Source organism: Oncorhynchus masou, chromosome 27 (genome assembly GCF_036934945.1).
Source record: "Oncorhynchus masou masou isolate Uvic2021 chromosome 27, UVic_Omas_1.1, whole genome shotgun sequence".
In the NCBI taxonomy this organism is placed as follows: domain Eukaryota; kingdom Metazoa; phylum Chordata; class Actinopteri; order Salmoniformes; family Salmonidae; genus Oncorhynchus; species Oncorhynchus masou.
The window spans coordinates 17,470,648-17,614,826 of record NC_088238.1 but is presented as its reverse complement, the minus strand read 5'-3'; the positions used below and the strand labels follow the sequence as shown (position 1 = coordinate 17,614,826).

The following is a 144,179-nucleotide window of genomic DNA, read 5'->3' as shown; positions in this document are numbered from 1 at the left end:
TGCAGGTGAAACCTGACAGATGGTGTTTATCAGAGCTCAGAACAAATGTTGCATTACATCTCTATCTATCTCCATCTATTTACCCCATTACCTAATCTATCAGCAGTGTGTGTGTGTGTCTAACAGTGTGTGTCAGCATTGTATTTTTATCACAATGCGAAACAAAGAAAACAACTATCTCGTTAAAAACTGACTGCAATTATTGTGATGTGAGAAAAACAAAGGGGCTGATGACTGACAGGGTAATTAACACCTGCTACCACGGCAACCCACAGACTTAATTGAATTCTGGCCCAAGCCAGATCGATCCTGATTGATCGAGACAAACAATGCCTGGGGACTTTAATTGACTTTACTCAGGTGGTGGTAGGAGAAAGTTATGTGGATCGGGATAGGTATTATACAGAGGGCATCAGGACACAGCGAGGAGAACTTTGAGTCTGACATTGTCTAGTCATAAAGGAAAAGATGGCAGTATGATATTTGTTAACCACAAATGGGATTTGCCCCCCTTTCGCCCTAACCCTATCACTAACCTAATTCAACAACAAATAGCTCGCATTCTTGGTCATCATTTCCGATATCATCAATTTGCCTTTTCTAACACGGTCTATTGAAGTCTCAGAGCTATAAGGATTTCCACACACATTTCATCCAGTTGAAACATACTGAGAATGTACTCAATTATGGGCTACTGCTGTTGGTCAGTCTTTCATTTTGAAAGGGACCAATTTATCCAATCTGTGAAATGAAGCCAATCTGTGCAATGATGCGATGAATCAAGTGCGAGTGAGAAACAAAAACCTGCAGACACTGCAGCCCTCCAGGAGATGAGTTTCATACCCTTCTTTCTTGGTGTTAAGGTGTGTGTGTGTGTGAGAAACTTTGTCTGTGTGTGTGTGTGTGTGTGTGTGTGTGTGTGTGTGTGTGTGTGTGTGTGTGTGTGTGTGTGTGTGTGTGTGTGTGTGTGTGTGTGTGTGTGTGTGTGTGTGTGTGTGTGTGTGTGTGTGGACTGCTATGAACTGGTACTCACCTTGAGAGCACGAGAACGGTTGGCCAGGAGATTCTCGATGTTCCCCGCTGCATTAGCCACTAGCTGGCTGGCATCGTTGGACCCCACACTGAAGTACTTCCTGTGGCTCTGGAAGATCTGCACCAATCAGGAGATAGGGTCAAAGTGACAGTGAAGCAATCAAGAGAGATAAACAAGGGTCAAAGGTGACACTGGCCCAATCAGGAGAGAGTGATACTTTGATAAAATATTGACATGGTGTATCTGAGAATTGTACCTATGAGGATAGTCACAAAAAATGTACTTGATGACCTTTATTTGCAGGGACAATGAACACAATAATCCAAATGTATGTAAATGTGTCAGACGTGTCAAATGTGTCTAATCATGATGTCACCACTGTGTGTACAATGCCAGTGTAAATCAAGCAACATTATGCCACATTGGAGCACAACGGCAACCACCATTTACTGAATATGGAATATGTTTCAGCAAGAGGAATTAAACAATAAAAAAACAGAAATGCCAAACAGCCAATTATTTAGCAGCCGGAGGGGCTTTCTAGGTCCGACATTAAAACCACAGGCCTGTAGTGTGTGAATGTGTGTGCGGGCATGCGCGCGTGTGTGTGTGTGTGTGTCTAAGTCTGTGTATCGAAGTGTGTGTTTACTTAGCTAACCTCTGTGGGGCTGTGCTATGTGTTTCTGCTTGTCCATGAGTAATGATACTGATGGTTTTTCTCCACATGCTCTTTCTGCTTACAAGCAAATACAATCCCCTCCCCAGTGTAGTAAACTAAGCAGCCATGCTGCCAGAGGTCTCAATGAAGGAAACCTACATTTATTCTACTGCAACAGGACAAAGGAATATACAGACGACCATTGATATTATCACACTCTCTATCTATATATATGCTATAGGGTCAAGATTAGGTCATAAAGTCTAGCTATTTTCCCTCAGCCCATGAGCATCAAATGATGCCTGCGGCAGGAAATTAGCTCCAAACGTGGTATAACACCATCATGGTAAAGATGTCTGCTGTTTTTGTCTTCTAAATGTCTGTGATGACAAGCAGGGCAAGAGGCAGCCTGATATGGTGTCTGTTAAGGGTATTTTCCTGAGAATACTGTGTTTCTCAAGGGAAATCATGCCTGTGTGTTGTCCCTGGGACGTCATGCATTGTGTGTGTGTCTGAAAAATGTCATCCAAAAGGAATCTGAAGTTCATTGACAATTACTGTGATGATTATTGAGCATTTCATATTTCTTAATTATTTCTTCTTTTTTTGTTTTCTGGTTATACATTGTTGTTGATTATTACATTGTTGGGCTATAGGTTTGCAAGAAAGACATTTTCACTGTACTTGTGCATGTGACATTTAGACTAGACATAATTACAGAGGCTCCATATCAGGCCTGGCTAGGCAAGAGGAGGAGAGGTGTCATAGGGTTATAGCAATCAACACAAGGGATTTGTCCCAAAAGGCACCCTATTCCCCATATAGTGCACTACTTATGACCAGAGCCCCCTACATAGGGAATAGGGTGCCATTTGGGATGCAGCCAGAGTAACAGCTCCCCCTAACTGTCCATAGCATGTAAGCTTGTTAGGGAAGGGGATAGGGATGTGGTGTTTGGAGCTGACACTGATAGTCCTTGAGTGTGGACATTCCCCTAGCAGAATACTGTAAGCAGATGTCCCACATATCACTAATGAGATGGCACTTTGTAAAGTCCAGATCTGTTGTGACAACCATCATTGTATTGGATGTGACACACATCAAACAGGAGAGGTCAGGAGTATGTGTGCGCATGTGTGTGTGCACGTGTGTGTGTGTGCGCGTATATGTGTGTGCGCGTGTGTATATTGATTGTTGAAATCCAGAGTTGTGGATGTGTGACTATGGGGTTGCAAGCTTCCTGTGTGTTTGAGAGGAGTGTGGTGGTGTGGTATATGCACGTTTGTGCACGTCTGTGTTCCTATGTTTACAAGGTGTTCCTGTGTGTCCCACCTGTATGAGGTTCTGCACTCCGCTGGCTGTGTCCGTCAGTGTGACCAGCTCCTGCTGCATCTGCTCCACCCATTCCTTTATCCTGAGGAAACAATGAAAGCACCAATCAAAATCATTCAAATTAATTTACTTCCTGTAACTCATCGAATCCGATGCTCAAATGGTTTTACTTATCCAATCACATTGATATCTCTGAACTGCTGTTTTCAGGATCATATTAAATTGGCACCAAACAAAAGACAATGAACTGAAACAGGGAGGGAAATACTGAACTGTTCAGTAAGAAACGTTTTTGTTTTTCTGTTGCAAAACAGTTTGCTTCAGTGTGCACTAATAAATAAGACCCTGAAGGTGCAGAACGATCCAATAGATATACATGTCTGTCAAATAGAATAAGGAATCAAGTTAGCTCTATGTTACATTTCTATCTGCAAAGCTTTGAATGTTCCGCCTCACTGCATAAATAATCTTGACTTACTTCGATTTGCCAATCACTTTGCAGTAGATACCACATGACGACACATTAACAGAGCAGTTGAGTCAGGCAGTAACAGTACTGCTGACTATAACTTTATGCAAAACATATCTCTCCATGCAGGCTAATAAATTCAGCGGTCTATAAAATAGTCATGTTTACCCTGAGTATATGTGTTTTGACTCCCCATTAACTGTGCATTAGAGTAGATATAGATATAGAGAGAGTAGAGGATATATTCATGGTTGTCAGTGGGTGAGTAACAAGGACAGGGGTGAGATAGTAGGTCATGTATGCAGGGATAGTAGAGGGAGAAATTAGTAACAGCAAGACTCCATTCTATCATAATGCTTTATTTTGATTGTGTTAATGAGATACAAATAAACTAACTGTACCCTATACAGAAACGGAACAGTAGTTAACTGGCTCAATAAACTAACTGTACCCTATACAGAAACAGAACACTAGTTAACTGGCTCAATAAACTAACTGTACCCTATACAGAAACGGAACACTAGTTAACTGGCTCAATAAACTGTCTGTACCCTATACAGAAACAGAACACTAGTTAACTGGCTCAATAAACTAACTGTACCCTATACAGAAACGGAACAGTAGTTAACTGGCTCAATAAACTGTCTGTACCCTATACAGAAACGGAACAGTAGTTAACTGGCTCAATAAACTAACTGTACCCTATACAGAAACTGAACAATATTTAACTGGCTCAATAAACTAACTGTACCCTATACAGAAACGGAACAGTAGTTAACTGGCTCAATAAACTGTCTGTACCCTATACAGAAACAAAACACTAGTTAACTGGCTCAATAAACTAACTGTACCCTATACAGAAACTGAACAATATTTAACTGGCTCAATAAACTGTCTGTACCCTATACAGAAATGGAACAGTAGTTAACTGGCTCAATAAACTAACTGTACCCTATACAGAAACAGAACACTAGTTAACTGGCTCAATAAACTAACTGTACCCTATACAGAAACGGAACAGTAGTTAACTGGCTCAATAAACTAACTGTACCCTATACAGAAACAGAACACTAGTTAACTGGCTCAATAAACTAACTGTACCCTATACAGAAACTGAACAATATTTAACTGCCTGGCCGGTTCCCCTGTCTCCACTGGGATTCTCTGCCTCTAACCCTATTACAGGGGCTGAGTCACTGGCTTACTGGTGCTCTTCCATGCCGTCCCTAGGAGGGGTGCGTCACTTGAGTGGGTTGAGTCACTGACGTGGTCTTCCTGTCTGGGTTGGCGCCCCCCCTTGGGCTGTGCCGTGGCGGAGATCTTTGTGGGCTATACTCGGCCTTGTCTCAGGATGGTAAGTTGGTGATTGAAGATATCCCTCTGGTGGTGTGGGGGCTGTGCTTTAGCAAAGTGGGTGGGGTTATAGCCTGCCTGTTTGGCCCTGTCCGGGGGTATCATCGGACGGGGCCACAGTGTCTCCTGACCCCTCCTGTCTCAGCCTCCAGTATTTATGCTGCAGTAGTTTATGTGTCGGGGGGCTAGGGTCAGTCTGTTATATCTGGAGTATTTCTCCTGTCGTGTCCGGTGTCCAGTGTGAATTTAAATATGCTCTCTCTAATTCTCTCTTTCTCGGAGGACCTGAGCCCTAGGACCATGCCTCAGGACTCCTGGCATGATGACTCCTTGTTGTCCTCAGTCCACCTGGCTGTGCTGCTGCTCCGGTTTCAACTAATCTGCCTGCGGCTATGGAACCTGACCTGTTCACTGTGATTACTATTATTTGACCATGCTTGTCATTAATGAACATTTGAACATCTTGGCCATGTTCTGTTATAATCTCCACCCGGCACAGCCAGAAGAGGACTGGCCACCCCTCATGGCCTTGTTCCTCTCTAGGTTTCTTCCTAGGTTTTGGCCTTTCCAGGGAATTTTTCCTAGCCACTGTGCTTCTACACCTGCATTGCTTGCTGTTTGGGGTTTTAGGCTGGGCTTCTGTACAGCACTTTGATATATCAGCTGATGTAAGAAGGGCTATATAAATACATTTGATTTGATCTGCCTCAATAAACTGTCTGTACCCTATCCAGAAACGGAACAATAGTTAACAGGCTCAACGGTGTATACAGTATGGATTAAGTAAACACTGAAAGTGAGACGTGGTACAGGCTCATCTTCTAGGGAGAAACACACACACACGCACACACACACACACACACACACACACACACACACACACACACACACACACACACACACACACACACACACACACACACACACACACACACACACACACACACACACACACACACACACACACACACACAGACACGGCTGCACACTCATTCATGCTCACACACATGCTCACACACACACGCTAACACACCTTTCATCCTAACTCCTCCATGAACATATTAGTGCATGACATACCCTTGAGCCAGCACCACTGAGTCAGCACCGCTGAGCCAGCACCACTGAGCCAGCACCACTGAGCCAGCACCACTGAGCCAGCACCACTGAGTCAGCACCACTGAGCCAGCACCACTGAGCCAGCACCACTGAGCCAGCACCACTGAGCCAGCACCACTGAGTCAGCACCACTGAGTCAGCACCACTGAGCCAGCACCACAGAGCCAGCACCACAGAGCCAGCACCACTGAGTCAGCACCACTGAGTCAGCACCACTGAGCCAGCACCACTGAGTCAGCACCACTGAGTCAGCACCACTGAGTCAGCACCACTGAGCCAGCACCACTGAGCCAGCACCACTGAGTCAGCACCACTGAGCACCACTGAGCACCACTGAGCCAGCACCACTGAGCCAGCACCACAGAGCCAGCACCACTGAGTCAGCACCACTGAGTCAGCACCACTGAGCCAGCACCACTGAGCCAGCACCACTGAGTCAGCACCACTGAGTCAGCACCACTGAGTCAGCACCACTGACACACCGCTGCTCAAAGCCCTTAGCTCACAGCAGGAATAGCTTCTAGGGGTCATAGTAAGGTCCTAGCCTGCAGAGTCAGCTTTTGTCTGCTATGTGCAACAGGGTGGGCCCTGGAAATGTGTCCCATGTTCCTATCCAACAGGCTAGGCAGATGCAACAGGTGCCCTCGGCAATGAGGTCCTTTGTTAAAATGTAAATGTGTTGCCGCTGCACTTAGAATAGCATTTGGACAGGAGATGCAGAGAGAAACAGATCACATTTAGAACACAGCATTAATAAAATAATGAATAGACTTCATATTCTCTATGATGAGGCTCTACGACTGAACATATGGGCTGGCTATTTTGAATCCTTCTCTGAATACTGACCTTATGTTCTAGCTTTTATGCCGTGTTCCCTCAAGTAACCAACAACAGGTGGAAGAGCTTAGTAAATCTGGCCAAAAGCCAACTCTGCTTTGCGATTAAACAATGATTAGTTCTTACAGGATCCAATACTGTATAATAACTACAGACAGACGGTACAGCCTACAGCCAATTTGTTCTGTGTGTGTGTGTGTTCAGCCCCATAACTTGTTTGAAACAGGAGAGGCAGCCGGTAATGAGGAGAGGGGAGCAACAATAAACCTTGTCCCATGGAGGGCCACCCTTTCTGAGTAAAGATAATATAACTGTCTTGTAGCCTCTGGCAGCTATGGAGGACCCAGAGGTCAGAGTTTTGGTTAAAAAATGACACCACATTACTATTGGTACACAGTGAACTAACGACTATGATAAAAGCATTGCGAAAAAGCTTGTTTCATCTAAAGTCAAGGACAAGAAAAGCATTATTATTCATGAAGGTTCTTGTATTGTTTAAAAAGACAAGCTCTACCTCAACACATAATGTAAAAAGTGTGATGTTACCACAAAGGAGGAAAAGCAATGCTTTTCTCTCAAAGACAAACCATGAAGTAATGTCTAAAAAAGAGGTTTCAACACTTAAAGAGCTCAACAAAGCCCTCTGAGAGGATGGAAACTTGGAGAGGGTCATGGAAAAACGAGATAACATCGCCCTACCCCCTCCCCCTCTCATTTCTCCCTCTCACTCTCCCTAGCGAAGGGGAAACAGAGAGAGGGGGGTGGACTTTGAGGCGGGAAAACCCAAAATGGCTGGTGAGCCAGAGAGAGAGAGAGAGAGAGCCGAGCAATACAGCCAGTTGCACACTCCGGGGCTGGGACTGAGTGGAGTCTTGTGAAACTCAGCCAAGTGTAAAGAGAGAGACCCATAACCCCTTAGAGCCTTTTCTCTCGCTGTCTTGCTGCTTGTGTTCTTAACATCCCCCACTTACACAACAGACTGTGCACATTTAGAAAACGGCGGCCGTTTTTCATTTTCTCTTTCTTGCCATCCTCCTCTTGTGCAATGTAATGTTTGGGTTTGTTTTGCTCCGTGGAGAGAGCAGAGCGCAGATAGGTACACTGCCGGAGGTGCGCCCAAGGAGAGAGAAGACTGGTTTTTATTTTGGATGAATATATAATCTGATATGCAGAGGGAGAGCCTCCACTTTAAAAGAAATGACATGGACCTCCCACAAGGTTTCTTGCCGAGACATTTCAATTTAAATGCGTGTCTGTGAATTCCAAATGGAGAGGTGGTGATTTTTTTTATATGACTACATGGGAATAAATTCGGACAGGACAGATGAGTACTATTGAATCAGTTAAGATGTGACCTGCTTCGTGCAGTATGGCACTCAGTTATTTTGTCAAACACATATGATATGAGTGTTTTTATTCATTTTCACAAAATCAGTAAGCCATCCAAATACACCCCACCACATACAGGGGATTAGATAAAGATATTTCAATTGTTCAGAGAGTTCATTGGAGAGTTCCCCACTACTGGCAATGAGGATCTTTTGGTTCATCTTTTGATTCAATCTTTCAATTGCATCTTTGCCTCACAGAATTAGCCTCTCATATATTTAACCTATTAACCTTGTACAGTAGCTGGTGATTAGACAAATATTTCTCTCTCTCTGTCTCTCTGTAACAGAAGACGCCTCCCCAGACCAGCTGTCACCTGTGTGTATCGGAAAACATTGAAACCAGAGCACTGGGGCCTTCAGAGGACATAATGGGGTTCAAAGGTGAAGGGGTAAGGTGCCCCTCTTAGCCTAATCTCTGTGTATGTGCACGAGAGCGAGCGCACGCGTGTGGAGTGTCTGTGTTCTGTATAGTAACTCATCAACTGAAGTGCCATATTGGGGGTGTGATGAAGAATAAATAGGACAAATGTTTCCCTGAGTATTCCCCGAGAGTTCCGAGCGTTCCCTGACTGTTCCCTGAGTGATCCCTGAATGTTAGAGTAGGATCTGACCCCAAGTGCCCTAAAAACATAGTATTTAACAGTACTATCCCCAATCAGGCCACCTCTCTGAAAGACTTGGAAACACAACACCATATGTTACAGTACAGCACTAACGAACAATAAAACAAATATATGTACTGCATGCTGTATATATCATTATTATCACTTAGTAGCTGTGAACTGTGTTGTTTTACAGGGTCAGCCATAGTAGTACAGCGCCCCTGGAGCCAATTAAAGTTAAGTGCCTTGCTCAAGGGCCATAGTGAACAAGTTGCCCAAGAATAACGTGTTTAGCCAATAACCACGCACAACACAGAGTGGAGCGTCCAATCCCAGAGCCCGTTACAGAAGAGTGGGAAGCCCAGAATAGCTTGTCTGACTCAGACTGAGAGCATCATTGTCTGACCTCTGGCTGGATTAGCCCTCGGGTTACTTTAGACTACTGAGGCCATTTCTGTTCTCTCCTCTCCATTTCACCCAGCTTCTTTTTCAAAATGATGCAGCCATTTCACCCGGATTTATGTAGCTACTAACTGAAGCAATGGTCACTTTCCAATATCCAGATAACCATTTAGAATACACACCAGAAGGTAGTTGAACCATTCTCCTACACTCTTAGAAAGAAAAGTGCTATCTAGAACCTTTAAGGGTTCTTCGGCTGTCAAAGAGGGTTCTACATGGAACCCAAAAGGGTTACACCTTGAACCAAAAAGGGTTCTACATAGAACCAAGAAGGGTTCTCCTGTGGGGACAGTCGAAGAACCCTTTAAGAACCCTTTTTTCTAAGAGTGTATATGTTTAAAATTCAATTTGTACTGCTACAGTGGTAAATCAAAAAATAAAAGCATATTCCAAAAGAAACCAACAGCCCCAACTCTGTGTCATGGTTTAAACTACCCCCCCCCCATTTGGCTGCACTTGACAGTCCCATATTTCAACAGCGTTTCAGGTGTCTCAACTTTTCTTCCTACCTTGCTGACAAAAAGGTATTTCCATTGATTAATGGCGCCATTGCACAGTGCACTGTTTGGATGCAGGATTTATTGTGGAGTGGAACAACATGCGCAGGCAGCCTACGTTTTCAAGTGATTTGCTTGACAATAAGATGAAGACATCATGACTGGTCGTGTTCATACCAAAGATAAAAGGTGATACATTTATTACCGTTAAATGACATGTCTTTACTGTAGGGCCCGTCAACAAAAATAAAAAATACATGAAAAAAGAAAGAAGACCATCCAAAATGTCACGTGTATTCTGATACACACTTCAATTAGTGCACTAATGTATCATACGGCCTTGTAAATGAACTTATGGGGCATTTTGTGGGTGCCTAATAGAGTGTGTTTGCTTCATGCTAAGTATGCTAGGCTACTGTAAATATGTTTTGATTAGAAAAGTTTAGTTTTATTTCTCTTAGTTGTAAAGGACTTGTGCAATATGCTAACTGGCACACGTCGCTGGGTTCGGCTAGAGCTGGCAAGCAGGCAGTAAAGATGGGAGTTGTCCACCGCTGGGGCAATCTTTCTCACAAAAAGATCCCCGAGAGTTTTTTCTGGAAAGTCTCCCTTGAAGGATTCCTCTGAACTTAAAATGACTTCCTTCACCTATACCAATAAAGAGTTGTATTCCAACCCTGTCTCTCTTTTCTAAAACGTATTCTCCACAGCCACCATATGCCCTCCACATAGGCCTTATTCATGACCACTTCTTCTCCATGTTTTCATTTACATCTGCTCTTCTTTCCTCTGCTTCATTGCTCTGATCTGAATGAACTGACCAGGTGAAATCCAGCCTGATGATGAGCTTCCACCACATGGTTTCCACCTGTGAAGTCTTCTCCAATCATTGCAGACAAGGAGAGAACAGATTCCCAGTGTGAAAGAGCCAAGTCTCGCTTCTACAAGAACCCATTTAAACAGCAGAAAGTGATGACTACTCTTCAAGGACACTTTCTTTCAGAAGTGTTGTGTCATTGTCGTCAGATACTGTTTCGTTTCTATGTCAAGTTAGACGTTTAATTCAGGGTTTGGATCTAAAGACGGTAAGACATCTCACGGAATCTCACCTCTCATTTCAACCTTTCATTAGTGATCCTCACACTTCTCCTCATTGCCAAGGCAACAGCTCTCAATTAGTACACAGGTAGCCTATAACAGTTACAATGACCCAGAGTAACTACACAGCCACAATGTCAGCCATTTTATTTTTTACAAAAACACTGAAGTGGGTTCGAACAGAGTCAGCATTCAGTCAAGCCTAAAATGTCAAATGTAATGTTTGGACTCCATAGCTGTACTGCTTTTTTAATTTGTTTACTTTTGTTACTTTTGTTTGTATCAGGGCAGAACCTGACACCATGTAAACACCACAAGCCAGTAGAGAGCTCCATCGATTGCAAAGTCAAAAGCCCCATCATTCCTGAGCACTATCATAGAGTAGAAACAGATCGACAAAGAGGTCAAGGCTCCATCCTGAAACAACCCTTTGCCCCATCCCCGCAGTACTTAATGTAGATCTGAAAGATTTGGATAGGTATGGTAGTAGTTTCATCTTATCTTAATTATTCATCTTACATAATCAGATTTAGGGGGTAGGATGTGTTTCTGGACAGGACACCTAGGATTAGCAGTTACTTCTCACATGTAACTGAGATAATCAGTGACCTAATTACCGGTGACCAGTAATTTTCAATGAAAGGAGGAGGTGAGACACGAGGACATACACAGCGACTTAACGGTCCCAAGGAGAGCTAGTAACCAAAGTTCAACATTACCCAAGTTTATGCTAATTGTAGTGACACACCTGCACAGCAGCCAGTTAGACTAAATACACCACTTTCTGAGTCTCTCCTCTCCACCACTCCTCTCCTCTTCATTCCTCTCTCTGCTGTTAACACAGGGCTGTTTCACACTTTGTCAGCGGAGCCACACTTGATCTCTAAATACTGTCAAACTGTCAGGGAGAAGAAGCACGGCAGCAGGCAGCAACTGCCTGACAGACAGATGCAGACTGGAACGGGGGTGGGTTTTTGTTTTTACATAACATTAGTTATTTATCGGTCTTATACACTGAGTTAGTCTCTGTCCTCAACCCCTTATTAGTGGTGATTTTTCCTTCTAATCTACTCTTAGAGGGATATACCAGTGACATAGGTGTGAGGAGGCGGGAGAGTGCAAGAGAGAGGGAGAGAGAGGCTATAATTTAGTCATCAGATACCTAATAAAAGCTGGTACTGTGGAGCAGTAGGCTTTAATAACCAACCTGACAGAACAATGGCGAAGACAAACAGTCTCTCTCTCTTTGGTATCTCTTTTTCTCACTGTTTACATTGCTCTCTCTCTTTTCTCTGTTGCTTCATCTCTCCTTATTTTTCTATCACTCTTTATCTCTCCTTTGCTCCCCTTGCTTTCCCTCCCTCTCCCTCCCTTTCTCATTTTACCTCTAACCTCCTCTCTCTCATTCAGTCTGTTTCACTTTAACCATCTCCTTTGCTCTCTATCACTCTCTCCCCTCGCCTCCCTCCCTCCCTGAGAGGCAAAACAGGCAGTTAAAGGATAATATCCTCTTTATTTATCGAGGTCAATCACACAGTAATTGTAGGCTTTGTAGCTAGCTGTCTTCCGTTCTCATTATCCTGGGCAGCGAGAGGTTATTGATGTTCTTCTCCCTTTCACTCTTCTCCCACCATCATTTTCCTGTTAAGAAGTCAGAGTACCGGAACACGGAACCCCTGCTTTGATCTGAGGCGGCTGGTTATGTGGGAACCCATGGCAACCGTGCTTGTTGCATTCCAATGGGTACTTATGGTATAAATAACAACAGAGAGTATATGAGGAGAGGAGAGTCTGTCCACTGTTGTCCATGCATGTTCATTTCCCCTACAGTGGAATCTCCATGACATCACAAAATTACGATCATACACTAACAAATACCTGTACTATATCTCACTATACCGCAATACATGGATGCCACACACACACACACACACACACACACACACACACACACACACACACACACACACACACACACACACACACACACACACACACACACACACACACACACACACACACACACACACACCTTGTATAATTAACCTTAACCTTAATAAACCTAAACCTAACCCTGAAACAAACCCTAATTCTAACCCTAACACTAATTCTAACCTTAACCCCCTAAAAATAATATTTGACCTTGTGGGGACTAACAAAATGTACCCAGTTGGTACATTTTTTGTTTGTTTACTATTCTTGTGGGGACTTCTGGTTAAACACTTCCACCCCCACACACACACCCACATACATGAGAATAGTGTATATTTAATTAAATTATAAACAATTCAAGAAGAGCATCTAGTATGTACTGTAGTGTGTACTGTAGTGTGTACTGTAGTATGTTCCAACAGACAGTAAAAATATACCCGGGGGTGTTTCAGGTTACCATCGAAATGCAGCTTGGAGTGGGTGCTAGTCTATGACCTCATTTCACTTCGCAGGACCTTTTGGTTCCGGACATCTGACAATCATCTGACAGTCCGAAATGCCTGCACCGGAGTTCCCACTCCACTGGATCAACCCAGCACTGTAGCAAACCACACCAGCCTTACCCAATCACCAGCCTTACCCAATCACCAGCCTTACCCAATCACCAGCCTTACCCAATCACCAGCCTTACCCAATCACCAGCCTTACCCAATCACCAGCCTTACCCAATCACCAGCCTTACCCAATCACCAGCCTTACCCAATCACCAGCCTTACCCAATCACCAGCCTTACCCAATCACCAGCCTTACCCAATCACCAGCCTTACCCAATCACCAGCCTTACCCAATCACCAGCCTTACCCAATCACCAGCCTTACCCAATCACCAGCCTTAGCCAATCACCAACCTTACCCAATCACCAGCCTTACCCAATCCAACCCAACCCATCCATCCCCTCTGCCTCACAAAATACACTATACCCACTTTCATGTGACATGTTAAAAATAGAAGATTAACCCTCCAGTCAAAATGTCCAATTAACATCAGTCTACCACCCACACAATAAGGCTAAGTGCCTCTTTGCTGGGGTTGTTCAGAGTTAAGGTGTCTCTCTGATGAGTCCACTCTGACCTAACCAGTGTTGTAAACACCACTTGTGTCCACACGACTCCATTACAGACCACAAGGCCCATCGTGTCCAAATGCCTCTGTTATTTATTTATTATTGACTTTATAAAGTCTGGGATTAATGTGTGAACTGTTAGACTAACGGACATGAAGCACTGATGACTGAGCCTCCGTTGTTTTGGGGTATTATAGGATGTGTTAGCAAGTGGTGAATATAGCCAATGAATCAAAGACTCATCGTACATTGCAGTCAGACTATTTCCAAGGTACAGAAATGATCAATAAATTGGGAATTTTCCATTTAAGATTTTGTCAAAATTCTGTTAGTTTAGAGCAGATTGGTCAAAAGTTCCTAGAGCTGGTCGTTTTGGTCTAGTTGGCATTCAAGTCTGACTAAGAAGGTTTTTAGCTCAATATATTGAAATAGTGTATCTAAGTTTCTTCAGCTGGGTTTAAATTCAAAGCAAGTTGCTGAGGATAGTTTAGTGATCCTTTAGACAAGGATGTCTTAAATGGCCTTCTCTGTTTCTGTGTTGTAGTCTAATCCCAGATCTCATTCCCTGCTCCGGGATTCAAGAATACTGTACAGCGTTACGTACAGCCGGGGTTCCTGTGGTGGACAGGGCATCGGTCCAAACAGCTGTTAACCATTCCCATCCCCAACGTCTCCTGGGCAACGTCTGGGAACGCAATGGAACATTCTAGGAAGTACCATGTGCCACAGGTGGCAGGGGACGGCGTAGCCTAGGTTAGTTTAGCGTTAGCATAGCGCTGGGTGATTACTTCTACTTCCAGTCTTCCTAGTGTACACATATCAGGCCAGGCAAAGTAGTCTTTCATTCTCCCCAGAGGCCTGAATCGGAGGAGGGGGTGGAGGAGGCACCGGACACTAAAACAACAAACAGGAGGCTGCACATAAAGTGTGGATCCCCCAAGCCTTCAGTGGTGGAACGTGGGGGAGAATTATGGGGTATGGGGGGAACGAGTTAGCGCGGTACAAAGATATCCCAGACCAGTACAGCCCCCAGGTCTGAGTCAGAGTCAGGACACTCATCCCCTACCCTAGAGGCTAGAGAGATCAAATATAGCCTGTGAAAGAGAGAGAGAGAGAGAGAGAGAGAGAGAGAGAGAGAGAGAGAGAGAGAGAGGGAGAGAGAGAAGGGGGAGTGAGAGCAGAGAGAGAGAAAGAGAAAACAAGAGAGAGAGCAGAGACGGGGAGATCAGAGAGAGAGAGAGAGAGATCAAAGAGAGAGAGTGCAGCAGAGTTTGCTGTGGGCCCAGACCGTGTGCCCTGGTGTCTGGGTAGCTGGGTAACAGATATAGCCTTTAGCTGCTTACGCAGATGGGCCGTGGGCATTCCTCCTGAAATATACCTGCTAACACCAGCTCTCTCATGGGGAGCGGAGTCATACACAGACATACAACCCGGGTTGGCTTCAAACACCTTTCTAAAATATAACACCGTTAATATGGTCATAAGTAGACTCTTTTTACCCCTGACAGTTGAAAGTTAAAATATTTATGCAGAATAAGAAACCCATGCGGGATATTAACCCACAACCATGGTGTTGGATGCGCCACACTCCAACCCACTGAGTCAGTGGAACCTCCTAGTCAACAACTCAGCCTCTGAATACACGGTCGACAAACACCATTGTGTTCTAGTCCCTATGCACGGACACAGACAGCTTCTTTAACTCTTTATTAACCATTGCCTCGGTGAGAGCAGAGAGTGTGGGTGGAGCGGCATTCACATTATGCCAGCAGATCAGTGGAGACAGGGTTGGGAACACGAAAAGGCATATCTATTTAGCTGGTTGAGCATGAAATCTAATTATGCTTTAAAACTGAGAGAGAGAAACCCTGCGAGGAGGGTGATGGGAACCATGGAAATGGAGGAGAGGAGAGGAGAGAGAAAGGGAGAGAGAGTGGGACACGGAGGAGAGGAGAGAAGGGAGGAGGGGGAGAGGGAGAGAGATGGAGGGAGAGAGATGAAGGGAGAGTGGGAGAGGGAAGGGAGCGAGAGAGGGCAGAGCCTGAGTCAAAAGCAAGACGAATGCAATCACAGGCTTTACTGTAACCAGATAACATGACATGCACCCATCAGGCCAAAATACAATTTATATATAGATAGGGTGAAGCTTTATTTAAACGGGGGTCAATAAAATGCTTATAAAGCATTATTTAATAGCTCATTACCCATGAACAACCGGTTTGTAAATAATTAATTCATCATTCATTTGTGTATTTTGTAGCAAATATATTTTCTAATCATGTATTTTGTAGAAAATACATTTCGTAATCTTGTAATCAAGTCACTCAAAGGCCTTATACATGCATTTAAACATATGTATTGATTAATAACTACATAATGATGTTTACTAACTGACTGACTGACTGACTGACTAACTGACTGGTTTACTAACTAAATGACTGACTGACTAACTGACTGGATGACTAACTGACTGACTGACTGTGACTAACTGACTGGATGACTAACTGACTGACTGACTGGATGACTAACTGAATGACTGACTGGATGACTAACTGACTGACTGACTAACTGACTGGATGACTAGCTGACTGACTAACTGAATGACTGACTGACTGGATGACTAACTGAATGACTGACTGACTAACTGACTGGATGACAAACTGACTGACTGACTGGATGACTAACTGAATGACTGACTGACTAGATGACTAACTGAATGACTGACTGACTAACTAACTGGATGACAAACTGACTGACTGACTGGATGACTAACTGAATGACTGACTGACTAGATGACTAACTGAATGACTGACTGACTAACTGACTGGATGACTAACTGGATGACTAACTGACTGGATGACTAGCTGACTGACTAACTGAATGACTGACTAACTAGATGACTAACTGAATGACTGACTGACTAACTAACTGGATGACTAACTGACTGACTAACTGGATGACTATCTGAATTACTGACTTGCTGACTGACTGGATTACTGACTGACTGACTAGATGACTGACTGACTGATCGACTGACTGACTAGCTGACTGACAGGATGACTAACTGACTGACTGGATGACTAACTGGATGACTGACTGACTGACTAGATGACTAACTAACTGACTGGATGACTAACTGGATGACTAACTAACTGACTGGATGACTAACTCGATGACTGGGTGACTAACTTGACTAACTAGCTGACTGAATGACTAGCTGACTGACTAACTGAATGACTGACTGACTAACTGACTGGATGACTAACTGTCTGACTGACTGACTAACTAACTGCATAACTAACTGACTAACTGACGGGATGACTGATTGATTGACTGACTGACTAACTAGTTGACTGGATGACTGACTAACTGACTAGCTGACTGACTGGCTAGCTGACTGACTGATTACCTGACTGACTGGATGATTGACTAACTGACTGACTGAATGACTGACTAGCTGACTGACTGACTGACAGGATGACTGACTGACTGGATGACTACTGACTGACTTGATGACTGACTGACTGGATGACTGACTGACTAGATGACTGACTGATCGACTGACTGACAAGCTGACTGACTGATCGACTGACTGACTAGCTGACTGACAGGATGACTAACTTACTGACTAACTGACTGACTGGATGACTGACTGACTGGATGACTGATTAGATGACTGACTAGCTGACTGACTAGATGACTGACTAGATGACTGACTAGCTGACTGACTAGCTGACTGACTAGCTGACTGACTGGATCACTCGCTGACTGACTGACTAGCTGACTGACAGGATGAATGACTGACTAGCTGACTGACTAGCTGACTGACAGGATGACTGACTGACTGGATGACTGACTGATTGACTGAATGACTAAAAGGCTGACTGACTGACTGACTGACTGACTGACTGACTGACTGACTGACTGACTGACTGACTGACTAGCTGACTGACAGACTAGCTGACTGACAGACTAGCTGACTGACTAGCTAACTGACTGACTAGCTGACTGACTGGATGACTGACTGATTGACTGACTGACTGGCTGCCTGACTAACTGACTGACTGGATGACTGACTGATTAACTGACTGACTGACTGACTGACTGACTGACTGACTGACTGGATGACTAGCTGAATTACTGACTAGCTGACTGACAAATTGGCTAACTGACTAACTGACTGACAGGATGACTGACAGACTGGACGACTGACTAGCTGACTGACTAGATGACTGACTGACTAGCTGACTGACTAGCTGACTGACAGGATGACTGGATGACTGACTGACTAACTGACTGACAGGATGACTGACTGACTGACTGACTGACTAGCTATCTGACTGACTAGCTGACTGACTAACTGGCTGACTAACTGACTAGCTGACTGACAGACTAGCTGACTGACTAGCTAACGGACTGACCTGCTGACTGACTGGATGACTGACTGATTGACTGACTGACTGGCTGACTGACTAACTGACTGGCTGCCTGACTAACTGACTGGATGACTGACTGACTAGCTGACTGACTGGTTAAATAACTGACTGGATGACTGACTAACTAACTAGTTGCCTGAATGACTGACTGACTAGCTGAATGACTGACTGACAGGATGACTGACTGACTGGATGACTAGCTGAATTACTGACTTGCTGACTGACTGGATGACTGCCTGACTAGATGGCTGACTGATCGACTGACTGACTAGCTGACTGACAGGATGACTAACTGACTGACTGGATGACTGAATGGATGACTGACTGACTGACTAGCTGACTTACTGACTGACTAGCTGACTGACTAACTGACTAACTGACTGACTGACTGGATGACTGACTAGATGACTGACTAGATGACTGACTGACTGACTGACTGACTGACTGACTAGCTGACTGACTAACTGAGTGACTGGATGACTGACTAGATGACTGACTGACTAGCTGACTGACTGGATGACTTGCTTACTCGCTGACTGACTGAATGACTGACTAGCTGACTGACTAACTGACTGGATGACTGACTGACTGGATGACTGACTAGCTGACTGACTGGATGACTTGCTTACTCGCTGACTGACTGAATGACTGACTGACTAGCTGACTGACAGCATGACTGGCTGACTAGCTGACTGACAGGATGACTGACTGACTGACTGACTGGATGACTGACTGACTAACTGACTGACTGACTGACTAACTAACTGACTAGCTGGCTGACTGACTGACTAGCTGGCTGACTGACTAGCTGACTGGATGACTGACTGACTGACTGACTAGCTGACTGACTAACTGGCTGACTAACTGACTAGCTAACTGACAGACTAGCTGACTGACTAGCTAACGAACTAACCTGCTGACTGACTGGATGACTAACTGACTGGCTGCCTGACTAACTGACTGGATGACTGACTGACTAGCTGACTGACTGGTTAAATAACTGACTGGATGACTGACTAACTAACTAGTTGCCTGAATGACTGACTGACTAGCTGAATGACTGACTGACAGGATGACTGACTGACTGGATGACTAGCTGAATTACTGACTTGCTGACTGACTGGATTACTGACTGACTGACTAGATGACTGACTGAATGGATGACTGACTGATTGACTGGATGAATGACTGACTGACTAACTGACTGGATGACTGACTAGATGACTGACTAGATGACTGACTGACTGGATGACTGACTGACTGACTGACTAACTGACTAGATGGCTGACTGATCGACTGACTGACAGGATGACTAACTGGATGACTGAATGGATGACTGACTGACTGACTGACTTACTGACTGACTAGCTGACTGACTAACTGACTGACTGACTGGATGACTGACTAGATGACTGACTAGATGACTGACTGACTGACTGAGCTGACTGACTAACTGACTGACTGACTGACTAGCTGACTGACTGGATGACTTGCTTACTCACTGACTGACTGAATGACTGACTCGCTGACTGACAGCATGACTGACTGACTAGCTGACTGACAGGATGACTGACTGACTGACTAGCTGACTGACTGACTGGATGACTGACTAGATGACTGACTGACTGACTAGCTGACTGACTAACTGACTGGATGACTGACTGACTGGATGACTGACTGACTGGATGGACTGACTAGATGACTGACTAGCTGACTGACTGGATGACTTGCTTACTCGCTGACTGACTGAATGACTGACTGACTAGCTGACTGACAGGATGACTGACTGACTGACTGACTGACAGGATGACTGACTGACTGACTGGATGACTGACTAACTGACTGACTGACTGACTAGCTGGCTGACTGACTAGCTGACTGGATGACTGACTGTCTGGCCGACTGGCTGACTGAATAACTGACTGGATGTCTGACTGGCTGGATGACTGGCTGACTGATTGACTGGCTGGCACTGGGCCTCTCTGGGGGCACAATCTGTGACATCAGACATTGCATTTTAGATTCGATGATGTTAATCATCTGCCTCGAAGCCACAGAGCAGCCTAGGAGACATGTTCCATCTCAAGGAGAGAGAGAGAGAGAGAGAGAGAGAGAGAGAGAGAGAGAGAGAGAGAGAGAAGGGTGGCTGCAGAAAATCTGAGGCAGCCAGACACTGGCATGTGAGGTTAGCGCTGGTGCACAGAGATGCAGTCACACACTGTGACAGAGAGAGGGATAGAAAGATGGAGAGGGAGGGGGTGAGAGATGGGAGCAATATGAAAAGAGATTGAGAGGAAGAGTAAGAGAGAAACAATAAGAGAAAGCAAGAGAAAGAGAGCGAGAAGCAGGGAGAAAGCAAGAGAGAGAGGAAGGCAAGTGGAAAGAGAGGCGGGGAGAAAGAGCGAGAGAGAGAGGAAGGCAAGGGGAAAGAGTGAGAGAGTGAGAATGGGAAAAAGAGAGAGACGTAGGGAGAAAGAGAGAGGGAGAGAGGCATTGAGAAAAAGAGAACAGCAGGAAGAGAGATAGAGGCAAGGAGAAAGAGAGAGAGAGCGGCAGAGAGAGACAGGGAGAGAGAGAGGCAGGAAGATAGAGAGGCAGAGAGAAATAAAGATACAGGGCAAGGGGAAAGAGAGGCGGGGAAAAAGAGCAAGAGAGCAAGAAAGGGAAAAGAGAGAGAGACGTAGGGAGAAAGAGAGAGAGAGCGGCAGGGAGAAAGAGAGAGGGGAGAGAGAGAGATATAGAGAGGCAGGGACTGTAGAAAGAGACAGGCAGGGAGAGAGAGAGAGGCAGAAGGAGAGAGAGGCAGGCAGGCAGAAAGAGAGAGGCATGAAAAAAGAGAGATAGAGGTAGGCAGAATGAGAGAGAGAGAGAGAGGCAAGGGGAAAAGAGAGAGAGGGGCAGGGAGAAAGAGTGAGTGAGAGAGAGAGGGAGAGAGAGGTAGGGAGGTAGGGAGAAAGAGAGAGAGAGGCAGACAGGCAGGCAGAAAGAGAGAGAGAGAGAGAGAGAGAGGGGGCAGGGGGAGAGAGAGACAGGCAGGCAGAAAGAGGGAGAGATAGAGAGAGATAAAGAATGAGACAGAAGAACAATCTCTAAAGCCAAGATGTTAATTGTGTCTTACCCCTGTCTTACAACTATAGGAGTACTTCAGACAATTTCCAGAGCTCCTCTCAACAGCCTGTGTGTGTGTGTGTGCATGTGTGTGTGTGTGTGTGTGTGTTCATTCTTTTATTCAACACCTCCTCTGTAATAGTCACTCAAAATCACTGTCAAAGTAGTAAAATGAGCAGTATGGTGACACTGCCAACCCGAGGACGGCCAACTGCTGCAGCTCTGATCACGGCAATAGTGAGAAAAAGAGAAACCCAGTCAACTTTATATGGTAGTCAAGCAGTGGAAGCTCCTCAGAGGAGGAAGGGAGGGCCATCTTCCTCAGTGAATTTTGTTAAAAAACAATTGTAAAACATCGAAAAATGTATCTTTTTTGGATAAAACTATACTAAATATATTCACAAGTCATCAAATAATTTATTAAAACTCACTGTTTTGCAATGAAGGTCTACAGTAGCCTCAACATCCCTCTGTAGGGTAGCACAATGGTGTAACCGGAGGACAGCTAGCTTCCATCCTTCTCTTGGCACACTGACTTCAATACAAAACCCAGGAGGCTCATGGTTCTCACCCCCTTCAATAGACTTACACAGTAGTTAAGACAACATCTGGAGGACGTCCTTCAACCTGTCAGAACTTATGCAGCATGAACTGACATCTTGTCCACCCAATCAAAGGATCAAATAATGAATCTAAGTGCTGAAAGCACAAGCTACAGCTAGCTAGCACTGCAGTGCATACAATGTGATGAGTAGCTGACTCAAAGCGAGCGAAAGACAATAGTTGAAGAGTTTTCAACAAAATTAACTTCTTCAAAAATGAAGGAGAAGCAACAGAGAGAGAGAGAGAGAAAGAGAGAGAGAGAGATTGTCATTTTATTCACTTTCAGTTTCACTTACTTCGCTAGCAATTGCAGCCAGTTAGTTTAGTTACTCAAACACCCGCTCAAACAGAGGGATGCTATGTTAGCTAGCTGGCTATGACTATCCAACACAACACTGGAACTCTTCCAAGTCAAGGTAAGCGTTTGGTTTTATTAATGTATTGCCACCGGGGCCCGCTGGTGGAACTGTTTACTGACAATACACTAACGTTACTGCATAATTGTAGCGGGTTTACTAACACATTAGTTATATTAGTTATGTTGACTAGGACTTTAGGGGTGTATTCATTCCACCGATTCTGCTGTAAAATATTTCTTAAATGGAAGCAAATGAAACCGGGATAACATACCTGAATTTGTCCAATAGAAACTCTCATTTGGAACTGTAGGACTAATGATTACACCCTAGATCACCTAGATGCAGGCAAGAGTGTACAAGGCGGTATTGAATGTGTCACTGTCATCTCAACATTTTCTCTCGACCTGTGTGCACCTACATTGTAAACTTTCATTCATAGGCTAGGTTGCAGCAGCCTCATGATGGGTACAGGGAAGATTTGAGTATCATGTAGTAGCCTAAACCTACCAATGTTACATTGAACTGGGTGAATGGAATATGAATGACAGTCATCCAACATGCTGTAATAGAAATAAGGCCATGCTTATGAAAAAATGTATTGTCCTCCCTCACGTTAAACGGCACTGACCACCACTGTAGTCAAGTATTATAGCTAACCGGGTTGCCAGTCTGTTTATGCCAAGGTTAATAAAGTCCTGTGGTGGGTAGAAGACCAGGTTTAAATCCCGTCATTCACACTCCTTCCTCAACGTCTAAGGAACCAATTGAATACTAGATGCTGGTGCACGTCAGAAACTCGTCATTTGGCCAGCCCAAAAGGCATTCGAAAGAATTTTGGATTTCTCAATCATTGCCAGTTTAAAAGTCCTTTTTCATAGGGAATAATGTGTCAGTCAATCAACATTTTTAGTCTTTAAAACTCCATGACTACCATCAACCACTCAGTGTCTATAAAATCTCTCTCTATAACACTCAGTGTCTATAAATCCTCAATGCCTATGGCAGAGACTACTCTGCCAGTATGACATCATCCTCTGGTCGGTGCCATTAGTATGAGAGCCAAAAGGATCAATTGATCTCCAGGGGAACAGACCAAGAGAACAGAACATAGTTCAGGCAGTGATGTCACCCTCCCTCACAGGATGCTGCTGAGGGGAGGACGGCTCATTATAATGGATGGAATGGAGTGAATGGAACGCGATTACTGCTATTAAATGAATGCCATTGCTATGAGCCCATCCTCCCCAATTAATGTACCACTGGCCACCTGTGCCCTCCATCCATGAGACCTGGGGTGAGGTGATGAGGTGAAACTTTCATAATGTTGCAGATAGAAATGTAACACATAGAACCAACAGGATTCCAAACCTATACCTACCTGATAGACAAACATAGATAATCTAATCTACACAATACATTCCTATCTGAACGTTCTGTAATGTTGCACCCTCCTAAACAGATCCCTAAAGTTAGGCAGAACCAGATCGCCCCTGAGCTGAGTGGGGTGTCATTTGATCACTAGCTGCATTTGAAGCTAGTGAGAATAGCAGTGTGGGCATTAATAAACACATAGACAGGTTGGTTTACTGAACCACTGCACCTGCTAGACATGTAAAAGTGAATGGGCATGTATTCTGTTCTGAGCATGGCAGCTAGACATTTGATCAGTTCATTTGCCAGGGATCTAATTATATTTATGAAAATTGCATATAGAACTACCTTTTGACTTTTTTAGTAGTTACTGTTCCACCATTACATGCAAGGTATTCAGGTGGGTAGGGATGTACTACCTAACTCATATTGGATAGAAATAAAGAAGCCTATCCTTCCTAAAGTAATCACAATGCCCCTGCATGGCATGTCGCCGTTGACAATATGATGCCGACAATGGGGCCTTAGAAAGGGTTGGCTTACTGCTTTTTCAGTGTAAATGGAATTGCGTGTGTAGAGCCATACATGCATTCTACAGTGGGCTGAGAATATTTGGTCATTCATTGATTTGCCTTGTCACTGCACTGAGATGAAAGATTCAAGTCGTCCAATTCATTGAGTTGGACCTGATTTACCTGAAGATATGTCAGGGGCGTTGCCAGAAGGGTGCTGAAATATGATTGTCCACACTTAGTGCCTCCCCCCATCTGTCAATCTGGCTCCGATAGGAAAGAAAAGAGGGTGCATTTCTTTTGCCTGTTTCGCGGTATTACAGAGCTGGCTTGAGGACCATGCGGACAGCTCAGAGTTGGCGGGAAGGCTGGCTGATTGGTTGACAGGCTTTAGGACTATGGAAGATGGCTCAACATGATCTCAGAGCATTTCATATTGCAATTCGTACAAAACACAACAAATTTGCAAAAAGTATGATATTTTATTAATTCAAATGCATTGTTGCTAACATGGCTAGGTGGCTAAGGCTAACGTTAGCTAGCAGGCTATGGGTTAGTTGTTAGGGTTAAAGGTTAGGAGTTAGGTTAAAGAGTTAGGGGAAGGGTTGGCTAACATGCTAAGTAGTTGCAAAGTAGTAGCAGTTGCAAATTTGCTAAAATTGTCTATGATGAGATTCGAACACAACCTTTGGATTGCTAGGCGTTAGCGTTATATTTTTGCGACAATTAACCTTCTGTCATATGTAACCATACCAAATGTAACATATACTAATTTGAGTGTTGCGGATTTACATGTTCTATGTTACGTCTGGACCAGGCTGGATGGCTAGGTGGCTAGGTAACTCCTGTTTGACTTGACAGGTGCTGAGCTAGCTAGTGCTGAGTGTGTAGTTGCTAGCGTGTAGTAGCACATTTCTGTAGGCTATGGCATGTATTTGTTCTAGAATGTTATGCACTTCCCTTATCACCTGAGGTGAATGAAGCTACAACAGCCAAGTTGATAATGGCTTAAGTAATTTTTGACTGTTTTTGTTGTTCTTCAAATATAATTTTAGAGCTTTTAAATTGTGTAAATCAGTAAATTCCACTTTCAAAAAATTCCTTGAAGGGGAAAAATATGTATTGGAGGTAGGAGTTACCACTGAACATCTATGAGTATCTAACTTGAATATGGATCACTTCAAATGTATTTCTTTAATAAATTAGGGCAGATACAAATTAACAGTTGAAACAGTGATTCAATACAATGCATCATAGTTTAAAGACATTTTCAAAGCTATTTGTGATGTGACTTGCTGATTTCCCATGACCACTTAGGACTGGTTCCTGCCCCCCCATAGAATCACCCGGGGTAGCCTATGTAATGACAATAGCCTATTTATTATGACTGATTGATCCGCCACTAAATCAGTGTAAAGTGTGTTTAATCAGACAAAGTCGGCTATTAACTACAGGCTAAATTCAGCAAGATCCAGAAGCACAATTCAAACATTGTCACAGTTTTCGAAGACGTTATGCATTTCCATTGACTTTGTTTTCATAACCCGATGGGTAACCGTTTGCAATGCCAAGTTTTTCCAAAAATGTTGTAGGCTATTATTGGGCTATTTGTAAACATAACATAGTCAAATAGGCTTATTATAATGATATACTTATTATATTATAATAATATAAATAAAAACTATCCTACATCACAATAGCCATACATTTATTTTATGAATTTATTGTATTTTGCTTTAGGTTTAGTATTGGGAAAGCAAACAGGCTGTCATCGGAGGACAGACCGTCATCACAGAACAGGCTGTCTGGTAAGGCTACTTACAGAAGTGGCGACGGGAACTGCACGGTTGACACACTATTTAACGAAGCCAGAAGTAAAAGTAGAGCGGTGAAGGAGCTGTAGGTATCCATGATTGAACGAAGTTCCCAACACACGATAATAAAAAACGACTCAAGACAGGGAAAGAAATGCGTGAAGCAGTCCAAATCCTGGAACCGTGTGCGTCTTCTTGCGCGTTCAGTGGACCTGTCACGCAGCCATCGGGGGACAGTTTGAAAACAAATCTCAGCTGGTTCGTCTCCCCCTGATGAGTTTGTGTTTGTATGTCTTTTTGAAAGAGTGTGTGTCAGATCTCCGGCGGTAATCTTACAAGAAGCGGCCAGTGTGTTTTTAGAAGAGTGGAGAGGGAGGACGCCCCGTTCTCATATCTCCCCCGCTCGTCTTCACGGAACAGTGTGTGTAGGAAATGTGTGTGAGAGAGCCCTCCCGAGCGGATCGGTTTCCGAGCCCCCCACTCCACTTTACCCCCACCCCTTGCCTGAGAACGATCATCATCACGCGTTGCTCTCCATACAAGGCACTCACTCCTCACTGGGGCTGGGCAACGAACGGCCACCGCCTTGCGAGCACACAACACCAGCCAGTCAGACTCAAACTCACTGGCAGACAAAAACCTGCTTCCCTTTTTTTTTTAAATATACATGATATCACATATGTATGATATTGATGATATTGCTATCGGGACAAAGGAAAGTGTGTTCTAAAATTGTAAGGAAACTGTTCTAAAATTGTGACTGCATGGCTTACATAAAATAGCATTTATTTTTTTAAAGGTACTAGATCATTTTAACAGTCTGACCCCTGCCCATTTGCTTGCAAAACTGAATAATTGGGCTGGGGATATATAACCACTCTTATATTTGCATCTATCTATCATTAATACATTTTATACAACGGGTGGGTCTAATGCTGATTGGTTAAAACCGCATTCCAGCTGGTGTCTATTCCACAAGTTACCATCGGCTAAATCTATGACTTTAAAATGACTATTTACTATGTTCCATCTGACTACGCAATCCACTGTCTCATCAGCCCAGCCAAGCAATTTATCAACTTGATCTCCACTATAAAAAAAAGCATCTCACATTTGTTTTTGACTAACATTTCGTTTTCAACAGCGGAGATTTGTTTAATCCTTACTGTCTGTCTCTCCGACATTTGCAACATTGTTTCAATATTCAAATTCAATCTAAAACTGGTCATGAACATGTAATGAACATGTCGGGAGTTGGGACGAGACAGACAGGCGTTTCTCAGCCAGTTGAAATCATGAATCAGCTGGCATAATTTTTTGGATATATACAAATAAATGCAGTCTTTCCAGCTTCAGTTTGAAGTGATTGTGTTAGCTGTGTTGTTGGCTAGCTCTTCTGAACAACAATATCCTGACAAGTGAGCACATTTCCTTTGCCAGGTGAAATCGCACCTCATTAGCTCATTGTTATGGATGTATCAAAATAAAAGTCTCTAGAAACTGCTCAAACAAATGAAAATGCAGCTACTTTGCTGGTATTCTGGCTGTACCTTTTGACGTGACTGTAAGTTAGCCGTAGTTGTCTAGCTGGCAAGCAAACGATAAGAACATTGACAGCCAGTATGACAATGGAACATTTAGAACGAACGACTGGGTCGCGTCTATAGATACAGAACAAGTAGACTGAATGACTGGGTCACGTCTCTTGCAACCAAACCGATAGAACAAATGACCAGCCGGCTTGGGTAGCAACCCTAGATTTGTGTTGGGACTATATCTTGTGGAAAGATGCAATAGTATGAACAAATTAATCAAAATAATGTTTTTAATGAAAATATGTCAATCGTTATTTGTGACTCGTTTCAGGAACCTAGGGGTATTTTACGAGTCACTACTTCACAGGAGAGCCATTTGAACGTAAACAATTTTTTATCAAAATGCGTTCTTTTGCAGAAATACCCTCTGGAACATGTGAACTTTCATGTGCCTTAATAAAAAAACTTGTATGCCATCTGTAAATACAATTGTTAAATTATGAGCCTAGTTGGTTTAGCCACGGAAAAAGTCAGCAACCCTCCCGCTAACCATGATTGGATGAGATAATGAGTGGGATGGACATGCCGAGAGATGCGTTCGGATTGGTCTGCCATGTAGCATGCTTCTGTCTATAGCATGAGCTGGTCAGTATGTGTAGGTAATCCTTTCTACCACAGCTATTTTGAAAGATATCATGTTGTGAACTGCATAAGTGTTGCTGTCCACTTTGTGGAGGACCAAGATTTGAAATCACTGGAATTAGAGTATGATAGCTGATGAGATGGAGAATATTCTGGTGTTTGATTGCAAATATGCAGAGAGAGTCGAAAGGGAACACACAGAAGGCTGTTGTATAAAACACTTGTCTCCGGATTACATCTTCAAACTAAGGGCAACCATGGCATCCATGACAGAGCGGGAGAACCGTTACCCATGTATACGGGTAAGATAGTCTAGCTAGCTACATTTTCAGATATTACACATTTGTAATTTTGTCAGAAAGTCATTTTCATTTCAAGTTAACGTGTACTGTTAGCTAGCTAGCTAACGTTAGCTGGCTGGCTCGCTAGCTAACGTTACATGTATGATCTGTGTAGTAATATTACTTGTATCTCAGAGACATTTGCATTGTTAGTTATAGCCTAATGTTAGCTTGCTAATATTGAACCTGGTTGGTTAGCTACCTGCAGATTCATGCAGGGTAGTAACATTATGAGTTGGGATTTTGGTTCATTGTTTAGCTAGCCTGCTAGCTACATGTCTAATCAAAAGACTCCACTGTCTTTTGCAAGTAACCATTTCAAAAGAATGTTCATGATGTCACTGCAACAACTGTCGGTAGACATAGGAGGTAAATTCACTCTGGCTATCTACTCCAAATTCAGAGTAACTCACAAATACCTGACAAATGTACAAACACTCAACACCCTTTGAATATTTCTGGTGTCAGTAAACGTTGGCAAAATAACGTAACTCAATTGTTGCTAGCAGCACAGTTGCAGTCACCAATGCTCTGGATAACATAAAAACAGCATAACCAGCTCTGCTAGGTCGAGTAAAATGGTTAACGTGAGCTGTTTTCTCATTTGGAGTCAACATGGGCCAGCATCCCTGTGGAACGCTTTTGAACACCTTGTAGCATCCATGCCCTGATGAATTAAGGCTGTTCTGAGGGCAAAAGGGTTGCAACTTAATATTAGGAAGGTTTATGACTAGAGTTTAAGAGACTGCGTGAGTGATATAAACCCAGATGGCTGGTTAATCTATGAATAGCTCATAGTTCAAGGCACATCATGATTATTACCCATCATAGCTATCATTCCTGTGCCATCTGTAGGCCTAGATGTGCAGTGTTTGCCATACAGGGCTGTGGCGGGGAGAGTGGAGCGATCCGGGCGTTCACCTGCCCCTATTATACCAATCAGAGATATATTTACTGTGCAAATAAGTGGCGTGCTCCTCAGCTCTGCAAATATCAGGTTCCACCAGCAGCCATATTAAATAGTTGTGTAAAGGGACCTCTTCCCAGGGTCCTGGTTACATGAGAGTATTTACCATGCACCACCACCAGACTGTACTGGACATACAGTGCCTTTGGAAGGTATTCAGACCCCTTGACTTTTTCCACATTTTGTTCCGTTACAGCCTTATTCTAAAATTAATTAAATCAAACAATCTCCTCAGGAATCTACACACAATACCCCATAATGACAAAGAGAAAACTGTTTTATTTTATTTTAAATGTTTGCAAATGTATTGAAAACATAAATACCTTATTTACATAAGTATTCAGACCCTTTTCTATCAAAATTGAGCTCAGGTGCATCCTGTTTCCATTGATCATCCTTGAGATGTTTCTACAAATTGATTGGAGTCCACCTGTGGTAAATTCAATTGATTGGACATGATTTGGAAAGGCACACACCTGTCTATATAAGGTCCCACAGTAGACAGTGAAACCAAGCCATGAGGTAGAAGGAATTGTCCATAGAGCTCCGAGACAGGATTGTGGCGATGCACAGATCTGGGGAAGGGTACTAAAAATGTATGCAGCTTTGAAGGTCTCCAAGAACACAGTGCCTCCATCATTCTTAAATGGAAGAAGTTTGGAATCAGCAAGAGTCATCCTAGAGCTGGCTATCTGGCCAAACTGAGCAATCGGCCAAACTGAGATTCTCTGGTCTGATGAAACCAAGATTGAACTCTTTGGCCTGAATGCCAAGTGTCATGTCTGGAGGAAACCTGCCACCATCCCTACGGTGAAGCATGGTGGTGGCAACATCATGCTGTGGGGATGTTTTTCAGCAGCAGGGACTGGGAGACTAGTCAGTATCAAGTCAAAGGTGAACGGAGCAAAGTACAGAGAGATCTTTGATGAAAACCTGCTCCAGAGCACTCAGGACCTCAGACTGGGGCAAAGGTTCACCTTCCAACAGGACAAAACCCTAAGCACAAAGCCAAGACAATGCAGGAGTGGTTTCAGGACAAGTCTCTGAATGTCCTTGAGTGGCCCAGCCAGAGCCTGGAATTGAACCCGATCAAACATCTCTGGAGAGACCTAAAAATAGCTATGCTGCAACGCTCTCCATCCAACCTGACAGAGCTTGAGAGGATCTACAGAGAAGAATGGGAGAAACTCTCCAAATACAGGTGTTCCAAGCTTGTAGCATCATACCCAAGAAGACTCGATGCTGTAATCGTTGCCATAGGTGTTTCAACAAGTACTGTGTAAAGGGTCTGAATACTTAATTAAATGTCAAAATTGTTGCTTTGTCATTATGGGGTAGTGTGTAGATTGATGAGGGAAAAAAACAAGTTAATCAATTTTAGAATAAGGCTGTAACATAACAAAATGTGGAAAATGTCAAGGGGTCTGAAGACTTTCTGAAGGTACTGTAGTTGAAGGGTAGACACATGAGGGCATGCATGCCTGCCCAAATAAATCCTCATTATAGTCATTAACCAATTACATCAGAGCATTTCACTGTATCACATCATTTACAGTTGTCAAGAAGGAATTACTGGAAATGAGTGTCTCACACAAGCACACACACACAGCTCATTCTTCATGTGTTTAGTCCGTTTTACACAGAAAGCCAAACAGAAGCCCCCCCCTTAACAGGATTACACTGGATTAAATGAGGATTATGTGTTATTACTAAAGCCTAAACTCAACAGCAGCCAGCTGAATTACCAAAGACATCACATTTGGCAAAGGTACAGCTGATGGATATGCATGTCTTCAATATATTTGAATGATGATATGAGACTGATTATATAATAATTGTTTGATATTAGAATTCCTGCTATCAGTGTCAGCTGATAACATGAAACCTAGAGAACCACCAAGACCTACCATTTACTAAGGCAAAAAATACTTCAGGGAATAAACCTCTAGTACTCATAAACCAGTACACAGGCTACCAGCTCTGAACACGTCTCTGAACATGTCTGTCTCTGTCAGCTTGGAAGAAAACGGTTTGTCTATCATCTGGCTATTGATAAAGAGTCAGATCTGAAAGTAAACACTGTCTCTGTGAAATGTACATCCCAACAGTATTCCTATCAAATATCTAGGAGCAGAGCAATATATATATAGAGAGCACTGGATAGGACCTGCTACTGAGAATGCATGTCTATATTGGTGGATATGCACAGTTGGCCTGTGGCCTTGTCGCTAATATAACAGAAAGCCAGCTGAACTCAACCACATGTCTAACTGGTCCCTGGTGGGCGAGAGAGAGAGAGATAGAGGGAGGATAGTGAAGAGAGAGGAGATTGGAAGAGTGAGCGAGAGGAGAGAGAGAGAGTGGAAGAGTAAGAGGGAGGACTGTTCCGAACTGAATTAGCGACTGCTGGGTGCAGGTGGGGCCACTCTCACAACCAGCCCCCTGTCGCCCTGGGATTCCACCCTAGCAGCCATTGCCTAGCAACGCCACACCGTCTCCTCACAACGAGCAGCTTCTTCCAAACGAGCGCATGGTGAGGATGGGGGTGTTGCGGCTGAGTGTGGGAGGGAGGTGTGTGTGCCAGGGTTTCGAGTGGCACTCACAGCACTTACGACTCCATTACAGGTTATTTAAGGTTAGTGGAAGCTCAGCAGCCCTCATCTTCAGTTCAAGAATAAACAAACGACAAAAAAGTAATGCTTAATACTGTTTCATTTCCCAAACATGTGGCAGCTCATTAAAATATATTTGCAGGGCAAAGAGTCTTTGCATTTTATTTAAATGACTTTTGAATCCCTTTGGGTCAAAATCATCCGCTGGCCTTTTTCAGATCACATTAAACGTGTAGTGTAATAAAGCACACACACAGTCTCTTCACTCATCACTGGTTTTGTGGCTTTCATTAGTTAAGGCTATTTTAGGGACGTTGACATCGACGACAGTTGGGCAGATTCGTGCATATACAGTACCGTATCCCAAATGAAAACAACATGCGATTTGAAGGTTCAATGCAGCGTCTCTTTAAAAAAAAATCTCAATATCTAATCAATACTGGGTCAGAATTAAGTCCCTTACTGTGATGGTTTTCAATTAAATTTGTAAAAAAGAAACAAAAATAGTTCATTAGCAAAGAGCAATTTCTCAAGCAATAATTTTGCTGGGACTGTCACGGGGGAGTGGTCCGATATTATTGGCAGAGAGATTCGGAACTCTTTCTTATTGGTCTATTAACTAATTTATGATGTCACCAGGCAGGCCATAACTCTATCCCACCAAAACAGGCTGAAATTCAGGCGGTCTTCAAACACTTCTTACACTAAAAGAGCACTATCATAATTTTCACAATTTCACAGTATTATTCCAATCTCATAGTGTGGACACATATATAAAACACAGAACTGGGCCTTTAATGCAACTAGGCCCATAATGCAACTAGGCCCAGCATTTGGAAACCTCTGCAAAATAGTGCAAAACACAAATGTCAACAAAGAATCTGTTCAGAATAGTAACTCATGTTTCAATAGCTATATTAATTCATGTTTAAGTTAGCAATGAAATTGTGCATCAGGGCTGTATTCATTTCTGATTTTTTAAATTTAACCTCTATTTAACCTTCTTTGACAATGAAGGTTAAACCCTCCCCTAACCTGGATGATGCTGGGTGCGCCGCCCTATGGGACTCCTGATCACGGCCTGTTGTGATACTGCCCAGAATCGAACCAGGGTCTGTAGTGACCCCTCTAGCACTGAGAGGCAGTGCCTTAGACCGCCGGGTCACTCGGGAGCCTCATACAGTCTCATACAGAGACTCAGAGAAAGGAGTGCTGATCTAGGATCAGTTTTGCCTTTTAAAACCCCTTATGGTCGATGTCCGCACCCCGTGGAAATCTAATTAGCATAATCAAAAATCCCCATACAAATCTGTCAGTTTAAGCTAGAGATAGTGCATCTGTTTTTTGTCTTTGGACGTCTCAATCCACTGCATCTGCCTATGTAACACTTCCACATCTGCAGTGAAAGGTGACAGAGCTAGAGCGGTGTTTGTCAGAGCATGAGACATCCTGAAAATCAGTCTTCTCACAAAATGGTCTGTAGCATCTGAACGGTTTGGCCTAAAAAATATTAGGACCCCCACAAGTGTCTTGGGACTCGTCTGAATTCGGTACAGCCGATCTGCCAACTTCTATCTGTAGCATCCCAACAGTTTGCACTACACACTATCAGTTTGGGCTACACACTATCAGTTTAAACTACACACTATCAGTTTGCGCTACACACTATCAGTCTGGGCTACACACTATCAGTTTGGACTATACACTAACAGTTTGGGCTATACACTAACAGTTTGGACTATACACTAACAGTTTGGACTATACACTAACAGTTTGGACTATACACTATCAGTTTGGACTATACACTAAGAGTTTGGACTATACACTAACAGTTTGGACTATACACTAACAGTTTGGACTATACACTAACAGTTTGGACTATACACTAACAGTTTGGACTATACACTAACACTATACAATCAGTTTGGTACACTAAGAGTTTGGACTACACACTATCAGTTTGGACTACACACTATCAGTTTGGACTATACACTAACAGTTTGGACTACACACTATCAGTTTGGACTACACACTATCAGTTTGGGCTATACACTAACAGTTTGGACTACGACTATCAGTTTGGGTTACACACTATCAGTTTGCACTACACACTATCAGTTTGGGCTACACACTATCAGTTTGGACTACACACTATCAGTTTGCACTACACACTATCAGTTTGGGCTACACACTATCAGTTTGCGCTACACACTATCAGTCTGGGCTACACACTATCAGTTTGGACTATACACTAACAGTTTGGGCTATACACTAACAGTTTGGACTATACACTAACAGTTTGGACTATACACTAACAGTTTGGACTATACACTAACAGTTTGGACTACACACTATCAGTTTGGACTACACACTATCAGTTTGGACTATACACTAACAGTTTGGACTACACACTATCAGTTTGGACTACACACTATCAGTTTGGACTATACACTAACAGTTTGGACTACACACTATCAGTTTGGACTACACACTATCAGTTTGGGTTACACACTATCAGTTTGCACTACACACTATCAGTTTGGACTATACACTAACAGTTTGGACTACACACTATCAGTTTGGACTACACACTATCAGTTTGGGCTATACACTAACAGTTTGGACTACACACTATCAGTTTGGGTTACACACTATCAGTTTGCACTACACACTATCAGTTTGGACTATACACTAACAGTTTGGGCTATACACTAACAGTTTGGACTACACACTATCAGTTTGGGTTACACACTATCAGTTTGGACTACACACTATCAGTTTGCACTACACACTATCAGTTTGGGCTACACACTATCAGTACACACTATCAGTTTGCGCTACACACTACACTACACACTATCAGTTTGGGACTACACACTACACTACACACTATCAGTTTGGCTACACACTATCAGTTTGAACTACACACTATCAGTTTGCTACACACTAACAGTTTGGGCTACACACTATCAGTTTGCGCTACACACTATCAGTTTGCACTACACACTATCAGTTTGGACTATACACTAACACTACATAACAGTTATGGGCTACACACTATCAGTTTGCTACACACTATCAGTTTGGACTACACACTATCAGTTTGCACTACACACTATCAGTTTGGGCTACACACTATCAGTTTGCACTACACACTACACTACACACTAACAGTTTGGACTACACACTATCAGTTTGCGCTACACACTAACAGTCTGGGCTACACACTATCAGTTTGGGCTACACACTATCAGTTTGCACTACACACTATCAGTTTGCACTACACACTATCAGTTTGGGCTACACACTATCAGTTTGCACTACACACTATCAGTTTGCGCTACACACTATCAGTCTGGGCTACACACTATCAGTTTGCGCTACACACTATCAGTTTGGACTACACACTATCAGTTTGGACTACACACTATCAGTTTGCGCTACACACTATCAGTTTGAACTACACACTATCAGTTTGCGCTACACACTAACAGTTTGGGCTACACACTATCAGTTTGCGCTACACACTATCAGTTTGGGCTACACACTATCAGTTTGGGCTACACACTATCAGTTTGCACTACACACTATCAGTTTGCTCTATACACTATCAGTTTGGGCTACACACTATCAGTTTGCGCTAAACACTATCAGTTTCGCTACACACTATCAGTTTGCGCTACACCCTCTGTGTAAAGGTAGCTAGTATGGGCTACACCCTTTGGCACACCCTCTGTGTAAAGGTGAGACTTACAAACACATACAGATACACATATTGGTTGTTTTGGCCTCACAAGACTCGTCTGAAGGTCTCTTGGTACCAGTTTAAAAAATGAAAACAAGTGTATACATAGAGACTGTTAAGTGACAAAAATAAGGGTTTAAATATATGTAAAAAACAAATGTTTCCTGAACTTTCTTATATCTCTCAGATATAGGATAGATACTTCAGAACAAACTTCCTTTAGATTTATTTTTTGGGACTATCTGTTGTTCCATGTAGTGAATCTGTTATTCACTGTGTTTCTATGGGCTAATAGCAGTAAGGCCAAACAATATTTTTCATCAAATATAAAAAAAATGTTGATACTACAAGGGTTCTTAAAATGCTAAATCAAATAGCAAAATTACCCTTGGTATGACCTTAAAACAATTCCATATAGTTGTGAATTTATGAATTAATTTATTTATGAATTAGTCCCGAGTGAGGCGATATTTCATGGCAATGGTCAATGTTAAATTGGTATCCCCTCCACCCCCTCTCCTCCCGTCTTGGGATATTGACAGTATACCCTCACGTGAGATGACACTGATACATTATAGGGTGTGTGATCTGACAATTCCATTGAGATGCACATAGAGACAGAAGGAGACAGAGGGAGGGCATAGGGCCATCTACGATTATCATAAGGGCGTACCCTATGGTGTATCACTGTGATATACAGTAGTCATACTATGTACTATCATTTGTCATCCTAGCATTTTGTCTTGTGTTACATCAGGTGGGTCAAACCCGATGAGTGTCAGACCATGCAATCTTTCACCTCCTTTATAGACACTGAGTGTACAAACATTAATAACACTTGCTCTTTCCTTGACATAGACTGACCAGGTGAATCCAGGTGAAAGCTATGATTCATTATTGATGCCACTTGATAAATCCACTTCAGTCAGTGTAGATGAAGTGGAGGAGATAGGTTAAAGAAGGACTTTTAAGGCTTGAGACAATTGAGACATGGGTTGTGTACGTGTGCAATTCAGAGGGTGAATGGGCAAGACAAAAGATTTAAGTGTCTTCGAACAGGGTATGGTAGGAGGTGCCAGGAGTTTTTCACGTTCGACAGTTTCCCGTGCGTATCAAGAATGGTGCACCACCCAAAGGACATCCAGCCAACTTGACACAACTGTGGGAAGCATTGAGTCAACATGGACCAGCATCCATGTGGAACGCTTTCAAGACCTTGTAGAGTCCATGCCCCAACGAATTGAGGCTAGTCTGAGGTCGAAAGGGGAGGCAACTCAGTATTAAGAAGGTGTTCCTAATGTTTTGTACACTCAGTGTAGATTCCTAATGATTGAAGCTCATAGATAACAACCAACATATTCCCTTTCATACCATGAGTTATGAATAACAGCACAACAATGTGGTCACTATATTTACATACAAAATGAACAATTTAAAACACTGAAATTCATAATTCCAGGGGATTAGCTTCCTTCTAGAAAATAATTCAACTTTACTTGGTAAGAGGTCAACAAGAGGGGTACATTTTAAGAATGAAAGTAGGTGTATTTGGAGTCAAGATGGCGTAGCAGTGCAGACATGGTTTGTCGTTCTCCCCTGTACATTTGGTCTTTTTTGACATTTTTTGTATAGATTTCAATATATTTTCATTCTCTTTTACATTTTTTAAATGAAATATACCTTCCGGTAACCCGCCTCACCCAATTTGATACAGATCCACTATTTTTTAGACCTTTTAGCCAGAACGTCCATCAGAAGCTAGCCATCAGAAGCTAACCAGCTGATTAGCTACTAGCTATTTAGTCATTGTCAGCCACTGCTAGTGGCCTTTCCCTTGGGCACAGACTCCAGCCGCTTTTAGCCTGGATAGCACTTGCCAGCCTGCCAGTATCGGACTGTTTTCTCCACTACAACGCCGGATTCCTGCCGTAAGCCCTGGACCATTACTCTTGATCATCACAGCTAGCTAGCTGCCACCTAGTGCCGTAACCTCATCCTACTCCTCCTCTGTTCCTCGTGTGATGTGGCGGTTAACCCAGGCCCTCTCATTTGTTGACTTCTGTAACCGAAAAAGCCTTGGTTTCATGCATGTTAACATCATAAGCCTCCTCCCTAAGTTTGTTTTACTCACTGCTTTAGCACACTCCGCCAACCCTGATGTCCTTGCCATGTCTGAATCCTGGCTTAGGAAGGCCACCAAAAATTCTGAGATTTCCATCCCCAACAACAACATTTTCCATCAAGATAGAACTGACAAAGGGGGAGGAGTTGCAATCTACTGCAGAGATAGGTTGCAAAGTTCTATACCCAAACAGTTCGAGCTTCTAATTTTAAAAAGGAATCTCTCCAGAAATAAGTCTCTCACTGTTGCCGCTTGTTATAGAGCCCCCTCAGCTCCCAGCTGTGCCCTGGACACCATATGTGAATTGATTGTCCCTCATCTATCTTCAGAGTTCATTCAGTTAGGTGACCGAAACTGGGATATGCTTAACACCCCGACCGTCCTACAATCTAAGCTAGATGCCCTCAATCTCACACAAATCATCAAGGAACCCACCAGGTACAACCCAAAATCAGTAAACATGGGCACCCTCATAGATATTATCCTGAACAACTTGCTCTCCAAATACACTTCTGCTGTTTTCAATCAGGATCTCAGCGATTACTGCCTCATTGCCTGCATCTGCTATGGGTCTGGAGTCAAACGAACACCCCTCACCACTGTCAAAGGCTCCCTAAAACACTTCTGCTAGCAGGCCTTTATAATCAACCTGACCCGGGTATCCTGGAAGGATATTGATCTCATCCCGTCAGTCGAGGATGCCTGGTCATTCTTTAAAAGTAATTTCCTCAACATCTTAAATAAGCATGCCCCTTTCAAAAAATGTAGAACTAAGGACAGATATAGCCCTTGGTTCACTCCAGACCTGATTGCCCTCGACCAGCACAAAACATCCTGTGGCGGACTGCAATAGCATCGACTAGTCGCCTCGATATACAACTGTTCAGGGAATTAAGGAACCATTACAAGCAGTCAGTCATTACAAGCAAAGGATAGCTTTATCAAATTTGCATCCTGTAGCTCTATCTTCCTGGACGTTTTGGGACACTGTAAAGTCCATGGAGAACAAGAGCACCTCCTCCCAGCTGCTCACTGCACTGAGGCTAGGTAACACGGTCACCACCGATAAATCCACGATAATAGAGAATTTCAAGAAGCATTTCTCTACGACTGGCCATGCTTTCCTCCTGGCTATCCCAAACCCGGCCAACAGCTCCGCACCCCCCGCAGCTACCTGCCCATGCCTCCCCAGCTTCTCCTTCACCCAAATCCAGATAGCAGATGTTCTGAAAGAGCTGCAAAACCTGGACCCGTTCAAATGAGCTGGGCTAGACAATCTGGACCCTCTCTTTCTGTTCAACCTCTCTTTTGTATCGTCCGAGATCCTTAGAGATTGGAAAGCTGCCACGGTCATCCCCCTCTTCAAAGGGGGTGAGACTCTAGACCCAAACTGTTATAGACCTATATCCATCCTGCCCTGCCTTTCTAAAGTCTTCAAAAGCCAAGTTAATAAACAGATCACTGACCATTTTCGAATCCCACCGTACCTTCTCCGCAATCCGGTTTCCGAGCTGGTCATGGGTGCACCTCAGCCACGCTCAAGATACTAAATGATATCATAACCGCCATCAATAAAATATTGTACTGTGCAGCCGTCTTCATCGACCTGGCCAAGGCTTTCGACTCTGTCAATCACAGTATTCTTATCGGCAGACTCAAAAGCCTTGGTTTCTCAAATGACTGTCTTGCCTGGTTCACCAACTACTACTCAGACAGAGTTCAGTGTGTCAAATCGGAGGGCCTGTTGTCCAGACCTCTGGCAGTCTCTATGGGGGTACAACAGGGTTCAATTTTTGGGCTGACTCTTTTCTCTGTATATATCAACAATGTCGCTCTTGCTGCAGGTGATTCCCTGATCCACCTCTACGCAGACGACACCATTCTGTATACATCTGGCCCTTCTTTGGACACTGTGTTAACAAACCTCTAAACGAGCTTCAATGCCATACAACACTCCTTCCGTGGCCTCCAACTGTTCTTAACCTCTAGTAAAACTAAATGCATGCTTTTCAACCATTCGCTGCCCACACCCGCCCGACTTGCATCACTACTCTGGACGGTTCGGACAACTACAAACACCTAGATGTCTGGCTAGACTGAAACTCTCCTTCCAGACTCATATTAAACATCGCCAATCCAAAATTAAATCTAGAACGACTTTCTATTCCGCAACAAAGCCTCCTTCACTCACGTTGCCAAACATTCACTAGTAAAACTGACTATCCTACCGATCCTCGACTTCGGCGATGTCATTTACAAAATAGCCTCCAACAATCTACTCAGCAAACAGGGTGCAGTCTATCACAGTGCCATCCGTTTTGTCACCAAAGCCCCATATACCACCCATCATTGCGACCTGTATGCTCTAATCGGCTGGTCCTCGCCACATATTCGTCGCCTGACCCACTGGCTTCAGGTCATCTATAAGTCTTTGCTAGGTAAAGCTCCGCCTTATCTCAGCTCACTGGTCACGATAACAACACCCACCCGTAGCACGCGCTCCAGCAGGTATATCTCACTGGTCACCCCCAAAGCCAACACACCCTTTGGCTGCCTTTCCTTCCCGTTCTCTGTTGCCAATGACTGGAACGAATTGCAAAAATCTCTGAAGCTGAAGACTTATATTTCCTCACTAACTTTAAACATCAGCTATCCGAGCAGCTAACCAATCACTGCAGCAGTACATAGCCCATCTGTAAGTAGCCCATCCAGTCTACCTACCTCATGCCCATTTTGTTTTTATTTACTTTTCTGCTCTTTTGCACACCAATATTTCTACTTGCACATCTATCACTCCAGTGTTAATCTGCTAAATTATAATTACTTGCTACTATGGCCTATGTATTTCTTTACCTCCTCACGTGATTTTCACACGCTGTATATAGACTTTCTTTTTTTTCTATTGTGTTATTGACTGTACGCTTGTTTATTCCATGTGTAACTCTGTGTTGTTGTTTGTGTCGCACTGCTTTGCTTTATCTTGGCCTACCTGGTTAAATAAAGTTGAAAATATATATATATATGTATTACTAAATTTATCTGTATAGAATGCTAAATGTATCTATATAGAATGCAGAAAAGTGAATAGTATAGAGGATATGTTTTGGATATTGAATCAGATCGTGAAACTTCGGGTCGTGCCAATTCATGTACATCTCCAAAAGTGTAAGTCCATTGTCTGTTATGATGGTCCACATATTCCAGCATCGTACAATTCCCATAGCTGCCATTAAAATACCATATCCAGGGAGCCATAGTCACATGGAGGTCACTGTGCCAACCAAATCTATCTCCGTAACCGACCGTCCCAAGTGACAACCGGGGTCGGATATGCTTTGCTGGCTCTCTGAGGGGAACGGATGGTGACTGTCTGGGATATGATGTTTGGGGAATACGACAGTGGTGAATGTCATTCCCCATGTCAAGTGACTGTTGGCATTATCATTTTGGAAGGCTTTGCTATAGGAGGGGAACTCGAGGAAGGACAGATAAGCCTTTTGGGGATCCGGGGGAGACGGTAGGTTAAGGGAAGAGGTTCCACAGAGACAGATGATGGGAAAAACAAAGATGCTCATTCTCAAATCAACCCCTAGCTCCTAACCCTTAGACCAGGTCTCTCCAACCCTGTTCCTAATGAGCTATCTTCCTGTAGGTTTTCCCTCCAACCCCAGTTGTAACTAACCTGACTCCTCTTAGTAACCATGTAATTATTAGAATCAGGTTCGCTAGATTTGGGTTTGAGTGAAAACCTACCGGACAATAGCTCTTCGGGAACAGGGTTGGAGAGCCATGCCCTAGACACTGAAAGGTTTGGATAGGTTTAAACAATATGGTGAACATTCATTCTAGTCTATCATGGAGCAAGGTAGCGCTACTCCCCTGTTGTTGACACCTGTCCTATCCTTTCCAATCTCGTGACTAGATCTACATGTAATCGGCTAAGAGAAGGCAGTGTTCACCAATAAGTAAATCCCTCATGGAAGAAAGGGAGGAAGGGACAAATTTTATCACTTTAATCTATTTAATCAATTAAAGATCCCAATTGAATCACCACCAATGAGCCAAACGGGCAGATCATGGGTGATTCAGCAGTAAACCAGATCAAGTTGGTGCTTCTGTTTCTTGTGTCAGGCCATTAAGAATTATTATGCAAGTCATAACTGCCCGGGATGCTGATTAAGCTTTAACATTGACCGTTGCCATGGAAACATTGCCTGGCTCTGGAAGAATTCTAAAACAAATTCCACTTGGCAGGCCCATAAGAGAATGAAAGAATGCATTATTTGTTGCATGAATTTCCCATAGTCCGCTGTCATCCAGAATGTCAGAAGGACATTAAAGTAGAAAAAGAGAAATGGGGGTCAACCAGGACCCGTATGTATTAAGCATCTCAGACTAGTGCTGATCTAGGACCAGGTCCCCCCTGTCTTGAAAGGCAAAGCTAATCGTAGATGAGTACAGCCCTGATGCACAACTTCATTGCTTATTTAAACATTCATTCATGTTAATATCCTTATTTGTATACATACACTAATTTAAATCCAGGCAATCTGAGATCATCACATCATGTAATTAATCTTACGTTGGCTATTTTATGTCTGGGACATTAGTCTCAGGTATAAGTGACAGCTCCTCCCTGGCTGTCTGGCAGCCGGACCTGATCAGATGGTTCAGTATAAATATAGTGGCGCAGGAAAAAGGGCCAGTCATTCAATTACAGTCCAGATGGACCCCGCCTCTTTATCCAGCAACCCGACAGGTCCCCTGTGTAATTATATTACCCTGTCTAATGGCTTCTATCATGCCGCTTATCTCCAGTCTGGAGGGAGGGATGGATTGAAGGAGAGATGGAGAGTGAGGGAGAGATGGAGATAGAAGGAATGGAAGAGACAGGAGATGGCATGAGGAGAGAGGGAGAGAGTGAGGGAGAGAGTGATGGAGAGATGGAGATAGAAGGAGTGGAAGAGACAGGAGACGCCATGAGGAGAGAGGGAGAGAGTGAGGGAGAGAGTGAAGGAGAGATGGAGGGGGATGGAGATTTGGAGATAGAAGGAATGGAAGAGACAGGAGACGCCATGAGGAGAGAGGGAGAGAGTGAGGGAGAGATGATCCAGGAGGTTATGTAACAAGACTGGGGGGGGGGCATTTTGATACACCACAGAACCCTCTCTGCACCCATTAACAGGACAGGGGCCTCAATCTGGCAGCTGTGGTAATAATTGTATGTCTTAACATGGTGGCGAGAACAGAGGATGATTGGTGAAAGCCAAGTTATGACACACCACTGCCCACTGTAACCCATGGCACAACATGGCATTTGGTACTTTCTATTGAATAGAATGACAATGGTAATAGGTTAGTTCACAGTCACGTCCATACAATCATGAAGCCATAGTACCATTCCACTCATACACTGAGTATAATGCCTTTTTATTGAGGACATTTCTAGTTATGACACCCTACAGTCCATTGTAACACATGGCCATTTGGCACATACAGCATTTGCTGTTGAATAGAATAACCAAAGGTCGCAACCCCTTTTCAGATCAGTGCAGATGAAGCACACAAGGCAAACAGAAGATGGCACAACATTAGATAATTGACACATAGCTACAGTAGGTAGATCAAACCCTTCAACTCAGTTTAGGACCAGAAAGTCCTTCCCTGTTTACCTTGGCTTCAACCATGCTTGGTCGATGTCCCTGGCCTGACCTTTACCAGAGGATGAACCTCGTCTAGAAGGCCTCTCCAGATGACAGTCAGTTTGATCATGCTGAACACAGTGAAAATGTGAGGCACACAATGACAATTGAATAACCAGGCTTTGTTGATGTGACTTGTCTTTGAAGGCACGGAGGCACAAACAGATCTTTAGAAGTGCAGGATCTGAGAGACCCGGACGGAGAGAGAGAGAGAGAGAGAGAGAGAGAGAGAGAGAGACAATGTCGATGAAAGAGAGAGCTCAATCAGCGAAAGAAAGACAGCTGTGTGCTAATCAAAGCTGCGGCGTGATCAAATGGAAACATGTACTAAGTCGGCAAACCAATGTCCTTCAACGCTCGCCCTTCAAAGTCAATTGCCAGCTTCCAGCCCCTACCATGGCTATATGTATGCTCGGCAAATATGAAACAGTATCAAATAACCAGTATTTAAACTAACTAACTAACTAGGTAGCTAACAAGCTAACTAGCTACTTCTCAAGTTCAGATTTGTAGTTTAAGACCTTGCAGTGATTAACTTAAATGACCCTAGCAGCCTATCTCAGCAATGTGAAGGATATCTTCTAGACAAGTTTCCCAGAGGGCATTGGCTGTAAAACAAATGTTCTGTGTCAACAAACATGAATTAGTTTGTGTAAGGCAGGGGCTAGCTAGCATCTGATTCACCCTTTTCACTTATGTAACGGCCTACGTAGAGTTGCCCTCTGGCCAGACATGGTGTTACAAGGGAGAGATCGGACATAGCTGGCTTTCCCTTTCTGGCATGTTCTCTGTCTCACCTCAGGAAAACATCACTCAGGAAAACTAAAACCCTTTCTGTTTATAGTCAAGATTCTCCATATCTGTCTTCCTCATGGGGTTTTAAGTGGATCCTTGAAGTTGAGACATTCCAGATTTATGGAATGAAAAGGAAATTTGCTTTCAAATATTAATCATTAAAAGTCAAACTGCATCACTGCTGTGCACCCTCCGTGACCGACCTTAATACTCTAGCCTAGCTAGTTGTGAAGATCTGAAATAAATCCTAGGTTTAGGTTACATATAGCCATATAGGCTATGTGGATCGGGGATAGGGGTTGTTTCTGGACAGGACTCGTTTCTGGACCAGATGGATCAGTTGGATGGAGGATGGCAGAATAAAGGCTGATGGTTCCATTCCCACATGGGCCGATACACTTCACTTCTACTCCATTTTCTACTCCATTTCTATACTGTATAGCCCGTTTCTGTGTGGAAATCTGTCCTCCCAGAATTGACTCCTGTCCTGATCCACTGAGGGAGCAGAGGCAGATGCCTGGAGGCTCCAGCTGCAGAGATGGAATTAACAGGTGGGCTGACTGCAGCTCTGCAGGTGCAGAGAGACACACCATGCATCATCTGCCCAACGTTGGCCTGGTTCCCTACAGTGGGATACATACAGACATCAAAACACACCTACACATGTGCAGTCAGGCACACGCACGCACGCACGCACGCACGCACACACACACACACGCACACACACACACACACACACACACACACACACACACACACACACACACACACACACACACACACACACACACACACAGCACACACACACACACACACACACACACACACACACACACATGCTTTCACACTAATGCATGCACACCCAGAGTTTTCCTTGCCACTGTCTAGGTTTGGAGGTGAAGGTCTGAGCTTTGTTAATTCCTCTTTGGCAAATATGTTAAAAGCATTAGCCAGCTACAATTTTACACGATTGGTTGATTGAAAGGGACTTGTTCTCAGTACATAAGAGGTTAGGGTTAGGGCCATGTGGGGAGATAATACTTTCCTGTATATAGTATATTGTGGACCTTGCACATGGAGATGGAAGAATATCGCCCTCTAGTGATACGCTACTATCATTACTACTACCAGTACTTCTGAGAAAGGGTTGCATCTCGATAGTCTGACGGGGCTTCCTCTCCTTGCCTTTTCTTAATCTGCATGGATCTGAGATCATTGGGAGAATCTCAATTGCATACTTCTCACGTCCTCCTCAAAACCCATTAGAGGAGAAGGTCAGAGGGGAGGGACCTCTGGCTTTCATATCCAATGGGTTTTGAGAAGGAGGCGAGGAGAGTGGATGTGGGGAGTATGCAATTGAGATTCTACCACAGTATCGATGAAAACATTGCGGATGCCTATTGGGCATTTCCCTTCACTTTTTCAGATATTTCAGATTAGTAAAGATTAAAGAGATGAGACAGGGAGAGGAAGCTAACTTATACTTTTGAGATGCACCCATGGCTTCTATGCAAGCTCCACTAATCAGAAAACCCAATTTACCCTAATGGGCAGCATAAACTGGGTCCAACGTATGAATGACTTGTTTCTGTTTGAGTGAAGGCGAGTATACATGCTCATCTGTTAAATCGTCTAATATAATATTGCTCTGGAGGTGTAATTCATGGGCACCCCCACTCGATAAGTTGATTCATCAAAGGATTCAGTGGCAGTAGTGTTTGTGTTCTGTATAGGCAGTCACATGATTTCTATTGGTCCTCTGAGCATGTGAATGTCAACAGTAGAATGCTGTGTGGGTGTGTGTACTGGCGTGAACACAGTATATGCACAAGCATGCCCCGTGAGTTTATATAATGAGTTTTTGTGTGAGGGACTCTAAAAGAGAGTGTGTTGGAGCATGTTGGAGAACACACACACACACACACACACACACACACACACACACACACACACACACACACACACACACACACACACACACACACACACACACACACACACACACACACACACACACACACACACACACACACACACACACACACACACACACACACACACACACACACACACACACACACACACACACACACTGCCCCTTAGCTAGTATACTGTCTCGTAACCAGACTAGCCTTTTCCCATACATCCCCATTACAGTATTAATGAGCATGAGCAGTATCAATGAACATGAGCAACGAATGGGGACCAGATTTACTACTGTATCCGAGCACACGCTCACGCATGCACGCACACACATAGAGGAGTAACAGGTGGTGGGCGACCCACTGAACTTTAAGCGCCTCCAGGGTGCATAGGCTCACCTCACACCCACATAGGCTCACCTCACACCCATATAGGCTCACGTACTGACATTAAGTCAGGATTCCTATTTGACTCAGCCATGCCTCCTTGCCTGTCCAAAAGGTCGTCATCTCCTACCCCTTGTAAGGTGACTATCCCTGATGCTCCTCCCTCTTATTCCCCTGCCCCACTACAACGTTTCTGCCTGAGTCCAAGGTGCTAAAGGAGCTCCTGAAACTTGACCTAAAAGACCGTTAGACCCTTTCTTCTTTAAGGTTGCTGCCCCCATCATCGCCAAGCCTATCTGACCTTTTTAACCTGTCTCATTTCTGGGGAGGTTCCATTGCGTGGAAGGCAGCCATGGTTCGTCCTTTATTTAAAAGTGGAGAACAAGCTGATCCTAACAGTAATAGGCCTATTTCTATTTTGCTCTGTTTTTAAAAGTGTTGGGAAAACGTGTCAAAAATCAACTGACTGGCTTTCTTGATGTCTATAGTATTCCCTCTGATATGCAATCTGGTTTCCACTCAGGTTTATGGGTGTGTCACTGCGACCGTATTAAAGGTCCTCAATGATGTCACCATTGCCCTTGATTCTAAGCAATATTGTGCTGCTATTTTTATTGACTTGGCCAAAGCTTCTGATACGGTTGACCATTCCATTCTTGTGGGCCGGCGAAGGAGTATTGGTGTCTCTAAGGGGTCTTTGGTCTGGTTTGCTAACTACCTCTCTGAAAGAGTGCAGTTTATAAAGTCAGAAAATCTGCTGTCTCAGCCATTGCCTGTCACAACATAGCTCAAGCAGTAGGAAGCTCTCTCATCCAGCTCTCTCATCCATTTATATGCAGATGATACAGTCTTATACTCAGCTGGCCCCTCCCCGGATCTTGTGTTAAATGCTCTACAACAAAGCTTTCTTAGTGTCCAAAAAGCTTTCTCTACCCTTAACCTCATTCGGAACACCTCCAAAACAAAGTTAATGTGGTTTGGTAAGAAGAACACCCCTCTTCCCACAGGTGTGATTACTACCTCTGATGGTTTAGAGGTAGTCACCTCATACAAGTACTTGGGAGTATGACTAGATGGTACACTGTCCTTTTCTCAGCACATGTCAAAGCTGCAGGCTAAAGTTAAATCTAGACTTGGTTTCCTCTATCGTAATCGCTCCTCGCCCCCCTGACCATCCTACCCATGCTAGAATACGGAGACATCATTTATAGATCGTCAGGTAATGGTGCTCTCGAGCGGCTAGATGTTCTTTACCATTCAGCCATCAGATTTGCCACCCATGTTGCTTATAAGACACGTCACTGCACTCTATACTCCTCTGTAAACTGGTAAACTCTGTAAACCCATCACAAGACACACTGGTTGATGTTTATTTATAAAACCCTGTTAGGCCTCACTCCCTTCTATCTGAGAGATCTACTGCAGCACTCTTCCTCCACGTACAGCACCCGTTCTGCCAGTCACATTCTGTTAAAGGTCCCCAAAGCACACACATCCCTGGTTCGCTCCTCTTTTCAGTTCGCTGCAGCTAGTGACTGGAACGAGCTGCAACATACACTCAAACTGGACAGTTTAATCTCAATCTCTTCATTCAAAGACTCAATGATGGACACTCTTACTGACAGTTGTGGCTGCTTTGTGTGATGTATTGTTGTCTCTACCTTCTTGCCCTTTGAGCTGTTGTCTGTGGCCAATAATGTTTGTAACATGTTTTGTGTTGGTACCATGTTGTGTTGCTACCATACTGTGTTGTCATGTGTTGCTGCCTTGCTATGTTGTTGTCTAGGTCTCTCTTGTCGTGATGTGTGTTTTGTCCTAAATTTATATATTATTAAAAAATATATATATATATTATCCCAGCTCCCGTCCCTGCAGAAGGCCTTTTGCCTTTCGGTAGGCCGTCATTGTAAATAAGAATTTGATCTTAACTGACTTGCCTAGTTAAATAAAGGTTAAATAAATAGGCTCACCTCACACCCATATAGACTCAACTACCACCCATATAGACTCAACTCACACCCATATAGACTCACCTCACACCCATATAGACTCACCTCACACCCATATAGACTCAACTCACACCCATATAGACTCAACTCACACCCATATAGACTCAACTCACACCCATATAGGCTCACCTCACACCCATATAGACTCAACTCACACCCATATAGACTCAACTCACACCCATATAGGCTCAACTCACACCCATATAGGCTCAACTCACGCCCATATAGACTCAACTCACACTCATATAGACTCAACTCACACCCATATAGACTCAACTCACACCCATATAGACTCAACTCACACCCATATGAAACATTTAAAAATCCCAAAATAAATGTACAAACAGTAGGGTATAAATAAACATCTCAATAACTAGAAATACATAAAAAAGGAGGGTCTAAGCTTCTATCGAAACTTGTGTTTCAACTCTAAAAAACGAGTGTAGGAGGAGATGTAGTTGCAATGGAGGTATCACTGATCAGCTGTTTAGAGAAAATCCCCCCTATGTCCCCTATGCTCCCTATGCTCATTGTGCATGACTCAACACATATTAAATAGTACAGTATGCAATATGTATTGGTGTTCAATTGTTCAACATAAATGGAAGGTTCCCGGGCCCATAAGTAGTTTGGTCATGACCAGGGTAGACCTGTAGTGTCATCTTGTGGCTACCTTGTGGTACTTCATGACCATGCCTCCCTTCACAAGCACATATTAGGTCAAATTGACTCACATGCAGACACCCAGCACCCTGCCAGATCTTACAACGCCTGAATAGGTATTTTACGTATCAGCTAACCACATCATATGTTATAACAATCTGGTGCCCGACAGCACAGTCAATTACGTGGCACACAACCATTGGTTGAGGCAATGGCTGAGCATCAGAAAGCAACCATTGTTTAATTTGAGTAGGCTATTGACAAGGAGAATTATTGATCTTGAGGACTTACCAAACAGAGAGGAGGATTGCTTGTGAAAGCCTTGACAGTCCTTGGTCCAACTCAAGTGAACAACTTCTGAAAGTGCATTTAGAGTTGGTTGGAGTGAAAAGCCATATTTTGTGCAACTGAGAATTGAATAGCTTCTTGGGGATATTCTCATTGGCGAAAAAGATTGTCCTCTCTTCGACTCCTCTGTCCTCTCTCCTCCATGACCCGGGAAACTGATGAGTGGTCGAGGAGAGTGTCAATTATTTGTTTTTTGGTATTTTATTAGGATCCCCATTAGCTGTTGCTTCCGGGGGTCCACACAAAACATGAAACATGTCATAATACAGAGCATTAATAGATAACAACAGCTCAAGGACAGAACTACTGTATATACATTTCAATTAGTTAGTAGGTGAACGGAGGAGTGTGCTCGCCTCCTCGAGGAAGCAGAGGAAGCACAAGAATGTCCCACCTGAGTACTTTGCGGAAGAGTTTTCAGATCCACCACACCCCCTTTGAAACAGCTGTTGTTTACTCAGAGGAGAAAAGTTTGCAAAAACAATATGCTAAATATCCTTTAATCTATGAACTGTCTAGCACAACTAGCTAAATGCCTTTTTACCACTACTATACACATTTCATTTGGGATTTCACCTGTCCATATAATTTGCATGATGACCGACTAGTGAAGGAAGTGAGGAGAGCACAGAGGACGGAGGAGTTGAGAAAACAAATTGGGAGAATCTCAATTGCATACTCCTCGTGTTCTCTGCATACTCCTCGCGTTCTCTGCATACTCCTCGCGTTCTCTGCATACTCCTCGTGTTCTCTGCATACTCCTCGTGTTCTCTGCATACTGCTCGTGTTCTCTGCATACTCCTGTGTGGCTTGCATCACCAACAATGTTAGGATGAAACAGTCAGAGGTCACCAAGCGCAACATAGCTTCAGCGTGTAAATCAGCTAGAAAGATGTGTCGGCATTGAGTAATTGTCTCTGGCCCCCTCCCAGTTAGGGGGAGTGATGAGCTCTTCAGCAGAGTCTCACAACTCAATCGCTGGTTGAAAACTGTTTTCTGCCCCTCCCAAAAGATAGAATTTGTAGATAATTGGCCCTCTTTCTGGGACCAAGGACCAAGCCTGGCCTGTTGAGGAGTGACGGACTCGATCCTAGCTGGAGGGGTGCTCTCATCTTATCTACCAACATAGACAGGGCTCTAACTCCTCTAGCTCCACAATGAAATAGGGTGTTAGCCAGCCTGCCAGCTTAGTGGAGTCTGCCACTAGCACAGTCAGTGTAGTCAGTTCAGCTATCCCCATTGAGACCGTGTCTGTGCCTCTACCGAGGTTGGGCAAAACTAAACATGGCGGTGTTCGCCTGAGCAATCTCACTAGGATAAAGACCTCCTCCATTCCTGCCATTATTGAAAGAGATCATGATACCTCACATCTCAGAACAGGGCTACTTAATGTTAAATCCCTTACTTCAAAGGCAGTTATAGTCAATGAACTAATCACTGATCATAATCTTGATGTGATTGGCCTGACTGAAACATGGCTTAAGCCTGATGAATTTACTATGTTAAATGAGGCCTCACCTCCTGGTTACACTAGTGACCATATCCCGCAAAGGCGGAGGTGCTAACATTTACGATAGCAAATGTCAATTTACAAAAAAAAAGGACGTTTTCGTCTTTTGCGCTTCTAGCCATGAAATCTATGCAGCCTACTCAATCACTTTATATAGCTACTGTTTACAGGCCTCCTGGGCCATATACAGCGTTCCTCATTGAGTTCCTTGAATTCCTATCGGACCTTGTAGTCATAGCAGATAACATTCAAATTTTTGGTGACTTTAATGTTCACATGGAAAAGTCAACAGACCCACTCCAAAAGGCATTCGGAGCCATCATCGACTCAGTTGGTTTTGTCCAACATGTCTCTGGACCTACTCACTGTAACAGTCATACTCTGAACCTAGTTTTCTCCCATGGAATAAATGTTGTGGATCTTAATGTTTTTCCTCATAATCCTGGACTACCATTTTATTACATTTGCAATTGCAACAAATAATCTGCTCAGACCCCAACCAAGGAGCATCAAAAGTCGTGCTATAAATTCCCAGACAACACAAAAATTCCTTGATGCCCTTCCAGACTTCCTCTGCCTACCCAAGGACGTCAGAGGACATAAATCAGTTAATCACCTAACTGAGGAACTCAATTTAACCTTGCGCAATACCCTAGATGCAGTTGCACCCCTATAAACATTTCTCATAAGAAACAAGCTCCCTGGTATACAGAAAATACCCAAGCTCTGAAGCAAGCTTCCAGACAATTGGAACGGAAATGGCGCCACACCAAACTGGAAGTCTTCCGTCTAGCTTGGAAAGACAGTACCATGCAGTATCGAAGAGCCCTTACTGCTGCTCGATCATCCTACTTTTCCAACTTAATTGAGGAAAATAAGAACAATCCAAAAGTTATTTTTGATACTGTCGCAAAGCTAACTAAGAAGCAGCATTCCCCAATTGAGAATGGCTTTCACTTCAAAAGTAATAAATTCATGAACTTCTTTGAGGAAAAGATCATGATTATTAGAAAGCAAATTACGGACTCCTCTTTAAATCTGTGTATTCCTTCAAAACTCAGTTGTCCTGAGTCTGCACAACTCTGCCAGGACCAAGGATCAAGGGAGACACTCAAGTGTTTTAGTACTATATCTCTTGACACAATGATGAAAATAATCATGGCCTCTAAACCTTCAAGCTGCATACTGGACCCTATTCCAACTAATCTACTGAAAGAGCTGCTTCCTGTGCTTGGCCCTCCTATGTTGAACATAATAAACGTCTCTCTATCCACCGGATGTGTACCAAACTCACTAAAAGTGGCAGTAATAAAGCCTCTCTTAAAAAAGCCAAACCTTGACACAGAAAATATAAAAAACTATCGGCCTATATCGAATCTTCTATTCCTCTCAAAAATTGTAGAAAAAGCTGTTGCGCAGCAACTCACTGCCTTCCTGAAGACAAACAATGCATAAGAAATGCTTCAGTCTGGTTTTAGACCCCATCATAGCACTGAGACTGCACTTGTGAAGGTGGTAAATGACCTTATAATGGCATCAGACCGAGGCTCTGCATCTGTCCTCGTGCTCCTAGACCTTAGTGCTGCTTTTGATACCATCGATCACCACATTCTTTTGGAGAGATTGGAAACCCACATTGGTCTACACGGACAAGTTCTGGCCTGGTTTAGATCTTATCTGTCGGAAAGATATCAGTTTGTCTGTAACGGATCTCGTCCTCTTTTGAGGAGGATTAGCGAGAAGGATCGGAGGACCAATGCGCAGTGTGGTAAGTGTTCATGATGTAATCTTTAATAAATCAAAATGAACACTGAAATACAAAACAATAAAGTGTACGAACGAAAACCGAAACAGTCCTGTCTGGCGACACACACAAAGACAGAAAATAAACACCCACAACTCAAAAGTGAAACCAGGCTAGTAATTACATAAGAGGGTAGTAATGGATGTACAGAACTAGCAACTGATAATTCTCTGTGAGAGATGATTCTCAATCAGGGACAACAATTGACAGCTGCCTCTGATTGAGAACCATACTAGGCCGAACACAGAAATCCCAAATGATAGAAAAACGAACATAGACGACCCACCCAACTCACGCCCTGACCATACTAAAACAAAGATATAATAACAGAACTAAGGTCAGAACGTGACATTGTCTCTGTGAATGGTTTGTCCTCTGAGAAATCAACTGTAAATTTTGGTGTTCCTCAAGGTTCCGTTTTAGGACCACTATTGTTTTCACTATATATTTTACCTCTTGGGGATGTAATTCGAAAACATAATGTTAACTTTCACTGCTACGCAGATGACACACAGCTGTACATTTCAATGAAACATGGTGAAGCCGCAAAATTGCCCTCACTAGAAGCCTGTGTTTCAGACAAAAGGAAGTGGATGGCTGCAAACTTTCTACTTTTAAACTTGGACAAAACAGAGATGCTTATTCTAGGTCCCAAGAAACAAAGAGATCTTCTGTTGAATCTGACAATTAGTGCTAAATACAGCTGCTAGAATCTTGACGAGAACCAAAAAATCTGATCATATTACTCTAGCCTCCCTACACTGGCTTCCTGTTAAGGCAAGGGCTGATTTCAAGGTTTTACTGCTAACCTACAAAGCATTGCATGGGCTTGCTCCTACCTATCTCTCTGATTTGGTCCTGCCGTACATACCTACACGTACACTACGGTCACAAGACGCAGGCCTCCTAATTGTCCCTAGAATTTCTAAGCATACAGCTGGAGGCAGGGCTTTCTCCTATTGAGCTCCATTTTTATGGAATGGTCTGCCTACCCATGTGAGAGACGCAGACTCAGTCTTAACCTTTAAGTCTTTACTGAAGACTCATCTCTTCAGTGGGTCCTATGATTAAGTATAGTCTGGCCCAGGAGTGTGAAGGTGAACGGAAAGGCACTGGAGCAACGAACCACCCTTGTTGTCTCTGTCTGGCCGGTTCCCCTCTCTCCACTGGGATTCTCTGCCTCTAACCCCATTACAGGGGCTGAGTCACTGGCTTACTGGTGCTCTTTCATGCCGTCCCTAGGAGGGGTGCGTTACTTGAGTGGGTTGAGTCACTGATGTGATCTTCCTGTCTGGGTTGGCGCCCCCCCTTGGGTTGTGCCGTTGCGGAGATCTTTGTGGGCTATACTCGGCCTTGTCTCAGGATGGTAAGTTGGTGGTTGAAGATATCCCTCTAGTGGTGTGGGGGCTGTGCTTTGGCAAAGTGGGTGGGGTTATATCCTTCCTGTTTGGCCTTGTCCGGTGGTATCATCGGATGGGGCCACAGCGTCTCCTGACCCCTCCTGTCTCAGCCTCCAGTATTTATGCTGCAGTAGTTTGTGTCGGGGAGCTAGAGTCAGTTTGTTATATCTGGAGTACTTCTCCTGTCTTATCCGGTGTCCTGTGTGAATTTAAGTATGCTCTCTCTAATTCTCTCTCTCTTTCTGTCTTTCTTTCTCTCTCTCAGAGGACCTGAGCCCCAGGACCATGCCTCAGGACTACCTGGCATGATGACTCCTTGCTGTCCCCAGTCCACCTGGCCGTGCTGCTGCTCCAGTTTCAACCGTTCTGCCTGCGGCTATGGAATCCTGACCTGTTCACCGGACGTGCTACCTGTCTCAGACCTGCTATTTTCAACTCTATAGAGACAGCAGGAGTGGTAGAGATACTCTTAATGATCGGCTATGAAAAGCCAACTGACATTTACTCCTCATGTGCTGACTTGCTGCCCCCTCGACAACTATTGTGATTATTATTATTTGACCAAGCTGGTCATTTTTGAACATTTGAACATCTTGGCCATGTTCTGTTATAATCTTCACCCGGCACAGCCAGAAGAGGACTGGCCACCCCTCATAGCCTGGTTCCTCTCTAGGTTTCTTCCTAGGTTTTGCCCTTTCTAGGGAGTTCTTCCTAGCCACCGTGCTTCTACACCTGCATTGCTTGCTGTTTGGGGTTTTAGGCTGGGTTTCTGTACAGCACTTTGAGATATCAGCTGATGTACGAAGGGCTATATAAATACATTTGATTTTGATTTGATTTGACTTAATGCCCAATGTTACATATACGGAACAAACGTTTAAGGTGACTATACTTCGGCAAAAATAAATATTTTTCTTAGAAATGTATTGAATTTCAGAAACTCACCTTTTTGACAATTTACGAGACCATTCAGAGTAACATAATTCACTTTTTTATCATTGTTGAAGTCCACCATTTTCAGCGCCAATCTCTAATAGTGTAATTACAAAGATCGTGCATCAGATGGTGTCAAGTGTGTACTAGGATCTCTTCTTGACGACCGTGGCTTCCTTTTATGTATTGATCGGGTTCAGACACTTTACCAGGTGTTTAAAGACACTGTTACATATATGTAACAATGGGCTTTAAAGGGTTAACAAGGTGATCAACTTTCCCATATTAATTTTCAGTACTTCAGTATTTGTTGCATGTATGATAATCAGCAGGATTTCAAGAACAATAATGATTAAATAAGCTGAGATGGCTAAATAATATGCCCTACACTTGAGGTGATGTTATGTTGGAATGCCTTGGTAGATGTATGCATAGCTATCATCACATATCACATACAAAAACATTGTCAGGAAATCAATATACAAAGAAACACCCACCTTGTTTTCTTTGTACAGATATTTAATATTTAGACTTGGGGCAACAGCCGTTGTTTTTACAGCACAATTTGCATAATTTATCAATACCTCCTGTGTACAATCACAAAACCATGACATTAGATTTTTCTGTTTACATAGAAGTGGAAAACCAGACGGATTTTACAAGCATAATCTTTGTACAGTCAGCATACATCTTTAAATAATCTGAGAATTATTCTTCAGAATTTCGTTCCCCTCGTAACGTTTGATCTCTCTATCTATCTATCTATCTTTCTTTTTAAATAGAATTCCTGGACACAAAAATAGTATGAACGAACCACCAACTAAACATGCAACATCCATTGTTGTGAGCACATTTAAATTCTCCTGCAACTACTTGAGTTGATAAAATAAGGTTTGTCTGTGTTTGTATACTCTGGTAAAACTCTGTTGTGTCCGGTGTAAGGGCAAGGTTTATAAGGTCTTTACTCCATCTAACTCCTGTAGGTATTCTGCCATGTCAAGAGAGTAACATACTGCTTGTGTTCTCATCCCGTGATCATATGCGTTAATGTCAGATATCAAGGAAATCTTTTGGTTTCCTCTTGTAGAAAAAAAATATATGTATTTACAAGGTAGGATATAAAGAGATGGCATATCCGTGTGTGTGTGTGTGTGTGTCTGTGTGTGTGTGTGTGTGTGTGTGTGTAGATCTTAGCTAGATAACACACATAGGAAAGGGAGGTCACTTTCAGGAGGACTTGGCCATGCATGGGTGTGGTATGAAGAAACTACTCACGCACGCTGGTATCAAAAAAGATCAATTTCAGGTGGGTAACCATTTCAGACAGAACATCAAGTAATTACATTGTTAAACTTTTTTTGGTCATTTTTCAAATGACATATATACTGGAAAAATAAAACTATTCAAAAGTGGGGGTGCATAAAATCTCAGTGAAAAGCTAGAATCTGTTGGGAATGTGGCTCTGGTGTTAAGAAAGTGTCTCCTTAGATTCTAGTCTATGTGAAGAGTCACTACTGTGTGTGTGTGTGTGTGTGTGTGTGTGTGTGTGTGTGTGTGTGTGTGTGTGTGTGTGTGTGTGTGTGTGTGTGTGTGTGTGTGTGTGTGTGTGTGTGTGTGTGTGTGTGTGTGTGTGTGTGTGTGACGTGTGTGTGAGAGTCTGCTGGGACATTGGGCTGAAGACTGAGTTTCTGGGTTGAAATACAAGCCCTGGATAATTTTGCTGAAAACAAAATACCTTTCCAATTAGCTATGTACCTTACATTAGCTATGTACCTTACATTAGCTTTGGACCTTACATTAGCTTTGGACCTTACATTAGCTTTGGACCTTACATTAGCTATGTACCTTACATTAGCTTTGGACCTTACATTAGCTATGTACCGTACATCTAACATTTGATGATGTAAAAAACATGAAAACAACAGCTTATGTGCAATAAATAAAGTTGCATTTAACGGTATGTGAAAGCATACTTATAAAAATCAAATCTTAAGAGCTATATTTTCTTATTCATTCCCAAACTTGAAGGCAGTAAAAAAAACTATACATGTGAACAATACACAAACAGAATAACCCATTGTCCCCTAAAATGCATCGCTAATTCAGACTGTAGAATCTAGATTGATAATTCAGACACAGTCACAACACAAAGTCTATGTTGCATAGAATCAGCTGGAGAGAACCTGTGGTGTTTGGTCAATGTTTGGCAAAGATCAAAGGTCAAAAGGTCACCATCAAACCAACCAGCCCTCACACACCTTGACCCTAGGCAGGACATCACTCTGAGTGTGTCCTTTCAACTGAAAGCCACGTTACACACCTTCAAATCTCACAGGTCTGTAGCTTAGAGATGCACACCAGCCCATAGCAAATAGCAGATGCACACCAGCAAAAATAAATGTGTCACCAGGACTATGACAAACATACCAAAATGTAATCATTTCTTATTTTTTTTACCCCCTTTTGGTCCTCAATTTTCATGGTATCCAGTTGTTAGTAGTTACTGTCTTGTCTCATCGCTGCAACTCCCGTATGGACTCGGGAGAGGCGAAGGTCGAGAGCCATGCGTCCTCTGAAACACAACCCAACCAAGCCGCACTGATTCTGAGGAAACACCATACACTTAGCAATCTGGTTAGCGTGCACTACACCCGGCCCGCCACAGGAGTCGCAAGTGCGCGATGAGACAAAGATATCCGGACGGCGCTAGGCCAATTGTGCGCCGCCCCATGGGCCTCCCGGTCACAGCCGGCTGCGACAGAGCCTGGGCTCGAACCCAGAGTCTCTGGTGGCACAGCTAGCACTGCGATGCAGCGCCTTAGACCACAGGAGCATTGAAGCATTTCTTAATCAAAGCAACTTTGATTGAACTCATGTTCAAACAATAGCCCCAGCTACCAACCTCTCCCCATAGAGAAACAGAGAGCCCAATAGGATAGTTTGTACCTAGACATGTGATTGAGATAGACACACCAACAGAAACCGTCCAAAGCATGCCGCATCCACCTACTCCCCCACCCCACCCACCCATCCAATGTATAGATAGACAACTGTTTGGAGGGGACCCTGATATATGAATCATGGGACACACTTTACTATACACAGGCCAAGAGGGTACTCAAGTATGGTCAACTATATTATATTACTATCATTATCATCATTTATTTAATATATTCATTTGACATACTTATATATATTATATTTCTCTACGAGTGGGGACATACTGTATATTCATCTATACATTCGATAACTTGACAAAGTGCTATAAGTAAAACATGAAAGTGTGCATGTGAAGAGATATTTCAAATGTGTGAATGTAAGGAGAAGTCAGAACTATGCTAGTCTTACGCATAGCAGTTCACTGTGTATCTTACTAGGAGGAAAACCAGGCTTGAATCACAGCTAAAACCTGTGCCCAATAGTTCACATTCCAAAAATAATATGTTAAGCCACAATCATCCACAACGGATTGTCTGTGATAAGAATATATCTATTTATCTCTCACAACGACAGTGTACTCAACTATATACAAAGTCAACCTCAAAGGCAACAATGCAACTTTTCACTGTCACGTTCATTAGGTCACCCAGCAGAAAACATTTTGCAACTGAAAACTAAAATGAGCATTTCTTCCTGGACAACACCAGGTAGTCCCTCCTTGTTTCAGTCTGTTTTCTTCCATTTGGTGCCTAATAAACATGACCCTGTGCACAAGACTACCCAGTCTGTTAAAACCACACCAATTATACTTAGAACAATGTTTATATAATATATCTGATATATCAGCATCTAAATTTACATCTAGAGAAAGAAGAGAAGAGAAGGTCCCAAAATGTAAAAACATGCTTGCCAAGGGCTTTGTACCTTGTGCCAGATGAGGGAGTCATTTCAAATCGAGAATTAGAATTAAAGTGAGAGTATGTCACAAAATATACTGTGCGTCCCTGGATAAAAAATTCTTCATTCATCATTCAGTACTTAAACAATTGAGGAGAATAATCAATAAAACTCTAATAATCATAATTATAATACAAAAATAAGAGGTGCAATCTCCATATAATAAATCTTCAACATTTAATTCCCAAAATGCTTCATAAATTAATTAAATTATTCTAACAATATACAAAGCCATGAGGGGAATCCACAGGTAGTTATAATTTCATTCATAAATAAAAACATCTCCAGTCAAATAAAGCAATGAGAGAATCTAAACATGTCCGTCCCCTGTATTTATGTGTCAGTCTCTTACGATCATCTTTCTTTGTGGTGTGTTTGAATGTGTTGTTGACTGTGTGTGTGAATGTGTGTGTAATACCTGGTTGATTCTGTTCTTGCGTTGTTGCCTCAATGTCCTCCTCCCTGCCCTGGCTACACTACTTCCTGTAAACACAAGTTAATTTCCTGTAAACACATACCTACTTCCTCCCCACTAGCCAATCCACAGTCACAGCTCAAGCAATTCAAACGCTGACCCCTGACCCTTGACACCAAAACTCAAGATCCACAGGATACGTAAGAGATGTCTAACTCCCGCACCCTAACGGTCCTCGCCCGACCCCAATGGTGGACCTGTGAGTATGTCCAGTAGGTCTATAAAGAGTGGATCAGTGATGGAGACAGTAAACTCGAGCGTCCTAGCCATCCTCGCCTTTCTCTCTACGAGTTAAGAGCCTATAGAATAGACAAGGTTAACAGTAGGTTATTTAGGAGTGGATCTGAGCAGAGCTAGCCAGCAGTTTGTGCCAGCTGACCACTCGCTTCCGCACGTCCACCTTATCCAGCCAGATGTAGGCCTCTCCGATCAGGGTCTTCTTAATGAACTTCCCCCCATTGGACACCAGGAAGAGCTGGACAGAGGAGAGAGAAGAGTTAGACACAGGGAAAAGCTGGACAGAGGAGAGTTAGGCACCAGGAAGAGCTGGACAGAGGAGAGAGAAGTTAGACACAGGGAAAAGCTGGACAGAGGAGAGAGAAGGGTTAAACACCAGGAAGAGATGGACAAAGAAGAGTTAGACACCAGGAAGAGCTGGGCAGAGAACAGTTAGACACCAGGAAGGGCTGGACAGAGGAGAGAGAAGAGTTAGACACCAGGAAGAGCTGGACAGAGGAGAGAGAAGTTAGACACAGGGAAAAGCTGGACAGAGGAGAGAGAAGAGTTAAACACCAGGAATAGATGGACAAAGAAGAGTTAGACACCAGGAAGCGCTGGGCAGAGAAGAGTTAGACACCAAGAAGAGCTGGACAGAGAAGAGTTAGACACCAAGAAGAGCTGGACAGAGAAGAGAGGAGTTAGACACCAGGAAGAGCTGGACAGAGAAGAGTTAGACACCAAGAAGAGCTGGACAGAGAAGAGTTAGACACCAAGAAGAGCTGGACAGAGTACTGGACCGCCAAGTCTAGGTCCAAAAAGCTTCTAAATAGCTTCTATCCCCAAGCCATAAGACTCCTGTACAGCTAATCAAATGGCTTCCCCGACTGTTTGCAGTCCCCCTACGCTGCTGCTACTCTCTGCTACTCTCTGTTATTATCTATGCATAGTCACTTTAATAACTCTACCTACAGTACTGTACATGTACATATTACCTCAATTACCTCGACACCGGTGCCCATTGACTCTGTACCGGTACACCCTGTATATAGCCTCGCTACTGTTATTTACTGCTGCTCTTTAATTACTTATTATTCGTATCTCTGACTTTTTAATTTGAGGTATTTTTGTTGTATTTTATTAAAACTGCACTGTTGGTTAAGGGCTTGTAAGTAAGCATTTCACTGTTGGTTAAGGGCTTGTAAGTAAGCATTTCACTGTAGGTTAAGGGCTTGTAAGTAAGCATTTCACTGTTGTATTCTGCGCATGTGATAAATACAGTTTGATTTGAGAGAGAAGAGTCATGTTTAGAACAGACATCTAGCACTTTTATCCAGAGTATTCTTGGTAACCAGGACCCAACATTGCGTGCGTGTGAGCTGGCCGGCAACTCGATTTATGTAACTTTCTGTCACAAGAGTTCATATCCAGCGTGACACACAGAGCATGTGATATAGAGGGCAGCAGTACATCACACATACGAGCATCCTACGTATTATACTTGAAATGACATATAACAGTATCTAAGACAAGAAAAGAGATGCACGAGGTGAATAGACATTCAGGCAGGCAGACAGACAGACCTGCAGAGAGTGGCCGGTGGGGTTCATGCAGAATCTGAAGGTCTCGTTGAAGGAGGGCTCGCGGTCGTGACGACATACCCGGGTCTTCTTCTTGATGATCCTCTTCTGGGTTGCAATGTTCACCACATACAGCTTCACATAGAGGTCTGTAGACACACACACATATGAGCACACACTACGTTGGTCACAAAAGAGTTATCTTCTATTTTCTGAAACAGTCTGTGTGTGTGTATGTACCTGAATTCACATGTATCTGTACCATTTGAGTGTTTGTGTGTGTGCGAGCGAATGTGCATCGACATGAGTGTGTAAACGTGTGTGTGTGTACATGTTTGTGTGTAATGTACATGTACATATAGCAGTACCTGGCAGGTGGTCTGGAGACTTGAACTTATAAGTGATGTTTCTGCACTGGAGAATCTCCAACACCAGCTGGTCTCCCTCTGTCTTCAGCTCCTTCCTCAGAGCTATCTTGATCTCTCCCATTACCTGGGTCTTACCTACACACACACACACACACACACACACACACACACACACACACACACACACACACACACACACACACACACACACACACACACACACACACACACACACACACACACACACACACACACACACACGTTAATTCACATATACACACACACCGGAGGGGGTCGGTGCTGTTTAAAAATTAGGGAGGACAATTATTTTTTTACGAGTATGGCCTTATTTCTATTACAGCATATTGGATGACTGTCATTCATATTCCATTCACCCAGCTCAATGTAACAGAAATAGGTTTAGCTACTACATAATACTACAATTTTGCCTGTACCCAGTCTGTGAATGCACGTTTACAATGTACAGTGCCTTGCGAAAGTATTCGGCCCCCTTGAACTTTGCGACCTTTTGCCACATTTCAGGCTTCAAACATAAAGATATAAAACTGTATTTTTTGTGAAGAATCAACAACAAGTGGGACACAATCATGAAGTGGAACGACATTTATTGGATATTTCAAACTTTTTTAACAAATCAAAAACTGAAAAATTGGGCGTGCAAAATTATTCAGCCCCTTTACTTTCAGTGCAGCAAACTCTCTCCAGAAGTTCAGTGAGGATCTCTGATCTCTGACCTAAATGACTAATGATGATAAATACAATCCACCTGTGTGTAATCAAGTCTCCGTATAAATGCACCTGCACTGTGATAGTCTCAGAGGTCCGTTAAAAGCGCAGAGAGCATCATGAAGAACAAGGAACACACCAGGCAGGTCCGAGATACTGTTGTGAAGAAGTTTAAAGCCGGATTTGGATACAAAAAGATTTCCCAAGCTTTAAACATCCCAAGGAGCATTGTGCAAGCGATAATATTGAAATGGATGGAGTATCAGACCACTGCAAATCTACCAAGACCTGGCCGTCCCTCTAAACTTTCAGCTCATACAAGGAGAAGACTGATCAGAGATGCAGCCAAGAGGCCCATGATCACTCTGGATAAACTGCAGAGATCTACAGCTGAGGTGGGAGACTCTGTCCATAGGACAACAATCAGTCGTATATTGCACAAATCTGGCCTTTATGGAAGAGTGGCAAGAAGAAAGCCATTTCTTAAAGATATCCATAAAAAGTGTCGTTTAAAGTTTGCCACAAGCCACCTGGGAGACACTCCAAACATGTGGAAGAAGGTGCTCTGGTCAGATGAAACCAAAATTGAACTTTTTGGCAACAATGCAAAATGTTATGTTTGGCGTAAAAGCAACACAGCTCATCACCCTGAACACCCTGATCTCCACTGTCAAACATGGTGGTGGCAGCATCATGGTTTGGGCCTGCTTTTCTTCAGCAGGGACAGGGAAGATGGTTAAAATTGATGGGAAGATGGATGGAGCCAAATACAGGACCATTCTGGAAGAAAACCTGATGGAGTCTGCAAAAGACCTGAGACTGGGACAGAGATTTGTCTTCCAAAAAGACAATGATCCAAAACATAAAGCAAAATCTACAATGGAATGGTTCAAAAATAAACATATCCAGGTGTTAGAATGGCCAAGTCAAAGTCCAGACCTGAATCCAATCGAGAATCTGTGGAAAGATCTGAAAACTGCTGTTCACAAATGCTCTCCATCCAACCTCACTGAGCTCGAGCTGTTTTGCAAGGAGGAATGGGAAAAAATTTCAGTCTCTCGATGTGCAAAACTGATAGAGACATACCCCAAGCGACTTACAGCTGTAATCGCAGCAAAAGGTGGCGCTACAAAGTATTAACTTAAGGGGGCTGAATAATTTTGCACGCCCAATTTTTCAGTTTTTGATTTGTTAAAAAAGTTTGAACTATCCAATAAATGTCTTTCCACTTCATGATTGTGTCCCACTTGTTGTTGATTCTTCACAAAAAATACAGTTTTATATCTTTATGTTTGAAGCCTGAAATGTGGCAAAAGGTCGCAAAGTTCAAGGGGGCCGAATACTTTCGCAAGGCACTGTAGGTGCACAGGTTGAGAGAAATTTGAGCAATCAAAGTGACAGACATTGACACATTCACTCTTGCCTGCCTCTAGCTTAGCTAGGGTGTAATCATTAGTCCAACAGTTGAATATGACAGTCTTCATTCGACAAATTCAGGTATGTTGATCCCCGTTTCATTCCGTTTGCTTCCGTTTAAGAATTTATTTTTCAACAGAATCGGCGGAATGAATACACCCGTGATCACATGCAAACACAGTTCACTTTGATCGTTGTGTAATCCCTTACCACATCTACGTGCTCTCCTCCTGTCACCTTTCCCTTCCCTTGTGGACTTCAGTGCACAACACATTAGCTGCTTGTGACCAGGCTAAAAACAAATCCAAGCCAAACCTTCATATCATAACCGCTAACTGCTACACACAGCCTACATCACCATATTAACATCATAGTCAATATAGCTACTAGAACTAATGCATTAGTAAACCCGCTATAATCATGCAGTACAGTGTACAGTCAGCAGCAAGCAGTTTAGCAGTTACACCGGCGGGCCCCTGTGGCAATAAATTAATAAAATCAAAAAAGCTTACCTTGACTTGGAAAAGTTCCAGTGTTGGATAGCCATATCCAGCTAGCTAACATAACATCCCTCTCTGTTTGAGCCGGTTTGTTTGACTAAACTAGCTAGCTGCATTCGCTAGCTAAGTGAAAGTGAAAAAAATACAACTAAATATATCGCTATATAACTGTTCAACTATTGTCTTTCTCTTTGAGTCAACTACTTACCACATTTTGTGCACTGCTAGCTAGCTGTAGCTTGTGCTTTCAGTACTAGATTCATTCTCTGATCCTTTGATTGGGTGGACGACATGTCAGTTCATACTACAAGAGCTCTGATAGGTTGGAGGACGTCCTCTGGAAGATGTCATAATTACTGTGTAAGTCTATGGAACGTGGTGAGAACCAATAGCCTCCTAGGTTTTGTATAGAAGTCAATGTACCCAGAAGGGGACGGAAATTAGCTGTGCTCCGGCTACACCATATTGCTTGCCTACAGAGTGCTGTTGAGTGTACTGTAAACCTTCATTGCAAAACAGTGTTTTAATAAATGATTTGGTGACGTGAATATATTTAGTATAGTTTTATCTAAAAAGCATAACTTTTTTAATGTTTCACTATTTTAATGAAATTCAATAACGATGATGGTCCTCTCCTTCCTCCTCTGAGGAGCCTCCACTGATCACTAGAGTGTTCCTTCCATGACACGTGTCAGTACTGTATGAAGTATGCTCACAAGGTCAGATGAATGTGACTGGTGCTGTCACTTCCTGATGACTTATGACTTCACACCAGTCACAACACTCACACTGGGATTCAACTAAACCTGCCCTAGAGAGCAGACCAGCTAACCATAGTTACATCTGAGGGATGTGTTGACACATACTGTACACACTGAAGCTCACAGGGACATACTCACACCTATACACACACATGCATGCACACCATAGAATTACTCTTCCACCTCCAGGTGGTATACACACACACCACTGTGACTTACCCTCAGAGTCCATATGGCCCATTGGTGACATCATCACGTCAGTGCCATTTGGAATCTTCCCACTGTCCGGAAAAAGATCATATCAAAGTACAGAAATATACACACTGAGTGCACAAAACATTAGGATGTAAAATACAGTATATACAATAACCAAACTCACAACCGAGGGACCTGGAAGATGGCACTGTCCACGGCATTAGTCCCACCCTCATCCTCCAATAGGCTGTGAGCACTGCCACTCAGACCGCTGTCCAATGATGCGGCTGTTACTGGGGCGTCGCCGGACCTGCCGGGCCGTGCTGTACGGAGATTGGACGACACAAGTCATGAGAGAGAGAGAGGGAGCCCTATATAGGCCTGGTTGAGAATGTACTGCCTTATGTGGGTGCACTATAGGTCTCAATAAAGGCCTGGGTAACTGTCTCCTTTGGTTCCATTGTTGATATAGTATTACAACACCCATGCCTACTGTTACTATATTCAATATTATTTAGCACTTTGAGTGTGATGTATAGCTCTTCCACTTTATGTGACATAACATTGTGTGTGTGTGTGATCTACAGTATAAGGGCAGCCAACACCTCTCCTCCAATAAACATCAAATTGTTATTATGAAAAGCACCACCATACTACAGAAGACAGGCATGAAGCATACACATATGGGCAGATGTAGTGGCATACGTACAGTATCATCCCTCACACATAAACGGGACAACATTTTCAAACCGCTTCATCATTGGACACACAGAGAGAACACAAGGACATAGACACATAACGATCCAGAGAAACGGTATCAAACATTAAGCAACATAAATATGTTCACAACAGACCAAACAAAAGGCCCACAGACCCTATTACGCATTAGTAATCTAAATGTCGGACGAAGTGTGTGTCTCTGCTTTGTGGGGATACCTAATCATTTTACTCTAAAACACATTGATGTAAAGTTACTTAAGCAATTTTACATTTGTTATTCAATCATCACCATTGCATCTTAGTAACTGATCGTAGTTTCAAAACTTGAATGGTTTAAATGCCTATTTATGTGTTTGCTTTGCAAAAGTTGCGCATAATAAATGCACTGTTTATATTCACAGCAACTTCTACAGTAAGTAAGTGTGTTACTGACTGGGTTTGACCTGGGTCTTCATTGTTCCACAAGACTGTGTTAGCCAGCTGAGCTAAAGCCTCGGCATTAGCTCTGAGATCTAAATGCCAAAACAAGTTCAAATCACTTCTTTAGGTCTGGCAAGGTTATACAGAAAACCACCTCTGTCACATAAGTGCAGTGGTGAGATAGATATAGAGTATGACTGGTTGGTTGTGAATGGCGTGGCGTGGGATGTGTGAGTCACGTGACATGAAACTGGATCTATGCCGACGCTCTTCTCTCAGGCCTCTCGACACGATAAGAAAAAAGAAACGTTTGCTAATACCATTTCATGACCCAAGGGAGGAAAACGGAGTAAAAAAGTTTTATAAACTGCCCTGAATGCTGATTGGCTGACAGCCGTGTTATATCAGACCGTATACCATGGGTATGACAAAACATTTATTTGTACTGCTCTAATGATGTTGGTAACCAGTTTATAACAGCAATAAGGCACCTCGAGGGTTTGTGATATACGGCCAATGTACCACGGCTAAGGGCTGTGTCCAGGCACTCCGCATTGCGTCGTGACAGCCTTCAGCCGTGGTATATTGGCCATATACCACACCCCCCCGGGCCTTATTGCTTAATGGTTTTATGGTAATTGCTGTCAAAGCCTGATTTATTGTTAGGGAACAATGCCGGAGCCCTGGATTGATAGTCTATTTCCTGGTATTAGCAAACTGTGTCCGCGGTCATTAAGAAATTGTGTCTCGCTGCATGAATCTCTGGCTGTGTGGCTGGCTGTGTGGCTGTGTGTTAGCTCTTTATCTCTCTCTCTCTCTCTGGTCACAATCTCTCCTAATATCCCTTTCTGTCTGTTATACCTTGTCAGATCTCTTTTTGTCTGTTGTATTGTGTCAGATCTCTCTCTTTCTGCAGGTGTGCGTTAGTAGTATCCCAGCCTGTCTCTCTCCGGCTGCAACAATCTTTGCAGTCAGTCACACGACAGAAAGGTGCGACTCTCACCTCCTTCTCTCTGTGGCCTCTCTTCAGACATGGCTTTCCTGAAGGTCAGGTGTCTGCCGTCTGCTTGGCTCCCAGTGGCCGATGCTGCCGGGCCCGGCGGGTCAAGGAGCGAATCGGATTGGGCTTTCTGAATGGTGAGCACGCCCACTATGGTGTGTCTGTGGTGCCTCAGGGAGAGGCGGCCTCTTTGGGCTGGGGGGTAGGAGACTGGAGGGCGTAAGGGGCGCAGGCGCGGGACAGGGTCACGCCAAGTGGGTAGAGGGCAGAGGTCAAGGCCGGGGGCAGGGGGCAGGGGGCGGGCAAGATGGAGACTCAGAAAGCAGGAATATCATCACCATTGAAACCAGCTTTACTGTCAGTCACATGCAGCCACAGTGTGCTGTGCACAGTCGCCCGGCCCTCCACATCACATAGGGGTGGGGCTTCTACTGATGTGCATTGTGCTCCAAAATAAATAAAAAGAAGGGTGGGTGGGAGAAGGGCAGCGGACTGCATGCACAGCCATATCCGAGTGGAGTAGCTTCAGAAAGCCGGCCATTTTGGTATAAAACAGAAACCAAAATAAGTCCAAAACACAGGGAAAAAAAGGTATAATGAAATTTAAACGAGAGGGTTAGGTTGGGAGACTTTCTTCTGAGTTCATCGTTGTAAATGCTTGGATCAGGTAGTTCAAACGATTCAAGTGATATCTAAGTGTAATTCCTAGCCTTCCCTCTCTTGGACCATGACACCATGACTAGTCCAAACTGAATCAAATATACTGTGTCTACTAATCTACTGATTCTACTGTGTGTACCATGGTAGTCAATGGCTTGATCAATTATGTGAGAGCACTGGCAGTGGTACTGTGTTCGGACACTGATTGACAACTGGTCCCAAAGTGATTTTTCAAAAGCCCTACTTGTTTGTCGGGAGTCAGTCTTGTTTAAGATCATCATTGTCATTCTGTGACATTCTGTTAACTATCTTACAAAATTAAATAATACAAGAACATTTAAAAGAATGTTTGAAACAAACTTGGTTTAAGGGAGGATGATTATGCCTGCAACCTTATGATTCGTTATTTAAACGTTTAGTTCCAATTTATGATCTAATTTAACAGAGGGTTTAGTTTCTGTTTTTAGAAACGTTAGTTTAGTTGTAGTAATTGCATATTTCCTTTTTATCAACCTTTTATTAACCAATGAAGTATAAAATGTTTTTAACAGCAATCTTTGTGGCTTTGGAGGTTCATTGAAACAGGGTAAACTGAGGAGTAAACTTTAGTGTAAACTCTTAAACAAGAAGTGCTAGAATACGGTAAGTGTGATGCTGGATCTACACACCGTGGGAACATACAGAAGAGAAGCAGTGAGGGGGGGAGTACGGAAGGCACCAGAAGTAGGACAAATAAAAAAGGAGGGGGAAAAAATAGAAGGAAAAGGGGAAAAAAGCGAAAACAAAGAAAAGAGCTGAAACTGGACAGAAGGGGAACAGATGAGCGCGAGGCGGCCATGCTGCGGAGGCTTTATTTGCGTCTTTTACTTGGTTGGAGGCGTTGCTGTTGCTGCGGAGCCGGAGCTTCACCCGTTGCTACAGCGACACCGCCGGCGCCATCCTGCTGGTGTTGCCTTGCACTTTTGCGAGGCGCCGCACGTGGAGCCGCGCGTGGCGTATGTTGGCTGTGGCCCTCGGATGGGGAAGGCTTCGATGTGCCGGGGCTACTGTGAGATTTCTCAATAGTGGGCACCTGCGTGTCTAGAACAACCAAATTCACCAATTACCATCTATCATTACCATTAAAGCTACCATCTGTTGTTGTGCTCTTCTGTTTTTACATCAGGGCTAGATAGCTACTAAGCTACATGCCACATTCTGTAGCGCCCTGTTTGAATGACCCTTTGGAAGTGGGTACTTTCCAATTGTTTGGGCCACATAAGTTTTCCACTTAAATTTGGGGTTTTCCAATTAAGTTGAGGGTTAAGACTGAGGAGGTGGGGGTTGTTTTCAAAGCCTTCCATGGCCATGTTGTGTAAGGACGGGAATGGAGGAAGCTGAGGGTAGGAAAAGTCTGAGCTGAGTGGAGTCATGGCAACAGCAGAAAATAAAAACATGGCAAAGCAAAGAGCATGAATCCAAAGCTATAATGGGTGAGTCTGAATAGTGAGGGAGAAGTGACAGAAAGAGAGACAGAGAGAAAGAGAGAGACAGGCAGAGAGACAGGCAGAGATAGCTAGGCAGACAGAGAGAGAGAGACAAAGACAGCTAGAGAAAATGAGAGAGAGAGAGAGAGAGAGAGAGATAAAAAGAACAAGGGAGAAAAGGAGAAAGATAGAGAACCAGAACAGGTACAGATAGAGAGAAAGGAGTAGGGTAGGTTGTTCATGATGACTAAGAGGCCAGAGGGAAGGGAAAGACAGAACCTCTCCTACCCTTGGCTGGATCAGGGAAGATCCCATGGCTCCGGCTCTTGATGACCGACGACTTGGGCGGGTCCTGGTTCCCGTGGGCGGGTGTTTTGGGGGAGGCGTGCTGCGAGGGGGGCTTGGGGGAGTCCTGGTTACCGTGGGCCGGGGTTTTGGGGGAGGCGTGCTGCGAGGGGGGCTTGGGGGAGTGCTGGCGCCCCTGTGCTGAAAGGGAGCGCCGGTGGTGCTCTCCCTCACTCTGTTCCTTCAGAGGGAGCCAGCGTGGGACGTTATCCATGTTAGCTGTGTTGGACAGGTCCATCAACACCTAGAGGAATACCCACATACATCTCCTTTAACATCAAGAACACCCACACACATCCCCTTTAACATCAACCTCACATAGTGGATGGCTGCTTCTTATAGGAAACTTACAGCAGCTGGGTAGCCTAGTGGTTAGAGCGTTGGACTAGTAAACCAAAAGTTCAAATCCCCGAGCCTACAAGGTACAAATCTGTCGTTCTGCCCCTGAACAGGCAGTTAACTCACTGTTCCTAGGCCGTCATTGAAAATAAGAATTTGTTCTTAACTGACTTGCCTGACCTACCTAAAGGTAAAAAAAAAAAAAATCACAGTAATGTATGTCAGAAGTGCTATGGCCAAAATGCATGTCTTTCTCTCTCACCTCTCCCAGAAAGTCATTGGAGGAGCACTTGTCGTAGTCCCACACGCTCACCTCCAGCAGCTTCTTCCTCAGCTGAAACACAGCACACAGACACACACATTATTATTCCTCTAAACTCACAAATGCAGTATTCACAGTAACCGACATTGTGGTTATCAAAAACAGTTAGTGATACTGTAGCAGTACCTGTTCCAGGTGGATGTTCTTATAGATAACAGTCTGGTTCCACTCTGGGTTCAGAGTCTGGCCAGCTTGTTTTGATCTCCTCTTATTCTCAGCACTGGAATCACACACAGACAGAGCAGGCCATTAGCAAGGTATGCGCGCACACACACACACACGCACGCACGCGCACACACACACACACACACAAAACATAGAAATTCAGAACACAATAGCACAATGTTAGGGTGCAGGGCACAATGAAAGGAAGTAGCGAGCTATGTTAAGATGTAGGGCACAATGTAAGGGTGTACAGAACAATGTAGGGCACAATGTAAGGGTGTACGGAACAATTTAGGGCACAATTAAAATGGAAGACTAAAGGGAACAACACTGGATACAACGGATATCACAATATCAAGAACAACGTCAGGGTGAGGTACAAAGTAAAACACAATATTAGAACAACAATTTCGGGTACTTTATATGTCTGACAGACATGTAGGGAAATGAGTTTTGGGAAAGTGGGTAATCATATGTTAGGTCATATGGAGGTAGAGTCTACTGGAGTATGCATATTAGAACACAATCTAAGGAGGTAGGGAACAATATGAGGGCATAGGGCAGAAGTGTACAATGCATGGGAGTGGAAAGGTTGTTAGAGTGAGTATATATTGATTTGCTGGGGTTATACGCTCGTCACCAGCACCACATGCATTGGGCCCTGAGCCTTCAACTCAATCGTCATCACAATCCAGGCCCAACCTTACTACAACCTAACAGCAACCATCAAAGTCAAAAGTCAGAGTGGGCAAATCACATACCTGGCATTCTGGACAACCATGACCTGACTGAATGGGTCCAGCATGCATTAAATATAAGAACAGCATACAAAAACAAGAGTCAGTGTCAGGGGGGTTAGGAGTGTGTGTGGGGTGTGTGTGGATGTAGTTTTGGTGGAAGGGGGGTTAAGTGAGTGAGCAGTGAGGGTTCAGGTGTGTGGTGGTGGGGGGGGGGGCAGTGTGGTGTGTGTATTTGGGGAGGTCAGTAACAGGGACGTGGGCATGGGGCACAGGATATGTGTTGGGGCAGTGAGAGAGGAACGTGTCTGTGTGTATTGTGAGTGTGCATTTTCCCCCAGCGTGTGTGTGCTTGTATATGCATGTGTGTAACACTAGTCCAGTGGTCCCTAAGGACTCCATAGATAAGGGTAGGGTAAGTGGGAGAGCTGATTACAACATGACATAATCACATTGAGCACTGAGATCCAGACGTCTACAGTGTGGATCGTATTACAAGCTATTATGAGTCTTATCGATTTCCCTGCTCTATTCCGCCTAGCAACAAGAGCAAAGGGGAAAACTCAGCAGAACTACATGGCAAAATATAACATAATTTACATCATGTTTAGGGTATTACATGTGTGTCGTTTGACGCTGATTAGGTGTTAATGACTCCCTTCATAAAAACGAGGTATCAAATGTCTACATAGAAACAGTTCCAAGAATGGTAATTACATTTCATGTCATGTGACAGGCTTGTAACAGGCTTATCACAGTGGCATGATGGAATTGATCTGACATCAGGTGTGGGTGCATAGAACACAACATGCCATGGCCAGCTAAAATCAATCGTAAATCTATTTTAAGATGAATGGGAGTTAGTTTTAAGCTTTCCAAAATGGCTTCCTTTTGAAGTGGTCTCGCCATGGTTTTAATGGTAATCTTGGTTCTATGCACCTCTTCCGTATGAATGCGTTTGTCTACATGACCTGAAATTCACAAGGCCTTTTACACACGTGAAACACCCTGAAACTAAACTAATCACCTTTCCAGTGTTTTATATACACTTAACACACTTACAGTAACGCGTTACCACACAACCATTCAACACTGCTATCGATAATGCTTCCACTACGATATGACACAGTTCATTATTAACTCACAGTGATGCACATCCGACAAGGAAATGCTCTGGTAACATTACGGAGCATAGATACATGGACAGAGCACAGCAACAGAGCAAGGATGAGAAGTGAAAGAGTTACATAATGGCTGTAGTGTGTAGGCTACTATAGGTGATCTGTGAAGTGGACTTAACTTCTCTCACCAAAGAGATTGTTCTCTCCTTGACTTGACTAGTTCCAGTGTTTCTGTCCCTACCTCTCTGCTATAGCCTAGAATCCAAAAGGAATACCACTCCTCACTGCTTGCCTGCAAACTAAACTGAATATACTTTCATTTCAAATTTAAAAAAGAGTGATATTCGGTTTGGATTCCATACCAGCTTTCTTTCTTTGGTAGGGTTGCAGAATTCTGTTAAGTTTCCCAAAATTCCCAGAAATCCGGATTGGAGGATTCCGGATAAGCCGCTTATTCTCTCCTGACTCCAAGAATCTTCCAGCCAGGATTTTATTTAGAAACCTGGGAATTTTGTGAAAGTTATCCGAATTTTGTAAACCCTACTGGTAGCGTATCCAACAGACTCACCCCCTCCCCGGCAGGAGGTAGACTTTGACGAAGGGGTCGGAGTAGCCGTTGTTGTCTCGGGGGGCCAGGTTCCTGGCTTGGAGCACGTGAACAATCAGGTTCCCCAGCTGCTTGTCATAGTTGATTTGAAGCTGCAAAATCAAGAGACGGTGGAAACTCAACGAGACGACTGGCCTTAGTAAAACACCTTATGAAGTGCATGGATATACAAGCAGTGGTGAGTCAAGGAATCTCAAGGCAAGGCTTGGTCAGCTGACCTGTATCTCTCCAGTAACAGGGTGGGATTGTGTCTTCACAGGTTCCGCAGACTGGAAGATGAGAGAAACACATTTAGAAACAGCAAGTGTGTGTGTGTGTGTGTGTGTGTGTGTGTGTGTGTGTGTGCATGTAAAGAACTGTCGATGAGTACAGAATTATGCATAAGATTAGTTAGAAATGCTTTCAAACTAAAATGCATACAACATACAGTATGTGCATAGAATTGCCTCTATTGAAAATTAGACAGTTCTTTTCAACATAAAATATGTTCTAGTCATGCAACCAGAAGATGACGCCTGCGTTCAATTTAGCTCCACATCATCCTCCACCCGTTCACCTTGCTGCTGTGGCGTTTCTTGCTGACGGAGGGCGACCCCGGCTGTCCCGGACTCTGGATGGCGCTAGAAGTGGTCGAGGCGGCGCCTGAGATGGCAGAGTGGGGTCCTTTCTCTCCCCCCACCGTGGAGGAGGAGGACGTAGCGGTGGTAGGTGGAGGAGCCTGCTGCTGGGACACCTTCTGTAGCTCTGCAGCCAGTTGCTTTGGATCCACCCCCGGAGACCTGGGGGGTCTGTCACCTAGAGCACAGACACACACGTATGGACACAAATTCACAAAGAGAAACACACACACACACATTTGAAGTTATGGAATCATTCACTGTGGTAGAGGCCATAGTGATTGAAATATGTATTATATATATATATTTTGTACCTTTAGTGAGGAGAGTCGAGAAAAAGGGGAAGTTGAGAGAGAAGGTAAAGAAGAATGAGAGAGAAGGGGAAGATAGCAGAGAGAGAGGGGGGAGGACACCCTGGGGTGAAGAGGCTAAGCTCTTACTCTACCTGGTTTGCTCTGGTCTGGGAGATCAAGGTGCTGAGAGCCCTCTGAGTCAGCCAGCATGTTCAGATCTCTGAGGGAGAGAGAGCGAGAGAGCGAGAGAGCGAGAGAGAGTGTGTGAGATTGTGAGAGAGAGAGAGAGAGAGAGAGAGAGAGAGAGAGAGAGAGAGAGAGAGAGAGAAAGTGAGAGAGACAGATTGAGCGGGTAAGAGAGAGAGAGACAGGTTGGGAAGAGAGAAAAGAGAAAAAAATTGTGTCAAAAAGAGAGGACAGAGATGAGTGGGAGAGAGAAGTCACCAGTAAAGTGAGGGAGTGCGAGGCAATGAGATGAATTTAGAGAAGACTGAGATTTGAAAAAGAAATGTATTCCATGTGAATCAGAAACAACCCACTCTAGAGAACTACTGAAGCTAATGAAGACTGCTCACTTCCAAATATTTGAGGTGGAACCCCCGCAAGGCTGTTATCAGTGAGTGTAGGTGGCTGTGCTCAAAGATATATCTTAAGGCTTAAATTCCTACTCCTCTTTCAAATCATGACAAACGATAAATGAGAAGAGAGAGAGGAAGGTAGCTGGACAGAGAGAAACTGAGAAGGAGAGGGAGATATATATAGAGAGAAAGAGTGACAGGAACAGAGAGAGACCAATAAGAAAGGGAGAGACAGTCAGAGAGAAAGTGGGACGGAGAGGGAGAGACAGTCACAGAGAGAAAGTGGGACGGAGAGGGAGAGACAGTCACAGAGAGAAGAAAGTGGGACGGAGAGGGAGAGACAGTCACAGAGAGAAGAAAGTGGGATGAGAGGGAGAGACAGTCACAGAGAGAAGAAAGTGGGACGGAGAGGGAGAGACAGTCACAGAGAGAAGAAAGTGGGACGGAGAGGGAGAGACAGTCACAGAGAGAAGAAAGTGGGGGAGAGGGAGAGACAGTCACAGAGAGAAGAAAGTGGGACGGAGAGGGAGAGACAGTCACAGAGAGAAGAAAGTGGGACGGAGAGGGAGAGACAGTCACAGAGAGAAGAAAGTGGGATGGAGAGGGAGACAGTCACAGAGAGAAGAAAGTCGGAGAGGGAGAGACAGTCACAGAGAGAAGAAAGTGGGACGGAGAGGGAGAGACAGTCACAGAGAGAAGAAAGTGGGATGGGAGGGAGAGACAGTCACAGAGAGAAAAAGTGGGAGAGAGGGAGAGACAGTCACAGAGAGAAAAAAGTGGGACGAGAGGGAGAGACAGTCACAGAGAGAAGAAAGTGGGACGGAGAGGGAGAGACAGTCACAGGAGAGAAGAAAGTGGGACGGAGAGGGAGAGACAGTCACAGAGAGAAGAAAGTGGGACGGAGAGGGAGAGACAGTCACAGAGAGAAGAAAGTGGGACGGAGAGGGAGAGACAGTCACAGAGAGAAGAAAGTGGGACGGAGAGACAGACAGAGAGAAGAAAGTGGGGAGAGGGAGAGACAGTCACAGAGAGGAGAACAGTCACAGAGAGAAGGTGGGAGGGAGAGACAGTCACAGAGAGAAGAAAGTGGGACGAGAGACAGACAGTCACAGAGAGAAGAAAGTGGGACGGAGAGGGAGAGACAGTCACAGAGAGAAGAAAGTGGGACGGAGAGGGAGAGACAGTCACAGAGAGAAGAAAGTGGGACGGAGAGACAGTCACAGAGAGAAGAAAGTGGGACGGAGAGGGAGAGACAGTCACAGAGAGAAGAAAGTGGGACGGAGAGGGAGAGACAGTCACAGAGAGAAGAAAGTGGGACGGAGAGGGAGAGACAGTCACAGAGAGAAGAAAGTGGGAAGAGACAGTCACAGAGAGAAGAAAGTGGGACGGAGAGGGAGAGACAGTCACAGAGAGAAGAAAGTGGGACGGAGAGGGAGAGACAGTCACAGAGAGAAGAAAGTGGGACGGAGAGGGAGAGACAGTCACAGAGAGAAGAAAATATGCTCACAATCTCACGCAGAGTTCTGCCTCGCCACACTGCTGTACCACAAGCCCCTGCACTTCCTCGTAGGTCTTCCCCGTCAGAGGAAGCTCGTTCCACTCCAGCACCTGCATTCCTATATTCACACACACACACACACGCACACACACACGTACACAAACATAGTTAGTTTACCATATAAAATGTATCACACTTAATTCTCACATTCGAAAACTGAAACCAATTAGCTAAGTGTAAAGTGTATCACCTCACACACATACAGAAACACACCACACAATCATCAACAACACACAGTACCAATGAGTCCTGTTTTAACACCACAACACACTGCTGTGCAGCCTCCTATAAACTCAAACTCTTTCTCCAACAACCCCATGCTTCAAAGAAAGTTAAACCACATGACCACAGGGTCAGTAGCAGGGTTTGGATCAATTCCATTTCAATTCAGTCAGTACATGAGATCACATTCAAATTCTACAATTGAAAGTGTTGCTTTGTCAAGTCTTGTACTGAAGTTTTGATTCACTTCCTGAATTGAAATGCAATTGACCCTGGTCATTAGAGGTCAGATCAGGCCCAGGCACCACAAACTCACACACGCACACACAGGCACACAAACACACACACACGGCACACACACATGGCACACACACACGGCACACACACACATGGCACACACACACATGGCACACACACAGACCAGTCCTACAGCACTGCAAAAGCACACACACTCCGTGCTGTCCAGCAGCACTCACACAGGTGAACGCGAGTCTTGACGTAGGCCAGCTAGACTCTGACTGCGCCGGCGCTCCTGAGCTGTGTTACCCACATGGAGTTTCACACTAGTTACTCAGTGACACAGTATGGCAGTATGACTCATCACACACACTCGGTCTGAGCCTTCGCACCTGCTAGAATTGACACAATTCTGTATTCACACCGCTCACTGTGAGAAACCATGTTCCAAAGTTTCAGCGGAAGTGTCACCTTACACAGAGAATGGAATGGACACAGTCATAGCTGCAGCTCTCCATGGTAACGTTTTCACTGGCAAAACGATGAGCTCTGCTAGAGTGAAAGGTAACAGTGTCACTAGGCTACTACCCATCTCCTTCAGGCCTGGATGTTTTAGTCATCGGATAATACATACTACTGGTGAATGCAACTTCCTGGGATCATCCTAAATGTGTGTGTTAATGAGTGCATGCAGGTATGTGGAGTAAGAAGAACATGCATTTGATTTGAATGAGGATTGATGATCTGCACTGTTTGGAGATGGACACTTATCTGGGCCGTGTAGGGAAAAGTAGGGAAAACATTTTGAAACAGAGAGGTACTGGATCTGAATTTGTACAATAAGAAGAACACAGGTGTTCATTTTCAGTTGCAAAGCGTTTTGTGTTGACTGTATGCAGAAGAGGTTGACGATGGTGCCTCCATAGCTGATCTACTAGACGAGTGCAGAGGTGAGATCCAACCTGTCACAACATTGATAAATACACACCGGTCCAGACCAACCTGTAGTTAAAGATCATTCTGATACAGCTGACACAGAGGAACAGCTGTTATTCAAAATGTCATTTAACCTTTATTTAACTAGGCAAGTCAGTTAAGAACAAATTCGTATTTACAATTCAAGCCCATGATAAATCAGAGATTGAGGGAGGAAGGGAGGGAGGGAGGACAAAGATAAATTGATGGAGGAGAGATTGGTCAGGTGCAGGGAAGAAGGGACAGAGAGAAAGCAAGAGGGAGGGAGGGAGAGTGAAGGAGGGAAAGATGAAGAAAATGGGGAGAGAGGGCACACACACACCAAATGCATGCATGCACACACAATAGCACAGACACACACACACAGTGTGACAGATGGATGGCCCTAGCTCCCACCAGGTGGCTCTGAGCTGTATCTCTTCCCTCTTCTCTTTACAGTCCTCTGACCCACCTCTCATACATCAGGCCCCAGACAGCCCCTACAAAGGCAGGGGCCACAGCCGTGCTAATTCACAACTGTCCAGCATGGACCCTGTACAACCCCCAGACTGAGACAGAGAGAATGAGAGAGAGACCAGAGAGAGAGCGAGAGAGATACCAGAGAGACCAAAGAGCAAAAGAGATGGAGAAAGAGAGAGACCAGAGAGAGATAGACCAGAGAGAGAGAGATCCGAGAGAGACCAGAAGGACAGAAAGAGAGAGACCAGAGAGAGAGAGAGACCAGAGAGAGAGAGACCAGAGAGAGACCAGAGGGACAGAAAGAGAGAGACCAGAGAGAGAGAGAGACCAGAGGGACAGAAAGAGAGAGACCAGAGAGAGAGAGACCAGAGAGAGACCAGAGGGATAGAAAGAGAGAGACCAGAGAGAGAGAGACCAGAGGGACAGAAAGAGAGAGACCAGAGAGAGAGAGACCAGAGAGAGAGACCAGAGGGACAGAAAGAGAAAGACCAGAGAGAGAGAGACCAGAGAGAGACCAGATGGACAGAAAGAGAGAGACCAGAAAGAGAGAGACCAGAGAGAGACCAGAGAGACAGAAAGAGAGAGACCAGAGAGAAAGAGAGAGACCAGAGAGAGAGAGACCAGAGAGAGACCACAGGGACAGAAAGAGAGAGACCAGAGAGAGACCAGAGGGACAGAAAGAGAGAGACCAGAGAGAGAGAGACCAGAGAGAGACCAAAGGGACAGAAAGAGAGATACCAGAGAGACCAGAGAGAGACCAGAGGGACAGAAAGAGAGAGACCAGAGAGAGAGACCAGAGAGAGAGAGACCAGAGAGAGACCAGAGAGAGAGAGAGACCAGAGAGACAAGAGAGAGAAAGAGAGCGACCAGAGAGAGAGACCAGAGAGAGACCAGAGGGACAGAAAGAGAGCGACCAGAGAGAGAGACCAGAGAGAGACCAGAGGGACAGAGAGAGAGAGACCAGAGAGACAAGAGAGAGAAAGAGAGCGACCAGAGAGAGAGACCAGAGAGAGACCAGAAGGACAGAAAGAGAGAGACCAGAGAGACCAGAGGGACAGAAAGAGAGAGGCCAGAGAGACCAGAGAGACCAGAGAGAGACCAGAGGGACAGAAAGAGAGAGACCAGAGAGAGACCAGAGAGAGAGAGACCAGAGAGAGAGAGACCAGAGAGAGAGAGAGACCAGAGAGACAGTAAGAGAGAGCGAGATAGAGAAAGATACACAGCATCACACTGCGTGGTCTCCCTCCAGTCAAATCAATAAGTCTCATGAAAGTCATTTCTGTTAATAGGACATAGCCATCCATCTTCAGGTAGTGTTGTATTGACAACTGGCCAGGAGTGAGACTGTCGAGGGATAAATGGACAATGCTTACTGCCTGTTGTGCCTAAGGCCCCTTAGTTTGGATTCAGATCTATACAACTCTGGGCCATAGCCCTACCACTGAGTTTTAGCACATTCCCAGAGATGTAGTAATGAAATAATATGAGTAAACCCTGAACGAAGGTCAAGATGACAGGAGTAAAGTAACAGAAACTCTAATGTGAGTATTGCTAAGCTGGAGTAATAGTTGCTAACTTACAAAGCCATTCCCAAACTTAAAATGCATTTTGAGCTTTGATTGAAGAAAACCTGTGATATTTTACATTCAGAATTCTGAAAGCGCTTGGGTGAAATATCTCAAACCTTTCGTTCTCTAAAGCTCCCACTCACGGACTATTGCCTGGAGGTGACAAAACCAAATGCAAATGAACTTCTATTTTTGTCGTCTCCGTGTCGTTTCCTCTCAGTCCTCACATCTCACTCAGTCAGATTCCTCTCAAACCATCTGTCAGTGAGCCACTGCTGCATTCATACACACACACTAAGGATAGAAAATGACAGGAGAGAAAGGTAAACAGAGAGAGATATGGATGGATAAACAAACGGATTTAAGGAAACAGACAGATGGAGAAAGACAGACGAGTCCTTCTTCTGATAAGAATCACTCATGTCCAGGCTTGGACTACTTGATTCTTGAACTGATTGATTCTTAAAGGGAGAAGTACATTTCACATGTAGAAATGTCTCTCTCAAATGTTTTTTTGAGCAACATAAGCGCTTGACTGATATACCCATTTTGCACCATTTCATATTCATTATGGCCACGCAGAAAATGAAAACAAGCATTTCTTATTGGACGAGTTCAGGTAGTCCCTTCCTGGTTCAGTCAGTTTGGTGCCTAATGAATACGACCCAGGAGTGCAGTATATTTCCCAAGATTTGTGAAGTTAACTTACCCTCTAGTATCTTCCCAGTCTGTTGGGCAACTCCTCCAGGTAAGACTTTAGCGACGTAGGCTCCGATGTGTCCGTTGGTCCCTGGAACCTCTTTACCTCCCACCACTCTGATACCCAATCCATTCCCTGGAAATGAAGAGGTAGAAACCCCCAAATGAGTGAGAAGCATGAACACACACAACTATACACATGCACGTACAGTGGTCAGACACCCATTAAGAGTATGCATGCACAGGAATATGTATCCAGTGTAGAATGTAGACACACACATGTATGTACACGCACGCACTCACACACATACATACAGTACACACACACACACACACACACACACACACACACACACACACACACACACACACACACACACACACACACACACACACACACACACGCACACACACAGTAGTTTAGAGATCAGTCATTTAAACTAAAGAGTAAATACACGCTTATCACACTGACACAGTCACCCAAATCCCACAGACAAATGGTTCATTTTTAGCACTTCTCCACATTAACAAGAACCTTCTTTGTGGCCTGCTGACTAATTGCAAAAAGCTAATCCTGTGTGTCAATGATACGCCATTTTGAGCCAGGATGGATGACTGATGAGAATGGAGATGTGCCAAATCAACAGAGGAGCCACGAAATGTCTACCCCATTTTGGGTCAAGACCAACATTAAGACCTGTCACTGCGTGAAGACAGCTGTGTTTGTGACAGATTGTGTCCATGTGCAAGGTAAACTGTGTTTCCCTTACCTGACACGCTGCGGTCCTTGGGATCCCTCTGCAGTTTGACTCTGGTGTGAGGAAAGGGGTAGTAAACACCCTTCCCCTGAGAGACACATACAGGAAACTACATAAGTGTGTTGTAGGCTATTACACCTCAACAGATAGCTGCAGTTACTGATACAAATGCATGCTTGAAAATGTCTCCACAATTATGTAGTCATGAATATATATGTAATTAGTTTGGGTTATTTATGCAAGAAAGAATAAACAGTAAAGCATTGTTTTAAAAGTCTGTGTGCATATGGGTATTTCTCAACTTTATGACTTGTGCCGTGTGTGGGTTGGTGCGTGGGTGTCACCTGTCTCCTGTCCGACCCTTGTCCGTTCTCTGGTCGTCCCTCGCGTGGTTTGTCAAACCAGTCCGTTTCCTCTCTCCGTAGGTGGTAGGCTTCAGAGACAAATAGGCCATGATCATTAACCCTGTCAATCAGTCCCTTCTAACCTATCAGTGGGGACAAGCTTTCTGATTGGTTGGAAGAGGATTGCATGCTGGAGAGGGGACGGGCAGTTGAAACAGGAAGGAAAAGAAAGAGGCCTCCAAGAAAGGTACAAATTTAGGGAATTTCAAGATATAAATGACAAGCAACTAAATGATAATACTTTTCTGATGAAATATTTAACGCCAGGGGTAACTTTAACTTATCTTATGGTAGATGTCATTTATTGCCATTAATGTTTGGCATGTTTTTCACACTATCATGCCAACCTGACCAATGCTCTTTTTAGTTCATATGGCACAGTATAGGGTTAGTCCGTTTTCTTTACATAGTTTATAACAACTGGCACCAGTTACTGTACAGTATGTAACCATGGTAACAGTCTGACGTTTAGACTGGTGTAGCTCACTTTTAGAGTGCTGGTAAATGTGAAAATAAATGTACGGTCCTGTATCTTTAGATCAGCATTGACAAACTGCAGGTTTGAATTTCCGATTGGTGTAAAGCAACCTCCCTGACTCATCAATAAGGAACAAACGGTACACAGACGCCAGCTAACATCTACCAACATTGAGTCATATTGGAAATACATGTTGACGTCTGGAATGGTTAAGATGTTGGCTTATGGATGATTGACAGGTAGGGGGCAGGGCGGGGCAGGATAATGGAACACCCTCGAACTAATACTATACCGTTTGGGATATTCTCATGTGATTGTCGGGGATCATCTCTGTTCAGTGCCAGCATGGAGTCACTTAGGGCTGTAACCAAGGGAAATTGATAAACATGGAGTTTTCTGCCCTATATGACATCATGTAGGTCAAAGGGTCAAGTTCTACACACTTATTATGGGATAGGGATATTGGATCTAGGGGGTTTATTTCCTGTCATGACAAGACCTATTGGCACAGCGGTAGATTTTTTTGTTCATATGCATATGAAATCAATGAAACAGTGTTATGAAGGGAATTGTTTTAAAGTAGACATGGTTGTCAGCAGAATAGAGATGGAGACATAACAGAGAGAGAAAAGAGAAAACTGTAATGCCTACATTTTGTTAGAGCATGCGTAAAAGAGCCGAATAAAGAGTGACATCACAGAATCAGGAAGAGCTTTGTTCATGCTACAATAAACATTATATTCCCCATGCAAACGTGTACAACAAAGGTATGACACCCATGCACGTATTCAGACAAACACATGCAAATTAAATGTATTTATTATAGATTAACAGAACATGCATTAACAGAACATGCATTGGAAAACCCTTAGAGATGGACATGCAAGAAAGTGAGAAAGAATTCTAGAAAAGATAGAAAGGATCCTTCCCATATCATCTAGAAATTGTCAAGTGTATTTCATCCAAATAAGACATACTGCACTGATGCAATGACAATACTGTATGTACCTAACTACCACAACAAAATACATTTAAACCTTCCAATAGATCTGTAATAGGCCTGTCATAGTCTAAATAGATCATGTATCATGTAACATAACGTGCAGTGTTCACACATATACACATTCCTATGAATGTCCTCACCTGAACTACTGAATTTGAAATAAACATAAAATATCTGAAGAACAAAGCAATAAACACATTCCATAACATTTTTTAGCCAGAGGCACATTTTCAATTGATCACTTCAGAGGAAGCGAGGATCTTTTCCCATTTCCCTGCACAATCTGACCTGAGCTTTCAAGTAGAGGGATTATTCTACTCCCAACACCTGGGCATTAGATAAACAAGCAAGTTGTGAAATACTACGGAAGTCCTCTAGGACTTAAAGTACAAAACCATATTTTCAAGTATGTCAGTTATAGAGCAGAAATGATAACATTTAGCAAACAAAACTGCTGATCAGTTTCAGAGACAGAATGCTATTGGAGGAAGGATACCTTCTGCATATCTATAAGTGATAGAATATTTTAGAGTAACATTCATAGAGATTAAATAGGAAAATATATATAATGATTCCAACGAAGACACAATCGCATGCATTTAGAGATCAGAAGAGACCCAAATGAGGGATTAAACACCAAAGGACATCAACATAGACACATACAAAATACAGTAATTACATTCAGTAAAGTCAACTTGTCCCTTGTATTGAGACTAATAACATCAAATCAAAGGAAGAGAGAATGAATACATTCAGAAAAGACAATAGATGAAGAAACCAGTAAAGACACAGATAAGACATAAAGAAAGTCAAAGGTCATGGGTGGTGCAGGTGGGTGGTTCATTGGGTGGCATATTGGATAGTATATTGGGTGCATACAAGCAGAGTCAGTTTGAAATTGAAAGAAAACAGTTCTGAATTGATGCCATTGTTGTTTACCTTCGCCGTCCGACATGGTGCCCTGGAGGTCGTCCATCAAGACGTAGCCCCGACCCCTTGTTGGCTCTTCCCTCAGGTGCTGCTGCTGCTGGGAGTCCTGCAGGGAGAGGCACGAACCAAACTGGTCCCGTGAGTCGGCCGAGATGGGCGGCAGGGGCCCCGCCGACGCCCGCGCCATGCCCATAGGCTGGCCCACAGGACTCAACGGGCTCTCCTCCTCAGAGTTCTGCGCCAAGATGGGGATGCGCCCCCGGCCGCCCTGCACGATGGGCAGGCTGGTGGGCTTGGCACGTCCTGATGGCATCTGGTAGCTGTCTGAGGCTGCCTCGCCGTCCCCCTTGAGCCTCAAAGAGGAACTGGATGGGTCCCGTTTGAGTGAGAGATCCAGGCCATAGACAGAGTTGGGCCTAGAAGAGGGCCGTGACCGGCTGCCACTGGGGTAGGAAGTCGAGTCCAAGGCCAGGCTCTGGCCGAAGTTGAGCGAGCCAGCCAGGTTGGCACCCAACGTGGAGCCCAGGTACTTCTGCTGCTCTGCAATGTTCTTGCGTAGTCCAAAGGTGATCTCGTCCTGAAGGAGCCGGCTGGATCTGGGAGAGGCGCTAACATTACTGGACCCTAAATAGCTGGTATAGTCTGTCTCCAGACTCCTGCTGTCTTGCATCGAGGAATACTTGGAGACTTTGGGGTCGGTCAGCGGGGCTTTGTGCTTCTGGTACAGCATGGATGCCGGGAGCTGCTTGGCTGCCTGCTTCTCTAGGGTCAGCCGGCTGATGCTGTATTTCTCCGTCTTGGGGTAGTGTCTTTGGGAGTAACTCTGGGAGGAGGAGACACCCGAGCTGGGGGTGCCGTAGTAGTTGTGGGAGAGACCCGTTAGCGGGTCCAGGCTCTCTGTTCCCCCTATGCTCCTCCGGAACTCCTGCTTCAGCTGCTGCTTGAGGAGCTTCAGCTCGTAGGGGTCGTCCATGGAGTCCTCATCGTCTGGGGTCTTTCCATACCCGGAGTGGAGCCTGGAGCTGGAGCCCAGGTAGTCGGTGGAGGTCAAGTCGGCTGCACTTCTTCGCAACAGCCTTTCTGCCTTAGCCAGCTCCTTCTCGGCCTGGGCGTAGCTGGATGAAGCCAGACTCGTGGAGCTCTTGGCCAGCTCTGCCGCATCTTCTAGGAGGACGTAGCTTCGTGGAGTGTGGTGGTGGTGCTCCACGTCTCCATAGAAGGAGTCAGCCGACACGTTGGACATGGGGCTGCCAGCCATACTGCCCCCCACCTCCAGGGCCCGGAGGTCCAAGTGGTTACCGTACTTGTCGTACCTGACCCCTCCCATGTAGGCAGAGGACACGGGGTCGGGCTGTCGGCTGATGATATCGTACTTTGACGACGCGTCCAACTCTTGGATCAGGGCCGCCTGCCTGGCTGCCTTCTGCTGGAGAAGGAGCATCTGGTGGTAGCTCTGCTGCTGAGAGCTAGACAGGGATGGGACTGAGGAATAGATGGACTGAGACTGGTAGGACTGGGGAGACTGGTAGAGTGACTGCTGCTGGTACAGCGTCTGGCTCAGTGGGTACTGGTACTGGGAGTACGTGCCGTACTGGGCCTCGTGTGTGGTCTGTGGTGGCACAAAATCATCCAGCTCTGACTGGGGTGCCGTCCTGGGGCGCTCCAGCCCGTGACTTCCCATCTCATCATCTTCTCCACTGCCACGGCCGCTCCGTGTCTCCCGGATGTTGCTGACCTCGCTGTCTGACATGTAGTCACGATCCTCGGCCACACTCTGCAGGTAGGCCCGCTCCCTCTTCTCCCTCTCCTTGAGGAGGGCGTCTTTCCTGCGGTTGATGCCCATCTCCAGGTAGCGTAGCTTGGCGTCGATCTCCTTCTCTTCTTCGTCCAGCTCCGCCTGCTTGTGGCGGAGCTTGGACGACTCACGCTCCACCATGTCCAGCTCTCGGTCGATATCCTGCAGGATCTTGGCCCTCGCCATGTTGGTGTTGCGGCACATGCGACGGCGGGCCGAACCAGTGCTGTAGGCCGTCTGGCCGGAGGCTGTTGCCTCCTCCTCCGAGGGCGGGTTGGGCAGGGTCCTCTTCACCTTCTTGCCGGTGCCAGTTGGGGTGCTGCCCGACGAGCTTTTGCCCTGGCGGAGAAAACCAAAACAAACAAATAGTTAAAAAATTTGAATAAATTGCTTCTTTAATTATTTATACTCAAATGTCACAGTGTGATTTCACACTGAATGGGTACAGCATCTGAATGATGACTTTCTCCAAACCTTTACTACATGGACTAAATTAAACGGAAAGAAGTGTTAAATCTTTCATGATTTCAATTATCTGATTAAATTAATGGATGACTAAAATAGAAGAGAATCTCTATCCCGGTGTCTCTGTGTCCTGATTACAATCAGGCATGGACAAGAATCTGGTGTGCTCAGAGTGAGGGAAAGCTTATTGAGAAACACATCATATTGACTGCTGGTGAGTTTCACAGGAAGATACTGTATGTGCTCCTGGCCATAAATGTTACTCACTACCTTAAGAGCAGCCTCAAAATATGTAATTTATTCACATTAAACGCCTATGGATCTGTGGCATATCATTACTTTCCCACAGGCTCAGATGTTTGTCCACCCTTTGTATGTACAGTATGAGGAGCTCAGTGGTGTATCACTCAGGCAGAAAACTGATTTATATACCCCGGGAGAGGGCCAGAGGTCAAATGAGAGGCTTGATTAAGTATGTATAATGCTTGGCTGGTATACCATACAGGGCCTTCGGAAAGTTTTCAGACCTTTTAACTTTTTCCACATTTTGTTATGTTACAGCCTTATTCTGAAATGGATTAAATAAATAAAAATCCTCAGCAATCTACACAATATAGATATAAAACATATATACAGTACCAGGCAAACGTTTGGAGACACCTATTCATTCAAGGTTTTTTTTTTTTTTACTATTTTTTACATTGTAGAATAATAGTGGAGACATCAAAACTATGAAATAACACATATGGACTCATGTAGTAAACTAAAAAGTGTTAAACAAATCTAAATATATATTATATTTGAGATTCTTCAAAATAGCCACCTTTTGCCTTTATTACAGCTTCCTAGAGCTGAGTAATCGGGGGAGAAGGGAGGTGACCAAGAACCCGATGGTCACAGAGCTCTAGAGTCCCTCTGTGGAGATGGGAGAACCTTCCAGAAGGTCAACCATCTCTGCAGCACTCCACCAATCAGGCCTTTATGGTAGAGTGGCTAGACGGAAGCAACCCCTCAGTAAAAGGCACATGGCAGTTTGCCAAAAGACACCTAAAGACTCTCAGATCGTGAGAAAAAAAGATTTTCTGGTCTGATAAAACCAAGATTGAATGCCAAGGGTCACGTCTAGACGAATCCTGGCACCATCCCTTCGGTGAAACATGGTGGTGGTAGCATCATGTTGTGGGGATGTTTTTCAGCGGCAGGGACTGGGAGACTAGTCAAGATCGAGGCAAAGATGAACAGAGAAAAGTACAGAGAGATCCTTGATGAAAACCTGCTCCAGAGCACTCAGGACCTCAGACTGGGGCATAGGTTCACCTTCCAACAGGACATCGCCCCGAAGCACACAGCCAATACAACGCAGGAGTGGCTTTGGGACAAGTCTCTGAATGCCCTTGAGTGGCCAAGCCAGAGCCCAGACCTGAACCCGATTGAACATCTCTGGAGAGACCTGAAAATAGCTGTGCAGCGACGCTCCCCATCCAACCTGACAGAGTTTGAGAGTATCTGCAGAGAAGAATGGGATTAACTACCCAAATACAGGTGTGTCAAGCTTGTAGCGTCATACCCAAGAGGACTTGAGGCTGTAATCGCTGCCAAAGGTGCTTCAACAAAATACTGAGTAAATGGTCTGAATACTTACGGAAATGTGATATTTCCGTTTTTTATTGTAATACATTTTTATTATAAAAAAACTGTTTTTACTTTGTCGTTATGGGGTATTGTGTGTGGATTGATGGGGGATATATTTAAAAAAATCAATTTTAGAATAAGGCTGTTATGTAACAAAATGTGGAAAAAGTCAAGGGGTCTGAATACTTTCCAAAGGCACTGTCTCTGGATACCGCCCAACTCTAGTATTTATAACCTGCTGTACGTATATATCTTCACTTCATCATCTTCCAGTACATGTTGACTATGTCTGCAACCGGTCCCATGGAAACAAGTTGAATGAAAAATAAATGATATGAACACACTTCATGGTGTTTATGAAATTCAAATGTTCTGTTTTAATACAACTAGTAGATACTAAACGAATAGCTGTAACCTTTGGACCAAGTCATTTGCAGTACCTCAGATATATCCTGATCTAGTTAGTCCGGTTGGAAAGAAAGAATGTGGGATATCTACCAAGGATGCTACCAGTCCCAAATCACATTGAAGAGGCACTGTGCAATGACTCAATGTATGAAATACGAAAAATGGAAACTCTTCTAGAAAATTGCCTCCAGTCTTGCGGGCTTTGCCTTCAAACTAAAATGGCAATATAAATATATCAGCTTTAGTGCAGCAATGCCTTTGAAAGGGCATTCTATGAGAGGCTCATATGAATTTAGACAGCAAACTCACCAAATGAATAGCAAGCTGGGGGCTACATTAGATGTGTATGAGAGAAACGGAACTGCAATAAGACATCATTTTCAGGGCAATAGTGGAGTAGTGTTATGACAAGAAGTGCAACCTGGAAATACATCCAAATCTGGTTTCAAAACAGAACAGAAATGCATCCAAATCTGGTTTCAAAACAGAACAGAAATGCATCCAAATCTGGTTTCAAAACAGAACATTATCCTGGATTATGCTCTACTTTGTTTGTCCAATGTCACAGTGTATCATACTTCGAAAAACTCTAACTCTAGTTGTCTTAATATAAAATTACAAAATAAACCCAATTATCTATAAATAATAATATGCAAGAGTTAGCTCCCTTTTGTACCGTTTCTCCCTGGGGTGAGAAAACTGACCTTTATACAAAGCCTGCGTGCCTAAGGGAGAGACTCCCCATTTCCCCATATGCCCATTTGAATAGAACACATCACAATTGCAAACAATGATTAAACCAGAACTCACAGAGGAACCGTCGCCATACTGGAAACTGGATGATGCCCTCTCCTCTCCAGTTGGACTCATGGGCTTGGGGTCGGACATGGATCTCTGCATGGCCTTAGGTCCCTTGGGGCTGCCGGTTGGAGAGACTTTGGTCGGATCAGTACTCCCTCTTATTCTCTGTGGGCTTGTATCACCCAGTGATTTCTCATAGGACACAAACTCAAGGGATTTGCTTGGGGATATGCAAGGGGATATGGGGGAGTAGAGAACATTGGGGGATTTGGGCGGGGCCTGAAGTGAGGAGGGGTCAGCTCTGAGGTGGCCAGACTGTTCTATCTCCAAGGGCGTGGGCCGTCTCTTGTCTTCCCAATGTGGACTTTCCGTGTTGGAGAGCTCCATCCTGGTGTCCATTCTTACATTCCCTGCAGAGTCCGTCTGTATGGAGATCTCAGAGTGAGCCTGAATGGATATATCGGAAGTCTGTCCGCCTCTGTCCCCCCTTGACGTGCGGGGCCTGCTACGTCTGGCCCGAGCAGGCTCCCACTCCTCCTGGTCCTCATCGTCCGTCTGCACGCAGCTGTCTACGCTCTTCTTGGCCGTGCTTCTCTTCTTCCTCCCTGCCGTGTAGGCTTTATCGACAACACTGTCCTCGTCGTCCGTCTGACACCCACTATCCATGATTTTCCGGGCCAGCTCGGTGCCGTCCGGCCCCAGGACGACTGCCTCCTGCTGGCCATGCCCCAGCAACACCTCCCCCGGGTACATCTTCCGGAACTTCTGCTCCTCCAGCTGTGCTCGGAGCTGCTCCTGGAGCCTCTGGATCTGCTCTAGCTGCTGCTGCTGCTGGGCATAGGTTTCCTTTTGCATCATGAGGTGGGCCTGGCGCTCATCCTCTTGCTGGCACAGGATGGCCTGCTTCATGGACTGCAGCTCCTCCAGCTCCTTCTGCACCAGCATCTGTTCCTGCTCACGGAAGCGCTGGATCTCCTGACGCTCCCACTCCAGTTCTTCAGCCAACCGCTGCTGTTTGAACTTCTCCATCTCCAGAATCTCACGCTGCATCTGGTACTGGCCCTCCCCTGGCACACAGGGCGAGGACAGGGCCTCCAGCGAGGCGGCAATAGCCTCCAGGGACGCGTCCGTGTACGAGTCCAGCCTTTCCAGGGCCAGGGTGACTGTTTTGGTGCTGAGGGGCACGGAGGTGGATATGCCATCTTTAGCAAGCTCCAGGTTGAGGGGGACATCCCCTTGATCGTCTGCAGAGGTGGTGGAGATGAAGCTGTGGGACCGAGTCATGGGCTGGTTCTGGAGAGTGGACAGGGATGGCATGGTGTCGCTGGTGTGCATGCCCGCCGACAGGGAGTTGTAAGTGGTGCTGAATATGGACCCAGGTTGTGTGGTGATGGCGTAGGTGGATGGGATTGGTACTGAGACTGAAGAGTACACCACCCCATTGGAGGATCTCAGGACACTGCTCGTGCCAAAGTGTGTCCCAACAGCTCCTTTGACTCTAGCTTGGGAATATGGGGGGATTATCATTCCTGAATATAACCCTGAGCCTTTGGTGGAGAAGTCCAAAGCTACACCTGTTGGGGAAAATAAATCTATTGAGTCCACAACAACAGGTAGCCTTAGTGGTGAAACATCAGACAGAAAGCCATGCTCCATCGAAAGCAATGCTCCATCGAAAGCCATGCTCCATCCAAATAAATAAAAAAGCAACAACAAAAATGGAAAAACCTCCAGTCTTGCTAGATCATGGATGATGTGAGCCAAATCAAACAGCAAGCACATGCATCGGTGTACCAAAAAAAAAAGATCATAAAGGTAGAACGAAAAAATAAGGTAAAACAAAATGTCCATGCAAACAAGAAGTGAACGAAACAACAAAATACACTAAAATGCCACAGGATCAGCCATGAATAAGCAGAGGCATCTCAAAGTGACATTTCAGCGAGAGGTCGGCGATGTCACTGCACAAACCTGCATCAGATGTCTTGGAGGATGTCAGGTCTACTGCACCCTCTGTGGTGCCATGGAAATTGTAACTGTTCTTGCTCTTATAGAGGAAAAGCCCGGCCTCAGCCAGATTGGTGTCGGACATGGAGGGTTTGATGCCACCGAAGCCCCTCATGTTGTACGGTGAGCGGTCATATTGGTAGTGGTCGTCTCGGTAACCGAAGCGGTCTTCGGGCAATGGAGTAGTGGGCTGCTGGGTGGTGCAGCTACCTGTAAATGGCAGCTTGTAGACAACATCACAGCAGACAGCTCTTCTCCCAGCCGTCAGGTCCACGGGTTTCCCATCCTCCTCTGTGATCACAGCCGTGACCACTTCCGCGGAGGAAGCGTCGACCGAAACCACGGTGTTGAAGGGTTTGGCTGTGCTAAGGTCCACCGCACCTGCTACTGTCGGCATCCCGCTGCTCAGACCATTAGCCACACACCCTGGGGCAGGGGTAGGGGCGATAGTGACAGGTGGCTGGAATGACCCTAAGCCTGTGCCAGGTCCTAGAGAAAGGTTAATCGGGATCTCAGCATTGTTGCTGGTTGTGGGCTGTGCATCTATGGGCCGATAGATAATCTGACAAACAGGCTCAAAGGCTTTGTTTGTGGTTGTAAGCTGGAGGGGCAGAGAAGGGACTTGGGATATGTTGGTATTTTCGTAACTTTGTATGGTGGCAGCACATGTAACTATAGTGATGCTGTCAGTCACTATGGAAACACTGGTCGACTCAGTGCTGAGATTTACCACTGGGGACTGCACCGCACTTGTCTGACGACCGCTGATGTCTGTGGCCAAGGACTGGCGTCTAACATCTGAAGAAGACAGATCCACCACTTTCATGGCCGATTCCGAATTCACCTTCATGGTACGAAGGTCTACTACCTCCCCTGGCTGGTAACCCTGTGGACTCTGTGTCTGTTGTGGTTTAGGTTTCTCCAGTGAGATTGGAACACCGTTCGCTCTTGGGGCTGGAGGTGGGGGCGGTGACCTTTCGTGTCGGACAGACACCATGGTTCTTTGAACTTCTGTCGTCACAAACTGAGTGACCTGCCCTAACCTGACCTCTGGGGGTGGAGCGGATGCTGAAATAGCCTCAATGACATGACAGGAGCTTGACACAACTTTCTCTGGCCCACATATCTCTTGACTTTCCATGGACTCAGTGATGCGAGTGAATGCCAGGGGCATCCTATTTGTGTGTGGTGGAGGTGGCTGTGGTTGTTTCTGGGGTTGAGGTTGTGATTGATACTGTGTTTGAGGTTGAGGTGGAGGTTGGGCATGTCTTGAAGGAGATGCTGGACCAGGACTGGATGGGGCCTGGGTGGTGATCCCTTCCACTGGAGAGTTGGGCTGGGATGGCAGAGTTATAACCACATAAGTTTCGTGTCGATTGCCATATCGCGGAGAAGTGGGGGATGGGTGACCCGAGGAGTGACCCGAGGAATGACCTGAGAAGTGACCTGGCCTGCTTTCAGCTGAGGGGCTCAGATTCAGGGCTATATCAGCATGGCCTGTGTGGAGGGCAGTGGGTCTTGGATATTGGATGTGGGCAGGAGAGCCAGGCTGAGAGACAGGTTTTGGAGCAAGGGGTGGTTTGACGTTTTCCCCTGGCCTGTGGCTGTACCCCATTCCAGCAGGGATTGCTGGCTTTGGAAGAACCGGTGGGGGGATATGAGGCTGTCTTACCGGCGACCCTTGGGCTGTTGTCATGGCAACGTGTTCTGACCTGATTATTGCCTGAGATGGAAGCGGAACAGGGGGTTTCCTGGGGTAAACCGATGGCTTTGGCATCGTGGGAGGGGGCAGTGGAGGAGGTTCAGGAATGTCTGCTTTTTCCTGAGACAGAGCCCTGTGCAGGATGACTGGTTTTGGGGGAACTGGTGGGGTGGTCGACACTACACTGGGAACAGTGGGGGTGTACTGAGGGACGGTGGGTAAGGGCGATACACTGGCAACAGCAGGGGCTGAGGACTTTATACTAGACAAGTCCATGACATCCTGTTGGGTTATGTCCAGAGGCTGGTCAGCCTGGGAAGTTTCATATTGGGTCTGTGGTTGGTCTGAAGTTGTTGATGGGGGGACCTTGCAAGCAACTGATTTGGATTCAGTTTCTGCAGCAGCTGTTAAGGGTGCCTGATCAGCTTTAGGAATGTCTGATGAAGTCTTTGGCTTATCTTGACTTTTGGTCTCAGTGGCCTCTTCATCAGCGTCCTCCTCCCCTGAGGAGCACTGTGTAACCCTCAGGTCTGGTATGGGACGCAGAGCCCTTCTGGATTCAGTACCTTCGAACTCACCACCAGGGGCTGCCCCAGATATATCAGGACCCTGCTGTGTCGGGCTTGTCCCAGGAGTCAGAACTTTCTTCATGAGTTCCTCATACGTAGCCTCAGCATCGAGCAGTGGTTTCCCATCCTTACCTATAGTAATTGTAACACTCGTGGATCTGGTTGGCTCAGTGGGTTGCAATACAATCTCTGGTGTGGGTCTATCTGACACGAACTGTGCTTTTTTCAGTTCCTGCTCCAGCTGCATGAATTCTTTCTTCTTCTCCATCATGTCTTCGTAAACCTCATCTGGAGATCTCAGTATTTTGGGCTGAGCTGGCACTGAGATTTTCTCAGGCTCCTGCTGCTGGACTTTCTTTCCATATCCATCAACAAGAGACTCATAGGCATAATCTTCTATCAGCATCCCACCATAGAGGGACTCTTTCCCCGGAGGGATGTCCACCTTTTCCTTTGTGGGTGTTTTAGCCTTTAGCATGATATCTTCGTAGGCTTCGTCTGCAGTTTTCAGGGCTCGTTTTTCAGGGCTTTTATTAGCACCTTGATCAGCTGTTGGAGAGTGGAGAGAAACAGATGTAGGAAGTTGATATACTTTTTGTACTGCTGCAATCTTTGCGGCATTGATCTCAACTCCCTCTGGTTCTGACTCGATGCTGGGAGAGAAATCGGATAAGGATGATCGCCTGAACTCCTCCATCTCTGCCTCTTGCCTCAGCTCTTCTGTTGGAGAGGCATCTTCAATGGGAGAGAGGTTGCTAGGCGGTGTTTTGGGACGCTCCCGCCTCCTCTGAGCTCGGATCTCCTCTTTGTCCTTCTTCGACTTCTTCCCAGAGCCTTTCTGCTTCTCCTGTTCTCTTAACAGCTCCTCCTCCTCTCGTAACTCCTCTTCCTCAGAAGAGTCTTCGATGGTGGGTAGACTTTGGCCTTGTTGTCTATGCTTCGCTTTCCTGTGCTGTTTCCCCTCGCCACTGTGCATGCGGCTGGGACTACTGCTGTCACTGTCCTCATCCAAAGACGATAGGGATGTAGGCGATGTCCCAGGGGTGAAGCTGGATGCATGCAGGCTGGAGGACCCATCGCCCCTGGAGCGATCATCAGGGGAGTTGGTGAGGCTTTCCATCTCAAGCTCTCCATCATCTGACGTACCCGGTATACGCACAGGGGTGGTAGTCGTGTTGAGCTCGATGGTTCTGAATTGGCGTACTGCCACAACTCTATCGGCCGAAGGCTGTTCCCCTTCCTGAGAGTCTGAGAGTTTGGGTTTCGATCCATCTTTCCATGCCTTGTCAGGTTTATCCAGTGAGATTTGCCGCTCATCTTCGTCCTCAGGGCTAATGGTATTCTTCTTGAGGAGCCGCCTGCCTTTTGCCATTGCGCTTCTCTCCTTCCCCTCCCCTTTCTCCTGCTCCATTCGTTTCCTCTCATGATCTCGGATCTTTCGCCGGATAAGGTTTTCTTCGTCTGACGGCGAAGCATCCTCGTTCTCACTCATCTCCATGATCTGTTTACGAATGAAGTCTTCGTCATCCCCTGACACGGGACTCTCTTTCCCTAAGCTCTCACTGCTGTCCTCCAACGAGTCACCCCTGATGTCTGTCGGCACCAGCAGCTTTTTCTTTGCTGAGGTGTCCTTCTTCTCTGAGAGTGCTGGGTCATCCTCTGTGCTGGGAGATTCAGGTGAGAGGGGTAGCACCTCAAGTTTGCGTCTGGTCTTGAGTGAGTCGGTCAGTTTGTCTGAATTATCCTTTGGTTGTGTAGCCTGGGCCTCTAGTATGGGAAGGACAGTGCTCTCCAGCTTGGCAAGGTCTGAGGGGCTGGTAGGACTGCTATCCTTGGCGATGGTGTTTTTTTCTCCAGGGTCTTTCAGCGTTGCCTGTAAATTAAATAATAAAACACAATTAATGTATAATAAATATGTAGATGATAATCATCCATAATTGATCATAAACATAACATATTATTTGGAACATTTAAAATGGATATATGAAGATGTATAAAGGGAAGATAGCTTTTTTTGTCTGTAGATTATTTTGCATAACTAAAAGGTCTGTACAAACAATTGTGAAAAGATCCCTTCTGACTTGAATCATCTAATTCTCAGCCACTACTGTTGCTACATACTACAGTCACCTCTCCAACTGCATCCAGTTCAGTCTCTATTATCTTCTCTTCATTCAGGGGTTTGTCTTCGTCCTGTTCACCAACTACAGGGACTAGGGTGTCAGGTTCTACTACAGGGGCTGGGGCAATAGACTCATTTTCAGATACAGTTTCAGATATTTTAGTCTGCTCTGGTATTGTTTTGTCTTCTACGCTGCCCTGTCTGTCACTCACAGCTTTCACCTCTGATACTGAAAAATGTTCTTGCTTTTCACTAACTACAGGTGGTGACACAACCACTTTCTCTTTCTCTGGCTGAATGCTCTCAGACAGAGAGTCTGTCTTTGGAGTTTGCTTGGATTCATCTTTGGATAATTCTTTCTCTTGCACTGCTTTCTCATGACACACAGTAGAAGTTGGCACCCTACTCTCAGCTACAGACACCTCTTGTTTATTTTCAGCTATGCTTGCAGCTTCTTTTCCTTCCTGTGTGGGTTTCTCCTCAGAAACGTTCTCAGGGGCTTGTGGCTCACTAGCAGCAGATGATAGTGACGCTGCCTCTGTAGCTCGTGCTAAGTGCTCTGCTTTGACCTTTTCTTCCTCTTTAGCTTCAGAAGCTGGAGGAGTAGAGTCATCCTGGGTTTTTTCAGCCTTATTATCTGCCGTTGGCTCTGGTTCAACCTTTGTATCCACAGATGTCAGAATTTCGTCTTTCTGACCTACAAGTTCTGCTCCAGCCTCCGTTTCAGTTTCATTTGTGTTTTGTTCTACTACTGGTGCTGGAGCTTCTACAGCCCCCTGAGGTGGGATCTGATCAACTTTAGCTGATTGTGGTTCAGGTTCTGGGAGCTGTTCAGGGACTTTTTTCTCAAAAGGAGATGGTGAAACTGACTCCTCGGCTTTGACTTCTGGGCTGGGTTCAACCACTGTTTCTGACTCTGTCCTTTCATAATCTCTCTCAGGGCTAACATTTTCTGGTTCAGCAGCAGGAGGTGCAGGAGAAGCCTCTGGTACTTTCTTTACTACTGCCTCACTTTCTACAGGCTTCTCTCAACTTGGGCTGGCGGAATTGGCTCTGCCTCCTTCTCTACAGGCTTGTCCTCAACTTGGGCTGGCGGAATTGGCTCTGCCTCCTTCTCTACAGGCTTGTCCTCAACTTGGGCTGGCGGAATTGGCTCTGCCTCCTTCTCTACAGGCTTCTCCTCAACTTGGGCTGGCTGAATTGGCTCTGCCTCCTTCTCTACAGGCTTCTCCTCAACTTGGGCTGGCGGAATTGGCTCTGCCTCCTCTACAGTCTTCTCCTCAACTTGGGCTGGCTGAATTAGCTCTGCCTCCTCTGCAGGCTTCTCCTCAACTTGGGCTGGCGGAATTGGCTCTGCCTCCTCTACAGGCTTCTCCTCAACTTGGGCTGACTGAATTGGCTCTGCCTCCTTCTCTACAGGCTTCTCCTCAACTTGGGCTGGCTGAATTGGCTCTGCCTCCTCTACAGGCTTCTCCTCAACTTCGGCTGGCGGAATTGGCTCTGCCTCTTCTACAGGATTCTCCTCAACTTGGGCTGGCGGTATTGGCTCTGCCTCCTTCTCTACAGACTTCTCCTCAACTTGGGCTGGCTGAATTGACTCTTCCTCCTTCTCTACAGGTTTATCCTCTACGTGGGCTGGCGGTATTGGCTCTTCCTCCTTCTCAACTTTAGCAGTAACTAGAGGAGGAGATGGGGCTACAGACTCAACTGCCTCAGTTTGTGGAACGGTCTCTACCTCTTTAGGCTGTTCATTCTCAGCAACTACAGGGGGAGTTTCTTCTACTGCAGGGGGTACCTCCTCTTTTTGTGAAGGCACAGGCTCTAGCTCTGTTGGTTTGGGAGATGCACAATCCTCTACCGGCTCATTAGGGGCTTCGGGAGCTGAGGCCGAATTCTCTACAACCTTAACTGGTGGAGCCGGAGCCACCTCTGGCATCTTAGTCTCCACATCTGAACTCTCTGCCATTGGACCTGTATGTACTGAAGACACCTCAGTTGGAGGCTGTTCAACAGTAGTTGCTTGAGGCTCTGACTCTTTAGGTTTCTCCTCCTGCTTGGTGACTGCAGGAGGTGTAGGAGCTGTCTCCTCAGCTTTAGGTGGCTGGCTAGGTTTTTCCTCAATCACCACTGCTTTCCCTTCTTCCTCAGTGACTACAGGAGCTGGCGGTACAGGCTCTGGTGATTGGTCAGGTTGGACAGTAGTTTCCTGTGTGACCGTTTCAGGTGTTGGAATCAGCTCTGGCTCTACCGGCTTAGCTTCCTCTTCAAGAACCTTCTCTAGGATGGGCTCCTCTTTCTCACTACCTGCAGAGGGAGCCGGCGAGATCTCTGGTGTAGATTCACTCTGCACTTTATCTGGGCTTGGAGTTGGCTCGGGTGCTGCCTCAACAGGCTTTTCTGACTTATTCTCTACAGGGGGAGCAATGACAGGCTCCTCTACAACTGCAGGCTGGAAATCTGATTCTGCCTGAGTAGTGTCGGGTGGTGACTGTTCTTCTGTAACTTTCTCTGGCATACTCTCTGGATGATCCACTGCCGGGGCCTCAACAGCACTCTCCACTACACTCTCTGGCACAGGCTCATCCAACATAGTCTCAGATATAGCTTCCATCGCTTCAGCCTGCTCTGGGTCTTTCTCCACTGCCGGAGCCTCAACAGCACTCTCCACTACACTCTCTGTCACAGGCTCATCCAGTATAGTCTCAGATATAGCTTCCATCGCTTCAGCCTGCTCTGGGTCTTTCTCCACTGCCGGAGCCTCAACAGTACTCTCCACTACACTCTCTGTCACAGGCTCATCCAGTATAGTCTCAGATATAGCTTTCAGCGTTTCAGCCTGCTCTGGTTCTTTCTCCACCACTGAGGCCTCAACAGCACTCTCCACTACACTCTCTGTCACAGGCTCATCCAGTATAGTCTCAGATATAGCTTCTATTGCTTCAGCCTGCTCTGGTTCTTTCTCCACTGCTCAGCCTGCTCTGGCCTCACTGCTGGAGTACTACTCCACTACACTCTCTGTCACAGGCTCATCCAGTATAGTCTCAGATATAGCTTTCAGCGTTTCAGCCTGCTCTGGTTCTTTCTCCTCTGGGACACTATCAGAGGGAGGGGTGGCATGCTCAGGTGGGATGGGTGTGGTGTCTGTGTTTGCAGACGCAGCGTCTGGTGTTTGGGGCGGAATGCGTTCTGCTACTACCTTGGACATGGGAAGCGGCTGGGTGTCTTCCTTTGCTGCTGCTGCCTCTACCTGAGTGACTGAGGGGCTTCCCGTTAATGGAGAGGCAGCAGCAGCTGGGGAGTCAGGGACTTTGGCAGGGGAGGCAGGAGGGGTAGGGGTAGGTGTGGGTAGTTGCTTCTTCACAGGAGATGGTGGAGGGGGCGTATCGCCCAGCTGGCCAGAGAGAGCTCTTTGGGTCTGGCAGTTGAGACATAACCATTCTTTCTGTAAGACAGAAAAACAAAGAAAATGTTAGTTAGTGTGGACCTTGTAAAAATGCTCACTCACTCTAATACATAGTTGTAGTAGTGGATGATTAAAATGTTGACTTTAATCAGTAATTATGTGTTATGATCATTATTAGAAAACTGGACCCACGGTTTCGTAACACTTGGGCTATGTGAAGACACAGGGCCGTTGTAGCCTATTCTATTTCAGGCAAGCTTTTTACTTTTATGTAACTTAACAGATAGTTGTTTCATAATGCATGGTAATGGCACAGAGGTTTACCAAGGCATGCAGAATGACTGGGGCAGCGGGTGCAGACATTCTACAGCAGAGCCAGGGTGGAGGCTGTGTGTGTTTGTGTGTGTCTGACCCGTCTACACAAAACTATTTTATACAGTGCATCCATCAGGATGAACACATATTAGGCCCTATGACTTAATAACCCAAGACCATAACCCCAGACCACTGCGCCCCTTAGTCCCATGTCCTAAATTCAGCATGATGCACAGTATATTAGGGATGAGCAACTGTAGGCCCGCGACCCCCCTTTTGAAGGCCCATCATTTTCCACAAAAATATTAGTATTATTTTTTACATTTTACTTTAATTTAACTCGGCAAGTCAGTTAAGAACAAATTCTTATTTACAATGATGGCCTACCGGAGAACAGGGGGTTTAACTGCCTTGTTCAGGGGCAGAACGACAGATTTTTACCTTGTCTGCTCGGGATTCGATCCAGCAACCTTTTGGTTACTTTCCAACGCTTTAATCACTAGGCTACCTGCCGCCCCATAGTACAACAAACTTTTGGAACTAATAGTAGAATACACAATATGCAGTTTCGAAATGTGGTTGTGCATCAGCAGTTTTTCTGTTGTGTCAGTCACTGATAGTTAATCAATTAGCCCACGTAATCAAAACATTTTAAGATTGCTAAGTTATTTTAGTGGCCAGCTATCTAAACTTGTTATTGTGGTCGAATGATTGGCTGGGGGGCCCCCAATGATTACTCAGATATCATATTAAAACAGCAAATTTTCCTTTCTGCCACATGGCAAAAGGTGTAGAATTGCCGCAAACTTGCTTTAAAACTGCAACATTTTCTCTACACCCCATGGCAAAAAAATTGCACAACATTTACTCTGAAATGTCAAAAATGTCTCTCTGCTGGGTTCTGATTTTCTTGTAGCCCCCAGCCCATCAAAGTTGCCCATCCCTGATCTATGTTTTACATTCCAACCGCATGCGAGGCTATAGCTCACACCACAGGTCAGAGGAACACTAATGGTTCGGACAAGGACCTGACAGTGAGATGAACTAAAACGTCTTATTTCAGACCAGTTCAATCTTTCAGTAAACCCAGCTCAAAGGCAGGCAATTAAAAGTGTGCATTCAGTAAACGGTTATTCCTGTGTTGTGCGATGACTTCGGCATTGTTTTTTCTTCCCATTGGGACCGAACCGGCCCTCTATCTCTGAAAATAACCATAGTGCATCAGCAAGAAAGACAACAAACTGCCACGAACACAGCTGTTCAAATCCTTCGTCTCGGAGGGCCTCTAATTCTGTCCTGTCATGGTTATCTGACTCAAGTCGACAATCACAGCACTAAAAAAGAAGTCATTACAGAAGAGCTCCATTGAGAATTGTGGTTTAAGTGTTGTACCCGTTAAGACGGTTTAATATTCAATATCTCAACAAGAAAGGAGAGAAAGAAACGATGGTAAACATTTGATTCCTAGGGACTTTGGGTCTTACACTTTAGCACACCAGAGCTAATGTAAGTAGGACTAATGATGGAGAGATGTTGCACTGTATGTGTAGATGTACTGTACGAGTATTGGTAAAATAACACATCCACACACGATACATCATCCAGCCACCATACATACATATTCTCTCTTTCTCTCTTGGGGTCTAGTCAGCATGGGTCTGGCCACCCCTCCAGTCTCCGTTTCAAGTAAACACCCTTTTTCCTGCATACCTGTTTTGTGTGCCTCTACAGGCCAGTAACGTGGGTGTGTGCCCTCCTGTGCCTGGCTTAAATGTGGGGCTTATGCTAAATCCATACCAGATGGTGTGAGGCCTGCTAAGCAGTGGTGGAAAAAGTACCCAATTGTCATACTTGAGTAAAAGTAAAGATACCTTTTAATGGTTACCTCATCACATTCTCCATGTTAAATGGTTGGCATGAAGTTTAGAATGGCATTTTGTTATCATACGATTGAAATGGAGAGTGTGTGCAAAAAGGAGCAAGGGAGGAGAGGAGAGGAGAGAGAGAGAGAGAGAAATAGAGTGAGAGCAAGAGAGGAAAGAAACAGAGAGCCGTAGGGTTTCACCTTTATTATATATGATTTCATGAATAATATCATAATCCAGCCCCATGTAGAGGTCCCTCTCCCTACAGTCCAGGATGCCGTGCCACCACCACAGGTCATTGGCTTTTGCAGCTTGACTGGTCCATCCATTTACACCCCAGAGAGCAGCTCGAGAGGCAGAGAGATGGTTCCAGATTGCCACTGATAGGGAATAATGAGAGCCCGGACAGAGCCAGCCAGCCAGTCAGCCACAAGATCTGTCGCTTCGGCTTCAAACCACTTTTATCCTTGTCATCACCAACGCTATCAGAGATCTGCAGCCTATGGTCCCTGGACATCACCCTTCCACCAGATCACCACCATGAAAAGCATCCTGTCTCTCCATCTCTGTATTTGTCAAATACACACGTGCACACACTCTCTGTCTCTCGCGCTCTCTCTCTCTCTCACACACACACACACACACACACACACACACACACACACACACACACACACACACACACACACACACACACACACACACACACACACACACACACACACACACACACACACACACACACACACACACACACACACACACACGCACTGTATCACAGCTATACAGTGATATGCACATCCCACACAGATCTGGGTATGACATACTGTAGTTAGAAAGATAGTTAAATGAGCAGCATTAGTGTGGGAGCCTTTCCTTTCTTTACTGGAACTATACAACCCTGACTTTACAAAAGAGTTCAAACGTTCAAGGATGCTACAAGAAACAACACTTTCAAACTACTAAACTACCTCAAGTCTCAAGACATTAACTTAAAAAGTCTGAGATGATTCTGCAAAATCGGCAAATCTGATGAGTCTGTCCTCCATGTTGGGTCATTGGTTCCTCCTCTCAGGGGAGGTGAGCGACGTGAAGGTCGGAGTGATATCCTTTTATTACAGAGGAGAATCCTGCAAGGGTTTTACCTCCTAAATTTGGTCAAGTCTGACATGAGAATTACAATGGGTGGAGAAGGGAGGGGATATTTGAGGTGACTTCACCTGGTGCAGACAGGAAATAAGCTCGTCAGTATTAGTGTTTCTTCTATTATTTTAATAGGGCAGCTTCTGATATGAAATCATTTCCCCCAGAAATATGGATATAAATGTAGTGATTTAACCTGCTTTTAAATGGGCCAAATCTGGTCTCTGCTGATGGGAGTATCACACTTTAACCAACTAGGCCATCAAAATCATTTGGTTCAACTGTGCACCATGTTGTCATAGAAACATCACTTTGCCATTTCTCTGGTTATTTTGTTTTCACAGAAGGTTGAATCCTTAGCAACCTCCCCAGTGTTGAGAATATGTTGCTTGGTGTACTGTACAGTAGACCCGCATCGCTACAGTACTGTAGCAGGGCTAGAAAGTCTTGTTAGTGTGAAGGTCAAGTAAGGAGTTACAGTGCCTTGCGAAAGTATTCGGCCCCTTGAACTTTGCGACCTTTTGCCACATTTCAGGCTTCAAACATAAAGATATAAAACTGTATTTTTTTGTGAAGGATCAACAACAAGTGGGACACAATCATGAAGTGGAACGACATTTATTGGATATTTCAAACTTTTTTAACAAATCAAAAACTGAAAAATTGGGCGTGCAAAATTATTCAGCCCCCTTAAGTTAATACTTTGTAGCGCCACCTTTTGCTGCGATTACAGCTGTAAGTCGCTTGGGGTATGTCTCTATCAGTTTTGCACATCGAGAGACGGACATTTTTTCCCATTCCTCCTTGCAAAACAGCTCGAGCTCAGTGAGGTTGGATCGAAAGCATTTGTGAACAGCAGTTTTCAGTTTTTTCCACAGATTCTCGATTGGATTCAGGTCTGGACTTTGACTTGGCCATTCTAACACCTGGATATGTTTATTTTTGAACCATTCCATTGTAGATTTTGCTTTATGTTTTGGATCATTGTCTTGTTGGAAGACAAATCTCCGTCCCAGTCTCAGGTCTTTTGCAGACTCCATCAGGTTTTCTTCCAGAATGGTCCTGTATTTGGCTCCATCCATCTTCCCATCAATTTTAACCATCTTCCCTGTCCCTGCTGAAGAAAAGCAGGCCCAAACCATGATGCTGCCACCACCATGTTTGACAGTGGGTATGGTGTATTCAGGGTGATGAGCTGTGTTGCTTTTACGCCAAACATAACGTTTTGCATTGTTCAATTTTGGTTTCATCTGACCAGAGCACCTTCTTCCACATGTTTGGTGTGTCTCCCAGGTGGCTTGTGGCAAACTTTAAACAACACTTTTTATGGATATCTTTAAGAAATGGCTTTCTTCTTGCCACTCTTCCATAAAGGCCAGATTTGTGCAATATACGACTGATTGTTGTCCTATGGACAGAGTCTCCCACCTCAGCTGTAGATCTCTCCAGTTCATCCAGAGTGATCATGGGCCTCTTGGCTGCATCTCTGATCAGTCTTCTCCTTGTATGAGCTGAAAGTTTAGAGGGACGGCCAGGTCTTGGTAGATTTGCAGTGGTCTGATACTCCTTCCATTTCAATATTATCGCTTGCACAGTGCTCCTTGGGATGTTTAAAGCTTGGGAAATCTTTTTGTATCCAAATCCGGCTTTAAACTTCTTCACAACAGTATCTCGGACCTGCCTGGTATGTTCCTTGTTCTTCATGATGCTCTCTGCGCTTTTAACGGACCTCTGAGACTATCACATTGCAGGTGCATTTATACGGAGACTTGATTACACACAGGTGGATTGTATTTATCATCATTAGTCATTTAGGTCAACATTGGATCATTCAGAGATCCTCACTGAACTTCTGGAGAGAGTTTGCTGCACTGAAAGTAAAGGGGCTGAATAATTTTGCACGCCCAATTTTTCAGTTTTTGATTTGTTAAAAAAGTTTGAAATATCCAATAAATGTCGTTCCACTTCATGATTGTGTCCCACTTGTTGTTGATTCTTCACAAAAAAATACAATTTTACATCTCTATGTTTGAAGCCTGAAATGTGGCAAAAGGTCGCAAAGTTCAAGGGGGCCGAATACTTTCGCAAGGCACTGTAAGGTGTTCATTAGAATTTTCTCTTATCTGCTATTGACAGCATGCAACAATTTCATGTCATCCAACACACAATGTCCAATGAAATATTCACAACATGGATTCAACTATCCAGCATTACATTCCAAACCTTTCTACTAACCATACAAACACTTCCCAAATACAATTACACAACAAATACTCTCTGACACCAACAAATGTATACCTCAGTATTGTCTTTTCCTCGTGGTTGACAGCAGTAAAGAGGTGCTGTGGTGTCCCGGGTGGTTTGGGTTTGTTTCACAGGAGGTTGGGGTGTCTGTTAAGGGATACTGACAGGGGAGGTAAGAGACAGCACTATATTTACTCTGAGCTCGGTGAGAGAGAACTTAGTAAAGTGGGAGAAAGGAAGACCCAGCAAAACTAGGTAGGTGGGTGTGTCCGTCTGTCTGTCTGAAGTGTTCTTCCGTTTTGCCATCTGTCTACTGAACTTTGAACCCAGTGTTATTTTGTGTGTATCAGCTTTTTGCTTCATCTTATCTTACGCAGTACATTAGGTTGGTTCACCAGCTGCAGTTAAAATGGGCTTATCAGCTGGTGTGTGTGTGTGTGTCTGTGTGCTATCGGGTTTCCCCTAGCGGGTATGTCTATACAGATGGACAGGTGTGAGATGCCAGCTTGCCTGTGCTACTGGAGGCAATGAGAGAGGGATGGAGATGGGGGATCTCCTCTCCCCCTTTCAGTTTTAAAGGAGGGATAATTAAGACCCACAACAACCTGCGGTAATGAGCGGCATTATGAGTTCGGCTGCTGTTTTTGCTTCTCTGTTTGGGGTGAGAGAGAAAGAGACTGTATCACTTTGTGACTGACAGACCTGGGATCAAACACCAAAATCATTGCAAATATACTCAACAAAAATATAAACGCAACATGTAACATGTTTGTTCCATGTTTCATGAGCTTATTTCTCTCACATTTTGGGCACACATCCCTGTTAGTGAGCATTTCTCATTTGCCAAGATAATCCATCTACCTGACAGGAGTGGCATATCAAGAAGCTGATTAAACAGCATGATCATTACACAGGTGCACTTTGTGCATGGGTCAATAAAAGGCCACTCTAAAATCTGCAGTTTTGTCACACAACATAATGCCACAGATGTCTCAATTGCATGAGGCAGCATGCAATTGGCATGCTGACTGCAGGTTTGTCCACTAGAGCTGTTGTCAGAGAATTTAATGTTAATTTCTCTTCCATAAGCCGTCTCCAATGTCGTTTTAGAGAATTTAGCAGTACGTCAACTGGCGTCACAACCGCAGACCACATGTAACCACGCCAGCCCAGGTCCTCCACATCCGGCTTCTTCACCTGCGGGATCATCTGAGACCAGCCACCCGGACAGCTGATGAAACTGTGGGTTTGTACAACTGAAGAATTTCTGCACAAACAGTCAGAAACCGTGTCAGGGAAGTTCCTCTGCATCCTCTTCGTCATAACCATGGTCTTGACCTGACTGCAGTTCGGCGTCGTAACCGACTTAAGTGGGGAAATGCTCACCTTTAATGGCCACTGCCATGCTGCAGAAGTGTGCTCTTCACAGATGAATCCCGGTTTTAACTATATTGGGCAGATGGCAGACAGCGTGTATGGCATCGTGTGGGTGAGCGGTTTGCTGATGTCAACGTTGTGAACAGAGTGCCCCATAGTGGTGGTGGGGTTATGGTATAAGCAGGCAAAAGCTATGGACAACGACCAATTGCATTTTATCGATGGCAATTTGAATGCACAGATATACCGTGATGAGATCCTGAGGCCCATTGTCGTGCCATTCATCCGCCGCCATCACCTCACATTTCAGCATGATAATGCACAGTCCCATGTTGCAAGGATCTGTACACAATTCCTGGAAGGTGAAAATGTCCCAGTTCTTCCATGGCCTTCAAACTCACCATACATGTCACTCATTGAGCATGTTTAGGATGCTCTGGATCGACGTGTCCGACAGTGTGTTCCAGTTCCCGCCAATATCCAGCAACTTCGAAAAAGCAATTTGAAGAGGAGTGGGAAAACATTCCATAGGCCACAATCAACAACCTGATCAACTCTATGTGAAAGAGATGTGTCTTTCTGCATAAGGCTAATTGTGGTCAGACCAGACACCCCTACTTTATTTTAAGGTATCTGTGACCAACAGATGCATATCTGTATTCCCAGTCATGTGAAATCTATAGATTAGGGCATAATGCATTTATTTCAATTGACTGATTTCCTTATATGAACTGTAACTCAGTTAGATCTTTGAAATTGTTGCATATTTGTGTTCAACATAGTTTAGCTGGGCTTGATTGATTTTGCCTGTTGGTCTGACAAAACTAGCCCCCTCTCCACTAGCGCTAATGCTAACAATACTAGTCTCCTCTCCCCTAGCCCTAATGCTAACAATACTAGTCTCCTCTCCCCTAGGCCTAATGCTAACAATACTAGTCTCCTCTCCCCTAGCCCTAATGCTAACAAAAGTGGTTTTATACTCAATAGCTTGTTAGCGTTTGATTAAAGCAGCATGTAGCTGGCACACGTACATCCTCTGTGACATGACATCCAACCCCTCCTACTGCTTTCCTCAGTCATCCTGTTCCTCCTCTCCCAACCACCTCCTCTCGTTTTTTCACACTCATCCTTCTCTACCTCCGCTAATCACGTCTCTCTTCTCTTAAACATCTCCCTCAGTTTCCATCACACTCACCCTTCTCTACCTCCGCTAATCACGTCTCTCTTCTCTTAAACATCTCCCTCAGTTTCCATCACACTCACCCTTCTCTACCTCCGCTAATCATGTCTTTCTTCTCTTAAACATCTCCCTCAGTTTCCATCACACTCATCCATCTCTACCTCCGCTAATCATGTCTTTCTTCTCTTAAACATCTCCCTCAGTTTCCATCACACTCATTTTCTTCTTTTCCCTCCCCCTGCCTCCTCTACCCTTTCTCCCATTCCCTTTCAACTAAAGGCTACAACTAATGCTACAATTCAAGATATTGATCAGCTTGTCAAGTTCCTAAACGCCTGTGAAAGTCTAGACCAGTCAGAAGATGAAGAATCGCTGATATCCAAATGCGTCACAGGTCCAGGTTAAGCCTACTCCTAGACTCAAAAGCATTTTCAAACGTGACTCTCCTTTGGAAGTGTTTTTGAGTCCAGGAGTAGGTTTAACCTGAGCATGGTGTGTGTGTGTGTGTGTGTGCGTCCCTTAGTGTTGCACAGTATACCGATAGTAGGACATGAAAAACGATTCTGTAATAGAACTTTTGGTACTTCTGTCAAGTCTGTCTATCAGCCCAGCTGATGTCTCCTTATAGTTCTAGAGCACCATGCCTGTCAAGTCTGTCTATCAGCCCAGCTGATGTCTCCTTATAGTTCTAGAGCACCGTGCCTGTCAAGTCTGTCTATCAGCCCAGCTGATGTCTCCTTATAGTTCTAGAGCACCGTGCCTGTCAAGTCTGTCTATCAGCCCAGCTGATGTCTCCTTATAGTTCTAGAGCACCATGCCTGTCAAGTCTGTCTATCAGCCCAGCTGATGTCTCCTTATAGTTCTAGAGCACCATGCCTGTCAAGTCTGTCTATCAGCCCAGCTGATGTCTCCTTATAGTTCTAGAGCACCATGCCTGTCAAGTCTGTCTATCAGCCCAGCTGATGTCTCCTTATAGTTCTAGAGCACCATGCCTGTCAAGTCTGTCTATCAGCCCAGCTGATGTCTCCTTATAGTTCTAGAGCACCATGCCTGTCAAGTCTGTCTATCAGCCCAGCTGATGCCTCCTTATAGTTCTAGAGCACCATGCCTGTCAAGTCTGTCTATCAGCCCAGCTGATGTCTCCTTATAGTTCTAGAGCACTGTGCCTGTCAAGTCTGTCTATCAGCCCAGCTGATGCCTCCTTATAGTTCTAGAGCACCGTGCCTGTCAAGTCTGTCTATCAGCCCAGCTGATGCCTCCTTATAGTTCTAGAGCACCATGCCTGTCAAGTCTGTCTATCAGCCCAGCTGATGTCTCCTTATAGTTCTAGAGCACCGTGCCTGTCAAGTCTGTCTATCAGCCCAGCTGATGTCTCCTTATAGTTCTAGAGCACCGTGCCTGTCAAGTCTGTCTATCAGCCCAGCTGATGTCTCCTTATAGTTCTAGAGCACCGTGCCTGTCAAGTCTGTCTATCAGCCCAGCTGATGCCTCCTTATAGTTCTAGAGCACCATGCCTGTCAAGTCTGTCTATCAGCCCAGCTGATGTCTCCTTATAGTTCTAGAGCACCGTGCCTGTCAAGTCTGTCTATCAGCCCAGCTGATGCCTCCTTATAGTTCTAGAGCACCGTGCCTGTCAAGTCTGTCTATCAGCCCAGATGTCTCCTTATAGTTCTAGAGCACCGTGCCTGTCAAGTCTGTCTATCAGCCCAGATGTCTCCTTATAGTTCTAGAGCACCGTGCCTGTCAAGTCTGTCTATCAGCAGATGTCTCCTTATAGTTCTAGAGCACCATGCCTGTCAAGTCTGTCTATCAGCCCAGCTGATGTCTCCTTATAGTTCTAGAGCACCGTGCCTGTCAAGTCTGTCTATCAGCAGATGTCTCCTTATAGTTCTAGAGCACCGTGCCTGTCAAGTCTGTCTATCAGCCCAGCAGATGTCTCCTTATAGTTCTAGAGCACCGTGCCTGTCAAGTCTGTCTATCAGCAGATGTCTCCTTATAGTTCTAGAGCACCATGCCTGTCAAGTCTGTCTATCAGCCCAGCTGATGCCTCCTTATAGTTCTAGAGCACCATGCCTGTCAAGTCTGTCTATCAGCCCAGCTGATGTCTCCTTATAGTTCTAGAGCACCGTGCCTGTCAAGTCTGTCTATCAGCCCAGCTGATGTCTCCTTATAGTTCTAGAGCACCATGCCTGTCAAGTCTGTCTATCAGCAGATGTCTCCTTATAGTTCTAGAGCACCGTGCCTGTCAAGTCTGTCTATCAGCAGATGTCTCCTTATAGTTCTAGAGCACCATGCCTGTCAAGTCTGTCTATCAGCCCAGCTGATGTCTCCTTATAGTTCTAGAGCACCGTGCCTGTCAAGTCTGTCTATCAGCCCAGCTGATGTCTCCTTATAGTTCTAGAGCACCATGCCTGTCAAGTCTGTCTATCAGCCCAGCTGATGTCTCCTTATAGTTCTAGAGCACCATGCCTGTCAAGTCTGTCTATCAGCCCAGCTGATGTCTCCTTATAGTTCTAGAGCACCGTGCCTGTCAAGTCTGTCTATCAGCCCAGCTGATGTCTCCTTATAGTTCTAGAGCACCGTGCCTGTCAAGTCTGTCTATCAGCCCAGCTGATGTCTCCTTATAGTTCTAGAGCACCATGCCTGTCAAGTCTGTCTATCAGCCCAGCTGATGTCTCCTTATAGTTCTAGAGCACCATGCCTGTCAAGTCTGTCTATCAGCCCAGCTGATGTCTCCTTATAGTTCTAGAGCACCATGCCTGTCAAGTCTGTCTATCAGCCCAGCTGATGTCTCCTTATAGTTCTAGAGCACCATGCCTGTCAAGTCTGTCTATCAGCCCAGCTGATGTCTCCTTATAGTTCTAGAGCACCATGCCTGTCAAGTCTGTCTATCAGCCCAGCTGATGTCTCCTTATAGTTCTAGAGCACCGTGCCTGTCAAGTCTGTCTATCAGCCCAGCTGATGTCTCCTTATAGTTCTAGAGCACCGTGCCTGTCAAGTCTGTCTATCAGCCCAGCTGATGTCTCCTTATAGTTCTAGAGCACCGTGCCTGTCAAGTCTGTCTATCAGCCCAGCTGATGTCTCCTTATAGTTCTAGAGCACCGTGCCTGTCAAGTCTGTCTATCAGCCCAGCTGATGTCTCCTTATAGTTCTAGAGCACCGTGCCTGTCAAGTCTGTCTATCAGCCCAGCTGATGTCTCCTTATAGTTCTAGAGCACCGTGCCTGTCAAGTCTGTCTATCAGCAGATGTCTCCTTATAGTTCTAGAGCACCGTGCCTGTCAAGTCTGTCTATCAACAGATGTCTCCTTATAGTTCTAGAGCACCGTGCCTGTCAAGTCTGTCTATCAGCCCAGCAGATGTCTCCTTATAGTTCTAGAGCACCGTGCCTGTCAAGTCTGTCTATCAGCCCAGCTGATGTCTCCTTATAGTTCTAGAGCACCATGCCTGTCAAGTCTGTCTATCAGCCCAGCTGATGCCTCCTTATAGTTCTAGAGCACCGTGCCTGTCAAGTCTGTCTATCAGCCCAGCTGATGTCTCCTTATAGTTCTAGAGCACCGTGGCTGTCAAGTCTGTCTATCAACTGATGTCTCCTTATAGCTCTAGAGCACGGTGCCCGCTCCACTTCCTCATTGCTAGCTCTAGAGCACGGTGTCTGCTCCACTTCCTCATTGCTAGCTCTAGAGCACGGTGACCGCTCCACTTCCTCATTGCTAGCTCTAGAGCACGGTGCCCGCTCCACTTCCTCATTGCTAGCTCTAGAGCACGGTGCCCGCTCCACTTCCTCATTGCTAGCTCTAGAGCACGGTGCCCGCTCCACTTCCTCATTGCTAGCTCTAGAGCACGGTGCCCGCTCCACTTCCTCATTGCTAGCTCTAGAGCACGGTGCCCACTCCACTTCCTCATTGCTAGCTCTAGAGCACGGTGCCCACTCCACTTCCTCATTGCTAGCTCTAGAGCACGGTGCCCACTCCACTTACTCATTGCTAGCTCTAGAGCACGGTGCCCGCTCCACTTCCTCATTGCTAGTTCTAGCCTGTTCTAAGTAACCACTGAACTAACTGGGCTGCATATGCTTATCCTGCATAAAAGTTAACACACTTGAATAATGCAACACAGTAGAAATGTTGAAACTTCTAATTACTGTTCCCAAAACAATGTCCAGTACAGGCTAGAACACTACAGTGCAACTTGCTAACTTACAGCTGAAGCCAACACCAATTCAAAGTCTTAGTATTTCAAAATATTGCTGATTACAAAGCTAATTGTCACCAAAAACGTAATTCATTCACTCGTTTACCCCGGCTAACATCTGCCCCAGTCAAGATCATCTTTGCTTCAGCCAAGAAAACTGACTTTGTGTGTGAATGACATCATGGGTCTTAAAGAGACAGCGCTCACTTTTATAAAATAAGATATTGCTTCTTCTATGCAAATGTTGTTGATCAGTACAATAAAATAAGTCACAATTGGAAGGTAAACATATTGTTTTTCATTTATAGCCCCATGAAATCAACCAAAATAAGCTCAATAACTCAATGCATGAACACACTCCTATTGAATATGCCTTCACCTGTATTGTGAACAGGCCTTGGCTACATTTTGATTTACCCAGATGATCAATAGAGATTTACCATTCAAATAAAGTATTACCATTATGCTGTTATGTAGATTGGTTAAAAAAACGTGGTGAGTCATTAATGAATACATTTGAAAATCAAACATTTCAAGTGATATTGAACACACAAGATCTGTCTGGATCAAGTGCCATTCATTTAGCTAATACGTTTTTTTATTTTTTGCATTGGTATCGTTTTGGTATCACTTTGGTATGAAGTATCGTGATGGTATTGAGTATTGTGATACTAAACCTGGTATTGAAGTAAAAATTCTATGTGCATATGTGCATATGTGCCTACGTGCGTGTGTATGACATATATCTGGCAGTGTGTCTGTGTATCTATGCATCTGACATAAGCCAAAGCTGACCTGACGCAAATACAACAGCTTGCGCTATCGGAACCAGGGTCTCAGTGTGTGTCTCTGTGCATCTCCCCCTCCAATAGGACTTAACACTGGCACCTCATCGATTTCCTGGCGCCGGTATCTTTTGGCCGCAGTCGCTCACTTGGCTTGGCTAAAATATGGCTCCTAAACCTCCAATCCCTCGTAAATGTGCTGTAGATAATGAAGAATCATGACCCAGTAATAGGTCTGTATAACAGCGGGAGCTGTACCGACTAGGGCCCTGGAGGTTTGCTAACCCCACATGTCACACAGAGTAAAACACCAAACAGATAGTACAAACACTTTACTGCCTGTGATGTTCAGCCAGCTTACATTTGAAGTTGGACATTTTACACTACATAGTATTGGTCTGTGGGAAAGGCAATATTAAACACATAAATGTACACAAACACAACTACATTCACCAGGCCTCCCATAGACACACATACTTTATTGGGTGTATATGCTAAACTTTTCTCTCTTCCTAAGACTCACACACCTCCATGGTCAAGAGAGAGAGAGAGAGAGAGAGCGAGAGAGAGATGATTTCCCATGGCGCCCTGTAGTTGCTTGTATCCTCAGTAGCTCTTTTGTAGCTCAGGCTATTTTTGCCCATTTCTGTCCTCAGGGCAAGTGATGGGAGTGAGAGTGACGGTAGCGTATACAGAAACAGACAGAGACACACACACAGAGGGATGCTCAAAAACACACACACACACAGAGGGACGCACAAAGACACACACACACACAGAGGGACGCTCAAAGACATCCACACACACATAGGGACGCTCAAAGACACACACACAGAGGGACGCACAAAGACACACACACACAGAGGGACGCTCAAAGACACACACACACAGAGGGACGCACAAAGACACACACACACAGAAAAGCACCTCAAAGAAGCTCAAAAAATATCCACAATCTGCATTCACTGAAAAGAGAGCACCATGTCTGGAATACACTGCCATCAGACACATAACTGCACCACATATCACACTTTCACAAAATGCTTGAAGACATGGCTAAAGGTCAATCAGATTTGTGAACATGGTCCCTAGCTGTGTGTTGCCGCTTTCCATGTTGTCTGTTGTCTGTAGCTTTTGAGGTGTGGAAACACTTTGTTGCTTTTATGAATTTTGTCTTGATGCTTTTTGCTCTATGTTGCTCTGTCTGTATGCTACGTCTTGCTTGTCCTATGTTGCTATGTCTTGCTTGTTCTATGTTGCTATTGTTTATATTGTAATTGTTTTTAATAACCTGCCCAGGGACTGGAGAAAACCGGCACTTTTAGAGAGAGTTGATTAATGTGACTGTCCCTGTGAAAATAAAGAGACTCAAGAGAGAAAGAGCTTAAGAGAGAATTTTTTATACAAAGCTAAAAGAGCACTTTTACTGAAACGTTGATTAATGTGCACTGTCCCTGTAAAAATAAAAATAAACTCAACTCAACTCAAAATGGCTTAAGGACAACAAAGTCAAGGAATTTTTTATACAGTCACCTCTCATGGCAGACCTTGTGGATCTGCTGCCATATGTCTGGGTTTTCTGTTTAACAAAAATATTGAGTGGAGGGGGAGCCAGGCCATTAAGGATCTTGAATACAAGACATGCGTCGGTGTATTGCACAAGATTTTCCCAACTCAAGAGCTCATGCTTTCTAAGGATGTGACAATGATGATGGCTATTGGGCTTCCTATCAAGCACTTTGAGAGCCTGTTTGTAGACAGACTGAATAGGTTTTAATGTTGTACAGCAAGCTTGGGCCCAACTAGTCAAGCAGTATGTTAAGTGGGGAGTATCATAGAGTTGAGAAGTTTTGCTACCTCTTAGTCAAACAAGTATAAATCGGAAATTAGCTAGGTTGAATTTAGTTATTTGAATTACATTTTTCACATGCAGGTTGGAATCAAGTATGATGGGTACTTAAAAGAAGTTTCCCCATACACTCAATTAGTATTTGGTAGCCATTCTTTTTAAATTGTTTAACATGGGTCAAACAGTTTTTTCACATTGAGATGCAAAACGAGTCACTGAGCCACTTTGTTAACCTGGACCATTTTGTAGTGAGTTCTTTGCAGCTTGTTGTTTGCTCTGTGACATGCACATATAATCACTGTATCATCTTTTGCCACAAGTTTGGAAGTATTCTTGGGGTCATTGTCCATTTGAAAGACCCATTTGCAACATAGAACAAGCAAGACTTTAGCTTCATGACTGATGTCTTGAGATGTTACTTCAATATATCAACATAATTTTCCATCCTCATGAGCAAACCATCTATTTTGTGAAGTGCACCAGTCCCTCCAGCAGCAAACACCCTCACAACATGATGCTGCCACGTGCATCAGCGGTTGGGATGGGGACCATGTTCACAAATCTGATTGACCTTTAGCCATGTCTTCAAGCATTTTGTGAAACATGAACGATGTGGTACAGTTATGTGTCTGAAACAGTGTATTCCAGACATCAGACACAGAGAATGCAGATTTGTTTAAAGGTGCTTTTCCTTAGGGGAAATACAGTCACCTCTCATGGCAGACCTTGTGGATCTGCTGCCATATGTCTGGTTTTCTGTTTAACAAAAATATTGAGTGGTTTTGGAGCCAGGCCATTAAGGATCTTGAATACAAGACATGCGTCGGTGTATTCAAGATTTTCCCAACTCAAGAGCTCATGCTTTCTAAGGATGTGACAATGATGATGGCTTTGGGCTGTTTCCTATCAAGCACTTTGAGAGCCTGTTTGTAGACAGACTGAATAGGTTTTAATGTTGTACAGCAAGCTTGGGCCCAACTAGTCAAGCAGTATGTTAAGTGGGGAGTATCATAGAGTTGAAGTACAGTTTTGCTACCTCTGTAGTCAAACAATTTGTATAAATCGGAAATTTTAGGTTGAATTTAGTTATTTGAATTACATTTCACATGCTTTTTAAAAGAGAGGTTGGAATCAAGTATGATGCCAAGGTACTTAAAATCGGATACCACCTGGAGCTTCTCCCCTGACACATAGACATCTGGCTCAGTAGCATCTGTTGCCCTCTTTGTGAAGAACATGCAAACAGTTTTTTTCACATTGAGATGCAAACACGAGTCACTGAGCCACTTTGTAACCTGGACCATTACAGTAGTGAGTTCTTGTGCAGCTTGTTGTTTGCTCTGTGCATGCACATATATCACTGTATCATCTTTTGCCACAAGTTTGGAAGTATTCTTGGGGTCATTGTCCATTTGAAAGACCCATTTGCGACCAAGCTTTAGCTTCCTGACTGATGTCTTGAGATGTTACTTCAATATATCCACATAATTTTCCATCCTCATGATACCATCTATTTTGTGAAGTGCACCAGTCCCTCCAGCAGCAAAGCACCCTCACAACATGATGCTGCCACCCCCGTGCATCACGGTTGGGATGGTGTTCTTCGACTTGCATGCCACCCCCTTTTCCTCCAAACATAACGATGGTCATTATGGCTAAACAGTTATATTTTTGTTTCATCAGACCAGAGGACATTTGTACGAAAAGTATGGGGGAAAAAGTACGATCTTTGTCTCCATGTGCAGTTGCAAACCGTAGTCTGGCTTTTTAAAGGCGGTTTTGGAGCAGTGGCTTCTTCCCTGCTGAGCGGCCTTTCAGGTTCTACCCGCTAAGGACAGTTTTACCCTGTGGATATAGATACTTTTGTACCTGTTTCCTCCAGCATCCTCAGGTGTCTCCTTCCTGAGCAGGTGATGGCTGCGTGGTCCCATGGTCTTTACCCAGCTGACCACAGGTGTACCCATTAACCACTTGTACAGATGAACAGGTACCCAGGTACCTTCAGGTGTTTAGAAAGCTAACCAAGGATGAACCAGCTTGTGGAGGTCTACCCAGTTTTTCTGAGGTCCCAGCTAACCACAGATTTTCCCATGATGTCAAGCAAAGAGGCAGCTGACTTTGAAGGTACCCAAATACACCACAGGTACATCCCAGCTTACCAAAGGTGTCAATTAGCCGATCAGAAGGTTCCCAGCTATGACATCATTTTATGGAATTAACCACAGGTTTAAAGGCACAGTCAACCAATGTATGTATGTATGTATGTACCCAGTATGTACAGGTGTACCCAGCTAACCACATGTACCCAGTATGTATGTACCCAGCTAACCACAGGTGTACCCAGTAACCACAGGTGTTCCTGCTGACCACAGGTGTACCCAGCTAACCACAGGTTACCCAGCTGGGACCACAGGTGTGGGCTAACCAAGCAGCTAACCACAGGTGTACCCAGTGAGGCAGGTGTACCCAGCTAACCACAGGTGTACCCAGGGACCACAGTGTACCCAGCTAACCAGCAGGCTACACAGTGGTGACCCAGCTAACCACAGGTGTACCCAGCTAACCACAGGTTACCCAGCTGACCACAGGTTACCCAGCTAACCACAGGTGTACCCAGCTAACCACAGGTGTACCCAGCAACCACAGGTTACCCAAGGCAGCTGTGGGTACCCAGCTGACCACAGTGTGGGACCCAGCTAACCACAGGTTACCCAGCTAACCACAGGTGTACCCAGCTAACCACAGGTGTACCCAGCTAACCACAGGTGGCCCAGTAACCACAGGAAACACCATACAAAGGTTACCCAAGACCACAGGTTACCCAGCTGACCACAGGTGTACCCAGTAACCACAGGTGTACCCAGCTAACCACAGGTGTACCCAGCTAACCACAGGTGTACCCAGCTAACCACAGGTGTACCCAGCTGACCACAGGTGTACCCAGCTGACCACAGGTGTACCCAGCTAACCACAGGTGTACCCAGCTAACCACAGGTTACCCAGCTAACCACAGCTAACCACAGGTGTTAGTACCCAGCTGACCACAGGTGTACCCAGCTAACCACTTGCTGACCAAGTACCCAGCTAACCACAGGATTTACCCTTTATGAAAACCACAGCACCCAGCTGACCACATACCCAGCTAACCACATTTTACCCATTTTCCAAGGTATAGAACACAATATTTTCCATACAGCAGGTTTTTAAAGGACCAAAGAGTATTTCTGCTTTGTGTTTCCATTTTTGCCATGGAAACAATATCATCACAACCCTACTAGTATATGAGTTGGCTCTGACTCAACCTAACCTGGAGCAGATGGACAACCAAAATAACACCCTAGGGACCCCTAACCACAGGTGTACCCAGCTGACCACAGGTGTACCCAGCTAACCACAGGTGTACCCAGCTGACCACAGGTGTACCCAGCTAACCACAGGTGTACCCAGCTAACCACAGGTGTACCCAGCTAACCACAGGTTACCCAGCTAACCACAGGTGTACCCAGCTAACCACAGGTGTACCCAGCTAACCACAGGTGTACCCAGCTGACCACAGGTGTACCCAGCTGACCACAGGTGTACCCAGCTAACCACAGGTTACCCAGCTAACCACAGGTGTACCCAGCTAACCACAGGTGTACCCAGCTAACCACAGGTGTACCCAGCTAACCACAGGTTACCCAGCTGACCACAGGTGTACCCAGCTAACCACAGGTAACCACAGGTACCCAGCTAACCACAGGTGTACCCAGCTAACCACAGGTGTACCCAGCTAACCACAGGTGTACCCAGCTAACCACAGGTGTACCCAGCTGACCACAGGTGTACCCAGCTAACCACAGGTTACCCAGCTAACCACAGGTGTACCCAGCTAACCACAGGTTACCCAGCTGACCACAGGTGTACCCAGCTAACCACAGGTGTACCCAGCTAACCACAGGTGTACCCAGCTAACCACAGGTGTACCCAGCTAACCACAGGTGTACCCAGCTGACCACAGGTGTACCCAGCTAACCACAGGTTACCCAGCTGACCACAGGTGTACCCAGCTAACCACAGGTGTACCCAGCTAACCACAGGTGTACCCAGCTAACCACAGGTGTACCCAGCTAACCACAGGTGTACCCAGCTAACCACAGGTGTACCCAGCTAACCACAGGTTACCCAGCAGGTTACCACCACAGGTTACCCAGCTAACCACAGGTTACCCAGCTAACCACAGGTTACCCAGCTAACCACAGGTGTACCCAGCTAACCACAGGTGTACCCAGCTAACCACAGGTGTACCCAGCTAACCACAGGTGTACCCAGCTAACCACAGGTGTACCCAGCTAACCACAGGTGTACCCAGCTAACCACAGGTGTACCCAGCTAACCACAGGTGTACCCAGCTAACCACAGGTTACCCAGCTAACCACAGGTGTACCCAGCTAACCACAGGTGTACCCAGCTGACCACAGGTGTACCCAGCTAACCACAGGTGTACCCAGCTAACCACAGGTGTACCCAGCTAACCACAGGTGTACCCAGCTAACCACAGGTGTACCCAGCTAACCACAGGTGTACCCAGCTAACCACAGGTGTACCCAGCTAACCACAGGTTACCCAGCTAACCACAGGTTACCCAGCTGACCACAGGTGTACAGCCATTCATTTATCCAGATTGAATAATGTCACATCGTATTGGTCCTGTAGACCTATTTGTAAACAAACACAATCTGCCTCAGATAAATACGTATTTATCTTTGATATGATGGCCAGATAGAAAAGTCAAATGTTGGATCATGAACCTAAATGTTGGATTCAGCTTCTCCGTGATGGTGATGGTCTCTACTATAAAGTATAATAAATTATATTATATGACTATAGCATGTTCATTGTCTCTGTATGTTGACACAAAGACATATCTGTGAGGTTGTCCACAGAGCAGCCTTTGGAAATGGCTTAGTCCAGTGAATGTTGTAGCTCAGGTGTCATGGTTCCTCTCCCGAGGTTATATAATATAATTCTGACAAGGGCCTTGGATGCTGTCTGATGTGAGCAACAAGGCAGCCTCCTACAGTGGTGTCTGCATCGCAGCAGTCTCATACGCTACTGAGTGGACTATAAATATAATATAACAACAATTATTTGAAATTAATGAACTGCATATTGTTATTCTAACACACCTGATTCAACTAGTCCACTAATCACCAAGCCATTGAGGTGTGTTAGTGCTGGGCTGGAACAAAAATGACAGGGAAGAGGTTTTAAAGTGTTGTGCTGGGCAGAAGCCATTTCAGAGACAGAATCAATGTATTTTATGCTTGGGGAGAGCAAGAGTAAATATTGTCAAACAGTAGAGGCAGAACAGTAGAGGCAGAACAGTAGAGGCAGAACAGTAGAGGCAGAACAGTAGAGGCAGAACAGTAGAGGCAGAACAGTAGAGGCAGAACAGTAGAGGCAGAACAGTAGAGGCAGAACAACATCTTGATCAGCTGATGGGAAGAAGAGAAATAAAAAGAGGGAGAAAGAGAGGGACAGAAAACAAAATGAAAGAGACAGTAAGAGAGAAAGAGGGACAGAAAACAAAATGAAAGAGACAGTAAGAGAGAAAGAGGGACAGAAAACAAAATGAAAGAGACAGTAAGAGAGAAAGAGGGACAGAAAACAAAATGAAAGAGACAGTAAGAGAGAAAGAGGGACAGAAAACAAAATGAAAGAGACAGTAAGAGAGAAAGAGGGACAGAAAACAAAATGAAAGAGACAGTAAGAGAGAAAGAGGGACAGAAAACAAAATGAAAGAGACAGTAAGAGAGAAAGAGGGACAGAAAACAAAATGAAAGAGACAGTAAGAGAGGAGGGACAGAAAACAAAATGAAAGAGACAGTAAGAGAGAAAGAGGGACAGAAAACAAAATGAAAGAGACAGTAAGAGAGAAAGAGGGACAGAAAACAAAATGAAAGAGACAGTAAGAGAGAAAGAGGGACAGAAAACAAAATGAAAGAGACAGTAAGAGAAAGAGGGACAGAAAACAAAATGAAAGAGACAGTAAGAGAGAAAAGGGACAGAAAAAAATGAAAGAGACAGTAAGAGAGAAAGAGGGACAGAAAACAAAATGAAAGAGACAGTAAGAGAGAAAGAGGGACAGAAAACAAAATGAAAGAGAAAACAAAAGAAAGAGAGTAAGAAGAGGGACAGAAAACAAAATGAAAGAGACAGTAAGAGAGAAAGAGGGACAGAAAACAAAATGAAAGAGACAGTAAGAGAGAGAGAGGGACAGAAAACAAAATGAAAGAGACAGTAAGAGAGAGAGAGGGACAGAAAACAAAATGAAAGAGACAGTAAGAGAGAAAGAGGGACAGAACACAAAATGAAAGAGACAGTAAGAGAGAGAGAGGGACAGAGAGACAGAAGCTAGGTTCCCATCCATTTGTCAAAAGATTTCCAAGCAAATATTCTAATATTCAGACAAAACAAGGAATTATAATCCACTGGTCTAATGTAATTTGTTTGATCAACATTTAGGAAAGGTTCCCAACGATGCTCTGTTTCCATCGGGCCTGTTTTCAGTTTTTTATCTGATATGTACAGTTCTTTACTCAAATAAACATGGAAACAGAGAAATGAACAGAGGTAATAACAGAAGAGAGAGAGAGATGCTCATATCGAGGAAGGTTAAGGGACACCTCTTCTGACTGGGACAGGCTTCCTGATGCCCTTTAAATCCTTTTAGGAAGCAGAGATTACTTTTTCTACAGCTCGCCTACACAGCAAGCAACACACACCACCCACCAAACAAACATCAACACACAGATAAATGCTCCTTCAGACTCAATGCAATGCATGCACCAACCCCCACACATACACACAACCCCCTAAACACACACACACACACACACACACACACACACACACACACACACACACACACACACACACACACACACACACACACACACACACACACACACACACACACACACACACACAAATACACACAAACAAATACACACAAACAAATTCTCAGCTCGGAGCAAGTGTTGGGAGAGTGACAGAGGCAAGACATGTCTGCTGACGAAGCAGAGAAAGGGGTGGATGAGTCAGTGTACTGAGGTAGGTAGACTGGGGCAGGAGCAGCCTCGTTCACATGGCCATCCAGCACCATGCTCTGTCCTAGACCAATGACTCACATCATCTATCTATTCCTCTTCATCAAAAAGGACTCAGGGCTCTATGTAGCTCTCCATCAATCAACAAGTTCAGTTTCATGAAGCACCCTTGAATGGATTGGATCAGATGCGTGTCTGGTTGGGTTGAATTGAATTTCAGCTCAGTTAAAATGTATAAATCAGGAAATTAGGACTTTTTCAATTAGTATGTTTTTCAGTGAACCTTTTCAATCCATGATCAGAATGTCCTATTCATTCTCGACTGAGTAAAGATGAATTTACATAGTCCCTGAAACATGGCGGTATTTCATCAGTCGGTTATACTCCGCACCTGGGTTGTGATCATAATTGCACACTGTCACAAAGAGTTTTTCATTAGAAATTAAAATCAGCATTTCTTATTAGACAAGTCCAGCTAGTCCCTCACTATTTCAGTCAGTTTTCTTCAGTTTGGTGCCTAATGAACACAACCCTGATTTTGAGCAAAACAGGTATATTGGTTCATGTTAAGACACACAGGTCCAGAGACACCTAATCTTTGGCTCATTAGGCCGTCTAAGAACATAATCACCTAGGATGCTGATCTCCCCAATGTAATTACACATTTCCCCGTGCCTTGGACTTAATCTGAGGAACACGCTGCTCCTCATTACTGCCGAAGATGGGCCAGTACGACAACACAGCGATACATACCAGTCTATGATATTGGTAGCATATTATATTGAGTTGACCTGTGTAGTCCAGAGGCCGTAACCTGAGGGCCTTTGCTCCTCTAGGAGCTAAAATTAGTAGGTAAAGTAAGTGCCACCTGTGTAGTAATGAGGTAGTTACACTAGTGACAACCTTAGGGTACATAGTAGTATGTAGTAACTAGCTGTCTAAGCCAACACAAAGATACATGAGGATCTAACTCTATTTAACTGTCCTTTGAAGTACTGTATGACATCACAGTGTATGTGTTTCTACATACAATAACGTTAAATAAACCTAAACGTAAATGATGAACTCCACGGAAAAATGGAGAGCCTTTTCAGTGACGTTGTTTCATAATGGAGTGGCGGCCATCTTGTTGGGCGTGGTGGTGGAGTCATGGTTCTCACCGTGTGACAAGGAGTTAGACTGCCTAATCTCCCCGGAACACCTTAAATAGACCAGTAGCGTGATTACTAAGGGAACTGGCCACGCGCTACACCGCTAAACACTAAACTAACTACTAGCATAGAGAAGCTAGCATGTGAAGCTACGCCAAACCTGCCATCGCGTGAGCTCAACTATACCTGCTTTCAACACGTTCACTGCTTTCACTCAAGGTTGAACAACTTACACTGTGTGTAGCTCCTAAGCCGAGCCAGACATGGTCGATAACAAAGACAATCTAGTCACAGTTCAACCAAACTTGCTATTATAATTGAGAAACCAACGCTACCTGTATTACACCCTATTGACCTGTCAACCATAATATACAGCAGTTACACAGTAGCCAAGCAATAAGTAGGCTACTGCTGTATTTTCCCATCAGAATACTGTTTGACAGTGAGCTTTGATTCGCTGAACTGAATGAAATTCTGTGCAGTTCTTCCATTAATATAATTTACTGACCCCATAAACCATCTGTTCTTGGGAACTGAATGTAAGTGATGTATGTTAATTCAGCGTCAATTGGACACACTAGTAATAACACTCTATAACCTCCTAGGAAGATGAGAAATGAAAGAGTATTTGGTCCCTATGACCACACACACACACACACACACACACGCCCCTCTCTTAGATTACAGAGTCAAGTGGCAGCCTTTTGAAGTGTAAAAATCGCTCAATAATGAGATGGCCATTTAAATGGCATTCATTTAGCCTTATTAACCTAGCCCCACAATGGCTTAGAGTTAGACTACAGGGCAGCTTGGAGGCTAGGGAAAGCTAAACGCATCAACCACAAACCACTCCCTCAAAGGTCAAACACGTGCAGCAGTCATGACCACCAAGACCGTGACCAACGTTCAGGTTCACTTATTGTAAGAGGGGTACCTTTAAACAGGGTGTCAATATTTGTGTCCTGATTACAATTGGAAGATATAGAAACCAAATTGACTGCAGACATGGTTTTTATATAGCCAGTGAGTGACTGAACAACATGGAGTGTACAGGAGACTGTAGCCATAACCCACCTACTGTAACAATGGAAACGGCTGAAATCCTTGTATGGTTTGTGTACCTTTCAGCAGAACTGTTTCTATTTTAGCAGTAGTGAACGCTGTACTGGTCTTACCTCACCAAGATGAGGTGTGGGGTTGAAGCCACACAGGTTGCACACACTCTTCTTGCACTCAGTGCAGTTGCTGTAGTTAGGGGGGTCTGCTGATCCAACGTTCAGCTCCACCTTACACAGAGGGCAGTTTTCCTGGGCCCCCGAGCCTGTGGCCGTAGTAAGCGGCTCCTCCGCTTTCAGAGGCTCCACAGAGGAATCTGCTTCTATGGACTTTTGGTCCTTCCGCAGGGAGATGGCACGTTTGGGGGCCTTCTTGGAGGCAGGTGGGGTGTCAGGGCTGTCTGAGTCGGGGGGGGACCCGGGAGCGGAGAAGGGAGAGTCCGGGGGAGAACCGAGGGGAGAACCGGGGACAGAAAAGGGGGAGTCTGGGGGAGAGCCGGCAGGAGAATCGGCAGGAGAACCAGCTTTCTCATCCACAGAGTCCACAGAGTCCGTGGTCATGAGGTTGGTGGCCGAGCTCAAGATAGACGAGCCAAAGCCAAACATCTGGGAGGCAGCCGCCGGGGGCTTGGCTGTCTCAGTAAAACCACCGAACCCGCTGAACATCTTTCCCGTCACCGACTCTGCTGTTTTTTGGGTACCAGCAGCGGCTTTGGCCCGATCAGGTTTGGCTGATCCAGTGAACCCACCAAAGCCACTGAACATTGTTCCCGTAATGGACTCGGCCGCCTGGGAGGCAGCGGCTGGAGGCTTGGCCACATCGGTGAGCCCCCCTAGGCTGATGCCCCCCAGGCCCCCGAAGAAGCTGGACTCCTGTTTACCTTTGGCCGGTGAGGGCTGGGGGCTGCCTTTCGGGGAAGATGGGCCGGGGGATTTCTGTTTGGGTGTGGTTGGAGGGGTTAAGCCTCTGTCGGAGATGCTCTGCTGCTTAATCAGTAGATTGGGCTTCTTGCCATCTTTGCCAGGGTCTTTCCTTGAGGGTGAAGGAGGGGCAGAGCCCTTGCCCATCATAGGAGGGTCATCCATACCCCCCATAGCCCTCTGCATCTGGCAGTTGAGACACAGCCACTCTTTACCCTGAAAAGATACAAAACATGGTCAGACACACATACGACACACACATATACACACATGTACTGTATGGCTGGGACAGTACCAGTATCGTGATACTCATTAGTAACGTGGCAAGGAAACAAAACACAAAGCGGATTTAACTTCTTTAGGAAAACAGCCCAAATGTTGGAAACAAATACCATTATGTTGTCACCCAGAGTGACATTTATTATAACACACAATATTTTACATACAGCAGGTTTTTAAAGGTCCAAACAGTATGTTCTGCTTTGTATTTTTATATTTGCCATGAAAACAATATTGAATATATCACAGCCGTAATGTAGTGTATATACAGGTACACACACACACACGCACACACACACATGCACACACGAGCATGAGCATGCACACACGCGTGCACACACACACACACACACACACACACACACACACACACACACACACACACACACACACACACACACACACACACACACACACACACACACACACACACACACACAATCCTTTCCTTTAAGTGAAACATCACAGTAATTCAGAGAAAAAAAACAACTTAATTAGTAAATTTCAATAACATGATTCATGATTCTCTTTTCACACTGTAAATTGTTTTTCGATCAGTTCATGAGGGATTTAAAAGCAAATTTAATGATTTATACTAATTATGTGTTGCAGTAACGGGAGCTGTATTTGCAGATCGTGGCAATTTGCAGAACCACCATTAAATGAACTATTTGACAAGGCTGCATTACAAATGGAATATTTCTCTAATTTGAAGCAAAAAATCATAATTACAAACCATTTTATTTGTTTTATTTGAGATGTTTATTGGTTGATTCATTCTTGAAATATAAGAAAAGTACTCTGATGAAAGTAGATGCATTTCATGGTTAGTTCTAAATGAGAAACAACTGTATTGATGCATCTGTAACACTTTATAAACATATCATTAGATAATCATACTGATTTCCTACATGATATATACTGTATGTTTGTTCTAAAGATGGAGTTTCATCACATATCCTGACAACTAGCTTAGCTACAGTGTAATGTTTCTGTTCACTACACAGGACATGGCCTTGGTTACCATTGTCTACAACAAGAAACCCTACAAAAGAGGACAATATTGACATGGTTATTATCAGTGTCTTCTTGCATAGAACAACACTCACATTTCCGTTCCCTCTTTGTGATTACCATGCTCAATAATTCTACCCCCAGAAAAAGAGCAGCAAAATATGACCACTTTGTGATTCTGCTGTTTTATCTGATAGCGTGTGCAAAGATATTATTTTTTGAGAGGGGCGCACTGATGACCAAATCTTTGAATTCATTATTTGTATTGTATTTTCTGTATATCTATAATAAATACCTTATATGGATAAGTATCAGATCTCCTGCCCCCCTCAGTTTCAACTGGCATCATGCCTCGGGGGTGCATGGCTCATGTGGTTGGTTACTGAAACCTGACAGTGGCCGGTGGTTGGAGGCTTCCTGTGCCCATGACATGAGTCACCTTGATAGCTTCCCCACTGTCCATATGGCCCCTCTGTTCCTCAAGCTGTGTGGCGTTAATATGAGGGGCTATTCCAGAGCTAGGCCTGACTGCATGGGCATCTCTGGAACGCTAAATGCTTAAAGGCTCATGCTAAAAAGGCTCATGCTAAAAATGCTAATGCTAAAAATGCCAATGCTTAAAAACTATCGCTCGGCTTCTTTAGATATGAGAATTAACTGTTGGTTTTTATTGATTCACCTTTTTTATGTATATTTTGTACTGTAATGGTGTACTGTGCTTCTCTTGTGAAGTTGAAATGTCATTTAGACATGCTGGGTGAATTTTGTACTGATAAACAGAAACAGAACCCGAACACTGAAACTAATTCAAGGCATACGTTGGTTGTTGTATCTATGCAACGACACTGGCAGTAGACATTTAATTGAATGAAGTGTCTGATACATCTGAGACAGAATGTGATGTGAAAAAACACCATATAATAGACCCTCAGTCAGCACAAACTACAGTACAAATACATTTTAAGGGTAAGCGAGAGAGGAGAGAGAGAGAGAGAGGAACAGTGACAAAGGAAGTGTGGGAGAGAGAGAAAGGGTAGTATAAATATATACCAGAGAACAGGAGAAAGGGTAGTATAAATATATACCAGAGAACAGGAGAAAGGGTAGTATAAATATATACAAGAGAACAGGAGAAAGGGTAGTATAAATATATACCAGAGAACAGGAGAAAAGGGAGTATAAATATATACCAGAGAAAAGGGTAGTATAAATATATACCAGAGAACAGGAGAAAGGGTAGTATAAATATATACCAGAGAACAGGAGAAAGGGTAGTATAAATATATACCAGAGAACAGGAGAAAGGGTAGTATAAATATATACCAGAGAACAGGAGAAAGAGAGAGAAAGGGTAGTATAAATATATACCAGAGAACAGGAGAAAGAGAGAGAGAAAGGGTAGTATAAATATATACCAGAGAACAGGAGAAAGAGAGAGAGAAAGGGTAGTATAAATATATACCAGAGAACAGGAGAAAGAGAGAGAGGAAGAAAGCAAGCTAGAGAGAGAGGGCCTTCTCTTACCTCCGAGTCTGGGGGGCTGAATCCACATAGGCTGCACACCTGGTTCTTACACATGGTACAGTTGCTGAAGTTGGGCAGCTCCTTGGAGCCCACGTTGAGCTGGGTACTCTTGCACAGCGGACACAGCCCACCTCCAGGTGGTTTACCAGGGCCTTGTGGACCAGGGGGACCCCTTGCTTTAGCTGGCCCGCCTGGCTGTGCACCAGGGCCAGGGGGTCCTTGACCGGGGCCAGGGGGTCTAGGTCCTTGCTGCCCAGGGGGGACTTGACCAGGTGGCCTGGGCCCTTGCTGCCCAGGGGGCTCTTGTCCGGATACAGTTGGTCTGGGTCCTTGCTGGCCAGGGGGTCCTTGACCAGGTGGTCTGGGCCCTTGCTGCCCGGGGGGTCTGGGCCCTTGTCCGGGGCCAGGGGTTCTGGGCCCTTGCTGCCCAGGGGGTCCTTGACCAGTGGGTCTGGGCCCTTGCTGCCCAGGGGGTCTGGGCCCTTGTCCGGGGCCAGGGGTTCTGGGCCCTTGCTGCCCAAGGGGTCCTTGACCAGTGGGTCTGGGCCCTTGCTGCCCAGGGGGTCTGGGCCCTTGTCCGGGGCCAGGGGGTCTTGGCCCCCCCTGCTGGGGGCCCTTGCTGCCTGGCCCTGGGGGCCCACCTTGGGGCTTCTCTCCAGGCTTTTCTTCCTTGTCAAACAGGCCAAATGAGGGCATGTTGACCCCGGAGCCCATGGAGGTGACCTCGGAGGACATTGAAGACATTCCAGAGGACACCTGGGAGGTCATGGACGAGACAGCGTTAAGCGGGTTGGCCCCACTCAGGAAGCTGGAGCCAAACATGCCTGTTTTCTTCTCCGGGTCCTTAGGCTCCTGCCTGAATCGGGACTCTAAGAGGCTGAGGGATGAGGGACTGCGGCCAGGGGCCGGCCTGCCAGTGGGGCCCTCTCCAAACGCGTCTACGGTGCGACTCTTGCTAAGCCGAACAGAGGGTCCAACTCCTGGCTGCTGGGGCCGCTGCTGAACATCTGCCTCCGAGGGCCTGAGAGAGAGAGTGTGAGAAAGAAAGAAAGAAACAAACAAAGAAGAGTCATTTGGCAGTACAAATGGAAATAGATGGTGTGTATACATTTCAATACTCCGTGACTTCCTTTCATTCCCTCCTTTCCTTAATCTGTACTGATGTGACAGAGCTGGATAGGTGAAAGCAAATTGCCATAGGCTTCCACCATGTTGTTGCATTTTCAGATCAGCGAAGAGGAAGGAGAGGAGACAAGGAGGGGAAGCTACTTTACACTATCAAATGGCTGATATTTGCCGGTTGCCAAACTTAGAGATGAGACTAATTAAACACTCATGATCACCATCGCCGCAGAAGAGCTCCTAAATACATCATTCAACACACATACAGACACATATGTATCCCAGATAAACAGATCTTCCAAACAACCAAATCATTAAGAATGATAATTGTTATATGACAACTCATCACTCAAATTCTACAGACATCTCAACAATCTGGTATGATGTGTTGTAAAAACATCCTACTTAACTACAAGGCCTACATGAGATGTGGCTCTTTGGGGGTATTGAGCAATACTGTAGGCTAAATGCTCAATGATGAAATGCACTAAAGCCTCTGCCCGACAAAACAAGCTAACCTTTCACCCCAAAGCCATTGGACATAGGCCTATCATCTGCACAGCGAGCACAAAGCAAGCATACTACCAGCTCTAGGCTAGTGCTGATGGGAAAGTGAATAGCTCTGAATGACATCTACAGTTGAGAGATCATGGAGATATAGGAGAGAGAGTGAGAGACAGCTCAATGGGGTAAGATGAGATGGCCTTATTAGATCGAGCTGAATGGCGGGATAGACAGCCTCGCCTACACTGCTGTCAGGTGCAACCCTGCTACTCATCAACTGAGATTGAACCTATCACGTAGATGATAGATAGATCAATGCCGAGCACGAAATAAGATCAAGCGGTTCAGGTTTGGAACAGTGAAGCGTCATTGTGAATTTGACCTGAAGGTAAAGCATGAATTACAGAGAAAAATAGCTTGCCAACAGACCATAAGCTAATTGGTGTTTAAAAGGAAAACTCAACCCAAAAACTATCTTTTGGTATTTGTTTCATTAGTCCATTGTTGACATAGACCCAACATATTTTGCTTGTCAGAAATCGAGTTATGTAACTTTCAAAACACAGAAATTATGCAAAACGCAGCATCATATGATGCAAAATACATCATATGTGGATGATTTCTGTACTTTGAAAGTTACATATCTTGAAAAAACTTGATTGCTGACAAGCAAAACATTTTGGGAATATGTCAACAATGAACCAATGAAACAAATACCAAAAGATCGTTTTTGGGTGGAGTTTTCCTTTATGTGTCAAAAACAGCCCGCCAGTTCTGCTATTGGCAACTGTTGGTTTCAGCACCATGGAAAGCAACTAGCTCACAGACAGACCGCTCATCCACTTGGCTAATGCGCTTCCTTCCACAAGATGTTCGATATCTTTCCATTTACAAAATGAAATTCAAAACCCACTTTCAAGATGCAATAAGGGGAAATCAATGACTGTGATGACATTTGCGATCGCTGTTCTATATATAGCCACATTAATATGTATGTATCCCCTCCCCCTATTCTGGCTCGGGTAATAATAACTGTTCTCACCAACAGAGCGAATTAGTGATAAGGAATTTGTGATAACGTGTATCGTGTGCCAATGTATCTGTTAATGATATAATGATATAATTATTGGTCAATAGGGGACACACAGCCAGCGTCGGCCTGAATATCGACTCTTGACATATATTTGCAATAGAAGCTATGTAAATACGAGTAGGCTATGATATATAATTGACAACATTGGAATGGTGATATACAATGTTGGCACCGTGAGTGGAGAGGCTATTTGTTTGGGATGATAGCGTCCTTCGTGGGGAAAAATACAGTGGCTTGACAGAGTCATTTTTACCCAGGAGGCATTTCGATTCTTTACAAACCCTGGTGTCTTACCACCGATTTACAGCGGCTATCCTTTGATAATGGCACAATTAAACGATTTACGCAGTAATTCGCATGCAAATAATTGTTACAAAGAGATTATTTTAGTATCATACCATTTAGTGCATTCTAATATTTGATCTGATGCGGAATTGTGAACGAACTGACAAATTGTCCAGCATTTTACCAGATGCTTTAAATTAATAAATTAAGCGAATTAACAATTTATGGTAAAAACAGCATTGGTCTTATGGCTATCAATGCTTCAAGACTATCTTTGTAAATGTCAATAACGGTAACCACCTATCCCATTTTGAATGGTATCATCTATCCCCATGGTAAATGTGAATGGGTGTGAACATGCGTTCTCCTTTCCTGTGCATTCATAGTGATACACTGCTGACAAGCTGCAGTGCTCTGCCTAGTCAAAACACGGCACAAACACACGCCTTTCGTTGTCTTTCATGAATAGGCCCGTTAAATGACGGGGTACGGAGAGTGGACATTTTAAAGTGCACAAAAATGCCAGTAAAATCCTGCCTTCGAGCGGGCGCGCCCCCGGGCTTGTTGGCTTGCGCCCTTGACATAGCCGCGGCGAGTTGCTTTCTGTCATCCTCGCTGAGTTGGCTCAGGTCCACCTGTGCCCCCGTGGAGGTCCGAATGAAGCCTCCTTTCCCGTCCGGTGCGAGCCCCTCCGGTAATCCAGCAAGCACCCCTTCGCCGCCTTCGAGGCTCGCTTCGTTCCCCATGATGGCCCCCTCCCGCCGCCTCCCGTTTCGATTTCGACGCGACGCTCTGCGTTTCTAGCTCCAAAGAACGTGGTGAAAAGCGGTGAAAACGGACCCCCTCGACTCTGCGTGCATCTCAAATTATTTCTCCATCTTTACATCGCCCTCTCCCTCGTTCTCTCAGTTCTGTGTTGATATCGCGCATCTCTTCTGTCGATGGACGACGGTTCTCCGTGCGGGTCTGTCTTCAGTTCTATCCTACTACACCACATCCTCTCCCTCTCTCCCTGCGCTCTCAAACGCGCATGTTCCGCTTCTGACAGGTGACAGAAGACTTCACTGAAGGAAAATATGTAGGCTTTAAAGGGATCAACGTTAAACGTTAAAAACATAACGTGTAGGCTACAGAAGGGCTCTTGTTAGTTCAAAGGGGAAAGTGTATTTCCCTTTACTCATTTGTAACCTTTACAACAATGACACGACCTAAGCTGCTGACTATTGATTTATGTAATACATGACGTCCTGGTGACATATTGGCTATTATGTAAATATCATGATGATCATGTAATCTCAAGGTAGGCCTACAATGAGTGGGTTCAAGTGTTTAGGCATCACACATCCAGATGTATACACACACACACACACACACACACACACACACACACACACACACACACACACACACACACACACACACACACACACACACACACACACACACACCTAAATGCCAGTGATATGCCATTATAGCATTGTAGTGCTCTGGGTCAAGTGTGCAGGTGTGCATGCTTTTGTTCCAGTCAAAACACCTCTTCAATATATTATCACAATTTTGATTGATTTAATTGAAACTACACCCTGCAAATCATGGACTGGCAGCATACAACCCTGCATCCCACTGCTGGCTTGCTTCTGATGCTAAGCAGAGTTGGTCCTGGTCCGTCCCTGGATGGGAGACCAGATGCTGCTGGAACTAGTGTTGGAGGGCCAGTAGGAGGCACCCTTTCCTCTGGTCTAAAAACATATTGGATTGTGTAGGGTGCTGTCTTTTGGATGTGATGTTAAACAGGCATCCTGACACTTTGTGGTCACTACAGATCCCATGGCACTTTATGGAAGGGGTGTTAACACTGGCATTTTTAAGAGTAGGGGTGTTAACTAGGCAAGTCAGTTAAGAACAAATTCTTATTTACAATGACAGCCTAGTGGGTTAACTGCCTTGTTCAGTTGTACAGATTTGTACAGATTTGTACCTTGTAAGGTTGGGGATTTGAACTTGCAACCTTTCAGTTACTAGTCCAACGCTCTAACCACTAGGCTACCCTGCCGTCCCATTCAGGCTAACTTCCCAATCTGGCACTGACACCTAATCATCCCCAGTTTACAATTGGCTCATTCATCCCTTGTAACTATTCCCCAGCTTGTTGCTGAGAATGTGATCTCAGTCAACTTATCTGGTTTAATAAAATACAATAAACTATCAGAGTTGGTGAACATGGGGCTTGGATGAGACTTCATTTCCCAGAGTGCATCACTATGCCTGGATCTGTTTATCTGCACTGAACCTCAATTAGCTGCTTTTTCCTCATACTGTATCCTTGACACTATTCAATCAAATCCTATTACCAGGTCTTTGGGGTGTTCTGGTATAGTTTGGATTCATGTACCAAGCAGAATAATGTTTATAGTTTAGACATTCATGTAGCATGTAGCATGTAGCTAATCCTGGAAAAAATGGAAACAGTTTTTTATTGAATAGGGCCCCTTGTGACTTGACTGATACACTAATACGCGTAAACAGTTTGGAATTTACTCCACGTAAACAGTTTGGTATTTACTCCACGTAAACAGTTTGGTATTTACTCCATGTAAACAGTTTGGTATTTACTCCATGTAAACAGTTTGGTATTTACTCCATGTAAACAGTTTGGTATTTACTCAACATAAACAGTTTGGAATTTACTCCACGTAAACAGTTTGGTATTTACTCCACGTAAACAGTTTGTATTTACTCCACATAAACAGTTTGGTATTTACTCCATGTAAACAGTTTGGAATTTACTCCATGTAAACAGTTTGGAATTTACTCCACGTAAACAGTTTGATATTTACTCCATGTAAACAGTTTGGTATTTACACCGAATGTATTAATCTACATATAATAATCATTAAGTGGGTGCTTACATTTGTCCTATTTCACACATGTACAAGCGTGAATTGGATTGTTCTTTTTTGCATATCCCCCCTGAGACAGGAATCAGCCATTATTGACAGCAACCCTAGAGCAATTAGGGTTAAGTACATTGCTCAAGGGCACATCAGCAGAGTTTTCACCTTGTCTGCTTGGGGATTTGAACCAGCAACCTTTCAGTTACTGGCCCAACACTCCTAACCGCTAGGCTACCTGCCAGCCAAACATGATGCCTTGTTTATGGGGAAAATATGTACCATTCTTTTAATTCGTAACAGATTTATACATAATATTCTCAAAAAACATCCACAAGATGAAAACTATTCACACAGTTATAGCTCAAGCGGAGTTCCACACTCACTTCCTCCACACACAGTGATTATAATTCTGTATTTTAAGCAGGCACACCCTCCAGATCACTTATGGTATGATATTATAGAGCATCCACTGTGCTTTCCTTCAGTGGAATGCGCTGTCATGTGACGGTCAGTGCTTATTCACAGTTTACAGAGCTCCAGGCTGGATATGTCCTCTGTGTACCCAGCTTTAGGCTCTCCCTCCCTGGGTAACAGCAGAGGAGAGGTCCTAGGGTGGGAGAGTCATTGCGGTGAGCAATTTCTCTACAGATATCTTGTTATTGGCTGTGTTTCAATCCAAAAGATCCCTCGGCCTAAATTCATTGCCCTCATGGATAGAAACAACTGGGAAGGTGTAATCACTAGATCCATCTAGTTCCCACCATATTGCATTTCACCTATCCAGCCCTATCAGACCTGTGAAGGGGAGTGAACAAGGTCAGAGGGGAGGGAACATCCTCTTGGAATAAAACACAGCAATCAACTTGTGTACTTGTGTTTATTATAGCAGTGGACGGTCATTGTGTTTATTATAGCAGTGGATGGTCATTGTGTTTATTATAGTATTGGATGGTCATTGTGTTTATTATAGCAGTGGATGGTCATTGTGTTTATTATAGCAGTGGATGGTCATTGTGTTTATTATAGTTTATTATATTGGATGGTCATTGTGATTATTATAGTTTATTATGGATGGTCATTGTGTTTATTATAGATGGTCATTGTGTTTATTTATTATATTGTGTTTTTATTAGTGGATGGTCATTGTGTTTATTATAGTCATTGTGTTTATTATAGTGGATGGTCATTGTGTTTATTATAGCATTGGATGGTCATTGTGTTTATTATAGTATTGGATGGTCATTGTGTTTATTATTATTATAGTAGTGGATGGTCATTGTGTTTATTATAGTATTGGATGGTCATTGTGTTTATTATAGTATTGATGGATGGTCATTGTGTTTATTATGGATGGTCATTGTGTTTATTATAGTGGATATTGTGTTTATTATAGTCATTGGATGGTCATTGTGTTTATTATAGTATTGGATGGTCATTGTGTTTATTATTGGATCATTGTGTTTATTATAGTATTGGATGGTCATTGTGTTTATTATAGTATTGGATGGTCATTGTGTTTATTATAGATGATGGTCATTGTGTTTATTATAGTAGTGGATGGTCATTGTGTTTATTATAGTATTGGATGGTCATTGTGTATTATGGTCATTGTGTTTATTATAGTGGATGGTCATTGTGTTTATTATAGCAGTGCATGGTCATTGTGTATTATTATATTGTGTTTATTATAGTATTGGATGGTCATTGTCATTGTTTATTATAGCAGTGGATGGTCATTGTGTTTATTATTATGGATGGTCATTGTGTTTATTATAGATGGTCATTGTGTTTATTATTGGATAGTCATTGTGTTTATTATAGATGGTCATTGTGTTTATTATATGGATGGTCATTGTGTTTATTATAGTATTGGATGGTCATTGTGTTTATTATAGTATTGGATGGTCATTGTTTATTATAGCAGTGGATTATTGTGTTTTATAGCAGTGGATGGTCATTGTGTTTATTATAGTATTGGATGGTCATTGTGTTTATTATAGTATTGGATGGTCATTGTGTTTATTATAGTATTGGATAGGTCATTGTGTTTATTATAGCAGTGGATGGTCATTGTGATTATTATAGTATTGGATGGTCATTGTGTTTATTATATGGATGGTCATTGTGTTTATTATAGCAGTGGATGGTCATTGTGTTTATTATAGTATTGGATGGTCATTGTGTTTATTATAGTATTGGATGGTCATTGTGTTTATTATAGTATTGGATGGTCATTGTGTTTATTATAGCAGTGGATGGTCATTGTGTTTATTATAGCAGTGGATGGTCATTGTGTTTATTATAGCAGTGGATGGTCATTGTGTTTATTATAGTATTGGATGGTCATTGTGTTTATTATAGTAGTGGATGGTCATTGTGTTTATTATAGCAGTGGATGGTCATTGTGTTTATTATAGTCATTGTGTTTATTATAGTATTGGATGGTCATTGTGTTTATTATAGCAGTGGATGGTCATTGTGTTTATTATAGCAGTGCATGGTCATTGTGTTTATTATAGTATTGGATGGTCATTGTGTTTATTATAGTATTGGATGGTCATTGTGTTTATTATAGTGGATGGTCATTGTGTTTATAGCAGTGGATGGTCAATGTGTTTATTATATTGGTCATTGTTAGTGGATAGTCATTGTGTTTATTATAGCAGTGGATAGTCATTGTGTTTATTATTGGATGGTCATTGTGTTTATTATAGTATTGGATGGTCATTGTGTTTATTATTATGGATGGTCATTGTATAGATAGTCATTGTGTTTATTATAGCAGTGGATGGTCATTGTGTTTATTATAGTATTGGATGGTCATTGTGTTTATTATAGTATTGGATGGTCATTGTGTTTATTATAGTATTGGATGGTCATTGTGTTTATTATAGCAGTGCATGGTCATTGTGTTTATTAAAGCAGTGCATGGTCATTGTGTTTATTATAGTAGTGGATGGTCATTGTGTTTATTATAGCAGTGCATGGTCATTGTGTTTATTATAGCAGTGGATAGTCATTGTGTTTATTATAGCAGTGGATGTTCATTGTGTTTATTATAGCAGATGGATGTGTCATGGATGGTCATTGTGTTTATTCTCTCAGTAGTGGATAGTCATTGTGTTTGTTTATTATAGCTGGATGACATCGTGTTTCCATAAACATAGTAGTCAGTAGACTTCTCCTCTCTCATAGTGTATCTCTCCTCTCTCTTGATCTTTCCATCACTTTCCCTTCTCCTCTCCATCGTGTATCTCTCTCTCTCTCTCTCTCTCTCTCTCTCTCTCTCTCTCTCTCTCTCTCTCTCTCTTTTGTTTCCTCTACTCACTCTCCCTTTTGTTTCCTCTATTCCTCCTCCTCCCCTATCCCTCACTCATCCCCTCCCTCTCTCTCCCTCCCCCTCCTTCCTCTCTCTGGTGGTGACAGTGTGTGTGTGGATGGAGGTGTGTTTTAGTCAGGCGCTGGGTGCTGTCTCCAGTGATAAACTATGGTATTGAACAGAGAGCCTTCCCCACACTGGGCTGGCCACTGGAGCGAGCCCTAATGGCCTCTAGTCTGTGGAGCGGAAACAGCCCATACGCGCTCACACACACACATACCCCCACACACACACACACACACACACACACACACACACACACACACACACACACACACACACACACACACACACACACACACACACACACACACACACACACACACACACACACACACACACACACACACACACACACACACACATAAGCATGCAGACACTGGTGTACACACTCATATCCGTACACTGACGCACACTATTTTGCATACATGTATACACACTGTGTGTGTGTGTGTGTGTGTGTGTGTGTGTGTGTGTGTGTGTGTGTGTGTGTGTGTGTGTGTGTGCGCGCGTGCATGCGTGCATGCGTGCGGGTGTGTGTGTGTGTTTCTAAGCCAGGGAAGAATGTAATGGAATCTGGTAACCAGATCACACACACTGGGCTGTGTTCATTACATTTTAATACACACCTGAGGGCAAAATGTGACTCACTAGTCGCTCACAGTGAAACTAGTTTCATTTCAGTCTGAGCTATCCAAAATAGTTCCAGATGATTTGTACAATATTAATAGAAATGCCACAATATATATTTCACATAGTAAGGGATCAATATCAAATAGATTTCTCTTACCAAAAAAACAAGACAAGAATAAATATGTAGTGATACAATTCCTACCACTGAAATCCTACAGTAAGTGTTCACTGAAATATGCAACCAGTGAACATCCAATCACCAGCCTTGGAAATTCCAAGGCAAATCCCTCCCACTCTGTAGCAACAGGTGTCAGAATCAGAAAGTTAGTTTCATAAAGAGAGAGAAGCAGTCACATACCTTTGTCAGGGTGTATATCCTGTGTCTGTGTCCTCCACACTCCACTCTGAGAACAGGTTCATCAGTGGTTTCTCAGTAGCACTAGCCCTGCGAGCGGAGCGATGTTTAACCAGAGGTTTATTAGTCCTGAACCCTTTCTATTCCCATTAGCGACCTGGCACACGTCTAACTCTGCCCTTAACACCAGATTCTTCTGACCACTGACCAGAGAGAAGCCCTGAACTAAAAATATTCTTAAAGGAACAGTGTACTCTATCTCCTTCTCTCTTTCTCAAGACACACCTCATAATCCTCTTTACTCTGAGAGATAGGCCAATCACGAACTATACTATAATCTGTTGTTGTACACCAGCAAAGTTCAGCCTGTCACTCAGACGACTCCGACTAGGGGTCAAATCTGGGGTCAAATTCCACCTTTAATCTGGTAAAATTACATCAATCTGCAGATCTGATTGAACTGAAAAGGGATTGAACACAAGTCGGAGAAACACCTTTGCTCAAGGTATAAAACCATCAGTCAACTCCTAAAGCAAACACCACTGAACATCCCAACATGAATAATACCGCTAGGGCGTATTTCAAGACATGTATACAACATGCATACTACTGCGTTCAAGCAGCTCGCTGTCAACAGATTACTGCATCTTTTCCTCTACAATGCCTAGACAGCCTTCTGGTTGCATAACATATCTATCTAAACTCTTTGTTCCTCACACACTTCATACTGCCAACCTGATTTACAGAGCTCTGGGTCCTATTCATAACATATCTATGTAAACTCTTTGTTCCTCACACACTTCATACTGATTTACAGAGCTCTGGGTCCTATTCATAACATATCTATGTAAACTCTTTGTTCATTTCATACTGCCACACTTCAACCATGATTTACAGAGCTCTGGGTCCTATTCATAACATATCTATCTAAACTCTTTGTTCCTCACACACTTCATACTGCCAACCTGATTTACAGAGCTCTGGGTCCTATTCATAACATATCTATGTAAACTCTTTGTTCCTCACACACTTCATACTGCCAACCTGATTTACAGAGCTCTGGGTCCTATTCATAACATATCTATGTAAACTCTTTGTTCCTCACACACTTCATACTGCCAACCTGATTTACAGAGCTCTGGGTCCTATTCATAACATATCTATGTAAACTCTTTGTTCCTCACACACTTCATACTGCCAACCTGATTTACAGAGCTCTGGGTCCTATTCATAACATATCTATGTAAACTCTTTGTTCCTCACACACTTCATACTGCCAACCTGATTTACAGAGCTCTGGGTCCTATTCATAACATATCTATCTAAACTCTTTGTTCCTCACACACTTCATACTGCCAACCTGATTTACAGAGCTCTGGGTCCTATTGTTGAGGCACCAAACAAGAGAAAATAGAAAAGGGAAACTAATTTAAGCTTGTCCAAAACATTTTGCAACGGTGTGTCCTAATGAATATGACCCTGTTTTGGTGAAGTAGGATGACGTTGCCCCTAGACACTGACGCTCGACGGTCAGTGTAGCGTTTTTTCCTCATAATTGTCAAGGTAGGGTTGGAGAAGGGTAAGCTGATAGATCTGCAGATCAGGACATTCAGGCATTGTCTGCCAGGATTTGTTTTGGTGCTCTGACCTCACCAGGAGGGTGAGGCTGATTAATAAAGGACATCAGGTTCTTCTTAACGGTATTGACAGGTCAGAGAAGTCCCTGGTTGCAATACCCTGTTCGGATGTTTCATGCATCAACCAATGGTTGCGGGTCATGTCGTCGACCATGTCATCGACTGCCAGATTACTATAACAAATGATGTGTTTAGTTGATACATAAAATACTTGTAAGATCTGTCAGGCGTCAGCAACGCGTCTTAACCATTAGTTTCCCTTCCAATGATTGAGGTAAGGGTCAGCAAGACCCATAGTCCATCATGACCCATAGAATTGGCTGATCCTAGATGGGGCAGTAATACACTTTTTACACTATTGAGATGAGCTATACTGTTTCAGCGTGGGTACACACCCACCATGGCTGCTGGAACCATGTTGGAAAGGGAAAGAAGTCAGCTCAGTACAGTTCAGGTAGGCATGAAGGTGTGAACAGGGTCTATCACTGCCTTTTATCTGTCTTCTCAATTCACTCACTCCAACAAATTTGCATTCAACCTTTATTTAACTTGGCAAGCCAGTTTAGAACAAATCCTTATTTACAATGACGGCCTATGAACAGTGGGTTAACTGCCTTGTTCAGGGGCAGAATGGCAGATTTTTTTACCTTGTCAGCTCTGGGATTCGATCGAGCAACCTTTCAGTTACAGGCCCAATGCCCTAACCACTAGGCTACCTGCTGCCCCAAATGCTCAAATGAACTCTCTCTTCCCATTCTCCTTCCTCTCATCGCCATCTCCTCCTTCTTGTCCCTTTCTCTCCTTCTCTCTAACCCCTCCTCTCTTCCTCTAACTGCAGAAGGATTCCTCAAATCAGTGAACATTTCCAGACGAATATAGTGATGTAGCAACACCATCGAATTATTCAACTGTAGTGAAGTGGAAGGAGTTCCTTGACAACTCACTGTGTAATCTTTCAGAGAGGGGGGGGAGCAGACATACAGAGAGTTAGAGAGAGAGAGAGAGAGAAACAGAGTGAGAGAGAGAGACACAGAGAGAGAGAAACAGAGTGTGTGTGTGAGAGAGAGAGAGAAACAGAATGAGAGAGAGAGAGGGAGACAGAGACAGAGAGCGAAAGAGAGAAACAGAGAGAGGGAGACAGAGAGAGACAGAGAGAGAGAAAGAGAGAGAAAGAGAGAAACAGAGTGAGACAGAGAGAGACAGAGAGAGAGAAAGAGAGAGAGAGCAAAAGGAAGAGAAAGGGGTTCCCTCCTTCATTTGTGCTCTCTCTCTCACACACCCTGTTGTGAATCCCTAGCAACACCTATTGTTAGGGATGTGCGTCACAGGTGGTGATGTCACTGTAACAAGGCCGGTCCACTTGGTACAGATTAGGAGGAGGAAGGTGGAGAGAAGGTGATTAGCCAGGCTTGTAATAGATGAGTCACACTGAAGGACACACACACATACACACACAGGCAGTAAAAAACAAACATGCATACATACACACACATACACACACAGACACACACGCAGACACACAAACAAAGAAGGCAAAAACACACGCCTACGTACAGGTCTACATACTGTATATTAATTCAAAAACATTATAAACATTGCGGTAAACATTCCAGGTGAAAGACACCCGAACACATTCAAAACAACATGGGTTTTGACTACAGCAAATAGAGGATTCTTTGAGTGCAGTAATCTCGCCAGGGCAAAACCGAACCATACAAACTCCATGGCGACTCAAGTCTCTGACACAACTTTCTCAAAATGAACTCCCCAAGCAGTTGTTCTGTAGCCTGGTCCCAGATCTGTTTGTGCTATCTTGCTATATCCTTGTCACTCATTGTCACACCAACAGGCATGTCCTTCCACTTAAAGGTCGACTTTGGGCACCAAAAACGGTCCAAGTCCGCCTCATTCTCAATTTTCAAACCAAAATGGGGTGTGCCTTTGGTGATTCATAGATGTGTCATACTGGTGATTTGCGCCGTGACCAACGTAGCTAGTTCCTTAGCTAAGCTAGCCATTATAGCTAGCCTCCTCCAGTATGTGTTGATGTCATTTCACAGGATTTATTTTTCAGATTGTAGACATAGGAAATGGCTGTAGATCTTTGTAATTTTGTTTTGGCATTAAAGCCTGATTTTTTTTACCTTTATTTGGCAAGTCAGTTGCCAAGTCAGTTAAGCTTATTTTCAAATATCAGATTTTGTAATTTTGTTTTGTTTTTAAGCATTAAATGGCCTGCTATGATGGTTCATTGATCTGTTATACCGTTTAAAGCCATTTGTCCCCCCCCTCCAAGTCGACCTTTATAGCTGGAATCCACATTAGGTTAGCAGCACCACTGTTTACCCCAACACATTTGTTTTTGTTTATGAAACAGGAGAGGAGCATCATGGTAAAAAAAAGTGCAATAAATACTTTGCTGTTCTGTCGCGCGTGCAATAATGTGCAACGATTTCTGAGGGGAAAAACATTGTAAGTTTTTCGAATTTATTTCTTTATATTTGTAACAAAACAAACGGACGTGGCAGTTTCACCATTACTGATTCCAGCTTTAAAGAGCCACTGATTGGAACGTGTTTTTGTGTTGCTCATTAGAAAAACACGTTTTCAGACTCGGAGCTGTGTTTCCTGACCGATTCGGCGTTTGGTTGATGATGTTTGTCCCCCATAAGACACTTAAGACATGGACGCCTATTTCACTTCCTCACAATCCCCAGAATAAATATAAGAAATCAAGAAATCTGTCATTCATTTTCATGTTTTTGCCGAGGATGTTTTAGTTGCGCAATTTTACATCTGACTAAGGTGTTTGGTGCAGTATTTCTCAAGTAACAAAATGCACAACGTGTTGTTTTATGGAAACAAAGTTGTAACTGCTGGGCAGGTCTGGACAGTTTCACTGTCACCGCAGCTGTTCACCACATGTTAGTAGGCAAATGGACATCTTCAAATCAAAACCTTCATTTTAGGTGAGAATGACTTTATGATCAAAATGTAGTCAATTTGAACAATAAAATAACCGTTTCTGACTCAACCTGTGTGTGTGTTGGCATGAGGTCCAACCTGTGTGTGTGTGCTGGCATGAGGTCATTATGTGTGTGTGTTTTATGTGGATGAATTGTATGTGTGACTTTCGTTTTGACTGACAAGTGTGTGTGTTTACGAGGTCGAAGGGTGTGTGTCGTTGAACCTTGAGGGCTTGTGTGTACATTAGGATCCAACAGACATGAATACAACATTCCCAGAGCTCACTGAATCCTCTCACACTTCTCCTGGGAATAGCTATGGAAACTGGGAAGAGAGAGAGGAAAATGGGAGGTGAAAATGATATAACTGACCACTGTTAGAAATGTAAAACCATCTCTGCTTTTAGACCTGTACATAAAACTAAGTGGTGTTCTTGAAGTCGTCACAGTGCTGGGGCTGCTCACTATATGTTAATGAGGTCATCCAAGGGTCTAGACTCAAAATGGCCGCCAGTGACTCCTCTGTTTCTAGGGGTTTCTGCAACCCTTCAAGAGTCAAGCGTTGCCATGGCATCTGTGAACCCCTGCCGCCTGAGGGGTCGTAACTATGGGGTGAGTGAGGGTTGGAAATCCCACATCAAACAATCAAGGTGCTCTTTGTGTGTGTGGCTGAATGTCCTGTGTGTACTCATGAGCAGCCTCGAGGTATCAATGTTTTACACTGTGCTTAACATTAGCCTTATGCTAAGTTGTGGTCAACTGGGGTATAAAGAGAGAATAGGGTTCAGCTTGGTACAGCTGTTGAGAGGAAGAGATGAGGAAGAGATGGTTAGAGAAAGCATGGGATGGAGAGGGAATGAAATAAATAGAAAGACAGGGAATAAATAAGAGAGATATTTAAGGAGTAGGTCTGTGTGAGTGCTGTCTTGTCACAGACCTGAATCTCCTCTCCCTGCTGACAGAGTTGATTTTCCCAGAATCCCTGGAGCCCACTCCTGGGCTGCGGAACAAGTGTGAGTCAGAGCTTCTGAAGAGCCCAATCTGGGAGTCGTGAGGAGACTGGGAGACACACACACATAGAGGACGAACACACATAAGAGAATATCACAGATGTCACATACACACATATATACAATTATTTATTGTTTTAAATTGGGGGGGTCTCTCAACTTATTGTTAAAAGTTAGAATAGTAGAATACACCAGATGCCATTTCTAAATGTGCATCTGCAGTGTTTCTCTTGTTATGTCACTCCATTAGCCATGTCAGCCAACACTATAGCCTGGTCGATAGTCTAGCCAGCTATCTAAACTTGTAGTAATCATGACCTGACCTCCAGGGGGACCCATTGATTGTGTTAGTCATTCTCACTCAGCTCTTATATTAACACGACATAAGTCATTACAAAATGTGTAGAATTGCAGAAAACTTGCTTTAAAACTGCTACATTTTCTCTACGCCCCATGGCAGTGTTTTCTCTACGCCCCATGGCAGTGTTTTCTCTACGCCCCATGGCAGTGTTTTCTCTACGCCCCATGGCAGTGTTTTCTCTACGCCCCATGGCAGTGTTCTCTCTACGCCCCATGGCAGTGTTTTCTCTACGCCCCATGGCAGTGTTCTCTCTACGCCCCATGGCAGTGTTTTCTCTACAGCCCATGGCAGTGTTTTCTCTACGCCCCATGGCAGTGTTCTCTCTACGCCCCATGGCAGTGTTCTCTCTGGCACGCCCCATGGCAGTGTTCTCTCTACGCCCCATGGCAGTGTTTTCTCTACGCCCCATGGCAGTGTTTTCTCTACGCCCCATGGCAGTGTTCTCTCTACGCCCCATGGCAGTGTTTTCTCTACGCCCCATGGCAGTGTTTTCTCTACGCCCCATGGCAGTGTTTTCTCTACGCCCCATGGCAGTGTTCTCTCTACGCCCCATGGCAGTGTTTTCTCTACACCCCATGGCAGTGTTTTCTCTACACCCCATGGCAGTGTTCTCTCTACGCCCCATGGCAGTGTTCTCTCTACGCCCCATGGCAGTGTTCTCTCTACGCCCCA

The 144,179-nt window shown here is 44.4% G+C and overlaps 2 protein-coding genes across 7 annotated transcripts in view; both read right to left on the bottom strand.

The window, feature by feature from the left end:
* LOC135516599 (voltage-dependent calcium channel subunit alpha-2/delta-1-like) overlaps positions 1-26,566 on the bottom strand; it is a 72,213-nt gene extending 45,647 nt beyond the window's left edge. The window contains exons 1-3 of the mRNA XM_064940942.1: positions 26,115-26,566; positions 3,024-3,105; positions 1,024-1,150 (exon numbers count right to left, since the gene is read on the bottom strand). Of these exons, the coding sequence (XP_064797014.1) occupies positions 1,024-1,150; positions 3,024-3,105; positions 26,115-26,203 (298 nt within the window). The 5' untranslated portion in view covers positions 26,204-26,566. The remainder of the gene's footprint in view (positions 1-1,023; positions 1,151-3,023; positions 3,106-26,114) is intronic.
* Positions 26,567-58,587: 32,021 nt separating this feature from the next.
* pcloa (piccolo presynaptic cytomatrix protein a) lies at positions 58,588-131,059 on the bottom strand. Of its 6 annotated transcripts, XM_064939380.1 has the most exons (29): positions 130,810-131,059; positions 127,269-128,289; positions 123,651-124,667; positions 98,938-99,322; positions 97,460-98,694; positions 95,889-96,875; positions 91,452-95,631; positions 89,490-91,054; positions 84,389-86,513; positions 82,739-82,807; positions 81,909-81,997; positions 81,577-81,652; positions 80,817-80,942; positions 76,596-76,704; positions 74,663-74,730; positions 74,157-74,395; positions 73,819-73,869; positions 73,562-73,692; positions 71,897-71,923; positions 71,097-71,190; positions 70,911-70,982; positions 70,253-70,553; positions 69,366-69,578; positions 67,842-68,048; positions 65,883-66,021; positions 65,723-65,784; positions 62,080-62,214; positions 61,715-61,860; positions 58,588-60,390 (listed from the first exon to the last, which is right to left on the bottom strand). In XM_064939380.1, the coding sequence occupies exons 1-29, from the start codon at positions 131,016-131,018 to the stop codon at positions 60,247-60,249; spliced, it is 15,222 nt and encodes a 5,073-aa protein (XP_064795452.1). In that variant the 5' UTR covers positions 131,019-131,059; the 3' UTR covers positions 58,588-60,246. The 6 variants fall into 6 exon arrangements, with proteins under 6 accessions (XP_064795452.1, XP_064795447.1, XP_064795451.1 ...); XM_064939375.1 differs by lacking the exons at positions 67,842-68,048; positions 95,889-96,875; positions 97,460-98,694; positions 130,810-131,059 and having other exon boundaries at positions 99,077-99,322; positions 127,269-128,443; XM_064939378.1 differs by lacking the exons at positions 58,588-60,390; positions 67,842-68,048; positions 95,889-96,875; positions 97,460-98,694; positions 130,810-131,059 and adding an exon at positions 60,445-60,849 and having other exon boundaries at positions 99,077-99,322; positions 127,269-128,443.
* Positions 131,060-144,179: the final 13,120 nt, after the last annotated feature.

What these genes read in the sequence shown, in the direction of transcription:
- pcloa (XM_064939380.1), bottom strand. Translation starts at nt 131,018, where the DNA reads ATGGGGAACGAAGCGAGCCTCGAAGGCGGCGAAGGGGTGCTTGCTGGA. An exon ending in AAGGGTCGGACAGGAGACAG is followed by an intron (nt 81,653 to 81,908) that starts GTGACACCCACG and finishes TGTGTCTCTCAG; the next exon opens with GGGAAGGGTGTTTACTACCC. An exon ending in CCCAGACCAGAGCAAACCAG is followed by an intron (nt 74,396 to 74,662) that starts GTAGAGTAAGAG and finishes TCTGTGCTCTAG; the next exon opens with GTGACAGACCCCCCAGGTCT.